The 144,179-nt window shown below is 34.3% G+C and overlaps 1 protein-coding gene and 1 long non-coding RNA gene across 3 annotated transcripts; both read left to right on the forward strand.

The window, feature by feature from the left end:
* Nucleotides 1-7,212: 7,212 nt before the first annotated feature.
* LOC123675366 (homeotic protein Sex combs reduced-like) lies at nt 7,213-70,633 on the forward strand. 2 transcript variants are annotated; one of them, XM_045610720.1, is made up of 3 exons: nt 7,213-8,339; nt 66,813-67,025; nt 68,550-70,633. In XM_045610720.1, the coding sequence occupies exons 1-3, from the start codon at nt 7,628-7,630 to the stop codon at nt 68,663-68,665; spliced, it is 1,041 nt and encodes a 346-aa protein (XP_045466676.1). In that variant the 5' UTR covers nt 7,213-7,627; the 3' UTR covers nt 68,666-70,633. The 2 variants fall into 2 exon arrangements, with proteins under 2 accessions (XP_045466676.1, XP_045466681.1); XM_045610725.1 differs by having other exon boundaries at nt 66,813-67,151; nt 68,550-68,686.
* Nucleotides 70,634-78,965: 8,332 nt separating this feature from the next.
* Nucleotides 78,966-112,944, forward strand: LOC123675377. Its single transcript, XR_006746775.1, has 4 exons — nt 78,966-79,079; nt 91,126-91,342; nt 111,454-111,582; nt 112,731-112,944. It is a non-coding gene; the product is annotated as an uncharacterized LOC123675377 (long non-coding RNA).
* Nucleotides 112,945-144,179: the final 31,235 nt, after the last annotated feature.

Genomic DNA, 144,179 nt, shown 5'->3' on the forward strand with positions numbered 1-144,179 from the left:
ATATAAATGCCATTACTAAACAAATAATATGGGTAACAAAACTGCAAGAATTTTATTTCCAAATTATTTTATGTCCCTAATTATTAATCACAAATAAACTTATATACCTCAAATAATTTGACAACTTTGTGTCTAATCCTTCACAATAATATATCTATATAATATATTGAGTTAATTTTTGTCTTGGAATATATTCCAATTCTAAAAATGACAAATTTAATATTCAACCAAAAGAAAATTCCAAATGACTAAAAATGTATCAATTAAGTAAACGGTTAACTAATTGAACAACTACATCAACATAAAGACAGACGTACGTTTCGGAATTTTTGTATTTAATAATACAATTTTTCCTCATCAGTGCCCTATCGTTCGACGAAAATTATTAAATTTGCAAACTCACCACGTGTATATCACCTCATCAAAACTGCAAGCTAGAAACTACAGACTAACTAAACGTACCGGTTACTCTAATGAGGATTCACAGAGAAAGCCATTACTGAAGGTAGTCATAGATTTCTTTCTTGTTATTTTTTTGAAATACATATACAAATCGACATTTACCATTGAATAAACAATTTCAGAAATTTTAAATTTATCACTTGGTTGATACTGACTCTCTAATCAATAAATGATTACATCAAATTATAAAAGTTTAATGGGTCTTCTTGATCTTCATCAAGAAGACTCATTAAACTTTTATAACTTATATACCTACTCAAAAATTATTTCGAATTTAGAACTTAAATAAAGCATGAAGGCTGTGTCTAGATCTGTTCTCAGTTAAATCATTCTTGTTTTCTTGAACTCATCAAGTACAAGAATGAAACTGAACAACCTGGATGTCTTCGTCTTGTTATTCCGAAATTCTTTCAGTATATAACTATTGTTTTTTCTCCAGTAAACTGAAATAGAATAGATGTGGAAATATCCATTCAGTTCGGGCGAGAATTTGACATTTGACATCTAAGAGAAACAAAGGCACCTGTTGAAGTATAAACACAGTGAGAGGACGAAATTCTGTAAGATAGTTCAAGTTATTTTTAACATCACTGGGATGGAACAGGGTAGTAATCAGGAAAATCAATAAAAATCTCGGTTTTGAAATGTGAATGTTTCCATCATTCAGGAAAAAAAACAAATATGTATAGGTTTCCAAATTAGTAGAAAAATAAAAAAAAACTTGATGAGCAATTTGATTATCTGCATCAGTCCCTCCAGAATATGAATCCGACCAATAAATTCAAAACACTTAAAATGGTGTGCATTTGAATCAATAAAAATAGATATCAAAAACCATGTCCAGTACAATGAAATTGAAAATGATGGTACCTATATCCTCAATTGAAGCAATAAAATGGGGTTGTTTACCTTCTTATTTGGATATACCTAAGAAACGTTAAAAGTTTCATTTGTATGTAGAGTATATCTACCCAGCACGTATTTTAAGAAAAACAAAAATTCAATGATGTCCTCTTAATTTTCAAATGTAATGACTAAATTTTCATTTGATTTCTCACATGATTTTCAGTTAATTAATGTTTTCATAGGAATAAGTCGTGATAATTCATTGAACTTTATCTTCCCTTGTGGAAAGAGATAGGGAAAATGCTTTATTTACAATTTTACAGCAAAATAGTTCAAATGATCTAAAGGAAAAGTATGTATAGCAAATTTTAAATCACTCTGTATCTCTCTAATTAAGCATATCATTTTTTAAAATAATTTTTTTATTGCAATAACTATCTTGCGTTCAGTTGTTGATTAAGTCTTAATTTGCTATTCCTAATATTTTTCCCTTACTCCTTTCAGTTCTTCAATGGATTTGTCTCTTGCATGACATGCTATTTTTCAAAGTAATTAATCTATTTGGATTTCCAAAACTGAATCATGAATAAAGCATAAAGCTCTACCTTCATCGTAAATTTCCGTTCAATCAGGACCTGTTAAGATGGATTGAGTAGTGAAAAGTTCAAGTTCCTAGGCGTTGAAAGACTGTTTACTGAATTCTTAAATATTTTGATCAAGTCGAATTCCACTGCTGTATCAATGAAAATTCGTGATGTTAGTGCCCGAAACAAACTAGCACAATATTTATAACGACTCAATTAACAACGCCATAAATTCGTCATTCTGAATTTCGTTTTATATATACACAGAAGATTGTAACCCAGGAGAAGAGGAGATCTTTCATTGATTAGTGGTGTGAGAGTGTTTAAAACATCATCAAATATGCATTTATTGTCTTGAAGGTTTTTGTATTTTGTTTCAATATTTGTTACATCTTGTGATTTTATAATTTATTATTTCCTTCGGAATAACTAGAGAACAACGTAATGACAATAAAATTTCCTCAGATTATATTTCAGAATTATCAAAATAGACTGGTAAAAAAACGCAAATTCTTCAATTTATTATTTACTCTCATTTACAGAATATTCCAATACGTCACATGAAATTAAGTGAAGAACACTGATGTGACGTTGATTAATATATTTGTTGTATTTCTATACCATTGATCTTTCCTGACAACCGATTTCGAAAAAAAACAATTCCCTCTAAATCCACAGGAAAATCTGAATAATTATGAAAATCCCGTTAGTAAGCTTTGATGAATAAATTAATTATTAGATTTTGAGCATATTTTTCCGATCTGAAGCAATGATTCATGAAGATTCAGATTCAAATGATTCGATGAACGATTATCATATACAATCATAACAAAAAAGTACCACTACAAGAAATACTCTCTTTCTCCAAATCAATGCGTTTGCTGGCCAATGTTTAATGGATTTTTTTCTCAAAATTATCCAAGGATCATTTTCGTTTATACCTAATTCAGAAACACACTCTAAAGTCACCAATGTGAATATGGACCACCCATGATATATTCAAATCTTGAAACGCATAGATTTAACGAACAACACCAAACAAAACCGAGTTCAAATTCACATAACCTTCGAATGAAAAAGGGCAATATTAAGGGTAAACATTCAAGTTATGTCCTTGGTTCAATTGAAAGGGTTGTTTGCATATTTGGAGCAAGGGTATTTGGGTCAATCTATCACTCTAATTTACCGTAACTAGAATGTTAGATAGTTGTTAAGTTCACCTTTGGGCCGATGTACAAGGTTGGTTTGGAAGTTTTGCAAAAAAAGGGATTGTTCATGTGATACATCAATTTTTATATTCTTGACTAGATCACGATTTTTATATTCGGCAATGAGTGTCTTTCCAAAACTTGTATTTTCATTATCTTCTATATACACATTTGAATATAAAGTTGAATAATTTTTATTGTTATCTTAATAAATTTTTGAGAGAATTTCCTTCGAGCGAATTTGTTATGTACTTGGAAGGATAGTTAGCGTTGCTTAAGTAACCCCCCTACTTTATTTGTACGTAGAATCGCCTAAAATAATGAAAAATATAGGTTCTAATTTGAAAAACTTGTGTTTTGATGAATTTGAGATGTCCAAGTTCATGATCTTCTTATAAACATCCTGTACAACTTTGGTCCAAACTGCAAACAGTCTTATAATACTACGTATTTGCAGAAAAATGCTTTTTTCGGCAACCGTCCGGGAAGTGCTCACTTCCCGGAGGCTTTTTCTCTGAGAAAGTAGCATTTCCCGGCCTAGTCCAGAAAGTACGTACTTCCCGGACGGTTGCCGAAAAATTACTATTTCTGCCGAAATATTAAAAAAAGTGAGTCCATACCCAAGGTATGGCATATTTCCGAAATTTTAATCAAAAAAGCATATGTAATGATGCAATAATATACAGGGTGAACCATTTGAAATAAGGAAGTAGTAGTCTGTTTCCGGTATAACCGTTGTAGAGTTCTGAAAATATTTAATGGAGAAAGATCATTGTCTCAAACCCCAATATGTCAATTTTCAGCTCAAAATTATGATTAGTGTTTCATAAACGTCTAATAGACCATCCCAGTGAATCACCTTTATTAGATGGCCAAATGAACCTATGGTCCTGGTAGAAGTACCAATAATTAATCATTAAATCTTCAGATTAGGACCCATCTTTGGATTTATTCTAGGAAACGTTTATATTCGGCAACAAATTCAAAAGGACATTTGCAGCAGCATTTACCGCACATAGGTATATGTGGAATCGCCAAATTTACCAATAGCAAGTATGATAGGTTATAAGCTATCAAGTCATAATTTTCCAATTTTCATTGAAAAGAAAGTGTTCTTTATTAATTTTTTGGGTATCGGAAATTCTGTGGCTTCATGAGATTTTTCAAGGAATTAATGGTGTTTCTGTATTCATTTTACCGTACCCATCCCAAAAAATTAATTAGAAAAAGTGTTGGCGATTCTACGGTAAGTGTCTTACAACTATCAATGTATTTTATTCGAATAGATGAATACTTCTTCAGGTGAACGTTTAATATTATTACGTTGAACACTTAAAATGTAGATTGTCTCTAAAATCAGCAGCGATCTTCATTGCCAACATCCAGAGCTGATATTTCAACACTGCTGATTCTATTTTAACTAAGTATCTTAAAAACTTAGTTTTCACGGTAATTCATCATTGACTCCCCTTTGTGATTCTCTTCCATACCCACGTTATATCGAGTTAATATTTCAATGAAGTCTCCGATCCACCTAACGACATCAAATTACGGCTCTCAAAACAAACAAAACAGCAACTCCTTAGAGAAAGGGAAATTTGGCAGGTGATATTCTATTATTCAGAATACGATTCGATGATAAAGTTGGTCGTTGAGTGTTTGCCCAACTGAATAGGTAATTTTATGGCCAATCAGAATTTGTAAGGAATGACTACTGTGGGGTACGACGATTGTTCGTTTATTGTCAATTATTCATTCTCTTTTGCTGAATTTATTTTAGGAGGGGCTTGGTTCGTCATCGATAGGATGCGTCGTATTTTGTTTAGAGAAATATTTGTTTTCATTTGCATTTGGATAAACTTTTCAAGAAATCTTTGACTGAGTATCTTTGTACACTCGTTCAGTAATAGCTAAATGATTTTCACTCATAAAATTATGTAGGACCTATGTAAACCGTATTTCTTTACTATGGTACGAAACTTCAGAGGGTTGTTTGAAAAAAAATTAGGAAAATGACTAGTAGGTATGTAGCTATTTTAGAGAAAAATTTTGTCTCAATATGTTTCAATATTTTATACTTCTGCATCTATCACTCAATAGCTACTATATTATTATCTTTTTACCTCAAACTGGTGTAATATGAATAAAAACATTTGACCTTTCATTTTCAATATTCTGCATGCACATTTCCATGGAAACCTTTATATTCTTTGTCAAAATATCGCCATTTTAATTCACTTTTCATATACCAACTTATAAATAAAAATCTGAAAATTCTTCCAAGTGAACAGTGGATAGGAACAGTATTTCACTGGAGTTGTCGTAACTGAAGTTTAATCTACAGGATCATTACAAGAAGTCAAGAGTTTTCAAGAAGTACAGTAACTTTTAGTTTTTGAAGATCATAGTTATTTTGGTTTAGTGAGCGCTTGTAAAATTTGTGGTAGGTAGAGTGTGCTTACTGAAAATTTCACATAGGTACTCAATTTTTCAGGAATATTTTGACTAAATCCTCGATGATTTTTTCTTTATTTTCAGCATATTGACCTTACCATATGTATAAAAGGAGCCACTCTTCCAATTTTTCATAGTTTTGGTCAATATAAAATGAAAAATAAGTAAAAACATGTAACTATCCACCACCCAAAGCTTTTTTGAGAATGCACAGTCAAACTGAATTCAATTTCAGTATCTAATTGTTCGAAAGGTCATCCTTCATCTTTTTTCAGCCTTAGTATCCGATTTTGAGGATGAAAATCTTTGTAAATAAAACCATGTCAATAAAAATTATGGCTGATGATTCTCAGAAGCCAATGCCGAAATTATTTCTGTCAAGGATTACTTTTGTGTTCCGTGTTAGATAGATAATAAAGAATGTGAGTAGACATAAACAGTAATTCAGCCTTCTTCCCTATATTTTTTTTTAATGATGCACTTAGCCTCTTAATTGTTGTTAGATATAGGTACCAATATAATTCTAGTGTTAAGTAGTTAATGGAAACACCAAATCATCTTGAAATGACACTGACTGAATTTATTCTACGTATGAGGCAAAATTCAGAGAACTCTTCTTATTATATGATCAAACTGGTTAGAATATGAGAGTTGAATTGTGATAACTATCCCTATCTAATTTTCAATTTGAAAATTACTTTTTTGATTAGTTCTACTTTCTTTGAGATTTTTGATTGTTATATTCTTGTACATAATATAGCTGTGAGTAATTTAAAAGATAATTCATCTTCAGAGTGCCTCTTACTTTTGATTGCGCTGAAGTTACCCACCCGTTCTAAATATAGGTTTTTAATTCAGATTGTCAGTGAAATTAGGTTTAGAATCGAAAAAATCATAAAAAATATCAATAATAAATGCAGAAATTCTCAATTAGTAGATAGCATTAATAAAAATTCATCTTTCTTGGTGCATAAAAGATGTGGGTAATATGAATCAACAAAACGATACAACATATCTAAATTAGAGATTGTGAGAAGATCTTGAGAAGAGATGATCTCTTATAACTTTAAAAAAAGTTGGGTGGAGATCCCATTACTTATCAAAAACACTTTTCAAAATCAAAAGCAAAAAATTATAACTGAATGAAAAAAATTACCTACACTGAAAATATCAACGACACTCAAAATAATTGTCAACACTAAAACCTCATATAATTCCCAAACAAAAAAAAATATCCCAAAACAGCACATCTGATAGACAACACTTCCCAATCAACAAAAAACCAAGAAAACCCAAATCCTCCAGCGCTTTCCCAACGCACCAAAACAAACAGCCAGCACCTCTCCGTTCTGATAAGCGATGCCTCATAATGGTTGTTTAAGTGATTCATTAACCAACCTGCTACCGTAATATGGGACGGCATGGGCAGCAAACAACCGAGTAACTCAGCTGAGCGTCAAATCTTAAACAATTCACAAATTATCAATTTGAATCTCCCTGCGGTCCCGCCTTCACTTCCACACGGGCACGCCCCGCGACTGCGCACCGCAACCACTCTCACGCCGTGCCGTGCGGGAGCGTGCACATTGTCCCCTCTTTATCTACCGCTCTCTCGCTCGCTCGCGCTCTCCCATACGCACCACGCTCTCTCTACGATCCGCGGCAACGTCCTACGCCTCGGCCCGACTCGAAATCGTCCTCGCTACGCCGTCAAACCCAATCAACGTGTGGCATTGGATAGTCGTGCACCGCGAAACACCGGCTCACTATCACACAGCCCGCCGTGCGTATTCTGCAACTTCGCGCGCGCCGCTCGTCACCTCAGTGAGGCCGTCATAAAACTTCGATTTGGACAGTTTTATTGCTTTCGGCCACGTGTCAGAACACAGGTTTCAGTGTTGTGTTTGTAGGGCCGTTATTAGCGGAGATAAACCCTAATTTATGGCCTTCTGAGGAGCCGCATGGACCTGTTTCACGGCCCTTGGTGTTGACCAGTGACTACCGTCAAGTACACGTTGGATTAGAATGTAAATATCGCAGTAGCGGAAAATACGTGTGCACGAACCTTCGAAAATGAGTTCTTATCAGTTCGTGAATTCTTTGGCGCAGTGTTACGGCCAGCAACAGGCTCGGCCTGGGGGTGAACCGTCAGCTCATCAGAGTTCCACTCCAGGAAGCGATTACTACAATCCGAACGCGACAGCGACCTCAAGTTATCCCCCGGCTTGTTACTCTCCTCCTCAAGTAACTCCACAATATCCCCAGCATCCCTACGCCGCTCCAGCTCCTGGACATGGCTTGCAACCCACAATGGGTGATTACACCCAGCTCCAACCCCAGAGACTTGGAGGAAATGCTCCAAGCAGTCACATGCACCACTCAAACGCAGGCACTCCAAGTCCTGCAGTTTTAAACCCTTCTGCTAGCTGCAAATACGCAGATACTACCCCAACATCAAATGTATCTTCTCCCCAAGACTTGAGCACAAATGGCCCTCCTAACGCCAGGAATTCGCCTCCTTTGAGCAACACGCAAGCAACAAGTAACAGCAATTCCACGATAACCTCGAAGAGCTCGGGGTTAACGTCGCCTTTGTCTGTTAGCACCTCTCCATCAGGAAAGGCTGCAGCAAATTCGACAGTGTCGCAGAATTTGTCGTCGCCAGCTTCTAGCACTAGTTCTACTTCGAGCAACGAGAAGCCAAGCAGCAACAATAACAATTCGAAGAGTCCCACGAATCCTCCACAGATCTATCCTTGGATGAAGAGGGTACATCTTGGACAAAGTGAGTAGAACTAGAATTTAAACCTATCTCTCGCTGAATTCACTGATTTATTGCCTATTTGGAAGAGACTCCACATCTTCTCATGCAAGAAGAATAATAATTGAAAAATTTTCAATTGAGATGAATAACAAACGCAGTCCTTCTGATGTAATTACCAGAAGGAGTTTTTTTCTCATTCTCTAATTGTTCTTGATATGAGAACTTTTAGCAAAGTAGACCAATAATTCTTTTTCATAGAGGTTTCCTCAATTGAAAAAATTTATGAGGCAAATTTGATGATTGACTTTATTCGAGTAAAATCCTATTTTGATCAATCTTGTGAAAATATTTCATCGTATTGAAGTGATAAATATTATCAAGTATTGAATTTCTTAGTCCCAGAAATCTTGAAAAAGTACCTACTTCACTGCAATTGCGTTTCTACTCAACCACTTCTAAAATAACTGGTGTTTGATTAATGTTTTCTGTTACGGTAACATTCTTGTTGTAAGATCGAATTTCATGAAACAGTTTTCATTTAGGTATGGAAGAATATTGATACTATTTTGATCTTTTTTCGTAATAATACTTAATGACTTACGATAATATTTGTAGAGTATAAAGCTGAAATATTCAAAAAATTAACAGTACTCAATTAATGAATATATCATGAATTTAATCATAATTTATTATTGAGATTATTAACAATTGTAATGTCAACAACGAATAATGATAACTTTATATCAACTACCAAAAGGTTTTTGTAAATTCAACAAATCAGTTAGGAACATAATATAATTTTCTACTAATTTTTTACAATAATTTTGTGGACATATGTTATCTGAGTGAATTCCCATTCTAAATTTCATTGCAAAAGATTTTAAAGATTTTGTTGAGCTAAAAGAGCTAATTCAACGGGAAGTCTAGAAAAAATTTACGAAAGATTACAAACAAACAATTTCGATAATATAAAAACAACCATATTTATCTTCATGAGTTCCGGTGATAAGATAAAGTTGAAATAAAATAGTCCGGTAACATATTCCACTTAAGGTTGTAGACTACTTTGCGCTTTTTGCACCAATTCAAAACACATAATATCACTGAACATTTGTGGATGAGTTACTTGAAATGAGAAGTCTCTCTGAAGCTGAATAGTCATTTAAAGAAAGTGTTCAATTTCAAAGTTCGATTTGCGGAATACTATCGATTTTTTTTTGGAAATCGAAACGGGATCTTCAAGTTCACTATATCACGTCATTGTTCACTCAAAAAATGAAATGAATCCGACCTGTACTTTGGAATTGGAATGCACTGAAATTAGCACTGAAATAGCAGTGGTATGAACAAGGTATTGAACACCCTTAAGGATAACCTTAATACTCTTCATATGGAACCTATAAAAATATCCGCTCTTTCTCTATATCTGTCCATGAAAATTAAATCGAAAAAGAAATGAAAAAACTGTGTTGACATGTTTCTTTCAAAGCACAACAATTCAGTGAAATAATAACTGAATTATCTACGGACAAGCCAGCATAATTCTCGATAACTTATTTTATATATCAATTCAGATTAAACACACACCACACTTACAAACTTTTCATAAAATAGGCATTCTTTCTAGCTCGAAATTGAGTTATGATAGAAAATAAAGTAGTGTAATTAAATATCTCAACGTAGCTGCGCATAATTATAATGAATTTCAATTTATGTATCTATATTGCTTTTCTTATTTTCTACTTTTTTATTGTTTTATAATTGGCATGTAAGGCAATCTCTTCATAATTGTGAATTAATTAGCACTAACGCGTAGATAAATTAATATTATCATTATCAAGTGCCACATTTTCAGCAGTAAAGGTCCCCATCCAAGCGCGTGCAAATCTCTCACATCAAATCATCAATTCACCAGAAGAGATAAATCACCGCATTCAAAGGCTTTGTTTTGAAAAGCGTGATAATTCCACGATTATTATAATGCAATGCATCTTGTCGACGTAAATCAGACGAAATGTCATTTGGGGCAGAGAGATCTTCTCCGCTCGGTAGTGGATAATAAATCAAGGCCTGACTATGAGCCTCCTCGGCCCACAGGTCCTTGCGCTGGGTCGAAGGATCACTTCCCGCTCGGGTTCGAAATGATACACACGAGATACATAAGTTTTAAATATTAAACATATTGTAAGTGTTCGATGGATTTGAGTGGGCTTCAGGGCGGCCAGATTTATTGCCGTCGGAAGGCTTTTAAAAGGAGAGTTTTGATGCCGCTGTCGGGCTGGGTAGGTTGAAGATTGACCTACCGAAAGACATAGATCAAGTGGGGTCCTGGCTTATATTTGGCGGATGGTGTTGAGAAGAATAGGATGAGTGGAATATGCTAGAAATTTTGTGCTCATCAGGGAATATTTGAACTCATTCAGAAACAATTAAATTTTCACGTTTATAGGGTAAATGCACTGGTTCTCGACCAGTTAACAGAAACATCGATTTCGAGCACGATTTTTTCACACATAAACTTATCAAATTTTAATGGTGTTGGTGTTCATCGATTCTTTGGGGAGTTTAAATTATTTGTCATATAATTTTAAGCGTTCTTTCCACATTTAACCTTTGAAATGTGAAAACATATAGAAAATCTCAATAACCTTCGGTTCTCGACCACGCCGCAGAGTTCTCGACCATTTTTGTGTTAGTTTTCGACCACTAATAATAGTGGCCGCTCCACTTAAAAATTTTATAAAAAACTTTAGAGCGAGATGAGTGATTAGTACTTACTTTCGTACCGTACCATCGACATCACTACCTATCACTCAGATGGGTTTCAGATGAGGTAATCAAGTAAGAAACACTCGGAACGTAAAAAAAATTATTTTCCAAAAGTTTCCACTTTCTATAAATATTTCAAAATAGCAACTCATACAACATTATTTGGTTATTTTGCTCTTAATATCTATTTAGAAACTAATGAGTGAATGAAATATAAAACCCCGACCACCAGTGGTCGAGAATTAAGTACAATCAAATTGGTTCTCGACCGCGAATAAATAAAGGGTAGAAATAAGTGTTTCAACGTTAATTCGGTGGTCGCAAACTAATATTCAGAAAGTAGATATATAAATGAATCAGGGTATCGAAAAAAAACGAAAATGATCCAACAGAAATATATCGGTTGAAATGAACAATTATTGAAGTAACATATTGGTTCTCGACCAATTTGGTCGAGAAATAAAAGATACAAATTTTCAAATACCAGTTCGCGACCGCCGAATATTGAACAAAAAAATATACATTTATTTGCTTCTTGATTGAAATACACTCAAAAATATATCTTATAGTTGACATGGAACAAAATATACACACATAATTCATTCAAAATAAGAAATAATTACTATTTTCTGGTCATATATCACAAAGCACTTTTCTAAGAGAGGACGAGAAAGAACCCTTTTCTAGGATAGACGATTATAAACTAATTTTTAGCGCGAAAACTTTGATCTAAACCACTACTATGCAAACTATTTTGGAAGGGTATAATGGTCGAGAACACGTACCGCGAAAATATTTTGCACTACATGATATATTTTTATTATTATTCAATCTCAAATCACGGAATGGTCGAGAACCAGTGCCGGTCGGCTAACCAGTGCATTTACCCTATTTCGTTATTTCTTAATTAAATTCGTTCTATTTATGCGCTACACAGCTGTCGGTTTATCTAGATGAGAAGTTCACATAATAAGATCCTAATAAGATTTGCCGTGCACATTTAAGTAGTAAGGAAAGTTTTAAGCTTTTCTTTCATAATCTTCTTGAATTATCTGCTGACGAGATCAACATTATATTTTGCATCAGGCCTTTAAAAGTTAATAGATATCGGTTTACTGCAAAATTTTATATCATTCAGAACTGTTATTTTTTTATATTCCGCTCCGCTTGAATCTTTTACGGTACTGAATTCCGATGACAAGATCAATATGAAATTTTGCACTGATCTTGAATTGTTGTTTTATATCTACAAACAAAATCTAAACACGATCGAATCTTTTTTCACTGTTTTTACGATATTTTTGTTAAATTTTCTATGATTCTGGTGACACGTTCAAACTAAAATTCTTTCAAGAGGTTTTAAACTTCATATGTGTACATTTAAATGCAAAATCACCAAAATTTGCGAAATGCAACATCAACCAAATTTGGAAGTGTCATATTTACGGAACCTCTCTATGGATATTGTCAACGAATTTAACTTCGGCATTTGAGAGCCGAACATATCCTAAAAATTTAAAGGATTCTAGCTTCATCCGTTGGAGAATTATCGTGTTTACGGACGGACAGAATTGATGACAGATTTTTCGTAAATGAGTCGAACCTTATAATTTGAGACCTTCCCCAGCTAAAAATTAAAGAATTACATACATATTGCCGAAGTGAACGCTCAAAAACAGAAACACATTTTATCTACTTACATTATTTATTCTACAACAAAAATTAGCACACGGTTAAAGATTAACTAAGTTGCTGTCATCTGATCAATACTATTCTAATAATCTAAATAATTTTCTAAAGACTTACTACATTTCTCATAAACTTTTTTCACGAAAACATTAAAAATTCGTGATAGAGACCAGCGTTATTTTACTTTCTTTTTTTTTTGTGTGCGTAAAATTGAATTCACAATTCCTATTTTTGAACGACCCTTTCCTGAGGAGATCGGTTTATGATTTTGTCACATAATGACTGTAATTTTCGAATTTTGGGCCGAAAATGGTCTCAAACGATAGGACTCGACACACTGATGACGATTGTGTTCTTGAAGTCGATTCTGTCCGTCTGTCTGTGAACAAGATATTAAACTCTTGAACGGAAATCTCTGGAAATTTAAAGGTTCGTGCAAAATTGGCTAGGAGGCTTTAAGCGCTCGTTAATTCCTACGCCAACTAAACCGTTGAATTGAATATAACTATTTACAACGATATGGTCTCCAAGGACACAATTGGCGCATGAATGAAACGCACGTCAATGCCTCTTTTTTTAATCTTTTTGAATAATCACGAAATTTTATACAATTCATTTACAAAACGAAATTAGAGATGTTTCTTGTTAAAAATCACTGATCTTTATGGGGTTTTCACATAATTTTCTTAAACAATAATCTACATGGGAGAAAGTAAATATTTGTAATTTGTCAATTGAAAAATAAAAAATAAATAGTAACTTTTCGTTTTTCGCAAAAAGAACTGATGATATGTACTATATTTTTGAAATATTCGTGAAATAAAACCACCAGAAACCATTACAAAAGAGGAAGAACCAATATATCTCTACTTATTTGCTTCGAAAAAGAAAGAAGATGAATTAAATGTACAACTTCGTGCACCGTACAAACTTTGGTCATCGCAGGAGCGCCAGAAGGGAAATGAATGGGTACCAAAGTTTGACTGATACGCGAAAAACCACGTGGTGGTACTCCCTCTAACTATTAAGTTCCGATCGAATAGGTGTTTTTCGTGATAAAACAGTTTGTTTCATGCCGAAAGCTATCGGAAAGCCCCAAAAGGTACCACAAAATACTAACATTTAGAACTGATACACGCACATGATTCAGCGCGCAAAACGATCAAGCACATCCAAACTACCAAGTAATTTAAAAAAATCATCATTTTTCTGGTCCAAGACACTCCCAACAAAACTCCAAAGATCTCCGATCTCACCGGTCCACCACAGCCTCTCATTCTCACTCCTCTCAGCCATCTGGCCCAGAGATAAAAAAACATAAACACCACGTCCTGATGCAGTTGCCAGCAGCATTTTAAAGATCGTCTCTGAACAGTACGGAGTGTTTAACACTGAACAGTCCAACCTACCACTTGCACCGAACAATGTAATTTGCTTTTGATACGTATCTCTTGATTCAGATGTAAAGGAGCGTACACACAATTACTTGCGAAGTTTGGCGAATGGGATAATAATAGTGTGTTGCCACCCTAGGCATCCATCTTCGGTTAAAAATCCACTACGCCTCTAATATTCTCATCCGCGTGGCGGCGATTGAGCTCGACCGATGCGCTCTTTCGTACGCTGGGCCGCAAATGAAGTCATTTATTACTTTTGACTCTGGCTGTACGCGGCCGGGTATAGAGCTCTCAATGTTTTTTATTTTTTCAATTATCGATTTTTTAAGCTGATCTCAAACTCCTTTGGATGCCGGTGGAGAAGTAATTGACTTAAACGCCGAACAATGGTCGTATATTTCATTGTGGGAAACAATATAAGGAGGTTTGCGCAATATGTCGTTAAAAAAAAATTGCACACTCCTATATCTCTGAATAATTCAACTTCTTTGAAGAATAGTATACGTTTGACCCTGAGGTGTTTATTACTGGAGAATTTTAGATAAGAATAATGTTCCGTTCAATTCTTGTTGACTAAATTAGATAAGTTTAGGTATACTTCAGAACTCATTATTATTTTATTTTGAACTGAAGCCGTTGTGGCTCAGTAAGCCTTCCGGGAACTGCGGCCATATTGATCTTTTGTTCTCTACCGTACTCATTCATGTAAACCCAAAACCCATACATACGCCACTGGTAAAAATAATTAAATTAATCAGAAAATGTATCTTGATGCAGTGGAAACGCGTACCCAATTCCATAGAAATATCTGCAATAGCATCATTGTTTTATTTTACCAACTTGTTTCTCAGAAGTTAGCTAGTTTACGCCATACGTTCATATGAAGTTTTCTTCTCAAAATGGCTCCAAAAATCGACCCCCTAAAAATTACCATATTATTAAGGAACACCCTGTACTTAATGGTTTGCCAACAAGTCGTTGAAAAAAATTTCACACTTCTTTATAACTGAATAATTCAACGCTTATGAACAATAGCGTTAGTTTATCACTGTTGTAATTGTTTCTGGAAAATTTTAAATCAGAATAATGTTGCCTTGAATTTTTTTTGACCGGCTTATTCGGCAGATGTAAAATGATATACAGGATGTTACTGAATAAGTGCAACAAACTTCATTTTCCATGAAGACATAATGACAGTTTGTTATGTTTTTTTTTTTTCAAGATATGGGATGTTAAAGTTCATCTTGAAATCTGACTATTTATATATTGTCCTGGGTTTCAAGCAGTAGTTATTGCGCATTTATTGACATGCAATTAAGTATTTTATATTAAAAATTGGCGTACATATAGCTTATGATCTTTTTTCTTTAAAGGTACTCCCCCCAGATATTTTAATCTGAAAATTATTTTTGAATTCCTCATTCACTTTTTGACAAAAAATTTCCTATACCTTTTTTTTTTGTAAATTTTTTATGCAAATAAATAAAACTTCGAAAAGCGTCTTCTTCACATTTTTGGTCACAACATATCGAACCAATTAAAAATTTAGTGTGTAGATGTATGATTAATATTTCAGGCTTTCTTCATTTCATAATGATCGCATAATCACAACTTTAACAACTTGAAGCAGAGTATCGAACAAAATTCTCAAAACATATTTCCGTAACAACAGATATAATTGAATCTGTAAGATATAATCACTTAAATTTCGGGAGAATCTTTTCACCAGAACTCTTCATCTAGAAATAATAACCGACAATATACACATAAATTATTATAAATCAAATAATTTGACACCTTTGTGTCTAATCCTTCACAATAATATATCTATATTGGTTAACCGTTTACTTAATTGATACACTTTCAGTAATTTTGAATTTTCGTTTGGTTGATTATTACACATAAATTATTGATGTAGATACCGTTGCTCAATAATACAAAATCATGTTGAATATTTATTACAATAATTTGTATCCGATGAATTGAATTGTGATTTATTTCGATGTCTGCTTTAATTATCCGACGTAAATTACTTATTCAATAATCGCAAACAGAACTTATTATTATAAATGAATATGTATATTGGGGAAATGAGAATGTGAAACAAATGTATATTAATTTTTTTTAGATAACTGGAAATATTTTCGATATAATGGACTGTATAAAATAATAAGTCGCCAGTCATATTCTTGAGGGAAATTCAATAGATGGCGCCAACGTCCGTTCTCTTTTATATATTTGATTCATTTTAATTTCTTGTTTATAAGCTTTATTATATTTTCTTCCTCTGTTGAGTTTTTCTAATGTAAATATCATAATTTGTATTTATTGGTATAATTATAGATTAGTTTTCTTCGTTGTATATATTCATGAACACTATGAGTAACATTCTATGGTTAAAGTCTATGTTCTGGACGTATGAGAAATTCTAACTCAAATAGTTTTGACAGGTATAATAAAGGAAACTTACCAAATAGATTCCTTTGGCTGTTTCCAACGGCTTCGTCTCACACACGAAAACAGTCTTCTTCTGGAGACATCCTAGCACTGCCTTGGTTTCACTAGTTTTCTTGTTCAAATAAACGTGACTTCCACTTTAAAATTGGACTTGTGTACTCTGGCACTTTCTTGGTTTCCAATGATGTCTTCTTTAAAACAGAAACAGAAAGGTCACCAGTCTTTCGAAGTAACGAATTCACACTAACCAGAAAGCGGTACAAGTAGGACCATGTAAATATTCGGCTCGAAGGAGAACATATTTAACCATAGAATGTTACTCATAGAGTTCATGAATATATATACAATGAAGAAAACTTATCTAAAATTATACCAATATATACAAATTATGATATTAACATTAGAAAACCTCATCAGAGGAAGAAAATATTATAAAGCTTATAAAATAGAAATTAAAATAAATCAAATAAAAAAAAGAACCTACGCTGGCGCCATCTATAGGATTTCTCTTAAGTATATGATTGTTTAAAACTGTACCTGCAATTTCTCTAATAACAATAATTAAGTTTAAATTAGCAAGTGGGTGTATAGAGTGAGTCTTTTACTCTCTTGGGTATAAAAGCATATGCAACTCGATTAAAGATTATTTTATGATATTTATTTAATATATCCACTGTTAATACTTAACGAAGATGTCACTGAATTAATTGCTTTATTTGATAGATATTTTAATATGCACCCCTTTCAACTCGCTGGAAGTTGAAGGTAGGTCTTCCTTCTCCTAATGTCTCCGCGCAATAGTTTTTTAGCAATTATTTTCTTATTTGTCAATAAATTTTCAACATTACTATTTGCAACATGGCTAGATTTCCAGCCACCAGCGTTTTATACCGCTAATACATATATCGGCATCTGTATCGACCAGAAAGATGTTGATGAGCTGAAAAGCACGTGTAGGAAGATGAATCCAGTTATCTGAGGTATTCTGCTATTTTGTTTCACCTTCCGGCTGCGTGAAGCATTTGTTATTTCTCACAAAAAACGTCTTCGTTCTGTTTTCTCGCAGAACCATGTTCTTTCTCCAAATGGCAACAAAATCATTCTAACAGTTCCTTAGAGACTTCCTAGAGACTCATTTATATAATTATTATTGGTATTATGTACAGATGTCAAAATGGTTGATCCCAATTTCTGGACGTCATCTTCATAGGTAGTCATCCTTATCAGTTCATCCGATCTTAACGACCCAGCAATAACCATAATAGGTATACTATCTGCAATAGTGAAAATCAATGCCTGAATTGAAATGACCCTTTTTGAATTACCTTAGCCATTAGTAACTTTTCATCGAAAGCTTCGATCAAGAATTGATCAATATTCAATTCTAGAAAGAATTTTTGATTATTTGCTCTTATCCAAAATATTGTCTCGCAAGACTGGCTATGTCATTGAATAATGTGACCTTCAGGGCAAAATATACTAGAAACATACTCTTCATGTGAAAGTGATTTCATCAGATAACAATCACAAAATTCCTGGAAGGAAATTTCTAAATTTTCGAGAATTTTTGTGGCAATGGGTCCACCACTGGATTTATTGCTTTCACATGAAGTAATTCAGATGAGAAGTTTAGAGCCATTGAAATCGGGTGACCAATTTGAGAAAGCCAATGTTTCGTCTATATTTAGGCTTTATCAAAGCAAGTTCGTTTGAATGAATTAAGATGATTCGTTTTGGTTCAAAGATTATTGGGATTAAACAGTAACGCTTTGGTAAATGAATAAATTCTAACAAAGAGTGACATACACATACATGATAAAGTCTCTTATAAAATTTAACGCATCTGGAAAAAACAATGCATTTTATTCCTTTCTGTAGGTATAATCTACTGTCACCCGTGAAGAACGTTATACAAACATGACCAAACGACCAAAATCAATATTTTCCTAATATACATATATTTCTTGCTCGTCACATAACACCATCTCCAAAAAATATTCAACTTCTGGCTTAACCCATAAATAACCATCTCCGCCGCTGTCTGCCCATTTCGCGTATAATCTTAACCCCATGAATTAGGAAACCCTTATGTTTTTGTCAAATATCCGATTCATGGGGTTGAATACCTGGATTCTTCTGGCAGCATTCTCAGCCGGGGCGCGTTGTTACAAGGGGTTGATATTAACATGTCCACGATGTTTATTACCTGAAGAAAGGTAAGACGCTGCGGCTTGTAAGTGTCCCATGCACGGTGGGTCCGTAGAATAGTCCCCCATTGTCGTTGGTAATCTAAATGGGGGCAAAATCCTCTTCTAGTTTACGACGTGCGGAGAAGTTTGAACTCTACACCCCGATCCCGTCGTGTGGTGGGGCCCGTACATTATTTATGATATTAATCCAAAAGGATGTGTGTGTTTTGGGTTGCCCCTTTATTTTCGGGATTGTTTCTTTTTCTTGTACGATTGAGTTTTCACGTTTCAGTGATGCTGAATGGGGGCAGCGATTGCTTCCGTTACACTAAAGGTGCGATTAGATCGGTGTGAAATACAGGGTGATCGGAAGTTTTCGATTTCGTTATTTTATTTTTTATATTTTTTGTATGTTCATTTTAGATTTCTAGGGCCAATTTTGGTTGGGGGTGTTGTTTGAATTTTATATTTATTTGATTGTTCGAAGGTGTCAAAATTGTAACATGCCTAAATATAATTAACGATATTAAATATCTCAAACTGGGTACACTACTCATTATTCCAAGTAGTAATTTATTTTATATTCGTAATTGAATAGTAGATAGTTGTATTCATTAGTAGTCAAACTTTTTCAATTCAGCACAAAATTGTGTTCAGTTAGTGAAAAAACCCAAGAAGTGTATTGTATTTATACGGTGAAACCTACTAAAAATCAACATTGATAATTATAGTCAATAACACTTATAACAATACCTATAACAAATTTAATTTTTTTACAAGTGGTATTGCTTAGGTAGAAGAACTGAAAATGCTGAATGTTTCCAACAGAAGCTTTTTTTTATACCTCAATGATTGAAACATAAAATTCGAATTCTACAGACAGGTTGAATTTTTCGCCTGCCTCATAGGGCCAATTATTGAAAATAAAATAGAACGAATATTCAGAATAAATCGCCATTTCAAGTGAAAGATCACAATGCCGACAGAATTCGAGAGTGGTCGAAGTCTCTGCTTCCATTAACCTATAATTATGTAAATTACTTGAGCTTCAGGGTGATCCCTTTACTGAACGTATTCATTAAAAGATGGTATTCACTGAATCTGCATTTAATGTCTCAATCTCAGATGATGCACTATCACTCGCTCCGAAAATTATATTATTTTCAATGTTGCCTTCGTATGTTTTCGTTGATTGCTGGCTTATTCAAGTTCAATTCCAGTGAACCAAACTAAAATTTTTGCACGATTTGGCTTTTTTGAATTACATACTTACAATATTTATATGTTGCTAAGGCTATAGACTCTATTTACTGGTTGCTGAACCAAAGGAGTCGGTAAATGATTTTACCAATGGCCAAATACCTACCGACGCCGACGTCACCATAATAATGCAACAAATAGCACAAAAATTGATAGCTGACAATAAGAATTTTTCGATGCATTTTGAAGAAAAAAATTTCCAGTAATTAGTTAGCAATAAGTTTTTTCAAAGCAACGAAAAAATTAAGGGATATTCTGAAAAACCCTATAAGAATCATAAACACTAGTACGCGCCCTTATCTACCTTGTAGGTAGATCAATATATCCTGTAGATCTACCTAATAGGTAGATCAATGTTGTCCATAGATCTACCTTGTAGGTAGATCAATGTTGCCCATAGATCTACCTTGTAGGTAGATCATCATAGCCCATAGATCTACCTTTTAGGTTGATCAATATAGCCCATAGATCCATATTTTAATTCATTCATAAATACTTCCATATCTCCTGTAAAATCGATATCGCACTGAGATAAAGCGAGATACTAAGGATTCATGAATATACGTGTGAGTAACCCGCATCTTGTATGTAATTTGAGGATGGGAATAATATCGAATAATTCCTATCAAGTGACAATCAACTCGACCCTTTATAAACTGTATATTTACATGAAACATCCTGTATATAAATGGAAAAAAACCTGAAGCTTATAATCCGATGGTTCAATATTTCACATTTCTGCATAAAAATCTAATTGGTACTCGAAAATAATACACCCTGTATATGATCGTCAGTCGCTTACTGTATATCTTCAACAATTATGCAAAAAAAAAAATATCCTGGATCTAAGATCTCAACTATCAGATTTCAACAGGTTTCAGTTCTCCAGAGTCGTCCAATTGGAGGTCGAAAATTATGGACTCTGTATAAAAAATATTCATCGCACGTATATCTTCGCAAATTATGCAAGAGAAAACAAATCTAAAGCTCTTATTCCAATTTTCAGATTTCATAAGGTCTTGATTTTCCAGAAATGTATAATTGGCGCTTGAAAATTGTACACCCTGTATAAGATGGGAAGGAGGGAATCCCTATTATTTTAAAAAGACCACTGATTTCCTCACCCTGTAAAAATTTTAAATATATGGGTACTGCATATCTTCACGAATTATCTAAAAGTCGACTAACACGAAACTGTTAATCTAGTTTTCAGATTTTATTGAGTCTAATTTTTCACAAATATCGAATTGGTATGCCGAATTTTTACTCCCTGTATAATTGTTAATCAATTATTAAATATTTCCTCAATGATTTCCTCCATGAGAAAGAATACCTGAACTTCTAGTTGCCACTCGAAAATAATACACCCTGTATATAATCGTCAATCCCTACCTGTATACCTTCAAGAATTATGCAATGAAATGATAACCTATAGAGCTAACATGTCAACTATAAGAAAAGTTTTCAGTTCTCCAGAGACATCTCGGAAATTGGTACTCGGAAATAGTACACTCTGTATAAACGTTAATCTAGCACGTATAACGGAAAAATACCATCATAAAAGGGCGGTACATACAGTTCCAGTCTATTATTTTCTTGAATATCTCGTTTAAAACTCCTCAAATATCCAAATGACTCCTGTACCTAGCGACTTCTGTCAAACCAAGCTTTCCACTGACACAAAACGATTCCTCTTGAAAATATCATCAAATATTCATGGAAAAAAGGATAGAAATCGTATCTGAATTATCTTTTCTTGAATATTTCCTCTCGATTCGTCCAAATTTCAACATTTCCATTAAAATATCATCTGACGTTTCATTAATGATTTCGACGATTTTATGAATAAGCACAGAATTGGTTGAAACGTCAGAATATTTCGAATAGATTATTAAATAGAAATTATTCACACAGTTGACTAAAAAAACTTTGATCCATTTCATTATTCCAAAGCATTCACCGCCAAATAATAAAAGAATTAATAACTGGAAGAAAAAAAAAAATATATATATCGACCGGCTGAGATTTGAACTTCCAGCGCATAGATACCACTCCACGACGGTCCGTATCCCTAACCACCCGGCTACAACGCCATTGCTCAATTAGGTGTATTTGTGCTTCTTATAGGAATAATGTCAAAATAACTGGTGACAGAGATTCTATAAGTTGATGAATTTTCTTGAATTTCGTTTAAAAAATTGTTAAATATAAAGGAAATCGAATTAAAATATCTCTACCTACGGATTTCCTTGCCTTAAAATGCTGATATTTGTTCAAAATGATATATTTACGTATGTCCTTGACAATTCACATGAAACGGAATGCTTCAAAATTTGACGAATTTCCATGAAAATCTCAACAAAACGTAAAAATACCATCATAAAAGGGCGGTACATACGGTTGTAGTCTATTATTTCCTCAAATTTCTCGTTAAAAACTTCTCAAATAACCAACTGACTCTTGGTAGAGGCTTCTGGCAAACCAAGCTTCCCACGGACTAAAAACGATTTCTTTCGAAAATATCATCAAATATACATGGAAAAAGGGATATAAATCGTATCTGAACATCTTTTCTTGCATATTTCCTCTCGATGCGTCCAAATTTCAACATTTCACGGCATGAATAAATTTTGACATTTGTCGTCTTCTGTCCAAGTATTGACTTATTGCAGCTTCTAAAATTCGAAAAGCATCCATCGGGGCATATTTAGTATCGATATTTTAGTCAAATATGGAATTTCTGTAATTGAATCGATATAATTAACTGAATTGATCATTATTTCCGGTTCGATCGACAATTAGAAATATTCTAGAAACGTCAATTGCCGCGGACGTTGCTAGGCCCGTTGCTACCCAAGGACATCGTAGTATTTTCCTATTGGTCGTTCACGTCGACGTGAATCTGGAAATTCGTCGGGAAATTTCCCAAACTTTATCCGTTCATTCCCAGGTAATCCCGAAAAATCGGGAAACGGGAATATCCGCGTTAGTTAATTCGACATTTTCTCTTTCTTCCCTTACTTTTAGTTTTTCTCGTATCTCTCCCAGAGCCGAGAACACTCGACCGCAAAATCGGTCCAAAATCGTTCGATTTTCGGTGGGAGGAGCGCTTACGAGTTTAATATAGTATAGATTACACAATAATTTTTTCGCTCGGTAAAATATGTTGAGGTAAATTTCCCAAATAAGATCATTGAACCGTATAGTTACATTTTAGCCCTTTTTTCTCAATTTTCATCCCCTAAATAAGTTCTTGACGTTAACAATTGCGGCTTTGGTTCCGAATCATTGAGATATAAAAATCAATTCGCTAGGAACCCCGTGACGATCTTCCAAAAAAAAAATAAACGCATTGCGTGAAAGAAGGAACCGAAATAACGGGCGATGCCATAAATATTCTTTATTTACTTTTATAAGACAGATATGGGGTGCGAATTGCTTGGCACCTCTACAGATCGTAAACTAAAGGAGGAGCCCACCGTTCATCTACCTGTGACAATAGGAGACAATTCTGACTCTTACAATGTAGTGGAGCGTGAGTTTGCCGGGATTTGGTTCATCATTTTGATGATAACTTTTTGGTATCGTTCCAGAAAAAGTGATTGATACGCCCTTGAATTGCTTTGCCTTCTCGGAAACTGTGCTATTTCCACGAAATTTGGTTGATACACTGTGTTCATCCTCATAGCTTTCAATTGCCGACTCAAATAAAAATAAAAAACAAATATTAATTCAGTTATCTATATGATTATACTGTACATTTTTGGTTGCAGAATCAGAGCCCTCAGATTTTGTCTTTCAGTATTTCTGGAGATATTCTACATTCAGCATTTTTAATCATCAACTTGTGTATAGTCCTCAGAGTGATAAACATAGATAGAGGGAGCATATTTCATTTTCACTAAGCAAATTTTGTTCCCAACATGAACTATCAAATTTGACATGAAGCGCGCAAAAATGAAAACATATCAGTGGTACGATAATTCACTCAATTCGCAAGTTTCTCCAAAAAGAATGCAATTCTTATATCCCATAGTGAATCAACGTTTCATATCAACTCGAAATATATTGCAATAAATACCTAAATATATCACAAATTCAGAAAACAAACTTCAAGCGCGCCAAACGACGTGAAACAACCAATGACACTAGGCGAGCAAAAGTTGCCAAACCTTGGATTTCAGCAGTAGATACAGAAAATAATAAATATTCTGCTGATTATAAATTTGACAATTAAGAAAAATATCGGATTCCAAATATTCAAATTTGCATATTTTAACGGGAATCACTCAAATAAAGATATTTCATTCAATATAATATACATTCATAAATTTATAGTAAAATTGTGGATTTGAAAATATATCACAATCCGACAACGTAATCTTACCATGTTGAGGACATGTGAAAATTGTGTATACCTACTCCCTCTATCTATGTTTATTACACTATGGTATAGTTAAACGTTAGTTTTTTCTTCCTAAAGCCCGGAAATTTACCTGTCAAGTACCCCAAAATCATGTCAATATCTAGTTGAAGCTTTACAAATTGTTTCATTCATCATACATTTCCTGACGAGCTGAAGGTTGCTCTGGTTAAACCACTCTTCAAGAAGGGAAATAGCTGTGAGCTCAGTAGCTATCGACCTATCAGTATTTTATCTAGTTTTTCTAAGGTATTTGAGAAGGTTTTTGCCGTCAGACTCATCAGTTTTTTTCGGAAATTTAATGTTCTTGCTGATAGTCAGCATGGTTTCACGAAAGATAGAAGTACCGAGACTGCTATATTTGAGTTGCTAAATTCTGTTCTTTTGGCGCTTGAGAGTAATGAAATTCCATTGGCTTTGATGTTCGATTTGACCAAGGCTTTTGATTCCATCGAGCATGGAACCTTATTGGCTAGACTGGAGTTATGTGGGATTAGGGATATCTCTTTGAAATTTGTTGAGAGCTACCTAAGCAATCGACGTCAGAGGGTTGCCCTCGCTCTAGATGGTGCAGTCCACTTCTCTGGGGAACGATCTCTTACTAGGGGCGTTCCTCAGGGAAGTGTACTGGGCCCTTTGCTTTTTATTGTTTTTGTGAATTCCCTTTGTAATATTAAGACCTCTGCTAATTGTAAATCGATTCTTTATGCTGATGACAGCAATTTTTTGATTATATCAGGTGATGTCGAGTCCTGTAGCAGGGCTGGAATGGATACGGTTTTGTCTATTGATAGATGGTGTAATGAAAGTGGTCTTATTCCACTTATTCCACTTATTCCATAAATCATGGCAAGACTCAAGGTATTTTCTTTTATGACAGCCAGTCGGTGAAGAACTATCCTCCTTTTTTGTGTCATGGTAACGGTCAAATTAAATTAGAGGATTCTGTTAATTTTCTGGGAGTTGCTCTAGATAAACACCTGCGGTGGGATCATCAGGTGTCTAAGTTGGGAAAGTCTCTTAACTCTTCGGCGTACTTGATTTTCATGATCAGGGACAAGTTGGAGAGTGCTGTGGTGAGAGCTCTCTACTTTGCTAGTTTCCAGTCTGTCCTAGCATATGGAATTATTTTTTTGGGGCAGTTCGTCTGGTGCCGATGAAATTTTTCTCATCCAGAAAAGAGTGATGAGAATAATGAATAGGTTGGGCTTTCGTGAGTCCTGTCGCGGAGTTTTCAGATCCAATGGAATCCAAACCGCCTTTGGTCTTTACATTTATCGCCTATTTATCTTCCTTAAGTTACGGAAAAACTATTTTTTGCCATATGTCAATAAAAATAATACTCGACAAGTTTATCCTTTCCTTCTTCCTATTCACAGTACTACTAGGTTTGAAAGAGGACCACTTTATATGGCCATGCGTTTATTTAATTTGCTTCCTAAGCAATTACAGGTTGTTGAAGATATAACCTTGTTTAGACGGCGCATTTACAATTTTATTTTGGATTGTGAACCTTATTCAGTTGATGAGTTTATTTCATTTTGTAGAAAATAAGCTCTTTTATGACTTGTCTCTATTTTATTCGTTTGCATTGATTTTGATGTTGTGAATAATTTTTGAGATTAATAAATATTATTGTTATTGTTATTGTTACAATTTAGTATTTTTTTTCGTTTTTAACATCTCTTAACGGTCAATCATCAACTTACATCGATTAATCTATATCTCAAAATCTGAAAAAGGCAAGGTGATAGAAAAAATGTGATGGCATTTTGAAAATCATCAGCACTTTGGAAACATTCAATTTCGGTTTTTCAATTTGTTAACCTGAATTATTATCAAAGCGCAGTTTACATGATGGCAGAAATACTCTTTGTATGGCCACTATTGAAATTAACCACCACTTGAAATTATCGTCCTAATTACCGCTATGGTGGAATGTTAATAACCAAACCGCCCATCTGTTGGTCGACAACTGGTCATCGGCCAATCCAAGCCGAAGAATATTACGATGTGGATTACACGATTACGCTCAATATCTTGTGACCGTACCAACCTTTGTACGTCATGCTGGGAAGTGGAGAACTCTCATCTATTTTATTGCAATACCGGATACTAATGAGAATGAATAACCAGGAAGAACTTCAACACTAACGGGGAATATTCTAATGCTGTTCCCAGTCCAGCAAGATTCCATATAACATTTTCAAGAAAACGTGTTTCGAAAATTATCCTTTTGATTCGAAAAATTTCCATAAATCAAAAACTGAATAGAATTCGTCTCATATAACGAGTGTTTTTTTTCGAAGTATATAACTTTAAGTTGGCATTACTGTTCAATATGGCGACCGATTTAACAGCAGTCAAGTGATTTATTCTCATTTTGGTTTGGCAATTCATCATGAATAGACTCACACCTGAACAACGCTTGCAAATAGTGCAATTTTATTTCGAAAATAATGGTTCTGTGCGGAATCCGTATCGCGCACTACGTCCATTTTATTTTATTTAGCGATGCAGCGCATTTCTGGTTGAATGGCTACGTCAACAAACAAAACTGCCGCATATGGAGTGAAGCTAATCCCCAAGTGTATGTCGAAACACCGTTACATCCAGAAAAACTGACTGTTTGGTGCGCTTTATGGGCTGGTGGAATCATTGGTCCGTACTTCTTCAAAAACGATGATGGCCAGAACGTTACAGTCAGTGGTGATCCTTATAGAGCCATGATTACTAACTTTTTCATTCCTGAATTGAACAACCATGATGTCCAGGAGCTGTGGTTCCTACAAGACGGCGCAACATGTCACACAGATCGTGCCACAATCCATTTATTGAAAGACACATTTGGTGACCGCCTAATTTCACGTTTTGGACCTGTGAATTGGCCTCCAAGATCTTGTGATTTAACACCGCTAGACTACTTTCTGTGGGGCTATGTAAAGTCATTGGTCTATGCAGATAAGCCACAAACCCTTGACCATTTGGAAGACAACATTCGCCGTGTTATTGACGATATACGGCCACAAATGTTGGAAAAAGTCATCGAAAATTGGACGTCCAGATTGGACTACATCCGAGCCAGCCGTGGCGGTGATATGCCAGAAATCATATTTAAAATGTAATGCCACAAGATTATCTTTCGGATAAATAAAATTCATGTCAATCGAATAATCCATCGTTGTTTTATTGCAATTTATAGTTCTATAGCTCTAAAAAAAAACACCCTTTATAATATCTAATATTTTAATTTCATTCTTCCAAAACCAAAAAACTACTATCCGAATCAATGAAATTAAACAAATTCCCTGATATCGTAATCAACACATTTAGTGAACGATAAAGTTAAACCAATTTAAATTCTATTCATCTTGACACGTCAGTCGCTGGCTTAAAACATCTGTTATTAATACTCTAGACCCTCAATACCCTGTGGGAATAATATCTCTACACCACCCCACATTGAACTGTGATCAAAACCTATTCCAGAAGCTAAACGCGCAATACAATTACCTCCTGGAATATCACTCTGTATTTTAAAACGATTCGCTGAAAAATCCATTGGGATATTAGATTATATAAATTGCGCCAAGAATAAGTGCTTTATAATGAACATAGTTTTTCTACTACTTCAATTAATACTTATCATAAAGCAATTTCCATTTTACATACTCAGTCACAACAACAATAATTATTCGGAAATAAGATATAATTTAGCTTTATGTATATTCATATCGAGAATTATACAAAGCAGACTTGTGCAAAATGCACAGGGCGATGAATAGCTTCTCCTATCTTGTGTAAATCACTCTGCAATTACTCTCTTTAATGCATATATTTGGATGAATATTTACAATGTTAAGGCTACTACTTATAACCGTGTAAAATAATTATCTTGGCCTGATATATTCACATAGTGATCACGCTCGTTGGTAGAATGTTGAGTCGACCTGTCTAAATCGTTTAATTTATTTCTCTATTTAGTATAAAATTAGCGGGTTTCATAGAATATTTAAATATTTTCACTGCACTTTAAAATATTCCATAAATCGAATTAACGTATTGCAGCTAGTAGGCTATGATGAAAGGCGTGAAAAAGGAAGTTCCAATTATATTTTGAGCACACTGTAATTATACGTATTTCATCTTAATTTTTAGTGAATTAATTGTTGATTGTAAACGAAGACAATCGTTCAACTTATATATTGGAATACTTAATTAATATAGTTTCTCTTTTTGTGTTGTTAATGCATAACCAAGTAAGATATCGAATTAATCGTATCTACTTTTGCAAAAGTTACCTAGTTGGTACCTATTGTCAAAAGAGGATCCAGCAATAAATGGTTTACAGAAAGATATTCACAAGCAGTAAGCTTGTTAACGACAAAGTTAACAAACCTTGTCGTTTAGTCATATTCCAATTTTATTGTGTTTATTCCAAAGCTTTAACGGAAGGTTAGGGCATCACTTTCATTTTTGGTGTGTAGAATTTATAAATTTTGGGTGTAAGTTTATCCTAATTATAATAAATAGTTGGAATATATTGAGGTATTCTGGCTGTTAAAGAAATCTATTTTTCGAGTAGTGGTAGTTAACAGCTATTTGTTTTATTTGGTATAATTGTCTTGATTCAAGGGAATGTTAAGTATTAAGAAAAAAAGGAAACTCTTGTTAATTTATATTATCAAAATTCATTCATTTCTAGTTGAATTCTTCACAATAAGTGAAGAAAGAGTCAATCCAATATTAACATAGTTTATCTTAGAGACCTTGTATAAAAGATTATCAGACGAACATTTGGCAGATTCGATGAAAAATGTTGTAACGCCAATGAAAAATGAGAAATATCAATTTTTGAACGCTCCAGACTAGCGACTGCTGAAAGATCCGATCAAAACACTGTAGCTAATAATAAACACACATTTTTACACTCTCCTCTACAAACAAAAGGAAATGATCCAATTCTTGCCGATCTATGGGACGGAAACGATTGCCTGTCTAGTAGAAAAGAACAAAACCAGACCTCAAAGTAATTTACTGCTAGACAGAATTGGATACAATAAATTTGACATTTTCTTTGGTGTAATTGACAAGACTTTAAGGTCCTCCGGTATTCAGTTGGAGCAGTTTCCAGGCATCTGGCGTGGTTGCATGAATGTGAATCTAAGGAGACATATAAATCTTCCGAGATTTTTTCATGCTCATACTTCGAAATTTTTCTGGGGCTCATGAACGGAACATATGCGAGATGAACGTGGGTGTTCTGGTGCTTTAGGAAGTTCTTGCATAACTTCACAGTGTTTAACAGTGATATAATATTCGTTCTTGTGATTCCGATGTTGGAATATAGTACAGTAAAAAATTACTGTTTGTGAAATAATATATTTTTCTCCGATTGACAGCAAATATAGACATATATCAATCAGCAAAGTATTTCTCTCCCTGCCTAGGCAGTAGTGTGATTATTCTCAATGCGAATAAAACATTCGACATTTTCTGACAATCAATATTTTTTGCCACTTATTTCTGGAGGAGTAAGTGCTTCTAAGTCGCTATCACTGTCCATAATATAAATATATCCGATATTTTCCCAAAGAACTGTCAGATATTTCATAAGTTGTCAAACTATTATTATCATGGACATATACATTTTCATAGTAATCAACCATTCCAACAATTGCGATTTCTATCAAATTTCATTTTAATTTATCACAACAGTAAAAATAAAAAGATTGTGGAAAATGTAATAATTTGCGAATACAATATCCTATATGTATCATTATAAACAATCGAAACAAAAATTATATGTTTAACTCGACAGCAAAGTAGATCGACTACCTTGGCTGAATTCCTACGAACTATCAGCCGCGGCAAGCAATCTACTTCTTTGCTGCCTAGTAAAACAAATAACTATTCTTAGATCATTTGTGTTTATATACATATATTCTTTAAAAATTTTCAACTGAATATTTCTTTCATCAACAACCACTTCTTTCAATTCAAACATACTTTTTGACCCTATAGGAGACTCGAAGATTCACACCAATGATACCTCACAACTGATGTACATTTTTAATGGTTTAATAAAAGTTAAACAAGTCTTTGAATCTCTGTTTCAAATTAAGTCAGCACCATTGCTAACTCCGTTATTATTGATGCTACGATGTCGGTAAAATGGGCAAACTAGTAGCATTTTTAGTGGTCTTCTCGATGCCGAAAACAAACAAAAAATTGACAGTCGCGTTGTCATAATATTTCATGAAATAATATTTTTTTCAATGGGACACCCTATATTTTTTCATGCATTTCGATTCGTAATAACATTCTCAACAACAAAGCTTATTTGACTTTTTTTCGTAAAGGTGAAAATAAGACAGTTGTATTAATAGGAAACATTTATAACAAACTGATTTGATAAAGCGCTATTAAATATCGAGTAAATGGTCAAAAACTCCGCCTTCTTGTTGAACACATATTTGGGACCTTCTATTGACACTATTGATTCACAAAATGAATGCGGCTAGCGGAATGGCTTTAAGATGGAAATTATCATTTTGTCTATTAATATCAAATAATTTAGTGGTGTCGATTGAGTGGTGCTACATGATGATCACGGGTTTCACGAGTTCACATCCCAGCGCATTTTTTTTTACTGTCTCATTTTGCTATCAGTAACAAAATATTGTTAATCGTATAAGTACAAAAAATGGTTGTTTGGACAATATTGTGGTTTATTCGCCAAACAAATAAATTTTTTGTACTAGTGAAAGAAATAAATATTTCAAAATAAGTCGCTCATTTTCCACTTTAGGAAGAGAGGTGATATGAGCTTTGTTGTTGAGAATGTTATTACGAATCGAAATACATGAAAAAATATAGGATGTTCTATTGAAAGAAATATCATTTTATGAAATATTATGACAACGCAACTGTCAATTTTTGTTTAGTTTTCGGCATCGAGAAGACCACCAAAAATGCTACTAGTTTGCCCATTTAACCGACATCGTAACATCAATAAAAACAGAGTAAGCAATGGTACCGACTTAATTTGAAACACCCTGTATAGTAGAGTAGAGTAATTTCTTCATCGTATAGATGAAGAAATTATGATTGCTATTATTACCGAATCCCGAACTAAGCTATGTGAGTGACGTAGAGTAACATCGTGAGACAATAATATCCAGAAGCTGAAATTCTTGATAACTTATTGAAATTAATTCAAAATTTTCAAATTAATTCAGAAATTTTGATCTCAAATTCTTCACTAATGAGTTGAACCCCGTTCATACCATTCTCTCCGACAATTGCATACATCGTGAATTCAGCACTTTGTCTGGGGATCGAGTGCCATATAAGACGAAACAATAAGCATAGTTGCAGAGGTTTCCCCAAAGAAAACCGCCAATTATTGATGGCCTTCAAGTCGATCTCAATGTGGATGCCAAGCAACACGTAGAATCCAACAGGTGTATATATTTTGCGATGTGAACTCCGGGCACAATCGAATAAAACCCAAGGGCTGGGTAATAATACGGCCAAAAGCAATGGCTTGTGACCCCAAGAGTAATAAATATCCTTGGAGTCGTCTGAACAGCGCCCTGCTCAGCAGTTGAGGCAGTCAAGAGTTTGGTCGTGTTGGCTGTATATCTTTTTCGAGTTGTTGCCGGATAGGTTTGTGATTATGCTCGTATACGAGGCTTTCCCCTCGTATGAACACGTTATTATCACCCATTTATACTGCTCCCCTAATAGGATAGTTGATTTCCAGAAATATATAGGCAGATAACACTTTTTTTTCGCTAGTTGAACGACTGAAAATTTACAAACCAATTGATTAGTCATAACATAACATGATTTTTCGATATTTTCAGGATATTGTATCATTGTCTTTGGTCACGTGACATTGAACGCGGATCATAGAACGTGACGTCATCGGTGACGTCATAGTTTATAAGACAAATACAAGCACCTTTAATACAACTAAGTTCAATTTCCTTTTTGAGCTGTTGGTGTTCCGGTGATGTTGCTGTTAAATATATATAGAGTTATACTTTATATCGTTTGGTATTTGTAATAACAAATGATGAATCATTATTCTTATATTTTATTATTCAAATGAATCAGATATAACTAAGTATATAATAACTCAAATAGAAGTTTCGTGCAAAATTTCATGTTGAAAGCTTAAAATATTTTTTTTGTCGTTTTTCTTGTTTTTTTGTTAAATCATTTCTCTTTTCGTGGGTTTATAACCTCCATTATGTTTTTTCAAATATTAATTACCTTTTTGAACTTTTCATTTTCAGCTCAATTGCCAATTCACAAAAATTAGTTAGTAGTACATTTTAGGTTTTTCCATAGCACCAAGAACGCATTAGTGTTGGCCTTATGCAACGAGTATTATACATTATTTTCTCTATTTCAGTCAAGTTTTGTGAAATATAGTCGAAATTCGAAGAAAAATTCAGATTATACATCCTAGTGACTTCTGTATTGTATCTTGGCAGTTGGTGTGGCTGTTACGAAAATTGACAGATTACGGAATTTGAATTTGAGTCGTACGTTTCAAATTTTGAAATGATTTATAATTAGGCATAAAATTCATGAATTATGTCGGACGAAATCAATTTAACACCATCAGACTCAGGAGAAATTGCGAATAAAGTAGCAAATCATTTTACTTTAGCCAAATTATATTATATTGACAATTGAAGTGTATTGAAATTTGATAGGATTGGATTGTAAGTCTGTGCAGACAACCACAAAACTAAAAATATAACTGAAAACAATGGCTGTAATGAGTTCATTACGACACTGTTTTTAGTAATGTAATGAACTCATTAGGTTACTGAAATAGAGAAAAATATTCATTTACACTTTCGCTTTCAATAAAACCATGCTAAAAATAAAATGCTTTATAAATGTTTTCTCCGAAAAGTGGTAGGTATTGAAAATAATAAACCAAAAGCACCCAGACAAGGTTCCTTCACATTTCTTTCCCAAATTCAATCCATACAATTATTATTGAACCGTAATCATTGCATAGAGACAACTGAATCGATAAGTCCTAAATTATCACCACTAACGATATTTTAATAGACTGTTCCTGCTATCAGTCCCCTCCATCATTGCAGGACTTCCAGGTCAATTTTTTGTGCACATTACAACATCTAATTATGATTGTCTTTCGATGCACCATAGCCAACTGCATAATGTGCAGCAATAAATTGGATAATTTCCATTTGGAAAGAGAATTCGTGGATTTGGTCATATTAAAGTCTATTAGGAGTCAATTACGTGAGTGGTGCTTTATGAATGTAGGATATTGTTTATGGAGGTTTGGTTTTTTTGATATTTTCATCAAATTTGAGTGAACTGATGTAGAATATTGAAAATAAAAAACAGTGGAATATGCAGATTTCAAAAATATAAAATACACTTCATCCGCACTTCAGAGCTTTTCTGGGAAGCCATAATAACTATTCTCATTTCATTGGGTCTCAAGCTCAATGAATAAAATATAATCGTTAAAAATCAAATTGGGAAAAAATCTCGATCTTCTCAAACTTGGTGATATACATTTATAAAAATCTTGTGGGTTTTTTCAATTATGAATATTTATACATATCATATTCTTTCCTGATGAACTTTGTACAAAATTTAATTAAAACTTAGTCAACATAGAAAAAATTGACGAAAAATGAAAAAAAAACTAAGGTGATAATTTTTTTTTGAAAAACAAGCACGCAAATATCTCGGAAACTATTGATTTTCGGTTATCAATAAATGGCTCAATCTACAGCAAATTAGTGGCACTATAACCTCCTTCAAGGTTCGCGTCTAATTTGGAAACACACTGTATATCTAAATTCGCGAAATACAATCACAATATCGCATAGAAAGTGCTCAACAATTGTTGGGTCGCTATTCTCATACCACCTCATGAATTGCAAAATGAGAATTATGTTGCAATTAAGTCTAACGCCGCGTCCTCAACAAAAAAAAATAACAACGTGAATAGCTGAACCTATACATTACTACTTATGAAATTCAAGAGACTCCCGACTTTCATATCTAGAAATATGTTAATGAATAGAATATGAGACGTCATTTATTATGTATTAACATAACATTAATTATATCTCGAGTCCATATATCATTGATGGGTGACAACGCTAACTTGTTGTTCTGGGTTTTTGTTCCTCTGAAGGCGCATAGCGTTATTTATTAGGTAACTAGTGAGAAAAGGTCCAGGTGATTTGTTAAACAACATACATAATGGATTTCAATGTGTGGAATCTATATATTTCTTATGTTATTTCGGCGAATGTTTGTGGTATTCGCATAATATTCGACTTTACTTGGATTTATATTCGATATTTGGATTCTATACATTCTTGAATGTTAATTTTAAAATGTTTTTTCGCGGATCTTTCCAAAACCTTTTTTTTTAATGAAATATCAAAATATTTCATATCAAAAGCTATAAAGCAAAGATTTTGACCTCACCTAATTGCAATATATCACATAAAAGAGACGAAACCTACGAAGTGTAAATTTTATAACGTATTGAAGTATATATTTTAAGCGAGTTGTAGTTTCAGCTTCATCGCATCATCAAGGGTGACAATAATAAAACATATCAACAATTTTAGAATTATGCAACTAATATTTTAGAGGCAGCAAAGAATGTACATTTAGATTTGCTTCCTGATATGTTCAAGTTTTGATACAGATAGAATATCCACTGTTTTGCGATTTGAAAAAGAAGTGGAGGTGCTGAAGAAGCTATTTTACTAGCGTATTTTGCTAAATTCACAAAATAGTATTCACCATTATCTTATATATTATTTCTTAGTATCAAATTTAATTTGAAATAAAGAATATTCCAAAATATCTCATGTTATAAGCTTGCTTACAATTGGAGAAGAGTGGCACTTGACAAACGTATTACGTTTATATTGTTTATCAAGAAGAAAAATTTTGTATACACCGCAAAATAATCCTAAGATGAAGTCAATCAATTCATTTATACAGATAACGAGATTATGGAAAACAAGATAATTGTGACTATTCCAGACAGAAGATCTCATAGCAAAAGATATTTTGCAGTTGTATCTGATAGTGACATTGACCCTGTGACATTATTTAAAAATATTTAACCTTGCGACCATCTCATATTACATATTTCTTTAGATCCCACACAAAAGGTAAATGCACAGTGCAGCCTTGTGGTATTCACTTATAAGATACCTAAGAAAATTGCTGTATATCTATAAAATCAAAAATACAAGCTCTACGAGACAGATCGTTAGCAACATTTGTTGTCAACGATGGTGGAGATATCTAAGATCTGCAAGAGCTGTCTGAATGGAAATCAAGTAAGGCTGCCAGAGGATATTTAGAAGAAAATCTGACGAACAAGATGGTAACAGATGAGAGACGTTTCGATAAGGAATTTGCCAAACACTAGTTTGTTGAAAACAGTTCAGTTTCAGTCATCACATAATATGGATAATCACAGAGTACAAGTAGCTGCTTTGAAGTCAGCAATCGGAAGCAATAAAGCGAAAGAATACCTGGCAATGAATATTGTTGAAGATTGAATATTTTGCAATATGAATTCTCAGACTTATAGTTCCGTGATACCACCAAGTTCTCCAAAAATTGCCAAAATCAATACACCAACGAACAACGAAACAAAACCAATGTCATATAAAAATGATTCATAGGTGTATCAAAGTCGTCGTCGGAAGAAATTTATATGTGCTTACCAAATCTTGTAAAAGAATGATTTATCGTTCCGAAAATAAGTCATTAACCCGCCACTAGGGCATGTTATCCATTCCCTAGTCACGCAAACCTATTTTATAATAGCCAACCTAATATTGTTAAATTGCGTTCAATTAAAAACATGACCACTTACATAAATTCGGCAATTTGTGTTTGACGTTTAAGGAAGCTTGGAAGTTTGACACTTTGCTTGATTGACTTGTTTCTCCTACGGAAAATTGAAAGACGTGAGATGAGTGAAAGGTGTGTCATCAAATATATACAGGGGTGTAGAATGACCAATATCGACAAGGCTATTTTATAGATTTATGAAACAAGTGAAATTCAATATCTCGATCCAGCCTCAACTCTTCGTTCCAAAATTTTGACACGCAACTTTTGAACCTTGCTAGGGGAATCCAGAAAAAAGTGATTTGGCACTAGTGGTGCCCTCTATTAGGCAGGCTCGGGAATTATTTAGCGACATGAAACACACGTGTTTTCTTCAAATTGACGTCATCGTAAGTTCGTCTAATAAATTTAGAGAGAATGTTGAAAATATTGAATATCTTTTATGAATTTCACAAAACCTTATTCTGGCGATTGTCGTTTCAATTTCAATCAAAGTTTTGAACGATCAGCTTGTGTGAGACTTTTGTTGAGATATGAGAGAATATTAAACCGTTCTGCAAAATTTTGCAACCTTTGTCATTATCGCTCTTGCCCTCGTTCGATGCAAAGAAAAATGTCCATCAATCAATTCATCATCTATTTAGGAAATCTCCTCGCGCAAGTTTTTATAACGAAAAAAAAAACAACGAAATAAATGCATCTTTCGCCAAGTTATCCGTTGCCTGGTTAGATTCTTATAGCCCATATTTCCCGCAGCTTTTATATAGCTTTGTTTCAACTGTTTCGAAGCAGAGAGTGATTGATGATTTATTTTGTGTTGTCTGCCTGGTAGGTCTAGGCAGTTCGACGACTCTGATTTTCCAGTTCCCCTTCTGTATACGGGGGGCGCATTGAAAGTAAACCATCAATTAATACTGATATAGTGCTTTTTATTTTGTAAGGAACACTCTTTGTTACTACACGAAAAATATTGATCCTTGAAATGAGGCCAACTCTCTCAAACGGAGGTCACAAATCTGAGAGATGTTTTGAAAAAATACATATAATTTCGAATTGAGTGAGGTGAGTTTGTTTCGATGATGAAATAATAAGTATTTAGGTCAAGATAATTGTGATAATATCAATATTCTTGTTCAGACAAGTTCAGCAGTATGATATTTGTTGACGTAATTTTTTAGCCTTTACTGACATTGATTTTGAAAATAGCAGCCGATATGACAAACTGCAATTATTCATTGTCAAAGTCCAATAAACTTCAAAAAATTATCTACCTATGCTGACGTGTTGTCTTGGATGATATTAGTGGATCCGACTTGACCATAATGGTATTAATTTGGTACTTGTCAGAATTTCTGGGAACGTCATTCCACCTCTCGAGTTTTATTATTTTATTAGTTTTGTAATTTTCTTACTGTGTTTCATATTAAGACATATCTTCTTAAATGAAGACAAAAATGATATTTCAATTAATTAAAAACCTCATGTCCATGGAATTTTTTTTGATCGTTGATATGATTATTTAACATTCATGTTTCATTACTCACAATGTGAAATTTTAAATCTCGAACAAATAAACAAAAGATCTTTATTTGAAGTAATTGCTTTTTCCAACTTTTGCGCCAAATTTCGTGGAATTAACTCAATTAACAGTTTAATTTCCGACAAAATTTATACGTTGGACGGATGAACTTTGTAATTACATTTACATATGTAATTATCTAATAAATCTTTGAAATTGTTTTAAATGCCCTGAAATTGAGCTCAGTAATGAGTTGAATAAAATTTGTAGACCTGAAATCGATAGATCAAACTCGAAAATATCTTCATTCTGTTAAACTATGCGATGTAAGATTATAAATATAATTCTTTATAAGGCTTCCGTAGATTCTCTGGCGAATCAAAAAAATAAAATGCATGAAATTTTGTATAAATATTGATTGCATCGATTCACTTTTCAAGACATCGATTTGAAGAGAAGTAATTTGAACTAAATCATCGAAATAAGGTTTGCCTTCAGATGAATCTAGGTAGGTCATAATCAGACACCAATATACCATTCAATACATCAAAATATCAGTTATAAAAAATTTTTTTGGAATTTTTTTTCATTTAGTGTAATTAACTTTTTCAACTATAGTACCCTTTCTTTCTGTCCAACCCCCGTAGCAAAGCGATTAAACACCGTAGAAGCCTATCGTGTCGGTGAATCCATTATGTTTGATTTGACTACGTGGTAGTTTTATTTCAATGAATGGACATTAGAATCATAAATTAAACTTTGGGATATCACGTGGCACATTTGGGTGTTCGACGGTCCGAACAGGAATTTCATAGAGTTTTCTGTGTTCACATTTATGTCCCTGTATAGTTCTGATCTCGGTTCTGATCGCCTTTTATGATACGAGTCTTGAGATAAGTGATAAATGATTGTTTATTGTTTTCGGATTTTACAATTTTTTATAAGGAGTACTGAAAATTTGAAATTGAATTTTGCTGTCTTCTTATCTATGGTATTTATTTTGGAAATTTTGTAACTTTGAAATAAATGTTTATTGTTTTTCCAAGTTTGATTGCGCCAAAATTCCTGAATCGTATTCCATAGGGTTTCGAATAAGAGGTTTCAATTTGTATGTAACGATATGAAGGCAGCTGTCACTTAAAAGCTGTCATATTTTGACATTTGACAAGTTGAAACCACGTCATTACCAAAAATGGAATTGGTACCGAGCAATAGTTAATGTTTTTTTTATGACTGAAATCGGAAAATATTGATATGGATGGCATTTATTTCCAACATGACAGCGCTACGTGCCACACAAGCAACGAAACGATCACAATTTTGCAAGAAAAGTTTCCTGACCCTATTATTTCTCTGAAAAGTAATTAAAATTGGCCACCTAGTTCTTGTAATTTTAGACCTTTTGACTTTTTTTAGGGTCAAGTAAAATATAAGGTCTGTACCAATGCTGTACAATTGATTCAAGACTTTAAAGATCGAATTCGAGAAGTAATCAAGGAAATACAGTAGCAAATGTGCGAATGTAAAAATTCATATCCTTTTCTATCGTTAAAAGCATACCTTTGAATTGAAACAAATATCTTTTGATTTCTCTTTAAATATAATCATTTTTTTAATAGCAAAGTGAAACCCCCTATTCGAAAACCCTTCACAAGGGGTGATAATGAAAAAAACCTTTCATATGATCCGAAATATTTTTCATTGAAAATAACAAACCAAAACCAGGGTGATCGATTAATTTTTCATTTGCCTAGATGCATATCCACCCCCCTATGATCCAACAACCCCACATACCCCTCTGATGGTAATGGCTAGAATCCCGCACGAACTGTTTGTATAGAATTTGATTCGAATAAGAAATGCTCCGATAATTTTTCGAATCATTTATATCTGTCTGTCTGTTCCTTTCCGATCTGAAGCGCGCCACGCTAACACCCCCCCTCCCCTCTTGCCCCTTCACTCTTCAACCCCCATTGACGCGTCGATCGCGCTCTTCGCCCTCAGGGGTGGAATTGTTAAAAGCTTGCCGATCATTTAAAATATTTCGCGATCGTAAATCAAAATCGCGGTGGGCTGCGTTTTCAATCTGAGACACGGAAAATGACGTTTGTTAGCCACTGAAATGATTAAGTAATTTATTGGGTTGGGGATCCCCCCCTTTTTTGGTAAAGTACATTTTGGACTTTAATTGGATTATTTGGAGTTGTTCTGATATTACTCGAATTCGATAGGAATTTTTGATGAATTTAATTTTTTTTATCTAAGTGTTCTAAACCAATGAACTTAGAAATCGAGAAAATCACACAAAATATATATTTTTTTTAATTTAGGGGAAACTACAGGATAATATGTGACGTTTTTTTTGGGTGGTAGTGTCGAGAAAATCGCATGATATCATTCTTGGAATTTTAAAGATACCACGATCAATTAGTGAGTGCCACAACTTTTTCTTGGGGGGTAGTGTTGTGAATATAAGCACCATTTTTAGAGAATAATATTGAAAATATAATAACTACGAAACTAATTAAGGTTGGAACATCCAGTAAAACATATTTTTTAAAGGATTTTTCATACTAAATTTTGTTTCTATACATAACAAAGCGCAAACTATGAAAATTGATTTTTTTTCTCGAACGATTCCAAACGTTTCAAGAGTTCAACAAGATGAACTAAACAGGAAAAATAAATTGAAGAGTCAAGGAGAATTTTCTTGCCAAACTATTTCAATCGTGGACAAAATTCAATTCAATTGGTGAATAAATTAGGAAATTTATTGAATTTGTGTGATATAATCTGAAAAAGTTATAATTTTCACATTGTTGAATTATCATTAATGAAATAAGCAATTATTTACTTATGTTAAATTCCTGTTACGTTTTTTTGGCTGTGAACGTACAAAAAAGTACATTGGCTAGTTTTGAAGTGTACTCCAATTTTCAACAAAAATAGATATCGCATTAGTTTCGTTTTCCAGCGCTGTATTCAAATAAACAAATAAACATCAATATCCAATATATTTCAAGATTAATTATTGAACAGAACGTTCTACAAGATCTATGACAAGCTTAGCCAGATAGGACCTATGTTCATAGAAAAATCTAAATTTCAGAATGAGAGCAGCTATCTCCTGTCATAAAGGATGTAGAACACCCTGTTTGTAATAAAATTAGGGTCAGTTCCAAAATGTTCAATCTCCAATAAAAAATACATATTCAGTTCAATTCAGACGTTTTTGGAGATGAAAGTTAATAAAAACAGGATATTTGCAAGCTAAAAACATCTTAAAGAAATTATAGGCTTATGGCAACAAGCGAGCAAAAAACTCTCCACTCATTCAGCAGAAACCTTCACCAACTCATCTACAAACGATTAAAACCGCACAAATTGAAATATAATGCCACCTAATCGATGAACTAAGAAAAAAAAGACAATTATGATGTCACCAGAAACGCAACTACTCAATTCTTCCATGTCCGTTCGCCTCTTATATTCCAAGATGGCTCACGTCTGAATTACATACAATCCATCATGACTGCCTTAATTGATAATCGATTGCAAACGACTGAACCTATTATCGTTAAAATTATAAAAACGTTTTGTTTCTTTACCGCTGTTGGCGGGATGGAAACTCGAAACGGACATGTATGCTGATGTTTTGAATTGTTAAACATGCGAATCCTTCTGATTAAAAGCTCATCAAGCATCTCCGATATTGAACATATCATTATATTCTAATTATAAAGTATCGATTGGTGTACCATGTAATGAAGAGTCATTTGGTCTGTTGTTATTCCTGTTCTTTGGACGTAATTGTGGTCGAAAGTATTTTAAACTGGTTCTTTACTATGAAATATGTATGTTTGTAATGTGTACTATGTAATGTAACATGCCCAGGCTTATTGACAGTAATATTCAGCCAGGAGGGTGTTATTAACAGCAAATTTTTCTCGTAATTTTAAATTACCTTGAGTGGTTTTTAACTCTTCATCTCTATGAAAAACACCTGATTATATATTTATATTTTATAAGATGTATAGTATAGGTATAGTTTTTTGTTTTGAGTTTTCATTGTTGAATAATCATTTAGAATAGTTATTTATTATACAAGTGCAGAAGGCATTGATATTCTTCCACGAGTTCAAAATTCAAAAACGAGCCACGAAGTGGCGAGTTTTGGAATGAACGAGTGGTAGAATGAGCGTTCTTTACGAGTATTATACATTATTTTCTCTAATACATTGCATTTTCATTGAAATTAATGAAATATTTCCATAAATATAATTTAGTGATTTTTGCATTGAAAAATGTTGGTTGGCAAAACTGATTTCTTTAAGGCAAATTGATGAATTGACAGATAAAGCCATGGCGGAAAGTTCGGAGTACCAACATAGAATAATAAAATATAACCATGAAAACTGTGCGTTTCTGATATATTCTCGCACGATTTTGTTCTACAAGATGTGGAAGAATGAACGGAATAACCACAGAATTAGAGAAATTGAATGCCGAAATTGTTATAACTGAATTATAACAAATATAAGATTATTCAAATTGTTTTTTAAAATGATTATAATCAATGGTGATGTCAGGTTTCAAGAATAGAGAAGGGGGCAAGGAGAGCAAGGATTTTTTAAGGGGGTCCAAGATTTCCAGGTTCATCTAGTCAAATTTATGTCGTGGTTTTGCTTACGCAATATTTCAGGGGGGATATCTAAAATTCAGGAGGGGGCCCCAAGCTACAGCAATGATTGTTTTCGAAAACCAATTTGGGGAATTTTGGTTGCTTAAGGATGGTGCTACATATTTTACTGCTTACATCAATATCAATCTTTTTGAAATTCTAATAGAACGGTCTTCAGAATCTTTGTAAAGTTGTAGCGTGATAATCAAATTCCCGAAGAATCTCATTCATATCAAATTTCCAAGTATTTTTCATTCTTGTTGATGTAAATTAGACATCCGGATTAATGATTAGGTACTTTACGTCAATGAAATCTTTCGTAAGTATAGGTCAATACTCTTCCCAACAGATATCTAATCAAACATTGCTTATTAATAAATATGATCGAATAGCCATCCAAAACAAACATTTCCTCGAAAAATGTTGAGAACATCAGTAGGTGCAAAACTAGCGGTGAACTTGGCTAATAACAATAAAAATGTCATTAATAACTGTCAGTCAGCAAAGTTATTCTTACGCATAAGAAAGTGTAGATAATGATCCTTCGATAAGCATGCTAGAAATTAAAAAATAATAAATAAATGTTTAACAAGCAATGTGCACCTATTATATGATAATTATACCCACCTTGGGACTAGGTTCCCTTTACAAAATATGATTAATTGAGTGGTAGCTACCCGATATACAGTTTTTTATCGCTTCGAATTCGAAATAAGGAACTATTATAATTCGTAATTGATGATATCAAAAATTCAGGAACTATGCATTCGTGTTATGAAGATAGTATGTTCTATATTCGGATATTCATGTTGTTATCTTCGAATGGATACATTTAAACATTTTCATTCGTTCCTTTTTTTAAATTGATGTTATTTCAATAAAATTCTCTTCATTTCAATTTATTCATTATTTATATTTTTTTTTATTTTTATTAACTTTTTTTTTTCTGTTTCAGGTGAGTAAAACGATGAACCCATGCATGATTTGTAAGTTAATCTTATACTCTTTCAATATGAAGTAATTCAAAAATGGTCGAAACTGAATTGCATTAAGTTTCTTGACATTCTTATGTCTCTTCATTTATTTTTTTATTGAAGTAGTGTAACACACCTTCCAACAAAAATAAGACTACTTCTTTTGCATATTGATGTTCATTCATTCAGTGAATTTTTATTTATTTTTCAACATGACCTTGACTCTTCACTTGACGTTTCAAAATATAATTAGATACTCATAAAGTCCATGTTGTATCAAATTCAATACATTTTTTGAGTATCTTTTAAATTATCAATTACAGATATGTGTTATCTTCATTATGAATTGAATATAGTTTTATTTAAATGAGTAGGTATTTGAGTATTATACACCAGTTACTGTTCTCTATGAATTAATAATGGTTGTGCACATACAAATGAATATTTAAGTTCGTCGAACTTGTCGTGAAGTGTGTGTAGCCTTTAATGCTCCTCCAACAAATTACCACATAGTAAACGGTGAATAATTGAATATCAATTGAAAGCCATCATAATCATGAAATATTCAAGGAGTACCATCGAGTTATATCGACTGAAGAAAAAAAAAATTCAGATATTCCTAAAGAAGCGGATCGGGGACGGGTTTATAATAAATTCAAATACCTGTTAGGTATTTTGATATTTAAAACTATAGGTCTGTTTTAATCCAAAACGCATAAGAATCCAGAGCTATAAATCTTCTACTGACCTCGTAAATTACAAACAGTTGTAGTTGAATATTCCAGATTATAAATAACTTGATAGGATAGGCAGCAACCTATGTGCTCCATGGACGTTCTGGTAAGGCCAGAGTCGGTCTGGACAGAAAGATCTCATTTTTGCTTCAGCATTTTTGAACGCTTGTTCCTTGAACGAGAGTATGCAGGATAATGATAGATTTTAAGAAAAAGAAGTCTTATCGAATCTTCATTAATCTTCGATACATATTGAGTGAAGAGATGCCAAAACTAATAATTAATTTATTCATCACACAATAAACATAGAAAGATGGAGCATATGTCATTTTCAGTGAGCAAATTTTGTCCCCAACATGATCTATCAAATTTGACATGAAGCGTGCGGAAATGAAAACATATCAGTGATGAGATATTTCACTCAATTAGCGAGTTTCTCCACAAAGAACGAACTTCTTATATCCCATAGTGTATCAAAGTTTCATATTAACTCAAAATATATGGAAATAAATACCTAAATATATCAGCAATTCAGCAAACAAACTTCAAGCGCGCCAAACGACGTGAAACAACCGATGACACTAGGAGAGCAATAGTTGCCAAACCTTGGATTTCAGCAGGTAGATACAGTAAATAATAAATATTCTGCTTATTTCACTTATATTTCACTCAATATAACATACATTCATAACGATAGGGAAAAATTGGGAATTTGAAAGTATTTCACAATCCGACAACGTAATCTAACCATCTTGGGGACAAGTAAAAATTGTGTATATTTCTTCTATGTTAATAACTCCATGATCACAGCTTCCTAACTGGATCTTTATAATAAGTTAGATTTTACTAGGGATTACTAGAGTATTGTCCGCAATTTTTTTTTTGGATAAGGCAAAACCACAAGAAAATAAAAAGTTTTGTTCTGGATCATAATTTCGTTTTACATTTTTTAACTATCAGTGATCCACCAGAAAAAAGACACTGTTCCAAAAGAAATATCACCTGTAGATTTGCATTTAAAATTTGCATATCACATGATGAAATCTTTAAATTGGAATATCAATGCAAAATTTAAATTAAATATCTTGTGAAGGGAAAGTGCTATTAGAACCATGTATCTCGAAAACAAAGCTTTTGCAGGCTCATTTTTATAGGACTTTTTTTCATGCAAGATATGGCTTCTTCACCAGTAGAATAATAATAATAATAATATGTATATAATAACGTGTAAATTTTGTTTCGTTTTACGTTTTTGCAAATAACTCTGAGAAACATTCAAAATTATCTTATACGTAAGTTCAAGGTGAAAAGAATCAGAATATCAAATTTCCAAGGTGTCAGAATTCGCGGTAATGGCAATATTGCTTTCGAGAAGCCGCCTCTGCACTTTGAAATCGCCGACATTGCGGGAAGTTACAAAAGAAAAGACATTTTCTAATACCTGTTCAGCTTATTCCGGGATCTTGTTTCGAGGAGTCAAAAAGGCTGCTATGTCCTGCGTTTTACCTTTGTATGCCGTTTCGCTAAACATAAAAATTAATCAATTTCTAATTATGCGACACCAGTCCATAAATTTACCTGTTCAACACAGGAAGACTGCGCTCGAGAAGCACAGGAACGGCTTCGCCCAATATTCGATCGAATGAAAATTCTCGTTTGATAATTGATATTATTTCAGTGAAGATAACCGTAGAGAATGATATGAGGACTTGTTCAAATTGATTTTCATGTGATTTTTCGACAAAATTTTGTTTATTTCGAAAATCTTCATTCAGTCTTCTGAAGGCAAACTAATATGTCACTTATCAAATTTTTGGGAAGTTTTCTTAAGAAAACGATGGAGCTTATAAAATGTAAATAGTCGTAGTAGAAGTAAATGCTTCCTTGGAAGGTTTGATTTTTTCCTTTTTGATAAATGCCATCACAACGTGAAACAACCGATGACACTAGGAGAGCAAAAGTTACCAAACCTTGGATTTCAGCATATAGATACAGAAAATAATAAATATTCTGCCTATTATAAATTCGACAATTAGGAAAATTGTCGGATTCCAAATATTCAAATTCGCATATTTAATCGGGAATCACTCAAATAAATATATCTCATTCAATATAATATACATTCATAACGATATATTAAAATTGTGGATTTGAAAATGTAGCACAATTCGACAACGTTATCTAACCATGTTGAAGACATGTAAAAATTGCGTATATTCCCTTTATCTATGTTTTTTACTCTAAGGATATAACCTACCGAACACAAATTATCGAAAATAATACAAAGTATTGCCATTATAACCATTTAAAATTGTATCATTTCTATTAAAAAATCCGGTAAAATAAACAATCGAGTACTCATAAATTATTTTTGTTTGCAATCAGTGAAAATTTATCTGAAATTTAAAGTATTCCGCTATTTCTTGTCTTTCAAAGTGATATTTAGCACTTCATAATGGTGAATATAAGATTAAAACTAAATAAAATCGAATATGTCGAAATGTTAAATCAATCTGAAGAAGGGTTGGCGAAACATTTCTTGCAAACATTAAAATATTTGTGGAAATTATTTGTCCTTATTTAATTTAAAAATGAATATCCATCAAGTAAACATCGAATGCCTTGAAAATTCAAAAAATTATACAAACCGGTATGATAACTAGGTACGTCCATACCTCTTGGACTCCGTTCCTGCCCAAAACTTATCATCGAAGTAGACAACTATGCCCCAAGTATCCCCGGTATGCCTAATGGCTTGTTCAAATCCGAAAATAAACGTATAAAATCGCATCTTAAATATTTATTGCCTCCTAGATAAGGGGGCCGGGGCAGATCGGAAAATACCGGTCGAATATTTGTCGAGATAATGCGCTCGAAAATTCCGAAAACGCCCGTTGACAAATTGGCGACGTTTCGCCGACCAACGGAATTCTCAGAGATAGGCACCAATCGGCGGCTCCGATGGAATTTTTATGGTCATTACCATATTGTTGGAAACTAGACGCCATGACAGTTCCCACTCATTAGCATTTAGCGCGGATCCGGTAGCCATTTTTTAATTGACATTGTGGTTCGAGACAAATTGGCATTTTATACCGAACGACATTTCTATGGTCGTCGGTATATGACTAAGTGCCATTTTTTTGGGTGGTTCCTTTCGCATAAATCGTCGAGGAATTTGGAATTGGGCTAGTTATACCTGAAAAATACATTCGAAAAGCCTTGATACTTCCCCGAAATTCTAACACATAGGTACCATTAGCATACGCTGTGAATTGTGAACTTAATGTGAAATCTAGTGAGGCTTTTACGAGAAGGCCTAACCTTGCTCATGTATCTCTTCACATTGTGAAATTTTCAGTTATTTGATAAATTATTCCCATTTATACCGAACGATTTCTTATTCTTAAGGAATCGTTCGGTATAGTTAAATGGGAATGAACTCTTCTGCGTGGATATTTTGATAAAAAAGCAGTATTTCTCATGGAAAACTATTTATCTCTTACCAAATTCATGATATATTACCCTTCAAAGATCCTAGAAGATATTAGCTATATCTTCTCACTCCCACTTCCTCTTGAAAGAATTTAAGATAAAACTGGTGAATTTTGAAGAGACCAGCCTTCTTGGATTTCAAAGAACTTGCTAACATCAAAGTCCCATGACCATTTCATAATTCAGCGCCTTCTACGGAAAGAAATGGAAGTTTTTCGCAGTTGTTTCCATGGAAATATTGCTATTATAAAATGACGCTACCAATTTTCAGAACCTAACCTAACCCAAGATTAGGTTAGGTTTCCTTAAACGATTCTTAAGACTTATTTTTGAAAATTGACGTGTGGGCTATCTAATATAGGTAGTGCTAGAATACAAAATGTAGAATTAACTCCGAAATGGCAACAAAAACGAAGTGATCATTCGAGTCAACCCAATACTGTCAAAACGACCTCGAAGTGTCATGTAACACTAAAGAGTTATAAATTTGCATGTCCAAACTGGATCACCCCAAGATAAAATTCGCAAAGGAACAAGGTTAGACCCTTGCAAATTTACCAGAAAGACATGGACCGCACTGCCTTTATTTATTACCCATTACGCTCAACAATGAATAATTGTGCCCCTGATGTTGAAGAATTGTATCACGTTCTTTCACGTTTTGTCAGAAATTATTTCTACCTGTTTAACAGGGATAAATGCGACTAACAATAATAATTACTCGGTGTTCAGATGTTACAAAAACCAACTGAGAAAGAGTTATAGCGGAACTCTTGCAGCCATTATGATGAATGGACGCTTACTCTAGTTGCTAAATAGGAGATTAACATCTACGTTGTGCTCACTTTCGAATGGACTTTACCTGCAAAGCAACCGCCCTTGCGATTTTGTTTTTTTTGTTAGAACGTTGTAAATCCATTATTTGCATAAGCCTTGAAGACATCACAAAGTTTCGAACAATTACGTAATTGTCTAATATAATTTACTTACGTTTTGAACATTTTGTTTTCTTTGTAACAACGTTGTAAATCCATTATTTATATACCTAATACCTAAGCCTTGAAAGCAACACACATTTTCTAACAATTGCTTGAAGGAAGATTAACACTTCACTCAATAAATACTGGGCTTTGGCAGTAAATAGTTATTTGTTGTACTAGGCTGCAAAGTAGTAGATTGACGGCCGCGGCTGATAGTTCGCTACGCTTGGCTAGGAATTCAGCCAAGGCAGTCAATCTTCTTTGCTGCCGGGTTAATCATATAATTTTTTCTTCGATTGTTTTTAATTATATATGTAGACATTGTATTTGCAAATTATTACAATTTCCAAATTCTTTTTACTTTTCTGTAGCGATGAATTAAAACGAATTGATAGAAATCGCAATTGTTGGAATGGTAATCGACTAAGAAGTACTTACTAATAATAATAATATAATAATATCATTTATTCAATTAAAGTATACATTTAGAATTAATTACATTTTTGGAATGGTGAATAAATGAGCATACTTACGAAGCAGAGCACGTCTGCTTGTGTGTAAGAATATATAGTACTCCTCCAGAAATAAGGAAGGTGGCAAAAAATATTGATTGTGGGAAAAGTCTAATGTTTTATTCGCATTGAGAATAATCACAGTAATACTTAGCTGATTGATATATGTCTGCAAAATCAATATTGGCTGGCAATCGGAAAAATAAAGTAACAACAATTTCAGCGTTACTTAAACTTCAATATATCGACCCAAATTCAACTCTAAATTCCGAAATTTTGGCACTGACCTCTTGGAGCTTTATACTGAAAAAAAAAAAGTGGTATGGCACTGGTGGTGCCATCTGTGAGCGAGACCTGGGACTTATTAAGTAGGTAATGTGTTATGGGGTGTTGAATTAAGTGTAGTGTTTTTTGGAATTTTACATAAGTATATTCTAAAATATTGTTATTCAGAATAATCGTTAAGCATCCGAAAAAAAACTTCAAATTTCACATAATGATATATTATTTCCACCTATCTCAAAGAATATCCCAACAATTGAAAGACATAGTTTTGGGAAATATCATAAATTTTCTGAATTTTGCAGAAAATCGGTTGTTATATGACATTTTCTCTGGAGAATTCATAGCTCGATCTTTCAGGATGAAAATTGAGAAAAGCACAGATGTGAAGTCAAAGTATTCTGTTCTCTTATTCATTTGCCAATTGCACCCTAAAATCTCAAGCTATAAGGGAAAAACCTACTAGACTACGGTTGAGAATACAGAATTTTCCAATTCTGTCGAACAATCCTGTAGTGAAAGCCTTCAGCATTATACTTCCGAACTATTTTTTACAAAATTGGAATCACTGAGCGGCCCACTATCCAAATACCAACCTCGTCCGCCACTGCTTATCTCATAAACTTTTTTTTTTCCTTCCACCTGATAATTCCATGCTATCTCCGTTGCGATATGGAAGATTATCTCAGTTTCAATCCGTTGAAATAATATCTGCTTTCTTTCCATCCGAGATGAATCTGTTCGTAAACAAATCCAATTCCACAATAAGCGTATTTGATTACTATGTGTCTTCGAAATGAATTTTAATGACCATTTTTATCTACATCGTATATAAAAATATGTAATGACCTAATATGAAAGACTTCCGCTTCTGACCCCACTTTGATTGACGTTATCAAATAGCGCTGTACGATAACGAGGACTGACGAGAAGCTATTTTTGGGTTAACAGGAGTTTAACGTTTTTTTTCTTCTATTTCGAAGAAATAACTTAAAGACAGAATCGGTTCAATGTATCCTATAAGTTGACAGAACTTTCAATAAGTTAATATTGAATAATTCAGTTAATTTAATTCTGATTCGATTATGTTTCATTCACTTATTATTATTTTTGTATGTCTTCTACATTCATATGTTATCTTCATCAGTAATTTTTTTTAAACCGAAGAATATTTTATATTCAGTATGAAGGGTTTTCTATTTTGAAATGGTTATAACTTTTTGACATTTCTTGTCATTCTTATTAGAAACGTCTATATTAACTTGCATACCGAATAAATTATAATTTAGTAAAAATTTTTTTTAGTCAGACAACAGATGAAATCCATAATTGCTACAAAAATTAATAAGAATTAAATAAAAATGAATAGAAAACATAATAGATTTCCAATATTCCAATTGTATATATGTATCTGAAAACAAGGTTTTTTTATTACCTTTTGAAGATCATTTCGAAATATTTTTTGTGTTGTAATAATCCTCAAAATTGGGCAATGCTGAATTTGCGGTGTTTTTCCACAGAGAATAATATAAATTCGAATAATAATCGTGCAACTTCTATGCCACGACTTGGCCTATTCTCCTTACTAGAATATTCAAAATAGACGTTGGGTTGATCTCGAGAATGTCACTTGTTGCATTATTCACGATTTCATTGCCAATTTCAGAATGTGATCTAGGCACATTTGGAAGTAAGATGAGTTAGTACAGATGCAGAATTCAAATACGAATGGATTTCCTTGTTTCAAGGTCGATGCTAAAACAGTTTTGAGAACAAGAAATAATTTAGAATTAATCGCGGACATTATAAGAACATTTTTTTCTCAGAACCACCCAAGGAATCTCTCATTTTCCTTTGTACCTACCTCCTCTTTAGGAACAGTCTGTACAGTTGAAACTTTCTAACAAATAATTAATCTAAATATTCAGCAGCTTTCAGCTAAAAGGCATAAAATATCGTATGAATTGTCCAGTCTATCTTGTCACTTTTCCTATTCGGCTCAATCTGCATCTCAAGCAAATTCGCGATCCTGCAAATCCTTATTGATGACACTTCAACACCTCAAATGCCAACCCGTACGTCAAGTATGACATTTACGTCAAAAAAATTCTCCACATCCAGCACCAAACTCCATCTCTGTCCCAACAGGCACAAAAAACGTAGATCGTCTTTCAATAATTCATGAATCTAATGAACAGCCAATCTGCATATTCATAACGTCAATTAATAAGCCATCGTTGCAGTTCCCCCTCTTCTTCTACCGCCGCCTGCTGTCTCCTTCTCGGAAATGTCAAAGTGGAAATTAACCGCAAAAGACCGGTGGAGGGCTCACAGCCACCTAGACCAGACGTTTAAGAGATTATTTCTCGACATTTTACAGAGGGATAGAAAAAGTGAGGGCTGCCAATCAGCGTCAACCTCCTCCAGAACGAGTCACGACAACGTCTGATCCGGGATCACTTTCTGGAACTTACATGGGAGCCACGTCGGGAATCGTTCAGTATGATGCGTAGCAGAAGTGACATTTGACAGTTCGGAGAGCTCGAGGGGTGGGGGGAATGACAGCGGAAACGGGGGACCATTATGAGAAATCATAGTTGGCTTTGGGATATTCGGGAACGTCTTTGTTTAGGTCCGGCCGTCTCGATTTTAATGTTGGATTCTTATTTCCTAGAGGATTCGAAGTGTGCTTTATTTTGTTTTGTAAAACACATTTTTAAATATGTAGGTACTTGATTTCAGACCATAAAATGGCTTTTTATACGGAATTCAGTACCGTTCTGAGATATTTTACCAGACTAATCTGGTAAAAATAACTGAACTCTATAAATCTTTTTCTATTTCAGTATCGTAATGAGTTCATTACAGTACTAAAAACAGTGCTGTAATGAGCTCATTACAGCATTGTTTTCACTTATATTTCTCGTTTTGCGGTTGTCTACACTGCCTTCCGATCCTATCAAATTTCAACACACGTCAATTGTCGATATGATATAATTTGGATATAGTGGAATGATTTGCAACATTATTCGCAATTTCTCTTAATTCTGGTGGTGTTAAATCAATTTCGTCAGACTTAATTCACGCATACAATGCGTAATTGTAAATTAATTCAAAATTCGACACGTACTATTCAAATTCCGTAATCTGTCAATTTTCTTAAAAGTCACACAAATTGCCAAGAGACAATACAAAAGTCACCAGAATGTATAATCTGAATTTTTCATTGAATTTCGACAATATTTCACAAAACTCGACTGAAATAGAGAAAATATTGTCTAATACTCGTTGCAGAAGGCAATTCCAACACTCATTCGTGTTGGAATAAGAGCACCTTCTGCAACTTGTTTTAGAATATACCTACTATTCTCGTACTGTGAAAATGTATTTTCTCTAATTCTGTGGTTATTCCGTTCATTCTTCCACATCTTGTAGAACAAAATCGTGCGAGAATATATCAGGAATTCACAGTTTTCATGGTTATATTTTATTGTTATATGTTGATACAACTTTCCGCCACTGCTTTATCTGTCAATTCATCAATTTGCCTTAAAGAAATCAGTTCTGCCAACCAACATTTTTCAATGCAAAAATCACTAAATGATATTTATGGAAATATTTCATTGATTTCAATAAAAATGCAATGAATTGGAGAAAACAATGTATAATACTCGTACAGAAGGCTCATTCTACCACTCGTTCATTCAAAAACTCGCCACTTCGTGGCTAGTTTTTGAATTTTGAACTCGTGGAAGAATATCAATGCTTTCTGCACTTGTAATATAAATAACTATACTGGACTTATAACTAAAATAAATTTCTGTTTGAATATAATTTCCAACAGAAAATTAATAGCAATAATAACTCAGCGTGAGGATAGAAAATAAATGTTCAGTAACAATTTATAACATCCAATGTTACAGAAAGTGACCTCCTATGGCTCCATTTTGATGATTGTAAATTAAAGTTTGCATATTTCACAAAGTTCAAAAAGAGAAAACTCCTTTCATCGACCTATTCGGTAACATCAAAGCAAACGAAGGTAGCAGAAGCTACAAATATATTCCATATGTTGCAGATAAACTCATTTGTAAATGCACAATAGTCACATTAAAACCATCAATTAAATATAATTAGCTGTAATTGCATACAATTAATAAACAATGGAAGGTGTCGACATTCGCATTAAAACACACTATTTTAATTTGTTTCACTAATCATTAGGCTCATTTGCATCTTAATGAATTGCTGTTATTTTTCCGGGTGTTTTTATGAGGAGGGAAAGAAGTAACTTTCACACCTTTTCAGGGAATTTTTTTAACCAACGTTGTCTTTCAGCAAACTTCAATGATTTTTAATAGTTTTGATATTCTGAAAGAATTCTGAAACATTATGGAACTCAAATTATTGAGATTTTGATACTTTATAGTTATTTAAAGCATTAGTTTTTATCAATCGCACTTAAGATATTCAGGAAAATAAGGAAAGGATACATAAATTATAAATTTTTCTATGAAATTTAATCTTTATTTACATTATTTACTTGAAAAGAATAACTGATATTGAATCCAAATGTTCGAATAAATCGTAGATTTTCATGTTATGTACCAATTTTTTTTATCTCTTGTCTCATTTTTACCTCTTTCTTCCACGATTGTTTTTGGGGTTTGAGTTTCCAACTGGTCTCTGCAGTTATTTTTCGTTTTGCAGTCTTGGTGACCGGCTTTCGATGTAGTGCTTGTTTACTAATTGTATATTCTTCTATCAATTTCAATAAACTTCCCGTCTGTTATTCACATACCATGAAGCTCCTAAGGTACCTATCAATTATTTTATTTAGGTCTTTTTCTCGATATTATGTCATGTATTTCCTGTATATTTGATGCATAGAAATAGGTAGGTATTTCAATTTTGTTTTTGCAGAAATAATTTCCCTGCCAAGTTCAATCACTAGTCGCTTTTTTTTTGTATTTTATTCTAATCTAATTGTTCATCAAAATTCTAGTTTTGGTCTGAATCAGAACCAGATATCTGACTTTCTTATTTCGCACGATTTTTCACCTTGCATATTTCATTGTTTCTCCTTCCTCCTTCGTTTGCATCAAAATAGATCCCTTCGATGATATTATAGTTATCTCGTTGCCCTTTTGCAGTTAGAAAAGTAAATCACAGTTTCATCTGCGAACTGTTCTACCTTGCTCTTCATCTCTGGGACAACTGAAACAAAAATATTGAACAAGAATGGGCCTGCTACAGAACCTTGTGGTACACCTTGTTCTCGACCTGGCTCCTTTTATGATGACTCTGAACTTTTATTTGGCTAGATATGAGAGTGCACTAATTTCCTCAACTTCGTTTGGAATTTTGAGAAATTTTTCCTTAATATGAAATGATGTTTTAGTATTACTTAATTAATAATATTAATTACAACTTATTCAAGGAGAAGAGTGAGCTAATTGACCTATAGGAGGAAGAAAGTTTGGATGTTTCACATTTTCCTTTTTTTTCCAAATCACAATCTGAAAAGTTTTCAGTACTCGGTATAAGTAGAGTTTTTTCCATTGTTGCTTTTGTTGCTTCTTTCACAAGGTTGTTTAATGCCTGATTTGTGCGAAAGTATATGGAATATGACACTTTTTCTACGTTGTCAACCTAAACAAAGCTCTGACATTTTATTCATCTAGTTAACGCCCAAACTAATCGGATTTTCTCAGTCCAAACGGCCTAGAATTCCAAAACTGTTCGAACCTCATCAGTTAACTCTATAAGATGCATCCCAGAATGACGAATATACTTGTTAATGTGCGTACCCAATTTTTCCGTGGCCTTAATCCAATAACTTCTCCGATTCACCTGTTAGGCGATGACTTATACAAGTATATGAAACGAATGTATAAATATAAAGCGTTGCCCATATATCACCTGCGAAATGGAGGTTGACGTTGTTATGAATGCTGTTCATCTTTTTGGTTTCGGAAATTGGGTGTAAGAAGTTCTGCACGATGTCTATATTTTTTTGCGGGCTTAATGTAGGGGGGTTTAATTTTAGATCGCCGAAAATTCGTATGTAATTCTAGGTGGAATTCCAGGTTATGAGTTTTGCCGTTAAATTATGCGATCAAAGAGGAAAATGTGAAGGATAATGTTAACTTTGATATGTTTTTGAGAGGTCGTTTTACGAGCAGGTTGCTGTATCGTCACAATGTCTTTAATTTTAGAATTTTAACGCGGTAATGGTTTCAAACGTTTCTTTATATTCGATTTTGTTCTTCGAGCGGTATCTATACACTAATAACGGGTGTTTTTTTTTCGAGGTATATAACTTTAAGTTGGCATTACTGTTCAAGATGGCGACTGATTTAACAGCTGTCAAGTGATTTATTCTCAGTTTGGTTTGGCAATTCATCATGAATAGACTCACCCCTGAATAACGCTTGCAAATAGTGCAATTTTTTTTCGAAAATAATGGTTCTGTGCGGAACACGTATCGCGCACTACGTCCGTTTTATTCTGTTTAGCGATGAAGCGCACTTCTGGTTGAATGGCTACGTCACCAAACAAAACTGCCGCATTTGGAGTGAAGCTAATCCTCAAGTGTATGTCGAAACACCGTTACATCCAGAAAAACTGACTGTTTGGTGCGCTTTATGGGCTGGTGGAATCATTGCTCCGTACTTCTTCAAAAACGATGATGGCCAGAACGTTACAGTCAATGGTGATCGGTATAGAGCCATGATTACTAACTTTTTCATTGCTGAATTGAACAACCATGATGTCCAGGAGCTGTGGTTCCAACAAGACGGCGCAACATGTCACACAGCTCGTGTCACAATCGATTTATTGAAAGAAACGTTTGGTGACCGCCTAATTTCACGTTTTGGACCTGTGAATTGGCCTCCAAGATCTTGTGATTTAACACCGCTAGACTACTCTCTGTGGGGCTATCTAAAGTCATTGGTCTATGCGGATAAGCCACAAACCCTTGACCATTTGGAAGACAACATTCGCCGTGTTATTGCCGATATACGGCCACAAATGTTGGAAAAAGTCATCGAAAATTGGACGTCCAGATTGGACTACATCCGAGCCAGCCGTGGCGGTTATATGCCAGAAATCATATTTAAAATGTAATGCCACAAAATTATCTTGCGGATAAATAAAATTCATGTCAATCGAATAATCCATCGTTGTTTTATTGCAATTTAAAGTTCTATAGCTTTTACACCCTTTACATTTGCATAATTGATTTCGAAAATATGAAGAGTACCTATGCAATTATTTCAAATTTGATTCCAACGAACTTTCATAATCAAATTATTGATTATGAAGAGGATTTTGAAAATCAAAATCAGAGCATTTCAAATCAAATTCAAATTTCCAACTCTACTTCAAAACAGAGCAATTTTATTGTACCAATTGTACTGTGACCCCATTTTAAGGTCAGCAGCCAATGTAATGACTGTTAAACTGACATATATCATTCAAGTCAATTATCGAAGTCTTGGAAAAACTGCTATCCTGACATTTACTGTCAAATAGCATTGTTGGTGATAAATTCTATGGTTTCTAGAATTGTCAGATTTTTCACCCTCTATAACCTCCTTATCTTCTATTTTTTTTTCAACTTTCTATGGTTTGACAGTTATTTTGCTACTTGAAGCGGAAACAATCCAAGATCATCAAAATTGGTTTTTTTGACTTTGAGAAATAAGAAAAATTTTCAAACTGTAAGAACCTTAAATCCTTGTAGGCTTCAAGTCTAACAAATCATGAGATTCTTCATATAAATGTTTGCGTATTCGAATGATTTTCAAATTATTTGATGTATCTGAAGTCTTTTCATCATACAGGATACAAGTTTAAAGACTATATCTCTAGAATGAAATCGATCCTGAATACTTCCTTTGTGCTTAACCCTCTCTTTTCGTGGTTAGTTTTTTATCTGCAAATGAATAAAATACATATTTACGAGTTCCGTTCTAAGTCATAACATTCAATTAAATAATTCGAATACAGGAAGCTTTTTTCTGCCAATTCTGCTACAAACAATAATTATTCGCATCTACAAAAAAAGCCGAATATCCCGGAGAACCATAAAATGATATCGAGTTAGACAGTTACCCTAAAATAACCCTTTACCGTTATCACGTAATAAAGGCAACTTAATACTAGGGTCCTCTAAGGTATAATTTTAGCAATTCTACGTAAATGCGTTGCATAAGAAGACAGACTAATTCGCTAATGATAATTCGAATTTTTAGCAATCGGAATAACGGAAGGACCAACGTCAGTTGTGATATGCTATAAGATAACTGTTGAGCCATATGTGGCCGCCAGATGCATTTGACAACTTTGGGCGGTGAACAAGAGGTTTGTCGTCTTGTTGGTGTGTCACATTAAAGATGCGTAGGCTTTTTGGGGGACTAACAATTTTCGAAATGACAGATCATGAAGGATTCCGTTATTTTGCATTCGTGGAGGCAATTTGATATAAGTTCTATCTTCCGGATGTTCTCATAACTAGATGGTAGTACCTACATTGGTCCTTTCCGGTTTACAATTCTGTATGAGCTTAGGAATTGTCTTGAAAATGAAAATATTACAGTGGAATATGGAGGTATATGTTATATCGAAAAATAACATCTTCACGCATTGACCTGCTGTTTTTTCCTGAAAAATAACATATGACATGGATGACATATGACATGTATAAAAACTCAATTTGATAGCTTCCTCCAAGAAGTATATAAAAGTGTGACTTTTAATTTGAGTCGAGACAAGAAAGTTCTTTTTTCTCCGATTGACAGCAGATATTGATTTTGCAGACACAAATCAATAGCAAAGTATTACTTTTCCTACCTAGGCAGCAAAGTGATTATTCTCAAGGCAAATAAAACATTCGACATTTTCTGATAATCAATATTTCATGCCACCTTCTCTATTTCTGGAGGATTAAGTACTTCTAAGTCATTATAACTGTCCATAATATAAATATATCCGATATTTTCACAAAAAACTGTCAGATATTTCATAAGTTGTCAAACTGTTATTATCATGGAATATACATTTCCAAAACCAACCAACCATTCCAACAATTGCGCTTTCTATCAAATTTCGTTTTAATTTATCACTACTGGAAAAATAAAAAAATTGTGAGAATTTTAATAATTTGCAAATACAATATCCCACATATATCATTACAAAAAATAGAAGAAAAAATTTGTAACTCGGCAGCAACTGTCTTGGCTACGCTCGGCAATGTACTATATCAGCCGCTGCAATCAATCTATTACTTTGCGGCCTAGTAAAACAAATACATAACTATTTTCTTGAAATCGTTCAAGAATGCCTACTTACTCAGAGCTAATTCAAACTACAAAATACGCTATCCAGTGTTCTTAGCAGTCGCTCTGTTACTTTTTTATAGTTACGTTGCGGTTTGTACAGTTATCAAACATAGATTAAACCCTACCTGAAATGTTATTACCTTTCTTACTAGCAACTTTTAATTTATCTATTATATCACCTGAATAGTCATCAGCATTGATGATTTCTTCTTTGGCAATTATAGTAGGTACTAACAGATTTCCCTTCGATACTTCTTGCTGCAAATAATTTAACAGCTATGTCGACTTTATTTCTGAAAGTTTCAGGCTTATATTCTCCTGTAATCGTTGAGGATTTTCATCTTCCATGACTCTTTAAAACAACAAAATCTGCCCCAGCTTTGACCAAAATTGTTGCAGATGGCCGATGGAAGCAATGTCCCTTGTATTTATGACAACTTTGAAAAAATTGCAAGAAAGTGCGGAGTGTTGCCAAAATGATGTATTCGCTGCACTAATAGCCTATAACCTTCTCAATTTGTATATTCAAATGAAAAACGGTATTTTTCAAAATGTTCAGGACGCATTCAGACAAATTTTCGGAAAAGTGGCATATAAGTTTCATTTAGGTGCAAAATTTTCAAAATCATTTGAATTCAATGTATATAATTCATCACAGCCACACCAAATATTAACGCCACTTAAAAAGTGAACCCTACTTTAATATTCAATTCTTTAATATTCAATTCTTAAATGCCTTATTCTTCAAATTATGTGATCGGGTGTTTTGTAATGAATGCCTTGATTCATTCATCAGACAAAAAACACGTTATTCAGAATATTCTGAAAAATCAACGTGTTTTGTACTGATTGTAGATCATAGCCCATGTTTTCTCCGCAAATGTCAAAAAATGTCTAGTATATTAGATTATGGTGAAGTTGATTTCAGACCTTACATTTTTTCTCACCCATAAGTCTATAAAACTACAATGTGTATCAACTTTAAACACTAATATGGTGGACATTATAAACATTTGTGAAATAGTTCTTGGCAAGCTTGTGGAATGAAATTTACACTGCACAGCATTCAGCGCTACTAAAGAGAAGCGCCATCTAACTTTGCAACGCTATTTTAAATCTATTATTCATCAAATTAAACATCCAAAACCTCACCTTGATCGCAAAATAGTGTTCATTTAACCCACATATAATTTTAGAGAAGGTCACCTGTCGCTTCCTCGTGGAGCCACCCAAAAACCAAAAGAAAAAAATTAATAGGGCTTATTGAGCGACGAACATGCGATGACGCATATATTCGTAATCAAAACGCGTATTTCGAAAAGATACCTCTGGAAATAAATCTCCCAAAATAATTTTCCGATGACTGCGTTATAACGGACTATCCTCGGGTTGTAAATAACACATTTCGTTCTTTCTTTTTTTTTTTCTAATTCCGAGATTTACAACGTACACAAATGTTAGATTATTTCAAATGTGACAGCGTGCCAGGAAGATATAATGTAGGATTCGAACGCGAATAAATAAAACATGTGACAAAATTTTACACATTTTTTTAATTGTGGACGCCAAGCCCGCTTTATGTAAGTTATTCATAAAACTACAAGGAGGAAGAAGGATTGGATTTGAAATCGTGCTATTTGTTTTGCCAGGTGCTGGCTGTGATCTTGGATAGGAGGAATATTAGTCTTCCTCGTTTTCGAGGTAAAGGATTGCTGAGTTGGAATGAATAATATTTCGTTTTTTGTAGAAGCAACTGAGTTGTAAACATAATATTGGATCTCAAGTATTACAAACTAACTTTTGGGTACATAGATGGTTCTAATACCACGAAGAGGACTGGCGCTGGAGTATTTGGAGCTGGCACCAAATGCTCATCACTATATCGTTAGGCCACTGTCCAAATGTCTTTCAGGCTAGAGATCTTTGGACATTCTTTGAGAGATGTCCATTATTTTTTTCTTTGTTTTTTTGGATAATCACCTCGTTATCCTTTGCACATGTTTATTGTTCCTGGACTAGGATGTCTCGAAGGAGTTGAAGTTGGTTGTTGCCCGACAACCCATTTGGTCTGCCTACGAAAAACACAAATGGGCGGCTGGATCCTGTTGTTGACTCCGTTTGTTTATTGTATTCCTCTAAGTATTGTTCATCCTAACACTTTTTCACCGTTCTGATGAAGGCCGAAAGCTCGAATAAGGAGTCTACGGTTAACACTTTTCCTTGTTGTAACAGTCGGGCTATTTGCAGCCTGACTGTTATATTGTCATTGAGCATTGAGCATCGATTCTATTGGAGTGCCGAAAAAAACTCAACCAAATAGGCCAAAATAGCAAGATCTGTTTAATCTGGGTTTCCAGAAACTCGGGAATTAAAGGAAATGAAGAGGTCAACAAATTGCCAGAAAAGGAGTACAAACTTCTTTCATCGAACCAAAAAATTTCTATAGTAAAGGGTGTTTTTTTTAGAGCTAAAGAACTTTAAATTGCACTAAAGCAACGATGGATTATTCGATTGACATAAATTTTATTTATCCGCAGGATAATCTTGTGGCATTACATTTTAAATATGATTTCTGGAATATGACCGCCACGGCTGGCTCAGATGTAGTCCAATCTGGACGTCCAATTTTCGATGACTTTTTATAACATTTGTGGCCGTATATCGGCAATAACACGGCGACTGTTGTCTTCCAAATGGTCAAGAGTTTGTGGCTTATCCGCATAGACCAATGACTTTACATCGCCCCACAGAAAGTAGTCTAGCGGTGTTAAATCACAAAATCTTGGAGGCCAATTCACAGGTCCAAAACGTGAAATTAGGCGGTCACCAAACGTGTCTTTCAATAAATCGATTTTGGCACGAGCTGTGTCCCATTTGCGCCGTCTTGTTGGAACCACAGCTCCTGGACATCATGGTTGTTCAATTCAGGAATGAAAAAGTTAGTAATCATGGCTCTATCTATACCGATCACTATTGACTCTAACGTTCTGGCCATCATCGTTTTTGAAGAAGTACGGACCAATGATTCCACCAGCCCATAAAGCGCACCAAACAGTCAGTTTTTCTGGATATAACGGTGTTTCGACATACACTTGAGGATTAGATTCACTCCAAATGCGGCAGTTTTGTTTGTGGACGTAGCCATTCAACCAGAAGTGCGCTTCATCGCTAAACAAAATAAAATGGACGAAGTGCGCGATACGTATTCCGCACAGAACCATTAATTTCGAAATAAAATTGCACCATTTGCAAGCGTTATTCGGGCGTGAGTCTATTCATGATGAATTGCCAAACCAAACTGAGAATAAATCACTTGACAACTGTTTAATCGGTCGCCTTCTTGAACAGTAATACCAACCTAAAGATATATACCTCGAAAAAAAACACCCGTTATAAGCCAATGTACCATCAAGTAAGAGTTTTAGGAGAAGGAGAAAACTAAAAGAGAAACACTCTGGCGGAATCTTCCTGGGCTGGATCATTCCAAAAAGTTTCTTCGAAATTTTGATACTGTGAAATCTAAGAAGTATCTAGATCTTAGTAAGAATATGATATACCTCCTCACTGGATTCCTTACATGGCATTGCCACCTCAGGAAGTACATCATGAGAATGAGTAGCAGAAAACGACGAGTGCAGATTTTATTGGGTGGAGGAAGAAACCACGGATGCCTCGACATCGCTAGAAGACTTTTAAAAGTGGGGAAATAAACACCTTAAAGCCATCCCAGATACTGGAGACCATTAGAACTCTGGAACTGGAGGACGAGTTGTAAACTAAGACGACTAATGGCGTCAACTCAGTTATGGATATTTCAATTGAGTGAGGCTAATTATGAATTATCTCGAAAAAAGATTCAGAAGAGACTAAAGGTTTTCTCGATTGTTCCCCAAATAAGTGAACTTATTCATTGAATGTCGTATATTATTTGACATCAGATAGATGCTTGTTGCTACAGACATGTATTTTCAAACTCACATTAAAATTGCTATTGATTCTATGCATGATAACCTAGATCCGAAATTTTATATCTTATTCCGATTTCGCTGCTGTGGTCGAGTTCCGTCCTAGCTGTGCTTCCCAAAAAGCTCAATTCCATACGTCAAGAAGAACGCTTTTGATCAGTATCATTGCCTACCGTGTCGCTTTCAAAGCTGCGCTATTGCAAGTATAAATCTCACTCTGGACAACAGCCAACTACGAAAATTTGTTACTGACATCATTATGTTTGTGATACAACGTCCCTACTTCATCTGTATATTCTCTGTACAATAACGAATCAATTATGAGCTGGATCTCCGAGAATTAATGCAATGGAAAACTAGGTGTAGTGGGAAATTGAGTGTAAGATGGATATCTCAACTAGTAACGCTACTTTTGCTTGAAGTGGTCCAATTTTTCGTTAATTGGATTTAGTTTTGATAAATTATTAAGAGAAGAAACTATATAGCTAGATAAAAATCTGTTATTTGTATATGGCAATCTTCATCTTGATTACAATATAGTTCATCGATATCACGATTCTAAAATTCTTGAGTGTAGATACGTTGTTTCGATGAAATATTCATTGGATAGAAGAAGTCGTACATTAACAGCTTTAGACACTTTCATTGAACAGTAATACATTGTAAGTTGTTCCTTGATAAGATGAAAACAAATCATCAATATCATGAACGACTTTTTATTGAATTAATGTTTATGTTCATCGGTTGAAAAATCATATCTGAATTCATCAAAGCAATGAACTTTTTCATTGAATATATGTTCACTTTTCGTCATGACTGGTCTTCTTTTTGTTTAAGGTTTGGAATTTATTTTCCTACGTCTCTACTATAATTTCTCCATTTTTTTACTGTTGCTTATTTGGGAGAGTTTCTTCTCTTCTGCATGTCACTTTGTTCTTCTATTTGTTTCTTTGTAAAAGGTATTTCCTCTTGTCTGTCTTCCTTATTTGGATTTGTATTTTCTTTGTCGTGCTCTTTTAGCGTCTCTATTGTCTTCTCCATTTGATTGTTAACTAGTTACTCCATTGTCTTCAATTCTTCTCTAATTTGTTGGTTTCTTATATACCATGGGGCGCCAACCTCTGTTCTGATAACTCTATTTAGTGTACTTTGCAACTGATCTTTCATATTGTCTTTTATTATAACAGGTTACTTCTTCATGCTTTATATAAGCACTGTATTTATTATCTTCAGCTTGTTTTGTAAGGAAAGTTTACTTTTTGGTTGAGCATCGGGTACAGTTTCTCGAGTAATTGCCTTTCCTTCTTCCTGTTTTCCTCTAACTGTTTGCTAAGATTCATTGTTTCATCTAGAGTAATTCCCAGACGTTTTGCTTCCTTTTTCCATTTTATCGTCTGATTTTCTATTTTGACGTTTCCTGCTTTCTCTTTCTCTACTGTTGTTCCTCTAAAGTATATTGCAACTGTTTTCACCGTATTCACTGTGAATCTCCATTTTTTGAAGTATTCCATCAGATGCAAACTGGGCCTTCTCGCATCTATTTATTTTTGGTATGTCTGCCATTTCTGCCATTTATAGGTTGAACAGCAGCGGTCCTATCACCGATCCTTGGGGAACTCCGGCATCAATTTCTCTAATCGTCGAGTTGGTACTATCTAGATTCACTTTGAAATTTTTGTATTCCAGGTTCGATTTTATTACACTTTTGCTTCAGTGGGATTTGTTGTCATTGAAATATAAGTTTTTGTTTTCTATAATTTTATATGGTTCCGATGACGCTATAGATACTAAATTATTTTTTTAAAGACTTAATTTTCGTTAATTGCAGACACTTGCTTGGAATATCTTCATCATATTTCCTAGAACGAACGACCAAAACTAAAAATATTTCAACGCTCCTCATTGCGTACTTATCAGATGAAAGAATTAATTCAGACCACGATCCAACTTCATGCCAATTTGATGCGATCACAGCGACATCTGGCAGATGTACTTAAAAACGCCAATTAACAGGAAATACCTCATCAGGCAAAATCTTGTTAGGAAAGGGAAGACACAGAAAAATGTCTAGAGAAAGTCCAAGTCGGTGCCAAAACACGAACATAAATAAGATCTTTGGTTCGAAAGTTATCAAAGTGCTCATTGTGACGACAAGTTGTCTTATTTTACTCCAACCCTATGCTTTCAACTTTCAACGCACAGTTATATTTGTAACCATGGGTAAGATGGTTGGAATAATACTCACGTGTGGGTGGACGATCGTCTGTTTCAACTACACGGAGCGCAAAACGCTGTAACATATTTTGCATACTGTTCTCGATGTAAAATGTCTCAAAGAAATATACTGTTTCATCTTCACCGTTCTTAATTTATACATTCACTCAATCGTACATTTCTCATTGAAGAGTGGACTCCTTTAATAGCTATTCATCATGTTAAATGGAGTATGGTACACATATTTTGATTTAAGTGACCACCCTAGAGACTGATTTATCGCCAGCAGAATGGAAAAGAGATGAATTGCCTAGATGCTGGAGAACAAGAGTCTAGTTCAAGACTTATTTTAGGAAAAATACTGAGTAAGGTCTTACAGAGTTGAAGCTGGATAAAAGCCATATTTATACTACAAACCTTTGATTCTTTTGTGAAATTTTATCAAAATCCTTGATTTTGATTGCTACACCTGAATATTTTCCTGAAGATAGTATCAGACGAATGGAATTTTGTGAGATTATGAGAGAAAATCTGGAAAATTACGAATGCACAAAAAATAATTTATTCACCTATGAATCCTCATCAATTCTTTCAAGCTTATGCTCAAGTATATGTCGAAACACCGTTACATCCAGAAAAACTGACTGTTTGGTGCGCTTTATGGGCTGGTGGAATCATTGGTCCGTACTTCTTCAAAAACGATTATGGCCAGAACGTTACAGTCAATGGTGATCGGTATAGAGCCATGATTACTTACTTTTTCATTCCTGAATTGAACAACTATGATATCCAGGAGCTGTGGTTCCAACAAGACGGCCCAACATGTCACACAGCTCGTGCCACAATCAATTTATTGAAAGACTCGTTTGGTGACCGCCTAATTTCACGTTTTGGACCTGTGAATTGGCCTCCAAGATCTTGTGATTTAACACCGCTAGACTACTTTGTGTGGGGCTATGTAAAGTCATTGTTCTATGCCGATAAGCCACAAACCCTTGACCATTTGGAAGACAACATTCGCCGAGTTATTGCCGATATACGGCCACAAATGTTGGAAAAAGTCATCGAAAATTGGACTACATCCGAGCCAGCTGTGGCGGTCATATGCCAGATATCATATTTAAAATGTAATGCCACAAGATTATCTTGCGGATAAATAAAATTCATGTCAATCGAATAATCCATCGTTGTTTTATTGCAATTTAAAGTTCTATAGCTCTAAAAAATACACCCTTTATAAGGTATAAGGTCCATTACTTATACTATGGTTGTACTACTCTTTGTGGCAATTTTGATGACTTCTTAAATGTGAAAATATATTTGCAGATGCTACTAAATATCATCATACTAGCAGTATGGCCAGTATGTTACTTTAATGAACATTCCAAAGAAATTTGGTTTCAGCAGGATGGATACCTTGTATTTTTATTAAAAAAATTCATTCAAATAATCTTTACAAAAGAGGCAAAACTCTATTACAGTGGAAATCTTTAAAAAGTCTCAATAAGTACAACGAAAGTTGGAACTATTGTAATATTCCTAACTAATTCTACTGATCATTCAATACTTCTGGCAATTTAGACCACCTAGAATGTCACATGGTGGTATTTTGATATTTTGCGATCATAGAGAAAATAAACCGTTGTAAAAAATTTGCAATCATTTTCAATGAATAGGGTCCTACTATTTTTTTTTAATTTCAGGTACTGTAAACGCCAACGGTGAAACGAAGAGACAACGGACTTCTTACACCCGCTATCAGACGTTAGAACTGGAGAAGGAATTCCATTTCAATCGTTATCTGACGAGAAGGCGTAGGATCGAGATAGCACACGCTCTGTGTCTGACAGAACGACAGATAAAAATATGGTTTCAGAACAGAAGAATGAAATGGAAGAAGGAACACAAGATGGCCAGTATGAATATCGTTCCATATCACATGTCCCCATACGGTCATCCTTATCAGTTTGATTTGCATCATAGTCAGTTTGCTCATCTCGCTACTTAGGATGTTCTGTTGTGATAGCGTTTTTCGTTATTAGGTATTTTGTTTTATTTTATTTTTTTACTATCATTGTTTTTTCTTTTCATTTAAGTGGACTCTCGTGTTGTGAATGGGAACTTCGCCCTTTATTTGTAACTTTCAGTAGTTTCTTTCTATCCAATATTACTATTTTAAAGAATGGTTCCTGTTTTTATTGTTTCTATTTTTCTTAGTTTTGTCATTATTGTTTCTATGTTTTTATTGAATAGTAGAGAAACTTCAATTCATTTTAGTCAGCATTTTCATTATAGCTTTCCATTCCTTTATACATATTTGTGCTTTCATCCATCTACAGGGTGTATCCAAATCCAAAGTAATTGTGAATATTTCAACTATATAATCTTGAGCCCAAAATATGAAAATTTAACCCAAATCCACTCAATTTTACGCATCTGGTGCTAAAAAGAAATGTCTATTTAGCATAGTTTAGTTGGTTTTCTAAAAAACAAAATAATACTTTTAGTGTAGTATACATATCTAGTTTATAAATTTTGAAATTGAACAGCCTGTGTCTTCGCCTTAAATCTTCATATGTTGAGCTTAAGACTAATGAAATATTTCCAATTACCTAGAAGAAATTCTGTCACCTGTACACATATCTAAAGTTTTCTCTCCTTCAATTATAACTCTCCAATTTTTCCGATTCTTCGCTGATTTTCACTTTTGAGCAAACTAGTCTATCTATTTTCTTACATTCAATTGTTTCAAATTTGTAATTGCAAATTCATAATTAGGAATCTTAGAGAATATCGTGAATATTTATGTATAATTAAGATAATGTATAAAGCTGATCCATATTTGAAGCTTTCGAAATAGCGAATAAATCCCATTTACAATATTAAGCATTCCATCATAAAGAGCTTTTTCCCACTTTTTAGTACGCATGCGCTTACTGTTCATAGGTTTAGATCTGAAAAAACAAATTCGGAACTTTACAGGGATATTAATGAAGTAAAGATGGTGAAAAAGCCCACTGAAAATATAATTATGTACATAAATGTAGTAAAATTAGTAGAGCACATTTGGTCAAAATAAATTGCATAAAGTAGACATGATGTTATTTTTTGTTAATTGAAAAAATTAAGGAGGAACTGATAAATTAGTCATAGGGATGTGTTTAAATTTTGTTTATATGTGAATTGTTTACGGCACTCCATACGAAAAAAAAGGCATGAGAGATTTTGATCACTAATTTAACGATAAATTCAAAAATGGGTAGCACTTATTCACTAACACCCTCTAAATTTACGTCACTATCCTCAAATGAATCACTCAAAACAACATCAAATGTTTGGTAGTCACTCAATAACCACCCCGTATATAAAATATTGATATAAAAACCACCCCATCCCCATAGTTTGAGCTGGAGTTTACTCAGTCACTATTGCTGTTACAGATTTCCACCTGGCTTCTCTCCAGGATGAAGGATATGCATTCCATCAAGCAATGGGGATGGGTGGCATGGGACCCATGCAGCGTGGCTTGTACGCGTGCGGCAGTCCCTACAGCTAGCCATGGGCCGCCTATAACGGAGACTGCGGCCCTTCGTAGGCCCCCACACGGATCCCTGGGTAGTCTCCGGTCTGTAGACGTCAACACGAAAACAGGGTTCTGATCGACACGACAAAATGGGAATATCACGAGTTGTCCGACAAAAAGAGAAATGTGGCAACGATGCTTCGATAGTATTGGTCATAGGTCATATGGTAAAAAGGGATATATAAAATATGGAAGTAATTTAATAATAATAGGTGTATTTATAACCAAAATAGAAAGGGCAGGTAGAAATTTAATTTGAAATTTAAGTACAGGAAACGTGATGTTATGATGGTGAGTAGCGATAGACAGGTTTTACAGTTTTTGAAGCTTATCGTTATCGCTAAATTCAACCTTAGATTGAAGGCCAGCATTGATGCTGTGATATCTGGCGTCCAAAAACCTAAGCTTGGTTACTTTCCTCGGATGACAGAACGTTCTTTTTTTGTTAACTCGGAGTCTAGATTTCTGGCAATTTGATATTCTTATTTATTTTCAACTCTTGGCTGAAAGAAATACAGTACCTAAAAACTAGATCCACATGTATTTTCTACACAAATATACAGGATGGGCATTAAACCCTTCAGTTGTTCTAGGTAATTTCAACAACTTTCCTCAAATCTCAAATAATACAGTGTAGACTGTAGGATGTACAATGCGCAAAACTTCATATAATTAAAGTTAACAGATTTTAGACAAGCTTTATATTCCAATACTCGCTTTGCTCACCAAAGGGGTTGATTTACTTAGGAAACAGTTTATACATTCTGTTTATGAGCAGAATTTATTCGAATTATTGAACTCTATTTTGTTTTTCATTTTGTTGTTTATCAATTAGTTTCTTCATGGCTGAAACCTGTTTGATATATTTGTAATATATCAAATATTCGAGTCAATTGAATTCAAGAAACAATTAATAAGTCTTGAATGATTTTAAATCCAATGAAAAGCAAAATATTGGAACAAAAATATGAATCCCTAATCCATGTATAACATTGAATACCCATATTTCTCTGATGCCATATGACCTATTATTGAAGAGACTCTTATGTATTTGAGTAATGAGAAAAAAATTATTTGAATGAGTTCCCCCTCCATCAAGTGTCTCAGATCCTTCGTTTTGACAGATGCAGATGCTCATCTCAAACAAGTGCCAATAGACATTTCGGTGATATTGGTTAAAACTAAAAACAATCAATGTGAAGGTTATTTTATAAGTGAAGAAGGACTTAGTTTTGATAAAGTGATCATCAAGTAATTTCCAATTATCCGCAATATTAACAATTTTCTAACCGTTTTTTTGTTTTGCTCACATGTTATCTTTTTTTCACCAAACCTTTTCCTGTCCGATCCTGTGCAATATTGTTAAAAATTGATTGTTCCTCGTTCATTAATGCAGACTTTTTGATATGGTCGAATTGATACTGTGAAAATTCTTAACTTCGCTCACTAAGAATTTAGTTGAAAAGTGTGATTAAATTAGAGTTTTAGGTATTGTTAGTGTATATATTAGATGAGAGACCCACACTCGACTACTGTAAATAAATTGCCACTTATAATTTAAGTTATTATAGGGATTATTGAGCAATGGCTGACTCACTGTTGTAAATATTATCAAATTTAACTATATAATGAAAAAAAAAAGATCAACAACTCGAATTTCATTGTAATCGGAATTTGTACTATTTGATGCGAGTTGTTTGTATCAAAATACACTTATTTTGTTCATTCTGAATTAGACTATGATGAGAAACACCGTACTGATAAGTGGAAATGTATATTATGTTATGTATATTTGAGCTCAATATTGTTTTCTTATTAATTTTATTTGTTGCTTTATTTATGTATTTGTTATTGTGTGTGTGGCAAGCGTACAAACTAGATTGTATAAAATCCTACTATTTACTGTTGTAATTGTCCAATATGAATAAACTATTAATTCTATATGGCTCACATTTTTTATTAAACCTTATAACTAACATAGAGCATATGTAGCTGAAAAACCAATATTCACACAAGATATATATTATGGTTAGGTTTCCATATCAGTTTATACCCTTTGTTTTTAGTATTCCTAAATATCTAAAATTTCCCAATTTTGAACCGAGGGTGGTCCCAAACGATTATGTTCGATTCACCGATGAAAATTGGATGGATCCCGAGTTGTACTCATTTAAAATTTTGTTTTCTCAATATTCGAAAAAGTAACCACTGGATCGAAATAAAATTTCACAATTATTTGTGAAAGACTAGAACGAATCCTGAGGCAAAAGTTGTTAAAAATCGTATCATTGGGAGAATGAATAAAAAATTCATGTCAAATTTGTATATCCCGCATATTTAAATTCAAGATGAATAACAACAGCTAAACCGAATAAAAAAAAGAAAATAATAAAAAAATAGCTGAAACCACTCGAGGAGTTCCTTGGAATGAGAAAGAACATTTTCCAAACCCTTTCCATTCGAATCAGAACGTGAAGAAGGGAGAACTCATTTTCGATAGAATCCATTCATTAAAATTTCGATTACTTTAGTCGAGTGCCACTGTCAGGAAATCTTTTGGACGTTATTAGAATGATTAATGGTCTGACTGAACGACATTTGCTTTAGAATCGAATCCAAAGTACTAGGGCAATACTAATTATTGTTAGTTTTCAAATCAATCATAATAAGGGTAGAAGACAACCGCTTACTGTGATTTCTGCTTTTGTTGTGGTTTTTGAAAAGAATTATATAATAAATGAACTGAATTTTTGCTTCTAATCTTCGATATCTGTGCTATTCAAGTTTTTTGACTGGGGTGGTTGCTTTCCTATTACTTCATTTCATCTTCCATTCAACATTATTCAAACATAGTATCGATCGATTGGTTGAAAATATAATATTTCCTATTTTCATCCCATAAATGACACAAAAGCATGTATAATTAATATATTTTTGTTTCTTCAGAAGAATTTAAAACTTATGAGTTCATGATTTTATTTATTTCTATTAACACAATCATAGTTCGAATATTTCCAGAATTGAATTATTGAATATTGAAGTATAAGTAAAAGAATAAGTAGGTATAATAATAATAATAATAATAATAATAATAAAATGGTTTATTCTGTAAGCTACAGGGTATAAACATTTAGTCACAGAGGCGTGAGCCTGTACGTGACCATATTTCTATAATTATAATACATTTCTATCAGGCTGTATGAAATTTTTATTTCCAGGTTTAAACTTCAATGATAAGCCAATAATAAATATTCAGATAATTGCACCTATTCAGATATCATTTTACGATATTTTATAATCGTTTTTCACAATGAAAAAATATTCCTTTAATTTTTTCATTTCACCTAACCGTCAAAATAATTTCTAGGTATCTGTTCACTTCTTCTTGAAATAGGTTTCTACCATATTATTGAATAAAACGAAAAAAAGATGTCATTACATTCGAAAAGATGGAAATAGGTATCTGTAACACACTGACTACCGTCGCCATCTAGTAATTATTAACTGTAACTTTTGTACCCTAAATAAACCTTTCTACTTGCAGTGTAATTTTGCTCGAAATGTCAGTTTTTCGTTGTTCCACATTATCTGATCTATTCTTATAATGAATCATCATAAAAAATATGAAACCAATATAAATAATTCCTATTTTTTAACATAGAATTTGATTCATCAAAATACCTATCCTAAGAAGGAAACTATTCACAAATGGAAGACTGAAAGAGAAAGAGTTCTTCGCTTGTTTCTTCATCTAGCGTATAGATGGCGAAACGTTTCATCCCAATAGGTTGGTAAAGTAGACATTTTGGATTGATTGTAATTTCGTTCAATTCATCACATCCTACTTCCTTCAATTAAGGATTCTAAAGTCTTAGCTCTTTATGCCTTGAATCAGTTCGTAAGGAAGGAAATAGAATCATATGAACAGAAAAAGCAATTCTGTCATGAAAATTTAGTATGTAAAAGTAGAACATGGTTCTCAATAGGTATTTCGCTTAGAGATTTGTTTTATTTTTTCCTGTGCTCCGTCTTCTACTTCCAATAAATACTTATATTATATTTTTTGCGGATGTTTTCTCCCGGTATCATGTTCTTCAAATATTTTCGAAGGAAATCCTTGCTGCACGGTTGGTTGGGAGCATGACCGATACCCCCTAAAAAAACTGTCTCAAAATCAAAACGAATTTTTGACTACCTCTTAGTTGTTGAAATTCCTTCCGGAGAAAATTTTCTGGATTCAACACTGATGAAACATTTCAAAACTGCGGATTTGACTTGACTTTAGATATAGAAGAACAATTTCAGAGATACAGGGTGTCTCTTGTAGTCCTACGTTTTTATGATGCTCAACCAGTTTATTCAATCTTTTTTAATCTTCCCTACAGAGTTGGTAAATAAGTACTAAAACTTAGAATTAATTTATTTATCACAGCTACCTTACTGGATCTTTATAATAATTTGGATTTTTCTGAGAATTACTATAGAGAGCTGTTTGAACTTTTTCTCTAACTCGATTAAAGATACCTACGACAAAACTACAACGAATCAAAAAGTGTAGTAGGTACTGAACCAAAGTTTCTTTTTAAATTTTTCTAAATTACTAGTAGTTCACGAAAAAAATAATTCTGGAGGACAGAAGCAGGCACCCTTCCAGAAAAAATTCACCCTGTAGATTGGCATTCAAAATTTGGATATCACATGATGAAAACTTTAAATTGGAATATCTATCTATGGCAATTCAAGTTGAATATATTGAGAAGGGAATGTGTTATTAGTGAACTTTAACACCTGCATCTCGAAAACAAAGCGTTTGCGGACTCATGTTATAGGCCTTTTTTTTCTTGAAATGATCCGAGAAATCTGTCATTTTCATTTGTACCTGCAATTTAGGAACACACTGTAGATATAGTCAATTCAAAACTGATGTCTTCACAAATAAATTGCAATTTGAATGAAACACAATAAATTTTACAACACAGCCCAGACAATTTTTCTACGCGAATTACTCAGTTCAATTCTTCGATAACTACATATTGAAATTTTCTGACGAGAATGATACAAAAAACCGGAAACAACGGGTAAGTGTATACCGATGACGAATGCAAAAATCACAGATGGCAAATAAGGGGCGATGCCCAGAAAGTGGATCGGTAAAAGAAAATAATAAAATAATAGTGCTCATTATGAAATCGATAATAAACTCATAAACCGTAAAAGGGTCCCAATGGACTAGTTTTCATTCTTTTGTTAAGGATTAATTCTAAAAATTCAAGTAAAATGAAACAAAAATGTGGAAGAATCATTGAAATATCTCTAGAAATGAAAAAGTTATGGGACTTTGAAGTTGCGCTTGGAAGAATAATTTCATAGTCTAGTGTGTGACGTCACGCCACTTACACGAGGCGACTGGTATTCGCAGAGTGCTTACGAATTCATTGGTGTACAATCACTTGTGCCGTTCGTGTCGTGTTTTGTTCGTTACACGATGGCTGAAATAAAAAAAAATCCTACAAATATTGTATTGTGCCAATGTGTGCAAGCAAGACAATTAAAAACCCCAATAAATTGTTTTTTCATGTACCAAATGACATGAATCAAAGGAAGAAGTGGTTCAAATTAATGAAGCGTGACTTAATTGGACCTAAAACTACTTCATATGTGTGTGAAGATCATTTTGATGTAAGTACCTATCAGTACTAGCTGTCTTTTTCTGATAATAAAAATACTAAGGTGTGTGTTGGTTTGAAATAAGTTATTGAGTAAAAATAACTTTGTCCTTTCACGAAGCCTTCTTCCATTATTATTATTATTATTATTATAAAAAGATATTGAGATGGTGACATAAAAACAAAACTCGATTTAAAACTACACTGTACAACTACAAACGGCGCGAGAGCTTTGGCGCGGCTAAGTATTTAAACGTAATTTATGGTGTAGCGATCACAGGCAAGTGTCGTGACGTCTCAGACGAATCAGAGACTAAAGACGTTCCGCGCTAAAATACGTAAATTTAAATAATCTATTTCTCAATCATTTATTGATGGATTTTCAAAAATTTTTCACTGATTTATCAGTTTTGCTCTATATTTTAATTCTATCGTGTCAAATATAGTATTATCAACATCACTAAACTAGTCCATTCTTACTGACGTGTCGATTTCAAAGGAAGTAAAATGATTATAATTGGTTCATTTTATGGTGAAATTTTCCGTCTTCGTCTTTGCGAGATTTCTGCAATTTTATAATTTGAAAATCTTGGAGAGGGGGGGGGCTGTTAATTACCCCCAGTACCCCCCTCCCCATTTCTACGCACTTGAATTGGCACATGAATGAACGAACGCTGTAAAGTTCGCGACTTTTAATTTTTTTTATTCACCCCCTTATTAAGAAAATTTCCAAACAATTACGAACATCCGCTTCCACTTTTATCCCCAGAATAAAAACGCGCAATCCACACATTCTACGATCTGCCCCAAGCCACGCGTTTCCCCGAATCGAAAATCCCCGAAAAAAAGTACCATCGGAGTCACAAAACCGTCGTCACACACCACCAGATCTACCTGAGCACGGCCTCGACCCATACCGCCCGACACACAAAAGCCCCACCGTACGGCCATTGTGAAAAAGGCGGCCATATTTCAGCCCGGCTGACAGCTAGCCGAGATCCGAATTGACAGCTGCATCGGGGACACGATGACGTAACCGACTTACCTCCGTTCTAGCGGAACCGGTCGACTCTCTCTGCCGCAATTGTTGTCAATAAGGGACATCACGGAAGAGGGATCGACTCAACGAAAGTGTTTGGGATTATATGGTGATAACCGGTCATTATCTTGTTAAGGTCAGAATGACGATTCTGACGGTGGCTATTCTGCTATTCAAAAGATGTCTAGGCTGGATTTATTTTTTTTTTCTGCTTGGGTTAGGTTACTTGAAGTAAAGGGTGTTTTTTTAGAGCTATAGAACTTTAAATTGCAATAAAACAACGATGGATTATTCGATTGACATGAATTTTATTTATCCGCAAGATAATCTTGTGGCATTACATTTTAAATATGATTTCTGGCGTAGGTATGACCGCCACGACTGGCTCGGATGTAGTCCAATCTGGACTTTTTCCAACATTTGTGGCCGTATATCGGCAATAACACGGCGAATGTTGTCTTCCAAATGGTCAAGGGTTTGTGGCTTATCCGCATAGGCCTATGACTTTACATAGCCCAACAGAAAGATCACAGGATATTGGAGGCCAATTCACAGATCCAAAACGTGAAATTAGGAGGTCACCAAACGTGTGTTTCAATAAATCGATTGTAGCACGAGCTGTGTGACATGTTGGAACCACAGCTCCTGGACATCATGGTTGTTCAATTCAGGAATGAAAAAGTTAGTAATCATGGCTCTATACCGATCACCATTGACTGTAACGTTCTGGCCATCATCGTTTTTGAAGAAGTACGGACCAATGATTCTACCAGCCCATAAAGCGCACCAAACAGTCAGTTTTTCTGGATGTAACGGTGTTTCGACATACACTTGAGGATTAGCTTCACTCCAAATGCGGCAGTTTTGTTTGTTGACGTAGCCATTCAACCAGAAGTGCACTTCATCGCTAAACAAAATAAAATGGACGTAGTGCGCGGTACGTATTCCGCACAGAAACATCATTTTCGAAATAAAATTGCACTATTTGCAAGCGTTGTTCAGGCGTAAGTCTATTCATGATGAATTGCCAAACCAAACTGAGAATAAATCACTTGACAGCTGTTAAATCGGTCGTCATCTTGAACAGTAATGCCAACTTAAAGTTATATACCTCGAAAAAAAAACACCCTTTATATAGCTACAACAAATATAATAAAAGGAAATTTCTTAACTTTAATGACTGTTGGCCGAGAAGGTATCGACTAACGAAAGTGTTAAGGATTATGGTGATAACCGGTCATCATCTCGTTAAGGTTATAGAATGACGATTGTGACGGTAGCTATTTAGAAGACGTCTATGCTGGTTTTATTTTTAATGCTATGGTTAGATAACTTGAAGCTACAACAAATATAATAAAATAACATTTTTGAACGTTAACGTCTCTTGGCCAAGAAAGTGACTCAACGAAAAGGTTAGGGATTATGGTGATAACGGTCATCATCTCGTTCTGACGGTATATTCTGACGGTAGCTATTTAGAAGACGTCTAGGATAGTTTTATATTTATTGCTTCGGTTAGGTTACTTGAAGTATATACCAACAACAAATATAATAGAAGAACATTTTTGAACTTTAACGTCTGTTGGTCAAGAAAGTATGGAATCAAAGAAAGTGTTTAGAATTATCGTGATTACCGGTCATCATCTCGTTAATGTCAGAATGACAATTCTGACGGTAGCTATTTAGAGGACGTCTAGGCTAGTTTTATTTTTATTGCTTTGGTTGGAATACTTGAAATATAATGCAACAACAAATATAATAAAAGCACGTCTATAATGTCGGATAGCCGTGAAAGTATCGACTAACGAAAGTGTTTGGGATTAAGGTAATAACCGGTCATCATCTCGTTAAGGTCAGAATGACGATTCTGATGGTAGCTATTTGGAACAAGTCTAGGTTGGTTTATTTTAATTGCTTTGCCTTTGTTGGGTTACTTGAAATATATATAGCAACAAAAAACACAATAAAAGCACATTTATCAACTCTAACGTCAGCATTACCAAATATTGAGGCTACCTGAAAAGTATACCCTGAATATTTATTCGACTCAACGAAAGTGTTTGGGATTACGGTGATAACCGGTGATCATCTCGTTAAGGTTAGAATGACGATTGTGACGTTCTACGGTAGCTACTCAGAAGACGTCTTGGTTGGTTTATTTTTATTGCTTTGGTTGATTTGAAATGACGATTCTGACGTTTCACGGTAGCTTTTTGGCATTTGGGAGATGTCTAGGTTCGTTTATTTTTATTGCCTTGGTTGGGCTACTCTTGGTTGAAATACACTCTCTTCTACACGTAGTCTTCACCAAGGATTAACGCCGTTTCGACAGTTTTTCCATCTTAGAAAAATAACGCGAAATCATGAGCTACTGATCTCTCGTTCATTCATGCGTCAGGTAGACCTTTGGAGGCCACTCATACCTAAATATAGTTCGATGGTCTTCAAGGGTGCAAATTCCTATATCCTAACTACACGTCTGTGTATTGGATATTTTATGATTCTGTTGAGGCTATCAGTACGAAATTCTGCAAAGGGGTTGAATATATAGATACATACATACATGCAAAAATAAAGTTTCTTTCGTAATATCTATGTAAGTGTGCAATTAAGGATCAACAAATAGCTCGTTACAATTATCGAGTAACAAATTACTATAACACTTATACTTTTTTTTGTGGTTGCTTCCCATTCTCAGAACTGAATACCTATAAGTTACACACAAATTCATATAAATTACTATAAAGAGATTTTTAAATCGGAGACAAGCGGAAATCGGGAGATTTTGTTTTTGCATCTTAAATTTTTCTCATTGGTACATATGTATAATATCAATATCATATTGTCTAATTCTTTTACTAAGTTTATAACTAAGATATAGAATATAATTGTAGACAAATGTTTTCATTCTCAGGAGATTAGCCATTGTTCTTGGCTAATACTCTTAGAATTCGAATTAATCTTATAAACGAATTCATAGGCAATGAGAAGTCAATCGAAAATCGTTATTTATTTAAAAAATCCGTCATTTATGATAATGTTGATTGCGACTTCAGAAAAAATTGTATGTTTAATTATTTACCTCTTAGTAAAAGTATCTCGTTTACTAGTAGATACACAGTGTACTATCTTCACGAAATTTATCATTGAATAAATCTATAAATTGTCAGAAAATATTATTGTTATATCGAAAAACCATTAATTATAAACATTTATTTGATTCGTTCGAAAATAATAAGCATATCTTTCTATGACCCCCAGCCCATGAACTATAGAAGGTACCTCACATACGAAAATCTAAAAACAAATTTCCCCTCCACATCAAAGACCACAATCCCAAATATCAACAATCAAGCATACAAAGCCACCTCCAACAAAAATCCCCGTAGTCAATCTCATTCAGAAAATACCCAAAATCCGAAATAGACATCCCAGTTGTGAAGCGGCAAGGTTTATAACCCAATATTAACTGTCTCCAATCATAATTTATGTTAATGGCCTCTAGGACCAGCCAACTGCTCCAGCCCAGCTTAGGGAAGCCTGCCAGGCCAGCGACAGTTGGTATTGAATCGTGCTGAAAACTGGAAGTGCTTGTGCTGCTCCTACACCGGCCGCCCCATCACGTTGGCAATACTGATCAAGTTTCACAAAACATTTGACACCCGTCGTCATACTTCCTCTGGTGAGTAATTGTTGATAATTGATTCTATGGTCATTTCCGCTAAGCTCCGCTTAAAAAAGTCCCCTTATTCGTGTGAGATATAAATATCCCATCGAGCAAAACACTAAACAAACCTATCGGCTTCAACATAATATGTTGATTTTAAGCCGTTAATACTGATTTGCATTCATATCTATGTACCTTATTTCTACGAAGCTTCGTTAGCAATGCTTATCTTTATTTCTGTGGTCGTATTCCTCCTACAGAAAGTCATTTTATCACCTCAGAAATTCAGAAATCGATTGGCGCCATTCTATAATAGACGCTGTGTTATGCCGGTTGTGAGCATGCTCAGGTCCATATTTTTCGATGATCAATACTGGCCGGCTTCAATCTTGATGTTTCTTTATGTTTTGAATTTCCAACATCGCATATTGGCAGCTATAAGTTTGTAATTTATAATAGAAATACAGTTAGTGCTGAACAAATATGTTTTTTATTTGGTGGTCATTTTTTTGCTGCTTTGTGGTATGGTGATGTGTTTTATAATTTTATCGTTGTTTTGATGTTTGTTCGTTTTCAATTTATAGTTGATAGTTTTATATATTTTTTTGCAGAATATATATTTCGTTTATTTCTACTACAATAGTTTCAATTTGAAGCCCTATGAAAACATGTTTTCAATGGTAGCAATATAGGTACTACGAATATTATTCCTAGTTGTCGAAACCTTATTCATTTTTGAGGATCGCAAAAAAATAAAAATCTGTGAAATGCAATGCAGATTAATTACTATCACAGTAATAGATCTATCGATTTTCGAAAACTGTTCTATTAGAAGCGTTCGGAAAGCTATTTTTAGTATCATCATACTGTTATCAGACGTTTTCAATCCCATGATTCTATTTTGTTGAGATTTTTTCTTGTGGAACCTTCATGAAAGAAAGGATGTGACTCTCAACTCATATAATTGTTCTTTTTATTGCTCGAAATATTTTGTTTTGTGGACCAATGCACCTTTTTCTCAATTCAAGGTTAAACTGCAAACATAAAGAAAGGCACTGCTTTGCACCAGCAGTTTTTGAGCGGTATTTCTTTCGTGTATTTGTTGCGCTGTTGGAGACGAAATTCTGCATTGTGTCATTATTTCACATTTATGAAGTGAATTTCAGCCTCCTACGAACTTGCTATTACGGAAATATTGGACAGTTTTTTCTTTATATTCCGCTCGAAGTTTATATGTTTTTGGTAATGCGATTCACATAAAATTTCGCGTGAAATTGCAAATTGTTATTGTACATCTGAAATTTCATGTACCTACATAGCTTCTAACTTGGTAATATATGTCGTCACGGAAATATTAGTTTTTTTTAGTTGAATTTTCTAGAGCTTGAAATTGCATACACACAAAATATCAACTAGGTCGGATATATTGTCGCTGAAACAATGAAAATTTTTATATCGATATCCTTCTTGAATTATCTTTGATTCTGATCGAAAGAACAATATAAAATTTCACGTGATGTTTGAAATTATTATTCTACACCTAAGTGCATAATTTCACTCGTTTGATTTCGTAGTTTTGAAATTTTCAGGAAATCAGAATTCCGAACGGCAATCGTGTTCGGGAACGACCGCTCGAAAAGAATTTTATTGAAAGTTCAGAAAAAATTTGATCCTAACTGTCGTTGAACTATTCGTTATTTTTAGGTAACTGACCACTAGACTATTATGTTAATATGCGAATGATAATTACATTCAAAAAAACACAAGATTAAATACATAAAGATGACTTCAAAAATTAATTTATAACTCATTCATTTAATTTTGAAATTTTTACATTTGTCAGTTTGAAATTTATGAGATTTATTATCGCGCTTATTATCATCACCTGAATAAACTTTGTGGAATACGATATACCATTTTTAATGCCTGTTCACAGTACCATATTTTATCAATTCATATCGTTTGCTTTGCGATTTTTACAATGAATAAAAGTATAGAATCACGAAGTCTTAAATGTTGTATTGCAAATGAAATTTGGTGTACGGTTACTGTATTGGTCGTATTTGTTGAAGGAAAAGTGGATTTTGTTTCATCATTACATTTGTGGTCGAAAACTAAGCAAAATATGTCAAACTTCCACCTCATTTCTTTATAAGGATCCAACAGATCTTTTTCTCCTTTCAGGTTTAAAACCCAAATTGCCATTGTTTCATTATTATATTTGTTTTCGAGAACTAAGTAAAACATGTCAATCGTCCACCCTATTTTCCTGATATGGATCCAACAGATCTTTTACTTCTTTCATATTGAGAAATGAGAATCCAAATGACCACATCGAGGTAACAGTTTTCAGTTGATACTAAACATGGAACACAATCCCTGACAAATACTGTTGTTGTTCCTTGAAACTGCGCTCAAAAATGGTTTTTTGATTTCATTATTTGTTGGAGTAAATGAAAATATTTCTGAATGGAAAAACTTCGAAAATGATACATTGAATTCAAATAAAGAATTCATGTTGCTAGCCACTTCCCACTTTTCTATTCAGCAGTTTGTCGCAGTTAGTTTCAAGGACCTAGTACGTACGATCTGTTGGTCTAAAACTCTCGATTTGAGCAGCGTGGGAAAACCTTTAGTTTCTTAGAAATTAAATCCCGAAAATATCGCATTAGTATGAAACATTTTCATCTGAAAGGATATTAAGAATAACTAACACAACAATAGAATGAAAAATAGAAAATAGTACTGAGTCTTTATGATCCATATTTGTTTTTTGTTGAGATCGAAACCAAAAAGAAAGTTTAGCGGTTTTCAATAATATCAATAATTTATGTGAACGAACACATATTAGCTCAACTACTTTCCCCTACTATATATTGAAGATGCAAACAAGTTTTCTCTCTACAATTAAAATCTCCGCCAACTTTGTCCACATTATAAGAACTACAAATTCCTCAATCTCCTCTCTGTAAGAAAAACCGCACAAACTCTCCTCGTTACCTGTTACCCATTTACGTTAATTAGACAACTCATTAAGCCCTAAATACGAGGGTCAATCGGGAAAAGATCGACCGTCTAGCTTTCGGCGTCGTGAATCTTTCAGCATTGGACGTAAACGCAGTAAACAACGTGTGCCGTCAAATTAATGGAGAACATTTTTCAATGCCAATTAGAATTCACAGACTGGTGGAAGATCGTGCCTTGATAACTTCGTTCCCATCCGATTTCGGTAGAATACGAAAGTATGCTTCGCCTTGAAAACGAGCTAGGGGACTCGTCAAAAGGGAAAAGGAATTAAACGCTTAAAACCTCTATAAAAGTTTCTTTCGTTATGAATTCGAAGTATTTTTGGTGTTTTCAATGTGATAATTGGGAATTGTAGAATACCGATTATACTTTACCATTTCAACGGGTACGATGCGCAGACCATATGGATGAGAATTTTTCGTTCTAAATTTATGGGATTTTGGACAAAACGATGGAAATAGGGATTCACGCGCTTGGCTGGATTTTCAAGCTACTTGTCTTGAGCTTGACTTGACTTCAAGACAAGCTTGATTTTTAGCAGTTTTATTGTGTAATGCCACATCAATATAAAAATGATGAAATGAGAAGGAACCTTGCAAAAAACACTTTTATTTATTGAACTTAGTGTAATAAAGAACCGAAAGTATCAACTTTTTTGAAATAAATAAAGAACAAAAATAAAGATCAATTAAAAAAATGAAGTTTCTCAATATTGAGAAACCTCCAGGCTTTGTTTGATTTCATTATTTTACATCCAGGATCTTAGACTCATGAGGCATCTTATAGATTTGTCGCCGAACCTAATGCGGGTTTTCGTAACTGTGAGAGCAGCTTTGGAAAATTGTCTTTCAACAGGAGTTGAAGATGCTGGCGTTGATAAAAAATCCTTGGCCATTTTGGCCAAGTTTGAAAAGATGATTCTGAAACTACCAAAATCTACCAATAGATTTCATAGAAATGTGAGAAAACTACTAATAAAGTCACACTGGCGAATGCTTCAGTCTCTCGGCGCTCGAGGAATCTCCTTATTCAGTCTAAGCGAGCACGAGATTGCAGAAATATATGCCGTGCGACGCGTGCATATTGAGCTCAAGAAATATCAAGTAGCTTGATATCAAGTCAAGCAATAAATATCTAAAATCAAGTTAATCTCAAGTATGTACTTTTTCACGAGCTTCATTTTCAAGTCAAGTACCTACATAGTTGGATAAATGTCAAGCTACTTGGCTTGATGAATCCTTATTTTTGAGCGACGCACAAGGTTTCTATTCTTCACATCACTTACTTGTTTCAACAGCTCAAATTTTGCTCAACGATGCTTAACGACGATCTAAAAGTGTTTTAGTTTTGAGAACTGTGACTGCAAAACTTTCAACATTTTTGTAGTGAATTGTGATTTCAAGGCCTTGTTGAAGCGTGAATCGTCTCATTCTTATTGATTTAATTGTCAAATGTCGAATTTGACAGTTTTCCAGATAGTAGGCTATTAAAAATGAAGACTCTTAATGGAAAACCCAATATTTGAAAATTATCAATTTTATGCTTTTGTTGGCATCAGGATTGCCAATTTGGACTCCCATTTAGCATGACTTATAACGGGTGTTTTTTTTCGAGGTATATAACTTCAAGTTGGCATTACTGTTCAAGATGGCGACCGATTTAACAGCTGTCAAGTGATTTATTCTCAGTTTGGTTTGGCAATTTATCATGAATAGACTCACGCTTGCAAATAGTGCAATTTTATTTCGAAAATAATGGTTTTGTGCGGAATACGTATCGCGCACTACGTCCATTTTATTTTGTTTAGCGATGAAGCGCACTTCTGGTTGAATGGCTACGTCAACAAACACAACTGCCGCATTTGGAGTGAAGCTAATCCTCAAGTGTATGTCGAAACATCGTTACATCCAGAAAAACTGACTGTTGCGCTTTATGGGCTGGAATCATTGGTCCGTACTTCTTCAATAACGATGATGGCCAGAACGTTACAGTCAATGGTGATCGGTATAGAGCCATGATTACTAACTTTTTCATTCCTGAATTGAACAACCATGATGTCCAGGAGCTGTGGTTCCAACAAGACGGCGCAACATGTCACGCAGCTCGTGCCACAATCGATTTATTGAAAGACACGTTTGGTGACCGCCTAATTTCACGTTTTGGATCAGTGAATTGGCCTCCAAGATCTTGTGATTTAACACCACTAGACTACTTTCTGTGGGTCTATGTGGATAAGCCACAAACCCTTGACCATTTGGAAGACAACATTCGCCGTGTTATTGCCGATATACGGCCACAAATGTTGGAAAAAGTCATCGAAAATTGGACGTCCAGATTGGACTACATCCTAGCCAGCCGTGCCGGTCATATACCAGAAATCATATTTAAAATGTAATGCCACAAGATTATCTTGCGGATAAATAAAATTCATGTCAATCGAATAATCCATCGTTGTTTTATTGCAATTTAAAGTTTTATAGCTCTAAAAAAACACCCTTTAGTAATAGTAGTAGGAATTATTTGTGTTAGGTAAATCAAAGCAAATTTGTTTTTTGGCTCAACTATGAATAAAATTTTTACTCTATTTTTTTTAAACACCCTGTATTTTGTGTGCGTATATTATATACATAGTTCTCCCAAATTATTAGGAAATAAATGATGTATCATCGAAATATTTCGCTAGCTCGGGCCAATCCAAACCATTTTGCCCCTCAGCATCACCCGGATCTGATCAGATTCATCTCCCAACAATTATTCTTGGAATTCATCCCTGGTGGAATCCGGCAAAGTTGCACAAGGAAAGATAAGCTGTGAACGCTGTGGGTGTCGCTAACAGATAAATCGAAACGTCGGTCGCCTGTACATCGAAATGCCCCGACTATGAGATCAGTTTTATTCTTGTTTTGTGGGAGTAGCAGATAGAAAATACGGTGTCTAGATCCTTGATGCAAATTGTAGCAGTATTAAATGCTGCTTTGGGGACGACAGAGACGGATTGAGCTGAATGATGACAGAGGTTACAACGTTTTTTTTGTCTTGTTTTCGGGCGTATTTCGAGAGTAGAATCGAGACGAGACTGCGTCGTATTTCGAGGCGAGGTGAGGGTTCTCGATTCTGGTACGAGCATTGGTCAGCAAATTTTGTAATCCACATGTACCTACATTTATACAGCAAGAAATAAAAATACGTAACAAATAACAGGTAACAACTATTAATTTAGATGATGGGCAAAATCCGTTCCAAATTTTGTTTTCCAGATAATTTCAAAAATACCTATTTTATCGAAATTAAATGTTTAATTTCTTTGTACAACGACAACTTCCAGCTTTCATATTGAACGCTTTACAAGAACCATAGAAAAAAAGAAGAAAAATTGCCTAACATTTCCGTGTTTAAAATCGATGGGGCGAGATTTTGAGTGTGTACATATACAAGCTGTCTCAAAAGAAAGTTTATATTTGTTTAGCTCACTGCGTGAACGCAGTAATTTGGAGGAGCGAGAGGGATGTCCATTGGTAGACTGACTCTTCAGATTTCGTCACTATGAAGCATTTCTCGGGAGCGGATCGATCGTTGTGCGTACGCGAATTTTACAAAAATGGTAATTCTGCAACTATAGCATGATGAATATTTTTTTGGGACACCTTGTAAAACGGGTATTTCGATAAGCCACCGTGTATCAGTTTTCGTCATCATTTAGGCCATTTATGTTGAGTAGGTCATTCAATCATGGAAATATACACGCCTCAACAATGTTTAGAAATTGTTAAATTGTTTTATCAAAATTAGTGCCCAATTGTGAAAACTGATCGATATTTAAAAAGAATTCATGGAGGACATTATTCTGTTATTTAAAAAACAGAATTGCAAAATTTGGACTGATGAAAATTCAAGCTACTGTTGAGACGCCATTAGAACCAGATAAAGTCACTGTGTGATATGCGGTCGCAATGATTGGTCTATATTTCTTTGAAGAAAATGGTCAATGGCGAACGATACAGATTAATGTAAAATTTTTTCCGTTGTTGAGACTAATCTGGAAGGCATTTGGTTTCAGCAAGACGATGTCACCTACCTTACAGCCACTTCAACAAACAATTTATTGAAAATAGAATTTTATGGTAAAATGGTCTCAAAAAATGGTCCAGTTATTTCTTCTCCCAAGTGAAAAAAAAATTAAGAAAGCGGACATAAAATTGCGAGCTTTTAAGCTCTCGTCGTTAATGCGTCCTTGAACATAACATCATTGGCGCATAAATCAACGCTTAAAAACTTTTTTTTAAGCCAGTGCTTTCTTAATTTTTTTTTTCGATAGTTTGCTTCAAATTTATATGAATTTGCTGGAGGAATCAACACAATATCTTGCATGAAATTTGAAATACTTATTTTATATCTACGTATTAACTCATTTTATATCTATATATAACTGAAATACCTCAATTTGGTGTTCGCGGAAATATTGATAAAATATTTTCCGATATTTTTCTTGAATTGTACTTGATTTTCACAGGATTTTAGGAAATTGGGTTATACAAAACTAAATCCAACTAATGCCAACGTTTCGCGGATATATTTATACTTCTTCAGGGCAAAGTTGAAACTTTGGAAATATATCCGCGAAACGTTGGCATTAGTTGGATTTAGTTTTTGTATAACCCACTTTCCTAAAATCCTGTGAAAATCAAGTACAATATGACCTCACAAGGAAATGAATCTTCAGACCATTTTTCTTGAATATTCTTCGGTTATGGTGATACAATCACCATGAAATTCTGTATGTATCTTGAAATTGTATTCAACATAAACCTAATCGTTTGAGTGCATTTTCATCTGAAACTCCGACAATTCCAGATATCGTGAAGAAATGAGTGCTTAAAAATTACTCTCATATTGAATACGTCACAAAAAGAAAATTTCAAAATCATCCTAAAAAACTATGAGTTTTACTAAATATTTATAGCCGTTAGAAATCCATAGGGACTTCACTGATTGGATTCACAAGAGAATTAATTCCCGTCTACTCCGTTGAAACAAAACCTACCTTATCGTCTCCGAAAAACGCCGACATTTACGACGTTGCCACCTCGTTCGTTCCCGACGTAGAAATCCGTATTCCCAACTTTCTCAGTCCATTCTTCTTACAACCTGCCAGTTTCGATTCCACGTCTAAACCCAGGAGAATCCGACAGAACATCCCGGCATCAAGAAAGATTTATTCTTCCAGGTGGGACACGGAATAACAGACACGGCATCTTCTTTGTCAAACGGTACGTAGCTGACCTTACCCAAGGAATACGGCAAGATTAATGACATGGCATTACTCTATACGGTGTTTATCCGTGGCCTGTTGTAGTAAACATTGGAATCGATAGAAAACCTTATTCATGTCCTAGGATATTCTGTTCTGGGTCGTACGTCCTTTTGGGTTGTCATTGTGACGTAACGTGTGATACAATGGATTAGTGCGTGAAAATTTGGATTTTTGCTGAGTAACGTTACGGTTGTTAGAGCCTCCTCTGATATTGAGGATGATTGGGATTTGTTGCGAATTTGAGATCAAGGTTTCTTGATTCAGATTATGTCGTTTCCTATGTCTATGGAGAGCTGTTAATTTAACTAAAAACACTTATAGTTTTACACAAGTAATTAAAATGAAGTTGGTAAATTACATGGTAAGCTACATAGCGTTTTCAAAATAGACTTTTCGAGGTGTATTTAGGTCTTTCTTAAATTTCATTCATTTAACAAAGTGTTAGTGTTACTTTCCAATATTCTCTGTAGCCAAACAAATCAATTTCATTCGAATTTTGACGACTGATATAGTCTTAAATATACACGGTGTTTCCAAATTAGACGTGAATTTTGGAGGACGAGTTAGTATGACGCAATTGCTGTCGTTTGAGCCATATTTAGTGACAATCAAAAGTCAACAGTTTAAGAGATATTTCAGTTCTTGTGATCTTCAAATGATTTCTCACCTAACTTCATTTCTCGTCAAAAACATTCGATAATAATTTTGGGTTATTTTCGTGGCCAGCGAGAAGTCCGGATCTAACACCGTTAGAATAAACGAAACTACGAGAAGATTGAAAGTGAATTTCAGGCGGAAAGTAACAACTAAAGAAATAAGAAAGAGGGCACGTGTTTGTAGAGGGTGTTTTTTTTAGAGCTATAGAACAACGATGGATTATTCGATTGACATAAATTTTTTTCGATGACTTTTTTCAACATTTGTGGCCGTATATCGGCAATTACACGGCGAATGTTGTCTTTCAAATGGTCAAGGGTTTGTGGCTTATCCGCATAGACCAATGACTTTACATAGCCTCAGAGAAAGTAGTCTAGCGGTGTTAAATCACAAGATCTTGGAGACCAATTCACAGGCCCAAAACTTGAAATTAGGCGGTCACCAAACGTGTCTTTCAATAAATCGATTGTGGCAAGAGCTGTGTGACATGTTGCTCCGTCTTGTTGGAACCACAGCTCCTGGACATCATGGTTGTTCAATTCAGGAATGAAAAAGTTAGTAATCATTGATCACCATTGACTGTAACGTTCTGGCCATAATCGTTTTTGAAGAAGTATGGACCAATGATTCCACCAGCCCATAAAGCGCACCAAACAGTCAGTTTTTCTGAATGTAACGGTGTTTCGACATACACTTGAGGATTAGCTTCACTCCAAATGCGGCAGTTTTGTTTGTTGACGTAGCCATTCAACCAAAAGTGCGCTTCATCGCTAATGGACGTAGTGCGCGATACGTATTCCGCGCAGAACCATTATTTTCGAAATGAAATTGCACTTTTTGCGAGCGTTGTTCAGGCGTGAGTCTATTCATGATGAATTGCCAAACCAAACTGAGAATAAATTACTTGACAGCTGTTGAATCGGTCGCCATCTTGAACAGTAATGCCAACTTAAAGTTATATACCTCGAAAAAAACACCCATTATAAGGAATGGTGGAGGTCATTTCCAACATTATTTATGAATGCATTCTCTATTGGAATTTTGAGTTTAATTGCAATAAAAAAATATTTGATTCATTACTTCCCTTTCTCTGCTTCTTTCCCATTTGAAATCTAAATCTGCCGAAACAAGACTAGTGCCTGCATTCAAACGAAAACTTCTTTAATAAAATAAAAAAGGAATTTGGCAAGTTTTTGAAACAACTATTTATACATAAATTGTGGAATTTGAAAGTTGCAGGCAGATTTATATTAGTATTTTACTATTCTTTGTTCATATACCAACTTATAAATTATGTTAATTCTTATTATACATCTAATATAGCATAGTTTTGCTTTTTTCATACATATCATATCCTTTATTGATAAAAGTATTACAAAATTTAGATCAAACTTGTTCAACTTTAGAAAAAATACACGAAGAATGTAGTAAGGTGAGAAATTTTTTTGAAAAAACACAAGAACTCAAATATATATCTCGGAAACTTTTGATTTTCGGTTATCAATAAATATGACTCAATCGACAGCAAATGAGTGATACTTACTCAATATACTACGCAAACTCATATAACTTTTAATACAAAAAAAAAAAAATTGTGGAACAAAAATACAAGACTAATAAATATTCGTAAATAATAGCAATAATAATATTTCTGTTCCCAATAAATTTCAAAAATTTGTCGAATAGCCTATTTCAACTTTTCATGCACGTCTGATTCAATTATTATTATTCCTACTAGAATATCCTTAAAACCATATGCGATAGAACTTGTAAGAAATGCTTCCATGAAATTTCGTTCTCGTTCAGGGTATTGTCCTTTAAATTCTTCTCGGGCAGCTGAATTTAACACCCAGTCATAAATTTCTTTATGGGATATCATCATAAATAGTTGACTTGAACCGTAAAATTGGACGACAGCCTATATATCTTTGGGAGTAAAGTATCTAAAGCCCCCGTATGGTTCATTCATAGGAACAATACATAGATACCTTGAAATAGAAGAAATAAAATGGATCGATGCGATAGCCAAGTATAACTTTATTGAAATTATTATTTTCTGCTATCTTTCTTTACTGATTCATTTTTCCGAATCCTAGATTCTTCTGGTCGTTGTTTCTGTGTCTAATTGTTCATTTTTTTCCGTTTTTTATTTCACTGTTGAATCCTCTGTTGATTTCTTTTTTCTTTTTGTTCATTTTTGTTACTCTATATTCTTTCGTTCATTATTTTGATTTGTGACTATTATTAGTTGTACTCATTTATTCCTCGGAAATAATTGAGGTAATAATTAAACATTTGTATTTGTCATTAACTATGAAAGTGAATAATTAATTCACAATATTCAATTCACTAAGACTTTGTGAAATTGTGATGTTATATCTCTTTTCAAAAAAAATATTCAATGTAAAATAATTATAATGGCAATATTGTGTATTATTTTCTGTTGTTTCTCATATTATTTGTGTTCAGTGTTAATTAAATTATGTAAAATACAGGCCTCATCAAGTTTGAAAACTGTTAAATTGTTTTACCAAACCAATTGCCCATTTGTGAATACTGAAAAAAATTTAAGAAGAATTCATGGGCGATATTATACAGTTAATCAACTCACTATGCATCATATTTTATACAAATTTGAAAGTGAATTTTCTTCACATGGTACAAGGGTTCTGAGCATTACTCGGTAATACTTTCAAATTTGTCTACATTACAACGAATAGTGAGTCCTTCAACTGAATAATGCCGTCCATGAATTCTTCCTAAATTTCTTCATGATTTTGATAAGAAAATTTAATTATTTCTGAAAGTTGTTGTAATCTTTCCATGATTGAATGGCCTAATCTAATGAACACAAATGACATAACAAATGTCAAAAAACAGTGTTGCCATTATAACAATTTCAAATTGTATAATCCATATTGGAAAACTCTTTATTTTTCTCTGGAACTAATAATCATTTTTCACGTGAAACGAAAATCCTTTTATACCGTGAATCAAGAACATTATAGACCGAACTCTTCGTCCGCAAAGATCCACACAGCTAGCTCACTTTCGTTTTTGTTTCAGGTCATTGGCAACATTGTAAATTCATTAGCGAAACAAGATGACCCGACTCAGCAAGGAAACTCCTTTTGGTATCTCTTCGAATGGTCAGACGGGCCAAACCAGTTTTTGAGTGATTTGTCTTGACCGTCCAAGAATGTAGGACCGCTGTTATACCGTGAACGGAGCATCGAAAATTGAGCAGCCTGGAGTTAAAAACGATACCTTTCTGTGAATTACCGTGAGTTATTATTATCATGCGTTAAAAAGAGATGTTTTTGGCTTATTATGTTCAATTATAAACCCTTGGGATCAATCGAAGGGAAATGCTTTATATCCCCATTAAAATTACTGCAGTTTATATTTTAATAACGTGCCGAATTCGTTATTGGTAAGTTAAAATGGTTTCTTCATCGGCCCATAATTAATTTGAAATGTATTTTGACATATTTGAATGGTTTCTGATGGTTTTCCAGTGTTCGTTCCCCGAACAGAGATCTCTATAATTTCTTCAAAATGTCTGTAATTGTCTGATAGAAATAAGCTCAAACTATAAGGTTCAAAACAGTGATGACAATTGCATCCTCAAATCTGTTCGTCCGCTTCAAGCTTCTTGTGAATATTCTTATTGATAGCGTCATCGAAAATTCAAAAAAGATGTCGAAAAAAATAGGAACCATTAGTCTGGAGATTTTGAGCGTTCATGCGCCAATTACAGGGAGGTTTAAATTCGATGTCCATTGATAAGATCCCCAGCAGTTGAAGAAAAATGAATGGTATATTTTCTAGCTTTTTTCGAGAAACTGAAACTTCATGTCGACATTTCCTTTTATTTTGAGATACCAAACCATCAAAGCCCCTCTAACTTTTCTGTGAGAAGATTCCGCTATGCTTTCGAAATAGGCTTTGTCCTCGGCAATCACTTCAAGCCAAATTTCTTTCTCTAACTTAACCTAACCAAAAAAAATGTTTTCTTGAAAATTCGACTTCATTCGTCAATATGGTCACCCTCAATAGTGATAATTGTACTCCAAAGCCCGTCTAAATTTTCTGTGAAAATAGGCTTTGGCCTCGGAAAATACTACTTCATTTGAGCCAAATTTCTTTCTCTAACCTTACCCAACCTATCAAGTAAAAACAGATTTTTTCTTAAAAATTCGACATCATTCGTCAACATGGTCACCCTCAATAGTGATACATGTACTCCAAAGCCCGTCTAAATTTTTTGTGGAAATAGGCTTTGGCTTGGCAAATACTACTTCTTTTAAGCCAAATTTCTTTCTCTAACCTTACCTAACCTAACCAGTAAAAACAGATTTTTTATTAAACATTAAACTTCATTCGTCAACATGGCCACCCTCAATAGTGATACATGTACTCCAAAGCCCGTCTAAATTTTCTGTGGAAATAGGCTTTGGCTTGGCAAATACTACTTCTTTTAAGCCAAATTTCCTTCTCTAACCTTACCTAACCTAACCAGTAAAAACAGATTTTTTATTAAACATTAGACTTCATTCGTTAACATGGTCACCCTCAATAGCAATACATGTACCTACTGCAAAGCCCCTCTAATTTTTCCGTGGAAAGATTCTTCCCTGCTTTCAAAATAGGCTTCGACCTAGGCAAATATACTTCTTCATTTATGCCAAATTTCTTTCGCTGGAACATTGTTTTGATGTTATCACTGAACCATCATTATCTTAATCTTGACTTAACTCCATCTTGTAAATTTGGAAATGCATCTTTTGAATCTCGTTACTAAAAAGGAAAATAAGTGGTTAGGTCCAGAACTTATTAACTGACATGTTAAATGTTAGACTTTTCTATGAAACCTACTCCATTCAACAAGGAGTTTTATTAGACCTAAACTTGAGCTCTTAATTTGGGCATACCGAGGCCTGGAACCATCCGCATTCTCAAGTATCAGTCGAAATATAACGAGCATGATTATGTGCATTAATTTTCATTGCAATTTCGCCAAAATGCAAATCGCTTCATATTGCACCATTCATTCGAACTTTAAAATTAAACCTCCCCAACTTGGAGATCTAAATGGGCATAGTTATCGCCGTGAAATTTGAAAGTTAGCGAATGAAGTTCTCAATAAATTCCTCGGCACGAGTGTCAAGCAATTTTTCAAGATAATGGCTTTCTGTGTTGCGCATTACCGGAAGAAATGTGGTTGAATTTATAAGAGAACATTACCGAATCTCCTGATGAAGGAAGTTTGAAAATATATCTCGAACTTAAGTTGCATTGAAATGCTCAGTGTTTCTCTTTTTAGTGATGTATGGTACGTTTTACAAAACTTTCAATGTGGTGATTTAATTTCTGTGTTTATTTCAGTTCATTTTTGTGGTGATTTAATTTCTGTGTTTATTTCAGTTCATTTTTGACACTTCTATAGGTTCAATTTTAGGCACTCCGGAAATTCAATTTAATTCCTGTAGTGTATAAAAAATTGTTACGGGTCAATATTAGGCGTATATATTGTTACTAAAAAGTTGCTGAAATCTTCTTGGTCTAAGGGCATATGCATATTTTGCAGAGCCTATATATGCTCATTATTATTGTTGTCATGAAGTGTGTAGTGCAAAAGTTAATAAAAATAGATAGAGGGAGTATACACAATTTTTACATGTCCCCAACATGGTTAGATTACGTTGTCGGATTGTGATATATTTTCAAATCCACAGTTTTACTATATCGTTATGAATGTATATTATATTGAATGAAATATATTTATTTGAGTGATTTTCGATTAAATATGCAAATTTGAATATTTGATCCGATATTTTTCCTAATTGTCGAATATATAATCAGCAGAATATTTATTATTTTCTGTATCTACCTGCTGAAATCCAAGGTTTGGCAACTTTTGCTCTCCTAGTGTCATCGGTTGTTTCACGTCGTTTGGCGCGCTTGAAGTTTATTTTCTAAATTCATCTCAATATATTTTGATTTAATATGAAATTGATTCACAATGGGACATGAGAAGTGTGTTCTTTGTGGAGAAACTCGCGAGTTGAGTGAAATATCGTATCACTGAAATGTTTTCATTTCCGCGCGCTTCTTGTCAAATTGATAGTTCATGTTGGGGACAAAATTTGCTTACTGAAAATGACATATGTTCCCTCAATCTATGTTTATTTCTCTGAGGTGTAGTGAAACAAGCCTCGTCAGATCATATGACAAGCGAAATGAATCTATATTATTTTGTGCATATTGTTATAGTTATCATCGACAAAATTCTAGTTGCCCTATCAACTAGTATTTTCGTTGGTCGGCCTACTTTTAATTCAAACACAAAAATTAATTATTTCAAATTCTTGTAACTTCTACACAAAAACGAATCGGATCTATGTTCATAGAAAAAAAAATTCAGAATGAGCGCAACTATCATCCGTCAAATAATGTTGTCATAGAGCTTGTGGAACTCCCAGTATAAACATAATATCCTCATGATTCAATTCCTTGCCCTACCACGTTCCCTTCAAATGATGAATTTCCACAATTACCATTAAATTCATCAGCAGGATGTGAACCTCTGCTTTTCAACAGTTTTTTCACGTATATTAAATGCAATGAATATGTGCATACGAAGCATGGAAAATATAATAATGAATAATAATCAACTGAATTTAAATGACTCGCGTTTGTGAGTTACCTGCAAAGTCGGTAACCACGTTTATGAACGAAGGGATGGGATTTGATGCTACACATACTGTGTATCATGAAACAATGAAAGAAAAGTCCGTCTGTCCTAAGTTGAGAGATTTTCTAGTAAACCCTAAGAGTTATGCATGCGGAATTGGCTTTGAAAATCAGTTTTTATACCGCATTAATCATCCTAATTCGAGAATACGATCCAAATATTTCAAAGGCAAAAATGCCGATACTAGGCTATTATCAACTGTTGGCCTTTGTTCTTTGAATACGTGGAAAATTTTACGTAACGATTTCGGTAGGGATTCGCCAAGTCGCTTGACATTTTATCCAACTACTTGACTTGAAAATCAAGCTCGCAAAAATTACATGCTTGACTTGACTTGATTTTAGATATTTAATGCTTGACTTGATATCAAGCTACTTGATATTACTTGAGCTTGATATGCACGCGTCGCACGGCATATATTTCTGCAATCTCGTGCAGGCTTGGACTAAATAAGGGGATTCCTTGCACGCCGAGAGACTGAAGCATGCGCCAATGCGACCTCATAAGTAGTTTTCTCACATTTCTATGAAATATATTGGTAGATTTTGGTAGTTTCAGAAATATCTTTCCTCACTAAGCCAAAATGGACAAGGATTTTTTATTAGCGCCAGCATCTTCAGCTTCTGTTGAAAGACAATTTTCCAGAACTGCTCTTACATTTACAAAAACCCGCAATAGGTTAGGCGACCAATCTATAAGATGCCTCATGTGTCTTAGATCCTGTATGGAAAATTATGAAATCAAACAAAGCCTGGAGGTTTCCCAATATTAAGAAACTTCATTGTTTTATTATTTTTTATTTTGTTATGATTTATAGTGATTTAATTAATGTTTCTATTTAAAAAAAGTCGATATTTTTATACAATGAGTTTAATAAAAAAAGTATTTTTTGCAAGCCAATATTCGAGCCCCCATTGACGCAATATGACCAGATTTATTCGAAAAAATAATGAAAAATTGGACTGATAAAATGAACTAAGTAAATCGTAGCCGCGGCGGATATATGTATACCGGAAATCATCTATTGAAGAAATAAATTTCATGTAATGATCAACCAGATCATAATAATAATTCAACATTCATTCATTTCAACAATAATATTCCTGTCTTGAATTATTATCCAAGTTCTCAAGATCTTAAAAAAACACTCATTTATGAACTTTCTTTTGAGACACCTTGTATTTGAACTATTCCGTGGGATAGAGTGATGTAATAAACCATTTTGAAAAATTCGAATGACTAAACGCTGTAACTCAAATCGGAAAATTCATAAGTTGTTTGGAATTTCCAAGCAAAACAATTTTAAAAAATCAATATGAAAATGATAAATAATTAAAAGAACATTCTTGCATCACGTCTAGACAGTCTAGACTCCTGACGACAGGGTGTGTTCTCGTATTTCGTTGCAATATTTCCTCTATAAATTCATCCTTATGCAGAAGTGTGTAACAGTAAATACGTTGCCGTTTTCATAGTTTGACGTGACCTAGTTTCTACAACGAAAAAATAATTTGCCAGTCTGGAATAATAATTGGTTTCGTGAAAGGTTTACGCTCAGTAATTCCATACATTCAAGAATTCATATCGCATTTTTCTTAATGATTACTGTTTTAAAAGCTGTGCAGTGTGATGGACGGTGACACTGTTGACCCAGAAAATTATGCGTTCACACCAAAAGTGGATTTAGGTACTCTCGCTCGAATTTGTTTTTTCCTTGGTGCATGCTTAATCCTTATGATACAAAATAACAGAAATAGAATAATGAAGCTTCGATATGATTCGAATTTAGCTTATGGAGTAAGTTGTTTTTCATGATTTTAGAAGACATAAGGATCTAACTATTAGAATTATAGATTACTTACAAAACAAAAAAATTTGCAGTTTTATTGTGTAGGGCCACATCAATTAAAAATTAATAATATGAAAAGGAACCTTGCAAAAAATAATTTCATTTATTAAACTTATTGTATAAAAGAAACGAAAATATGAACTTTTCTGAAATAGAAACATAAATTAAATCATTATGAATCACGAATGGCACGAAATCGTGGAGGAAAAATACTCTTATCAATTAATCTTCACATTAATTTAAAAGATATATGATAACTTCGAATATGATTACTTCAAACATAACAAAAATAAAAAATAATAAAAAAAATAAAGTTTCTTAATATTGAGAAACCTCCAGGCTTTGTTTGATTTCATAATTTTCCATCCAGGATCCAAGACACATGAGGCATCTTATAGATTTGTCGCCTAACCTATTCCGGGATTTTGTAACTGTAAGAGCAGCTCTGGAAAATTGTCTTTCAACAGGAGCTGAAGATGCTGGCGTTGATAAAAATCCTTGGTCATTTTGGCAAGTTTGGAAAGATATTTCTCTAATTCTGTGGTTATTCCGTTCATTCTTCCACATCTTGTAGAACAAAATCGTGCGAGAATATATCAGAAACGCACAGTTTTCATGGTTACATTTTATTATTATATGTTGGTACTCCGAACTTTCCGCCACGGCTTTATCTGTCAATTCATCAATTTGCCTTAAAGAAATCAGTTCTGCCAACCAACATTTTTCAATGCAAAAATCACTAAATGATAATTATGGAAATATTTCAATAATTTCAATAAAAATACAATGAAATAGAGAAAATAATGTATAATACTCGTACAGAAGGCTCATTCTACCACTCGTTCATTCAAAAACTCGCCACTTCGTGGCTCGTTTTGAATTTTGAACTCGTGGCAGAATATCAATGCCTTCTGCACTTGTATTATAAATAACTATTCTGAAACTACCAGAAGATTTCATGGAAATTCGAGAAAACTATTAATTAACACTGGCTAATGCTTCAGTCTCTCGGCGCTCGAGGAATCCCCTTATTTAGTCGAAGCGCGCACGAGATTGCAGAAATATATGCCATGTGACGCGTGCATTTCAAGCTCAAGTAATATCAACTAGCTTGATATCAAGTCCAGCAATAAATATCTAAAATCAAGTCAAGTCAAGCTCAAGTATGTAATTTTTCACGAATTTGATTTTCAAGTCATGTAGTTAGTTAAGCTACTTGACTTGATGAACCCCTAATATGAAAAACAACTTTGCCACCTCCCCCTAACGTTCCCAACTCCTCCCTAACATTCCCTTCAAAACGTCAATACTTGACGTCCCCACGAAAAACCATCCTGGCGAAATCATCCCGCGTTTTTCCTCTCAGAAATATCGCTCCACATATTTCCCAGCGCGAAACGTTACCAACCCCCCAAAACAAAAACCCCCTAGCGTACCGAAGAAGTAGCAAGATAAGAAGAAGGCAAAACTGCTTGGCGCAGAAACGGGTTGAGTATAACTGTTCCCATGCGTCCTTTCAGATTACGCCCGGAAGCTTGGCAGGACAAGGATGAGAGATCCTGGGAATGAAAGGACGTCGGCGTTGTTGGCGTGCCGAAATCTGGACGACAGAGAGGGCTGGGGCTGTAGAGTGAGAAAGGCAACCTCGCAGCTCGGCGATCTTGGGGTATAGAGAGATAACGGAGATGGCAGAAATATGGTGGTCAGGGGGGATGAGGACAGGGACGGATTCAGGTGAATAGTTTTTTTTTTCAAATTTGGTTTTTATTATCGAGATTTTACTTCGAGCATGAAATGAAGTCTGGACGTTTTGGATAGGCGAGGAGTTCCCAAAACGCTATTTCTATACAGTATACGCTCTATTAAAGATGACGTCACACACCGCCATTTTAGTTCTTCTGTCAGTGTTCGGAATCCAAACAAACAAATTGTCATTCAAATTAGTACGTTGTGGTTGAAGAAATTGGCTTATTTGGATAAATAAGATTATTTAAGGAACGATTTCACTATTAATTGATAGACAGAAAGCACAAGATTAATGCCAGTAAGTTCGAACTTGAAGTTCAACTCATAAACACGGCTTTTTACAAAATCTGGGGAATGATACAGGATTCAAACTTACTGGTATTAACCTCGTTCCTTCTGTCTATCAATTAATACTGAAATCGTTGCTCAAATACTCTTATTTATGAAAATAAGCCAATTCCTTCAACGACACCGTACTAATTTCAATGACAATTTATTTGTTTGGATTCCGAATACTGATAGGAGAATCAAAAATTGCGGTGTGTGACGTCACACTAATAGAGCGGATTGGCAAGGCTATACCACCCGATAGTGTAGATATCTGATGCGAGAAACATAAATATAATTCTATTAGTTGAATAAAGATAATATGACGATTTGAGAGAAGGATGGTACAAGTGGGCGTGTTTCAAATGATGCGGTCTAGATTATCTGAACTCTGAGTTGGTATTTTGTAAGAAACAAGAAAATTGAATTCTAATACATAGGCGTACAACTTTGTTTCCGCCGTTTTTTCCGAGATTCTAGGCTTTATTGTAGAAATCTAGTTATACATTCATGATTCAAAGTATTGTCCATCGCTGCGTTGAAAAAACTGGTCATCTTTTGAAGCGATCCCATTTTTTACTTCTTCATGAGATCGCACGTGCTGGTCAGTCAGGCCGTGTGCCATTGATCGCAACAATTGATAGTCCGAGGAAGAAATGTCTGGAGAATACGGCGGGTGGGGTAGGACTTCCCATTTCAACATTTCCAAGTATGTTTTGACCACTCTACGAGCTGTAAAATCACTTTATCCTGTCTTTCATTGTATTGCGGCCGTTTGTCTTTCAATGCTCTGCTCAAACGCATCAATTGCGTTCGATAACGATTGCCTGTGAATGTTTCAGTCTTTTTGAGAACTCATAATACACTACGCCGGGCTGATCCACCAAATACTGAGCATGACCTTGAAACCGTGAATTTTCGGTTTGGCCGTCGCGTCGACGTGAAAGCATGGCCGGAATATCCCTATGATTAACTGCTCTTGAGATTATCTTAAGGAACCCATTTTTCATCTCCAGTCACAATGCGATACAGAAATCCCTTGCGTCTTTACCTTGCAAGCAGCTGTTCACAAGCAAACAAACGCCGTTCAACATCTCTCGGCTTCAACTCGTACGGCACCCAATATCCTTGTTTCTGTATCATTCCCATGACTTTCAGGCGTTTTGTTTTTTATGATTTTATTTCCACAATATGATGTTTAATTTTTTTCTCCTAGTTGTAGTTTCCCTCTTATGAAATATTTTCATTTGATTGACTTTTCCACTTGAGATTGCAATGGTTTCGAAAATTCTAATCCAGCAAACTGATTAATTTTCATGCGAAAAAAATTCTGGCTGCAGTTTATCCTCTAGTGGTCAGGATCTAGATTTGCTAACCTACCTCGAATTATTGGCATGAAATCATAAAGGAGAGATAAAATAAGATTAATTAATCGAAGAGTCAGTTGAAGAATATAAATTTATGTTTTCAACATAATGCTGATCACTTCAAAGGTAAATGATTTGGCCCAGTTGCAATTTCATTGAGAAGGTGCGAATTTATTACCAATAAGAGTGGGATAAAGATTCATCGTCATCTTAGCTTCTGGAAGGTCTGCACTTTAGAGTGCCATATTTTCGATATTCTATCATTATTACACCCAGAAAAGACATGATTTGAGCATACGAAATACTTACCGTATAAAAACGAGCTAAAATGCCTATGGAACCTTCAATGTTCCAACTGAAACACTCATAGCAAATTTCATCCAAATCGGACAAATAAAACGCGGAATATTTAGATCCCCTCGAATTCTGATTTGCGTTTATGTAAATTCTGATATTTTTATATATGAAACCACTAAATACTCGAATGAATACCCATATATCAATTATGTTTGGGACAATCTGTGGCTTAAACTGAATACCCACTGCAAAATTAAATCGAAATCGGTTTAGAATTTTTTAATATACAGCTGTTTCGAAGATTTACGGACACACAGACCGATACATAAAAACGAAGTTGTTCAGAATGACTTGAAATGCATTTGGAAGTGGTACACACAAGGCTCCTTCTACCTTCGTTACTCTCGAAAGTAAAAAATTCAATCTTCTCTTCCACCAATACGCCATATTTATATCTGAGACGCACACATGCCGCACATCTGTCATTTTGTCGTCATACCCAAAATATGATTCACAAACATCTGACCTCTATTGGAAATATAAAGAGGGTGAACCGCAACAAAAAACCATCCAGGAAGAAGCAAATCCTAATTCCTCCATAACGTACACGTTCTCGATCATCCCCCCAACCCCTCTGCATAATCCCTTTCGCGATCCTAGTACTATAGAATACTCACTAGCCGTGTTGCCAGATCTGGGAATTTTTCCGCAGAACTAGGGAAATTCCTTGTCGTTTGGGAGGTGGAGAAAAACTTCCTTAATTTGAATAAGAATTCGTAACACACTATTTGTGAGTTTCAATTTTGAATTTTGATCATATAGACTAATCAGTTGCCCGTGTATTATTGAAAAGCTGTAGTTCGATATACGGAAATTTGGATTGGTCCTGATATGATTAAACAAGTAACTTGCAACGCTACGGTGACCGAGACGTTAAAAGGCATCATTAGGATTTTGTAAAGTCTAATTCATGTGTTCGCTTTATTTTTAAAATTCTAACATCTTGAAAAAAATGTTTCAGTAGAAACGTAAAATGTTATGTGCACAAACTATTTTAAGACTTGTCAGGGAACTGGAGTAGATGCGGTTTGAAGTAGTTACGGCATTTCAGAGATTTGATCAATTTTATCTGTTATTTATTAATTTTTTCTTCAACTTTTTTTATTAACTTCTGCTTGTAAATACCAAATAGGAAAATTTGAAAAAATTTTTGAGAGCAAAATTTTGTCACAATGTTCAAAAAATGATAATAAATCGATCCTAATATTATAATCTGTCTGTCCAGCCGTCTACACGATAACTTTCGAACGGAATAACCTAAAAATTTGAAAGGACCTCGCACGCGATCAAAGGGAAAATGGCTTCCGGTGATATTCTCGAATTTTTTATATGTTATAGATCTCGTGATGCTGATCCAAGGTATTCATTGCATCAGCGCTCTAAATTCAATCTTTTAGATTATATAGGTTGCTAAAAATAACTTCTCTGAAATTTCAAACGGCCATTGTTGTGAAGAAACTTTTTCGAATATATAAACTAGGGATTCACGGCTTGAATTGATATTCGAGCTACTTGACTTGAGCTCAAGTTGTTGAGCTTGTTAAGTCAAGTGCTTAGCAAATTGACATTGAAAAACTATCACTTGACTTTATTTGATTTCAAGTCAAGCTCAAGTCAAGTAGCTTGAATATCTAGTCAAGCCGAGAATCCCTAATATAAACCAAATCGAATATGCATCGATTGTCCATACGCCTGATTAATGTTCATTTTAGAGAAAAATGATTTCCGACGCACAGGAGATATACAGAGTGAGTCCAAAGTTCTTCAGTGATTTCCAAAAAATTAAGCGGTGGAATTTTATTCATTTTCAGATATTTTTTGGGATATCAATATCAATTGCGATTGATGATGTTAATATCTCCTGAATTAAACTGCCATATCTGTCATGTATGTATTTTTTTTATCAAACTGTATGCCTATATCTAGATGCTTGAAATTCTGAAAGAATCGATTACAATCTCGATCTGAGGAAGCAACTGACAAATTAATGAACAAGCGCTCAAGCACCTGACTTAACTTCAGTACTTTTCAAATTTTTGTATCAGGTCAAATTGTACCATTGAAAAAGTATCCTTATCATCTTGAAGCTGGATTCCATTGGCTTGAGGCAATCTTTTACACTTTTCGAAGACACAAAAAGAAATCAAATATAGCACTATTTAACTTCCCTCCATTTCTACGAAAATATAAAATACAAATCTGCGGATTTCTATTCAAAATCTGGCAACATCCGATACAAATCCCCGAGAAAATAACTTTTCGAGCCTCGGCAACGCCGCTCACCATCCCAGTAGCACAGATTACCCAGTCGGTCGAGGGTGGCGTGGACCGTAGTGCGCCCCTGGTCCTTCGAGCCGGATCGCGGCTGCAGGAGCGTAAGAATGCGCAAGGGCCCGAAGTGCGCGGGAAAACAGGGCGTGAAGCGATCGATCGAGCATCAGGAGGGCTTTGAAATCGAGCCAGCGTTCCCCTCACCGCCGGGGCGACCGTAGCAACCGTCATGTCACCGGCTGATATCACGGCCGCCTCTGCGAGAGTCGACATCGTTTCTGTCAACGGGGATGCGCGACGTTCTGACGAGTGTGCCTTGGAAGATGGAGGAGCCTTCAGGTATGATTACCCTTTGACAAATAAGGTTTTAATTGGTTCTGAACGTTGCCGGGAATTAATCCAGTTCTGATTGGGGTGGTTGTTTTTGACTCGAGGTTTACGCGAGTTGCATCGATTTTTTTGACGTGACGCCGTTCTGTTGAAGTTTAATGGCGGGGTGTTTGTTTAATTCCTGTGGATTTGGGGATGCTGGGTGGTTGAGATGTTTGTCGGCGGGTGTTGGATCATTTGTCTTGTTTTACTTGATTTGTGTTGGTTTATTCTCGATGCGTTTAGTTTCATCTTAGCTTTTTTATATTTTCTTCTTTTGTCCTTTTTTTTTTGGGGATTTCTGAAATATTCACAGCTCTCCTTCTCGCTTATATGCTTGCATGAAATTACGAACAAGTTCAGGCCGCTTTATGATTTTTTTATTTGATCTGCGTTTAGTTTTATTTTTGTTCTTCTTTTTGTATCTAATTGCGAATTCTGGTACATTTCTAGCTGTGAAATTGTTGACCTCGTAATAGCATTCTTTTGCCTTCAGGTACGTAGTTTATTCGTATCGAATTTGGTACAAGTTTAGGTAGTTCTGTGTTGTTTCTGTTTTTCTGCGTTTAGTTGCGCTTTTGCCATTATGACATTTGGTTCGTTATCTCAGAAGATCTACTTTTTGGCCGTCTGAAATTTTAATGCTTTGCTTCGAATCTAATTTGTCACAAGCTTAGGTCGCTTTGTGTTCATTGGGTTTAGTTTCATTTTCGTTTTCCTCTTATACTTTGTTTTTTCGTCGTTTCAGTTGAGTATTTTGTATGACCAATCCATTTTTAGCTTCTCCTGAAATTGTTACATTTTACTTTAACGTTCATGTACTTGCATGGAGTTTGCTACAAACTTAGGCTTCGTTGTAATATGTTTTCATTTGCTCTGATCAGTTAAGTTTTCTTTTCATTTTTTATATTTCCTTATTTTTCTCATGTGTTCGGGTAATGATATTATCGTTTGATTTCAAGTTTAATTGCAAAAGTTCTTTCGAAGATATTATGTCGTTGATACCATATTCAGTTTATGTTTAATTTGGTGTTTGTTCACATCAGATATTCAACTTCTTTTTCATTCATATCTCTGTCTGATTCGTTATTTTGTATGACAAACTAGTTAACGTCGCTTGGAATTCTTAAACTTTTACATTTAGCTATTAATTTTTGTTCAACTTTGTTCTATTTGTACCTCTTATTGTATTATAATTTGATTTGACCGCAATGTAGTCATTAATCTTATTTTCCATTTTATAGACAAAAACGTTGAAATGAGTCAAATATTGAGGTAGCTTAGTTTTTTAACCAACTCTTCTCTCCCAAATATGTCTGGACTATACTTTCATATCAATGGGATCAATATACAGTGTGTTTGATAAAGTCATGTCATAAATTCAGGAAGTCATTCATTGATTAGAACTAAGATTTCTTATTCCCATTTTATACCCTCTTTTTTCAAACGGACTAATTCCTACATTTCAATTTTTTTCTTAGGTTCAATTAAATGATTATCAAAAATCGTCACCACTTTCACCACCAATGTTTCATCATTCACAACATCCCAATTTATAAGAACTACCAACCTAACAAATATAGGGTTTCCAATAGGAATGGTATACAGTTTGATTGTTTAAATTGGCAATACTGTGTATTCTGACATTTCTTATGTCATTTGTGTTCAGTAGGTTATAGTTAGGAAAGATAGAGGCTCCAACAACGTTTGGAAATTGTTGAATTGTTCTATCAAAACTAGAGCTTATTTCTGAATAGAGAGAGAAATTTAAGAAGAATTATTGGATGACATTATTCAGTTAATTGACTCCCTACACAAATTTGTTTCGATGACGAATAGTGGTGTGTCAATTAACTAAATAATGTTTTATATGAATTCTTAAATTCTTGTCAATATTTACAAATGAGTTCTGATTCAGATAAAAAATGTTACAATTTCTAAAAGATGTTGAAGTTTCATATGGCATAACCTACTAACAAAAATGGCATAAGAATCGCCAAAGGATAATGAGATAATCGTTACCTATATTTTCAATTTTTCTCCCAAAGTTTTATAAATTTCATTCTCTATGGAACTTTTATGTAGGCACTATCTTTCACTTATTTTATTATTCCACAAATTCGAATTCATCATCCGAAACAAACTTTGTCGTAGGTAACCGTAAACGCCCACACCGATCCACGCCATTCATCCGGCAAACTTCCTAAAGCTCCCCACCCACGACAAAGCTTATAAAGACCCCATACAAAACCTGGGGACAATCCCCAAACCTGGAGCTTAGTCACAAAGCGCCTATCTTTTCTTCCCACGAACGATGCTGCAGCAGCTTCTTCGAACGTGTCCGGAATAGGCGGGATCTAATACAATTAAAACAGTTGTGAGGATTAATTACACAGCTTCCTTAAATCACTATCTGTCTCGGCCGAGCAACCATTCAATTATGGCATTGCTTTCGGTGGTATGGACCGCCGAGATCGCTCCTAACGCTGGTCATTTGGGAAAAAAGTTCGTCTGGAGTTGGTCAATCAACAGGCCGGTCACGAATCTGCTCTTTTTCAGAGCTGAGAGTGGCATGTTTCTTTTGTCGAGTTGCGTGAGCTATAGCGTTTCCTAAATGTTTTGAGTTATGTGGATCGATGTGGGTCTTTCCGTGACCCGCAGTTTGCGATACTTTAACCAATTTGTGAATAAAGCGGTGTAAGAGGTCAATTAGGTTTTATTATTCAGCTAGTGATATGTAGGTATTTAAGTTTTTGACAGGAAGTAGGTAGTCGCCTTAAGGGCGCCAAAGTTGAGGGGCGGCATTTTAAACTTGACCAGCTAAAGTCTCTTGTGTAGAAATTTGTATTACCGAACCATCGAATGACGTCTAATTCTCTTCATAGTGCTTTTTAACGTTTTATAGACGCTTAAACACATTCACTCATCAGGCTTGCCTTTTTTTATTTCCTTTTTGGGGCGGCTGCTTGAGGTTTCAGAAATAATTTTTTATTCTTCAGTCAGAATTTTGATATTCTGGAGAAACGATTCGATCTTACCATTTCCATTTTATCATTCTAAAGAAATTTAAGAATCGATTATAATATTTTCATATCGTTTTATGTATGTGCAAAGTATAGGTTATCATATTCCGATTTATTCAAGTTGGCTTTGAGGATTTCAAATTAATTTTACTTGAAATTGTTTTAGATCTGTATGTAAATGTGTAGCGCGTAGTTCTTCTAAGCTGAATTCAATTGAACGTTATAGAATGGACGTCTTGGCAGGTTAGCTACTTTTTCTACTGAATCTGAACTGGGAGAAGTATTGGATATTGAAGAATTTGTGAGCAAATTTGCCAAAATTGAAGCTCCAAAAAAAGCGTTTTTGTGAAAATTTGTAGATTATTTTCTTGTCATCAATCCTAAAATGAATTCAATTCTGCAGGCTTAACTTCTGTTAGGCCGGCAAATTGTGTCTCTACCTAGGGCGGCTGTTTGGCTGACGACGGCTGAGAGTTTCGATTTCAATTCAAACAAGTTTTGTGCTTTCTAAATTTTTATTACAAAAAATTGGATACTGAAGGTTATACAAATACTCTGTTCCAATTGCAGTGTCTGAAGATGGACTCAAAATAAGTCCTAAACTGCGCGGTTACACAATGTGATCCTCAAGTTGTAAATAGCCAGTTTTAGGTATTGACCTCTCCATATGCCAAGGCAGCAAACCTTTTGAACAATGCTGTATATTGTTGTTATTCATTAGGTACCTTTCAGAATTTTCATCGATGTTCATCTAAGTGAAACTCTCTCTTGAAGATCTCAAAAATGTTATTCTAATTTTCAATTTTGTGAAATGGACACACTGAAATTTTAGAATTTTGAAGTGATATTTAGCAATCTGTGTCAGAAAATTCTTGCTCATGATCCTCACTAAATATAAGACAAACATAACCTTTACTCAATAAGTCCCGAGCCTAACTAGTAAAAACAAATTTTTTTCTCAAAAATTCGACTTCATTCGCTAATATAGTCACCGTCTAGAGTATACAATTTACTTCAACGCTCTTCTGACTTTTGGATACCCTTTCTGTAGAAAAATTCATGTCTACTTCCGAAATAGGCCTCTAGATCTGCAATTTTTTGTTTCATTATAGTTGAATTTATTTCCCTTGAGCAATTTTCAACCGTAGTTGTCGATGGAGCAGATTCTGAATAATACTTTAACAAGTCATTGATTCGCTTGCACAATATTTTCTTCCATCAAAAAATCATTTTATTAATGCACGATACTCGTTATTATCTATTTTTCAAACAACAAAAAATGTAGAGTCATTTCAACGTCAATATTTCAATCCAGACTCTACTCTATATTCCGAAATTTTGATGCTAATATTTTGAAGCTTTGTACTAACGAGAAAACGAGAAAAAAAAGTGGTATGGTAATGACGGTGTCATCTGTGCTTCAGGTCCTGTACTTAATGACTTATCTTCATTATTTCATTATATCATCAAGTAGCAATGGCTTTACAATAAGTCAGTAGTAAAAACATCAATTCCGCTACGAAACCCCAATTGCGCAGACCCTACAGCGCCACCACCTTCATCCAAATCCCAAACCCTCCCTCATCAGAACCATCTCAAATCCACCGCCAAATACGTGAGACACGATCGCGGTGTCAAAACTCGAAAAAAATCAATACAATTCAGCACCGGCCCTCCCTCGTTTTCCGTGTGATTTAACAGAGTAGGCCCTGGCACGGAACAACTGACAAAATATGCGGGGCATCAATGAACGTGATGAAATCGAGTAGGCAGAGAGAACAGGATGTCACCGTTTTCCCCATTCTGAAACGATTGCAATAAGCGGGAACGCGTTTCCCCCCTCCCCCTCCGCCCCTGGCTCACGTTGACGGGATACGTCGATAGGAAGAGAGTCGAGAGGGTCCCCATCATCTCGTAGCGGCGTTGCCACATCTGCGGGGATTGCTGATGAGGTATTATTTTCTTTCGGTTGGGGATTTTTGTGCTGTGAAGGGGCTTAGTTTGTGTTTACAGGTCGGTGGCTTTTCCAGGTTTTGTTAGTGTTCCCTGGGATTTATCTTGTTATAGATTGGTGTTAGTTCGTGTTGCACCGTTGTCTACTGTGTGTGCAGGGTGAGTCTTGAAGGTGTACATTAAATTCAACCATATATTTCTCTCATAATACAGGGTATTATCCAATATTTGAATGTCTCATTAGTTTCATCCACTTCGTTACAACTAGAAAATCATTTCAGCAAGAAGAATGACACGACACGGAAGCAACTGTTAGTTAGTGTGGAAGAAATCAATTATTCACTTAAAACCCAAGATCTGTACGGTTGGATAAATTGGTCGAGTCACTTCGTTTAAACGTGCCACTATTAATTTAGAAAACACAGTTTCAATGCATATTCTCGTTGTAGAGCAATATATATCAGCTTCCACCAGCAAAATTTTGATAGCTAGAACGAATCGAATCCATCCAACATATGTCTGAAGGTATCTCTGTTCATGTAGCTCAGATCTTCTTTTTGTTTAAGGTCCGGAATTTACATTCCCTTCGCCTCTAATTTCATTTCTCCTATTTTCTGCTGTTGTCTGATCGGGAGGCTTTCCTCCCTACTTCATGTCACTTTTTTCTTCTATCTAGTTCTTTGAAAGAGGTATTTCCTCTTATCGGTCTTTCTTACTTCAATTTGTATTATCTGTCTTAATTTTCGTGCTCTTTCAGCGTCTCTATTGTTTTCTTTCTTTGCTTATTGACTATTTCTTCAATAGTTTCAATTTTTAGTTCTTCTCTTATTTGCTGGTTAGTTATATACCATGGGGCGCCAACCCCTGTGCTTATTTCTGAATTTAGTGTACCTTGCAACTGATCATTATTATTGACCTTCGTATTGTACCATATAACTCCTGCATACGTAATGCTTGGTATTAGCACTATTTTTATTATCTTCAGCTTGTTTTCTAAAGAAAGTTTACTAGGGTTGAGCAATTGGTAAAATCTGCCGTGCAATTTCCTTGTCTTTTTTCTGTTTTCTTCTATCTCTTTGTTGAAATTCATTCTTTCATCCAGTATTACTGCCAGATATTTTGCTTCCTTTTTCCATTCTATCGTCTGGTTTTTTATTTTGACGTTTCCTGCTCTTTCTTTCTTTACTGTTGTTCCTCCGAAGTAGATTGCAACTGTTTTCGATGTTTTCACTTTGAATCTCCATTTCTTGAAGTATTCCATCAGTGTTCATGTAGCAACGTATGCAGAATATTCAATATCTCTCAGGATCTTCCAGAATCAAAAGTTGCTGCCGCATTTTGATCACTTTCCAAATGTAAAGAAAATAGTCTCCAATTTCAATATCGTTTAATGCGTTTCAGAATATTCCGAAGAACTTTTTTTCGGGTCTGTTGGTCAAGGGTTTCCATTTAAGCGAAAAAAAAGGGTTTTTGCTTCGATATGTGACAGTGGATTAAACATGAATTGATCATGAGGAACTTCCTAAAATGGAAAAGGATTTTTTTATCACCCAGACAATAGTACTTATCACAAATCGATGGAAAACTTGGTCATAATAGAACGAATTTCGCTTTTAACTGCTTGCCCGCCCAACTTATTTGGCCCCCAGCGATTACCTTTTGCAGACATCTAAACTCTAAAGAATACAGAAATAAGTCACATTTTTAAGAAAAAATGAGTTTTGGCAAGAAATTAACAGTCACCGCGTTTCGACTACGACCGTTTTTGCTTGACGTAGTACGTAATCCACTGTTCAACACCAGTCTCAAAGCGCTTCAAAAATTGATCGATTTTATTGCGATTCAGCAGGGATTCGCAGATTGAAATTCGGTTCATGAGGTTTTTTTGCGTACATTCGATGGGTACCCATATATCGAGCTTCTTCTTGGGACCAGCCTTATGCAAATGGTTCCAAACGGTTTTTGTTGCAATCTTTAGCACTTGGGCAACCGAAACAATGCTCACCTGAAAGTTGTACTCGATTATATCCATGATTCATCGACATTTTCGACAATTGGTCTTCCAGCGTGCATTTTTGACATCGATATCAGCGGAACGGAATCGACGAAACCAAAATTACGCGTGATTGGCTGTAACACCATCACGACCATAAGCACTATCTCCATTTTTAGCCGCCTTGTTTGCATTTTCACCTTTATCCAAGAAAAACTGTGAAATATAGTGTATTTCGTCTTTGCTAGTGTCCATTTTTGACGCGCGCTCAAACTGAACTTAATCAACTAGTCGCAAAACTGTTAGAGTTTTAATAGTACGAAATCTCATCTTTCTAACGCCATCTAATGAAACCCAATCGGACTTATACAACTCGAGATACAGATAACTAAAGCCTTCTATTGGAAAATTATAAAAATAATTTCTTTTTACTACACCTAATATTAAAGATGTTAGAACTTCTTGCGACCGAAACATAACAGGTTTAATTCCTTCGATTATGGTGAAATTTCTAGGGTTTCTGGTGAACCATTCAACAGGAATCTTACAGTTCATGCACAAAATGTATAGCGCCATTTTCAACACTGAATTTGCTCGGATTTAGCGAAACAACCCCCAGTTTCCTCTCATAATTACGTGGACCAACTTTCGAGCCTGTTCTCCACTTTTCAACCCTTCTAATCCCTGCGGCCATTAAATTACTAGGTGGATCTAACAGAGATCACTTCCAAGCACAACCCTTCAGTGATTAACTCATGAAGTTCATTCGGAGCTAATGGGCTGGCTTCGTGAGCTTAAATAAGCTTGAGCAGAAATAATGATTGTATTTGGGGGGTGGGGGATGCGAGTATATTCCGTTTTCTTGTATTAGGGGATGAAATAACGAAGAAAAGTTTTGGAGAGTGTTCGTTTTGTTGTATTTTGGATATTCTGTTTGAGAATTGAAAGGACAAAAACATCTTTACAAAACAAATCGTAGATACAAATAATGAAATAAGAGAACAAAAATTACGTATACAATGAACTCAAAGTGTACATAAATTCAATGCAAAGGTTCATTATACTGATGAATTTAGTCATAATTTTTCAACCGATGAACAGAAACATTAATAGGTACATTAAAAAGGCGTTCGTTATATTGATAACTTCCATCAAAAGAATGGAATGTTAAGGGCTAGTTGCACCATTTGCCTAAACATTGATTAAAAATTTATACATTGGTTACTGTCTGATTTCTTAAGAGAAATCAGAACGAATGTGAAAAACTGATTAGAACGAATGTGAAAAACTGATTAGATTAGAGAATTTGAATAGTTTCTATTTATTTATTTGTTGAACTTGTGAAATATTACATTTTTTATATAATATTTTCTCATTTTCAGATTCCTCATCGCGGAAATAAAGTGAAGACAACTGCTACCTCTGAGATTGCAACTTGAATATTGTCGAATGTCATGATAAAAAGTCCTCATAGGATGGTTACTGATGAGTTGAAAGGAATCTTCAAACAGGTAAAGCACTCATTGTTTTTGAAAGATTTCGATTTGATTGAACTACCACCTTATTGGAAATATGAATAATATAAAATATTGAGAACAACAATTGAATTCCAATATAGACGCAACATTCCCATTTGTAAAAATTTGAAATTTATTTCATGTTGAAATCTCAAAGTTATAATGAATTGTGATGTCGAAATTACAAAATTTCATAGAATTATAATTTTAACCTTCTTTACAATGCAGAATAACTTGTGAACCAATTGTAATCTTTGATCGACAGCCTACATAATGTCTGTCAAATTGACATCACCCTATATTCTTAAAATCACAACTTCACTTCAGGTTTTTTTAATTCTCAAAATTTTCTAGAGGATAATTCTGATAATTATCCTACTATTCGGGATGGAAGCAAAACCAATGAATCAAAGAGCTATAAATGATAGAAATTAAAATGATTTCGATATATACTAAGATTAAGCTCTAAATTCTGTAAAAGAGGGGCCAAGAAATATCTGAGGAATCTCTGTCTTTCATGAATAGTGATTCCTTAAAAAGCAATATTGAAATTTCACAAGAAACATTTTTGGTTTTAAAAAGGATTTGGAAGATTCTACTAAAGTACCATGCAGACTCTTTTTTCTTCCTTTAGCTACCTTGGTACAATATTTTGAGCATTGAAGATGATTAGACAAATACCGTTTGGTGAATTTGAAAGCAAGCCAGATGAAATATCGGTATCTACTGCACTAACTGCAAAAGTAAGTTTCCATCCTTGGACTATAATATATTAAATTCATATTCAAGATATCAAACAAAAGCAAAAACCCAATGTTTACTTTAGTGACAGTCAATCATGAACAAAAATTTCCTTTCTTTTAATGGCAACAAAATAATAATCCTTCGGTTTTTACTATAATCTAACCACAAATTCCATCAAAATGGACAAAGAGTTAATACAGTTCCATCCCACCAAAATCGAATACAAAACTTTGCGTGCCATCTGTCAATTACAGAATGCTCCTCGACGTCATAACTCAGGAAATATCTGAGGGAAAGCTCTCAAATCCGAATATTTGGTAGGTTATAATCATGCCAATATTTATTTCCGCATTTCATGCTCGTCATGATTCAACAATAACCGTTTAATTCTATTGCAGCTCTTCATATCATTCATCGGAATTTCGTGCAAGAGAATTAGCAGTCAAATGAAATTGGATTGTTGGAATAACGTCTCATGATATCCCGGCAACGTCCAAACAGCGAAATAGGTAGTCAATTTCTCTTACAAGGCAATCTCGATCAATACCGTTTGGCCACCTAAAGATAGTTAGGATGATGTGGAATTCTAGACCAAAATTGCATAAAAATTCACTTCAGGTTAGTGCCAATACTGAATTAAATGTTTTTTTTTTGCCTTTGGTACTCTTATTTGGATTTTCAAATTAGAAATTGGGGCAATACAGCAATTTTATGGTTACTTATCAAATTTGTGTCATTTTCTATTCCTCTATTCCCTTCATCTATGTTTATTACTCTGAGGATCTTTCTAGCTCACAGATCAGTAATTAGTATCAAGAGGATTATTTTTTTTCCGTATTAGAATAATCAATTTTCTCAAAGATTTTTTGAATACTCCCATTTCCTTTTGCGTGCTATGCTTTTCTCATTTTTTTTTATCTTTCAACGTGCGCTGCGTAGCCTCTCCTTTGCAGACATTTGTTGGAAATCTCTCTCGAACAAATCTCAATCTCTGAATTCTCCTTCCAAACAAAACTTCCACATTTTCCCGGAAAAACTGACATTTGTTTTGTGACATGAACTGCCAACTATTCGAGGTTATCAGATAACACTGTACGACCTCGGAACTAATTTCTAACCTACAAAACAAATGTCAAAAAAATTATGTCAGCTGTCCAACTCAAGGATTGAATAACTTCTCCTTATTGATAAATCTGTTCTTTCACAAATTATAATCTTATTACATTTCTCTCTAGAAGTCTAGACCAATATTAATAGAATTCCCCTTCTATCGTAACATTTGTGACCTCTAAAGAAAATAAAACTTATTTTTGTTTCGTGACTTGCTTCTGCCAGCAGTTCAAGGTTATCAGGTAACAATATACCCTTCGTGTCAAATTTCTAACCTAAAATGTCAAATGTCATAAAATGTCGGCTGCAGAACAGACATACCATACAAAGGAATAAATAACTAATTCTTCATCATAGTATCGAATATCTTGTGAAATGTGTTCGAATGAGAAAACCCTAAATTTTCAATTCAAACTTGACAATCGCAATCTCCCGGAAATAAATAGGTACTTCCGTTTCATGACGTGGACTCTAACGGTTCAATGTCATCAGATAACGCTCCACCCTTCGTGTAAAATTCCTAACCTAAAAACACAGACGTCATGAATTTTATTCCAACTGTCAGAATGAATATCCTAAACAATTCTACTTCATAGCATCTATATTTTCAAATATTGAAATCTTATTATTTTCTGTTCAATGTCTACCATATTTCTGTGAAATCTTTTCGAAGGACAAATCCTAAAATCCTCCCTTAAAACGTAACATCCGCTATATCCTTAAATTAAAATCAACATTCATTCAGTGACGTGATCTGGTAGCAGTGGACTAGTTTAGTGATGTTGATAATACTATATTTGACACGATAGAATTAAAATATAGAGCAAAACTGATAAATCAGTGAAAACATTTTGGAAATCCATCAATAAATGACTGAGAAATAGATTATTTAAATTTACGTATTTTAGCGCGGAAGGTCTTTGGTCTCCGACTCGTCTGTGACGTCACGCCACTTGCCTGTGATCGCTACACCATAAGTTACGTTTAAATACTTAGCCGCGCCAAAGCTCTCGCGCCGTTTGTAGTTGTACAGTGTAGTTTTAACTCGAGTTTTGTTTTAATTTCACCATAATGGAAGAAGGCTTCGTGAAAGGACAAAGTTATTTTTACTCAATAACTTATTTTAAACCAACTTACACCTTAGTATTTTTATTATCAGAAATAGGCAGCTAGTACTGATAGGTACTTACATCAAAATGATCTTCACACACATATGAAGTAGTTTTAGGTCCAATTAAGTCATGCCTCATAAATTTGCACCACTTCTTCCTTTGATTCATGTCATTTTGTACCTGAAAAAACAATTTATTGGGGTTTTTAATTGTCGTGCTTGCACACATAGGCACAATACAATATTTGTAGGATTTTTTTAAATTTCATCCATCGTGTAACGAACAAAACACGACACGAACGGCACAAGTGATTGTACACCAATGAATTCGTAAGCACTCTGCGAGTACCAGTCACCTCGTGTAAGTGGCGTGACGTCACACACTAGACTATGAAATTATTCTTCCAAGCGCAACTTCAAAGTCCCATAACTTTTTCATTTCTAGAGATATTTCAATGATTCTTCCACATTTTTGTTTCATTTTACTTAAATTTTTAGAATTAATCCTTAACAAAAAAGTGAAAACTAGTCCATTCAAGGTTGCCTAACCTTCCCTTCAATTGTCTAACCTACAAAGTAAAATGTCAATAAATGGATGTCAGCTGTGAGAACAGACATACCAAATATATGAATCTTCAGAGCATCTACAACCCTCACAATCTCATTACCTACTTTCTCTCCTAATCAATATTGCTGCAAAATCAATTGGGAGCAGAATTTCTCCCTTGAAACGCAACTGACGTTCTTTTCGTGACGTGGACTGCCAACGGTTCAAGGTTATCAGATAACACTCCACCCTTCGGGTCAATTTTGTACATATCATGCTGAGTTTTGGTTTACGACGTCGCATATACTGTGTTTGCAGCCAATTTATTCTACGAAAATTAACGGCATTCCACGCCTGGCCAACCTAGCGTGACGATCTGGGAATAGGCTAGATACTATCTCTTAATTAAGTCAAATTGGGGCTTGAGTGTAAACACTGCCTGCTAATATAGTTAATTAAGGCGCAGAAGGCGTTGTACATTCGCAGATTTCTCTTGAGGGGCTCGTTACAGACCTGCAATCGTGGAGTTGACTAATGGCTTTTGAAAGTTTGAACGGGGTTTTGGCTTTGAAATTAAGCTGGATCACTGAAAAACTTGAGGTTCTGGATATAATAACCTTAGAAATATTTTTTTGTGATATTCTGTATTGAGAATAATATTTAAAATTTGTTGAGTTTTTAGACCAATTTCCGGCTACCGAAAAGTAGATCAAAATTAACACCGTTGTGGAATCAGTTCGTGTTTTTTACTGTTGGTTGAAAAATTTATTGATTTATGACAATTCAATTCTACATTCCAAACTGCTAGGCATGTTGAAAATTGTTTCGTTGTTTTGGTCTAACCGAAGTCACTTGAACAACGTATGAATTTTGCAAAAACCGTGTTATTTCAAAATTACTAAAACGAGATAAATTTACCATCAAATAAGATTTACATGGAACCTGAACAAATGATAGATTTCCGGGATGATCAAGTGACATTGGAAAGGTTATACCGTTGAGCTCGAATTTGAAATTGTTTTCTTTATGGATCGGGTTTGGTAAACAAGTTCACCTTTAAAAATGAATCTATTATCAACAATATCAGTATTGTTCAAATGTTCTTTGGGAAAGTTCACATATTTTAGGCTCTATCATGTTTATTACAAACATATCCAGCTCCAATTATTGAACTCCTGATATCCGAAAGGATTCATTCTCAATTAAAAAGTTCTTTTCTATTGATCTCCAACTGCATCAATTTCATTGAGGTCTAGACAGTCGAATAGAATGGAAGGTTGAAGAAACAATTATGTCATCTTCAGAAACTGAAATTGTCGGGATACAAAACATAAGACAATTCAATATCCAAGAAAAGTAAACTTTCTCACCAAAAGTGACACTTTTATTCCTCAGAAAACTGGTAATACTTTCTCAAATCAATTCTCCAAGAACTACCGTTATAGCTGTAACTATAGCTACCGTTAGAGCGTAACTGGAAAACTCAAAATAGTGTTTGGAAAATTATGATTTTGTAGGCCGTTGAAATTCTCAGATCTGTTAACTAGCACCATAGTAAAAACAATGTGTTTAATTTAGAAAATACTACATATAACAATGAACAGAAATTAGCAAACTTTGAACAACTCAAATGAGCTGAACAGTAAGAGTAAAAGATAGATTTCACGTTGTAGATTCAAGGGGGTTCATTGCACTGCAACCTCGTCGTAATCTACTGCTCGCCCTCCAGTTCCCGAATTCTAATCCAGAATCCTGGCATGGCATTAAAGAGGTTACTGCCTTACTTCTACATGTCTCTTGTCAAAAGCATTTTTTGCGTTGGTGAGCGATGACGAGGTATTCCATCACCAGGTGATTCGGAGTTTCTTTTTCCTTCCACACAAAATCTGCACTCTTCGTTTTCAGCTAGACTCATTCCCATGAGGTGCTTCCTGGGGCGGCAATGCCCTGTAAGGAATCTAGTGAGGAGTATAGTATATTCTAGATACAGATCTAGCAGTATCAAACGAATATTCTGCCAGAGTGTTTTTCTTTTGATTTTCTCCTTCTCCTGGAACTCTTTCTTGTGAAGAGGTTCTGAGCCAAATGAAACGAGTTTGTTGCACTTTTCTGGCAAGTATGTTGGCCTGTTCATTTCCGTTAATACCCATTTTTTTTTAGGCTCCGAATATTCCAGTTTCAATCATCATCGTAGTTTTAGAACCATCTGCGTACCATTTAATATTTTTTTTGAGAGCTGCGATTGTATATTTAGCTTACTCAATTTTAGAAATCTCATCAATCAACTTGGCTCATTTTTATTTTATTTTGTATTGTATTTTGTGTTGTACTTTTGGTGTTTAGTTCAGAACAATATCAAAACTATGCCATATAGAAGTTGGCCTCTATCTATCAATCTTAATACAAAAAACCATGCGCTATCACATGACACTTAATGATATCAATTCTAATTGTTATTTTCTTTACAGATAAGGAACTGTATACTCGGCGTAAAATCTGGACATACCACTAAGAACAAATGGAAAGGAAACAACGCATCGCTTCACGTTAATGCTCTACATCTACCCTGTAGATCCGAATTTGTTTGAAATTATGCGACAAATTCGGTTCTAGAGAGGTTTGTGTGGTGCATACAAAGCAACGTGACTTGATTATAAAACTACTCAGACGAAGCGAATGGAAAAAGGAGATAGAATTATTGTTATTTAGATTGTTGATACATACAAATTTTATAATGTGAATAATATAGAATTTGTCTTTATTGGTATTTTATGTTGAATTAATTCAACCCTGGGTATGAAAGCCCAAAATTAATAGATTTCATATACATTATGGTGCCTGCAATTTTTCAACTGATTAATTGTTGGATGTAGATTCCAGAAGAACCTTCATAATTTGTCTATCAGATAAATTTGATCTATCCTACATTTAAAAATATTTATTTTCAATTTGTGTATATTTCACATTATCAATTATAACTTATGCCAATTGAAAAACACCTCAGATCTTTTTTTTTTGGAATATGTAATATGTAGCATTTTTTTTAAATTGCCACAATAGTTAATTTCAGAATATTTAAGCATAGTTCTAACGAACTCTACATAATTCTGTGCTCTATGATTCCCAAGAAAATGTTGTACTTCTTTAAAAAATAAACTTTGTTCATTGTTGTGGTGAATTGTGGATCTTTAGCGAGTTGTCTTATATTCACCTGTACCTAAAACAATTTCCATCTAGATTTAGAGCTATCATAAATGGCTTCATCAGCCCCAACTCAATATGCAAAGGTGGAATTTATAATATTTTTCCCGTAATCGAAGTTTCGTAGATTTTTTTTCCTTGAATAATGAACTCTCCTGAAATCCAATTTTCGTTTTTCACTACGCTGTCCATTGTCAAAGAAGTCAATGTGGATATTCCACCTTGTTGTACGAGAAGGAAGTTTACTATTTTTAAATTAACACAAATTGCGTATTGATGTTTTTTATATTCGTTTTTTTTCAAACTATAGTGCAATTGACCATTAGAAAATTGAACCATATTTGTTACTGTTATGTGGAAGAACACATTTTAAACTACATTTTGAACAGCCAATAAAAAGGCACCATTAAGAAGAGTGTATTCTGTTACAACAATTTTTGCTCAAAGTCATTAACATTATTACAGAATACCTGGTTAATTTTGTCGATTCAGAACAATTAGATTCTAATTTTGAAAAGAAAATCTGTATATTGGCCTTCAAAGATATATTCAGTTCTTTATTTTTGGTTAGTATCACAACGAACATCAAGCAATATGTATCTGAAAAACTAGAGCTTATAGCAGAAAAAATCTGATTGCGTTTTTAGAATCGGCATATCACAAACATTCAAAATCAGTAGTTGGATTTCCGGCACCAGAAGTGAGGTTTAAATGAAATGAGAGATCTTTGAATTCAGATATGTTGATATTCTTCAATATCCTGATAATTTTCATTAGAATCTGTTTACGTTGAGATGAGTCGATGGTCAAGGGCGAAAATATCATAAAGAAAAATAAAGTTAGGTACTGTTTTAAGAATTATACTTGTATGAAATATTTTTATATCTCAATGAATCAAGAAACATTATAATATTTCAAAATACAGAAACTGCATAGGCAAACAATCAATTGATAAGTTTTACTGTTTTACTGTGTTCAGTAAAAAGAAAAATTTATGGTTATTATTGCAAATAAACTCAATTGTTGGACAATATTAATTTTCTGGAATAATTGATTTTATTACAGTAGAACCTTGTCCTTGTGTGAATAATTTTAAATTTTCCTTTATTAGTCATTTTGTACAGTCAGGATTCTAATTCGAGTTTTGAATATTTTCCTGAATGTTGGAAAACCTTCAAAACTGAAAATTTAACTATAGAAATTCAAGATATCAACAGATCTTCAGAGGATACGAAAGTATCTATACCCTTGATTTGAATAAAAAAAGTAACATATATATGATATAATTTATCAGGGACTGCAGAGTTATGTTTTTATTGAAAAAAGTTATAATATGTTCTGTATAGATGATTTCTCTTGCAAAAGTATATCTGGACCAGTAGAAATTGGATATATTACAGATATGCAAAATCTAATGAGATTTTTCGATTACAGAGAAAAATGATGACACAGCTTTTGGTTTTAAAATATTCATGTTCTCAAAATATTTTTCCGCCAATTGATGGTGTGATATTAGCAGTTATTTCCAATTTATTGATCTATTAATCTAACTGATGTAGTTGTTATGGTTTAAGAACATTGAGAATAAATGAAGCATGTTGCTGGGTAGCAATTAATTTTAAAATTTTTTTTTAGTTTTGGTGACATCCACTGCTTCTCTGATGTTTTAAACCAGTTGTCAATTCCTATACGTTCAAAAGAACAAAGTATTAAAGGTGGATGCGCTATAATAACTAATTTAGCCAGTTTGTCAAATCCCTTGGTATCTTTACCTTGTTTTAAATAACTCCCACCTTATTGTCCTTATTTCTGAAGTAGTAGATGAAAACTGACGATCTTAGATATTTGATAAACAATACCAAATAGTCCATAAACAAAATAGATTCACCTAATAACAAAATGATCTATATAAATTAAAGGAGAAGAGAAAATGAATGTTTGTTTTGCCCAAAATATAACAAAAAAATCAGGTCTTCACGGAAATATTTTCCTAAATTTTCAATAATTCATTTCGTAATTAACGAAATTACAAATAATTACCAGAATGGATCTATATTACGTGTAATTATTCAACTCAATGATTAATAATCATTCATCCTTGAGGTAGGTTTCTTCATCGAGTTATTTATTATGGATTGACAGCTATACGAGATGTTGATGCACATGCAAAAAGTAACATGTTTAGAATATAAATAACATATTAACTTTTGATGTGTCATTAATTATAAAGGCTTGGTACAGACTCTCCGTTTTGTTGGTCGAATTTTCACGATCAGTAAAACAACTGTTACTGAATATATGTGGGGAAAATAATTACAAAAATGACAGTATAGTGATGCGGAACAAAATATGAGTTATTTGAAGTTGGCCTTTTCTGAAATATTATACTTACACCAAGGAAAAGTCCAATCAATCTAGACATTTTCAGGAATAGAGTTTTTTATATATACCTAATCTTCTATCGACTGACAATTCCATTGACTCTGAGAAAATTAGAAGAAAGCACAAATTATATTCACTTGGAAAAAACTAACATAATGAAAAAAAGTACTGCAAAGCTATGAATGTTGTGAGAAAACTGATGTAATACAATCGGGCACAACCTTTTTCATTGAAAACGTTTTGAGGTAAAAAAAATGTTATAAAATCAAATAAAAATTTTTTTTTTTAATTTTAAATTTAGATAATTAATTTCCAAGTAAAGACCGAATCCATTGAATAAAAATGTTATTGATATCTAGGTATGGCAAGAATTTTTGCTCATTTCATCTATATGTATTGAATTGTAGAGCCTCTGATAAAAGACATGATATGATGCAGAAACAGAATGCAAAATTCAAATGATTGATAGACGATAACGATAGAGAAAGCGATATGAATACATCTTAAAAAAATAATTTCTTCAGAGGACGTTTCTAGTTGCGTTGCTCTCCAACAGATGGCTCTTAGTACTATATTGAAGCCAAAACGGATATCATACTCATAGACTCAATACACTGATATGTATATATTTTTTTAAAGTGTGAATAATTTTCTTACAATTTATCATAACTCCAAAGACCTAATATTTGGTAGACTCTAATTTCTCATTAAAAAATTACAGGTAAATTATATGTTTCTAGACTTGAAAAAACTAATAGAATTCTCCATATAAAAATTCGAGAAAAAATTATCACCTGTAGACCTACCTTTATATCCAACACATATTTCCGAAATGGAAGGTTTATATCTAAGGTAATGATAAAAACATGTGTAACTTGAAGTGTAATATGAGGAATCATTAATCATGGATCTCTGGTGTTAATTTGTGTCTACCTTAATTACTCTGCTTCCATGAGTGGGACACGCGATAATAAAGAATGGTGAAAAATAATTATGAAATTCATAAGCCAGGTTCCAATACAGTTTTTTTTTTCTTTTATTATATAAGTGGTATTTTGTTTCGTTCTATAGGATGGTTATTCAGTGGCATATCTTGTTTATTTTCATTAAATTATACATCGTTTTCAATGTCTCACATTATCCATTGATTTTTTTTTTCAATTCATATAAAAATATGAAAAAAATTTAAATATTTTTCTTGAAAAAAATGGAATAAATTGAATTAAAAAAATCATTGTAGACTAACCACTTAAAATTTTATTTTTTCTGTTTCTTTTCTTCCTTTTTGAATCATACCAATGAAATTTGAATGTTATACGAAATGGCGAATGCGATAATTATTACGATTAAAAAATCAATTGTTATTACAATGATATAAAGGTGTCTGGTGACAAGAGATAAAGCTGTTGAAAATTTCTTCAAATGTCAGTCTGGATATTGAAATTGAGGTGACTTAAGACATAAGAATACAATGCATTTTAAAAGTATCGCAATTATTATTATTATTATTATCCATAGTAAGATATAAGTTATGCAATTCTTATAATCTGTAGTAAGAATAAGAAACTTGATAATGGGGAATATCGATTTTATCAAATTAGGACAATTAGGTCAGAACTGGACAAATTTTCAACGTAAAAGTGAACTTTTTGAGAACTTGGATACCTGAAAGTGGTTTGAAGTGACTTTTAACAATGAATTATCGAAAATATTGAACCCATAATTATTTCAACGTTACTTTGTAAATCATTTTTACATTTACATTTTTTTAAAATTTTTTATAGCTGTATACCATTTCAGTTTTCATTTTTGAGTTACTCTCTCGTCGTTTCTCATTACTGCACAAATTTTCAACGTGAACGTGAAGTTTTTAAGAATTTGGTTTGCTGGAAGGTGTTCAAAGTAACTTTTAGTGATAAATCTATAAGTCAGTTATTGAGAGCATAGTCCTCTTTTGTGTGTAAAGTCTATTTTTTCTTTTAGCAAAGCTGTTTTTACTACTACGAGTATTCATAAAATTTCGTGTTGAATCAAGTAGGTTGACAACTTTGACAGAAGGCCATTGTTGTTTAGGATAATTCAGATCATATTCATTGTTTCCTCTTTGTTACCAGTGATTTAGTGTTTTGTTGAATTAAAAAAATGCCTCATACATTTTCAAATGAGGAATTTGCCGATATCAACCTAATGCAACTCAATTCTCAATAAATTGAAACTGAAATGGAAAACAGCTATAAAAAGGAAAACCAATGTGGAAATGAATTACAAAGTGATGTTGAAATAATTATGGATCCAATATTTTTGATAATTCATTGTTGAAAGTCACTTCATACCACTTTCAGGTATCCAAGTTCTTAAAAACTTCACATTTAGGTTGGAAATTTGTGCAGTAAAACTGTCTGCGGGAAAATTCGAAGTACACTTCTCAGTTTAGTTTTTAGTGGTGTTTCCGAATATCAGAACAGATTTTCAAAATTGCGATATGTGTTTCGAGGATTCAAACGATTCATAATTTTTTGTTAACCCGGACCTGGATTTTCAAGGCGGTTATTGCATGATACGTTTGGGCTTTCAATTAGGAACATATTTGCCAAATATAAAGAAAATAAACCGGGTGGTTCGTTTGATATGGCCTCAGAAAGAAACGGGCAAAATTCATAAAACACCCTGTTTCTCGGCTACGAAGACAGTAAAACCCAATAAATGGGGTATCTCCAGAATCGCCTTGGTGCCACCTATGCACCTGTGAAGTATTTCCGTTTCCCAATTAAACACCCTGTATATAGATGATTAATGGGAAGAAGAGTGCAATACGAATTCCTGTAATTCAGAACGAAGACACATTGTCGGTCTTCGTTCTGAATTAGTCAATGATATCACGAATTGAAACAATGAAATGATGATTAGAATATCAATTTTAGTTATGTGGGTAATGAAGGCTTAGAATACTAGAATTTTTTTTGAATTAATTATATCCGCTCTTAAATTTCATAATTAAGTGTGAACAGTACTATTGCAGATTTTACAGGATTTCTTTTCAATTGAAACGAAATCCTGCTGATTTTTTCACATTCAACGGCACAAAACTAGGAACCCAGAACCAAAAAAATTCATACCTTATGCACCCAACTTCCAATTGTCATCATGCAAACACACATAGGAGCACCTTACATGGATATAATCCGAACTAATGATCTCCTCGGCATCACAACACGGCTAGAGATCTGACTTCCGTACCTCCAACGATTTTGCATACAACCTTCGTTCCCTAACAAAAAAAAAAGCCTTCTCATACCTATCCTCATCGGCCTAGTCGAAACACAAAGCAGGCCTCGAACAAAACGATCAAAAGAGAAGCAGTTGGAGCCATAAGCATAAGAGGTTGAGATTTTCATGTCACTTTTGAATGTTATGCCGTAGATATCATTAATCTTCCTTCTTAAGGGACCGATGGAGCACATTCAGGGTCTCTTATCTCCCTCTGAACCCCCAACGCCACGGTAGATCTCAACATCCAAAGTCTTTAATGTGCTTAATTAATAAAAAGATGTGTGTAGCCATTTCTTTGTGTCCGATCGGGTCGGACGGTGCTTTATTCCTGTCATAAATCAAATTGGTTTCTGATTGCCGTTTGTCGACGTCGGTTGTTGCGAGTAAATCTTTTTTTTTTTTTATTTGAATGAATCTGAGTTGATGATGAATGACTTAAATGGGTTCGATTCGTATTGGTTTCGATGGTACAAGCATAGTACAATTCTGGTGTATTCCTGTAAATTTTTTTGTACGAACAAGTGCAGTATGAAGCACAGCACAAGATTCCTTCATTTTGAAGTTTTGAGAGCTCGTTCTTTAATACGCCCTCGTAGACTACAGAACTGTATATTAGTATATGTAGTCCCCGATGGCGCAATTGTAACACTGATAAACGCTCAAAATCTTCTGACCTCACCTCAGAGCTTTTCTTGTGGTTTTTTCGATACTCTATACTTGAATTTTCTTCGTTCCCATGAAGCTATTCATACAAAATTTCGTAAGATGCTTGAAATGTTTATTTTATATAAACATGCAAAATAATCGGAACTGTATTGACGTAAATATTGGATATTTCTTTTTCAATTGTCCTCTTTTAAGCATTTGATGATATGATCACCTTGAAATTTGGTACGAAACATGAAATTATTAATTCATATCAAGCCAACCAACTGACTACTTGACTTGAAAATCAAGCTCATGATAAATTATATACTTGAACTTGACTTGATATAAGATATTTATTGCTGGACTTGATATCAAGCCACTTGATGATACTTAAGCTCGTGCATGCATAGACAAAATAATCATCTTCAAATAATAAGTACAGTGAGTTTGACATCGAACTAGGTACTAAGTTTATTCAAGAAATCTCCTAATTCTAGTAAATGAAATGGCTTGGCGTTATGGAATAGACTAATTCCTGGTTGAACCACGTTCTGGAAGTTCTAAAAATATTTTAGAATGATGGAAAAAACACGAAAACGTTTTTTCAAACTTGACTAAAATGGTCAAAGATTTTTATCAACGCAAGTATCTTCAGCTCCTGTTGAAACACAATTTTCTGCTCTGATTTTTACAAAAACCCTGAATACATTAGGCGAAATATCCATAAGATGCCTTAGGTCTCAGGTCTAGATCCTGAAAGATGTAATCAAATAGTGCTTGGCGGTTTCTCAATATTATGAAACTTTTTTTATATTAAATATATCTTATAGTGTTGTTATTTGTAATTCTATTTTAGACGAGTTGATAATTTTGGTTCTGGAAACAATAAGGTTCATAAATCAAAGTGTTTTTTGCAAGGTTCCTTCTGATTTTACCATTTTTTGTATTGATTGATGTGCACACTACACAAAAAAACTGCTAAAAATCAAGTAGGTTGATAGAATGTATAGGGTGTTTTTTTCGAGGTATATAACTTTAAGTAGGCATTACTGTTCAAGGTGGCGACCGATTTAACAGCTGTCAAGTGATTTATTCTCAGTTTGGTTTGGCAATTCATCATGAATAGACTCACGCCTGAACAACTCTTGCAAATAGTGCAATTTTATTTCGAAAATAATGGTTCTGTGCGGAATACGTATCGCGCACTACGTTCATTTTATCTTTTATCACTTCTGGTTGAATGGCTACGTCAACAAACAAAACTGTCGCATTTGGAGTGAAGCTAATCCTCAAGTGTATGTCGAAACACCGTTACATCCAGAAAAACTGACTGTTTGGTGCACTTTATGGGCTGGTGGAATCATTGGTCCGTACTTCTTCAAAAACGATGATGGCCAGAACGTTACAGTCAATGGTGATCGGTATACAGCCACGATTACTAACTTTTTCATTCCTGAATTGAACAACCATGATGTCCAGGAGCTGTGGTTCCAACAAGAAGGCGCAACATGTCACAAAGCTCGTGCCACAATCAATTTATTTAAAGACACGTTTGGTGACCGCCTAATTTCACGTTTTGGACCTGTGAATTGGCCTCGAAGATCTTGTGATTTAACACCGCTAGACTACTTTCTGTGAGGCTATGTAAAGTCATTGGTCCATGCGTATAAGCCACAAACCCTTGACCATTTGGAAGACAACATTCGCCGGGTTATTGCCGATATACGGCCACAAATGTTGGAAAAAGTCATCGAAAATTGGACGTCCAGATTGGACTACATCCGAGCCAGCCGTGGCGGTCATATGCCAGAAATCATATTTAAACTGTAATGCCACAAGATCATCTTGCGGATAAATAAAATTCATGTCAATCTAATAATCCATCGTTGTTTTATTGCAATTTAAAGTTCTATAGCTCTAAAAATAACATCCTTCAGTTTTTATTTGTAATTCCATTTTAGACTAGTTGATATTTTTGGTTCTGGAAACAATGAGGTTCATAAATCAAAGTGTTTTTTGGAAGGTTCCTTCTCATTTTACCATTTTTTGTATTCATTGATGTGCACACTACACAATAAAACTGCTAAAAATCAAGTAGCTTGATAGAATATACTTGGTTTTTCAAGTACTTAATAAATAAATAATTGCCTTGACTTGACCTTGAAACTGTGTACTACTTAACATGATTTCAAGTCAAGCCAAGTCAAGTAGTTTGAGTATCAAGTCAAGTTCTGAATCTCTATAGTTAGTAGAGTTAGGAAGCGTATGTATCTTTATGAAGACCTAAATTTTTTCGGAATTATTCTAAAGTCTGATAATTTGAGAGTGCATGGAAATCTTTATAGGACGATAAAGGTTGCCATACACTACCAGATTCATCAAATAGCACAATATCATTTTAAATTCCTCGAATACCCCGAAACGTTGAAAAATTGGCATAAAAACCGGATTAATAATCTCCAAACTTTCCTTCTGTCGCAATCGAGTCAACCTGTGCCCAACCGACTGGAGCTTTAACCTTAAAAAGTCATTATTCAGCCATCCCCTTCTGTTGTCCAAGTTCACTTCAACGCCCAAGTCATTTTCGGGCTCGAATATTATGTCATTTCTCTCCATCCGGGTGGGCCATGCAAAGTCCATTAAGAACGGTGCCAATTTATTGTAGGACTAATATTTCATGCAGAACGATTAGATTGTCATTTCTGAGAGTACTCCAGCATCCGGCGAATCATCTGGTTACTATTAGATACGTGATGGTGTCGCCATTTTCGTAATTCGATACTTTTCTTGGATGGGAAGTGGGTCAGAGATCATTCGTTGGGATGTTCGGATAGGAGCCATTCTAGTGGAGTAAATTCATGCGAAAGTGGTGTTGGGTTTGTGTTTGTGCCTATAGGGTGGCCCAATTTTGAATTTTGAATGAATTGGACATTCTTCTGGTTCTGGTGCAGAATCCGAAATAGTCCTCAGATCTTCCTTATCTCTTTCTTGAGAAATCCTACATTCGTCATATCTTATTTTCAACTTGTGTACGTTTGACGTTATAAATATTACTATTGCCAGTTGAAAAAACACATGGATTTATGTATTTATCATCAGAAACACATGGACTTATGTATTTATCACAAAATTGTATGACCTTCCTTCTTAAATCACTTAACATAGATTAAAGCAGGATTGTTTTGTTGAAGGCTGGAAGATTTATCGGCTAACATGCCTTGATATCGATCTTCCATTATTTGAATGTTCTGATATCCTGATGGTGGAATCTTTCCCTTACTCATGTTACAACCGAGAATTTAAAAATTTGAAAGCAAAATTTTGGCTGATTGTACTTAATTCTCTGTTTTATGATTCCCAACGAAATTCTGTACTACTTGAACAAATAATCACCATCAAGCTTTAGATTCAGTCTCGTTTATTGGTGTGGTAAATTGTACATCTTTAACAAGTTGTCTTATTTGAAGACCATCAAATATAAGGTCTTTTAGTTTTTCCGTGTTGATACCAGGAAATTTTTCTATAGCCAAAATAATTTCCATCTCTATTTAAAGCTTTCATGAATTCATTTATCAGCCTCAACTTAATATGCGAAGGCGGAAGTAATATGTTTTCTCTTGTAACCAAAGCTTCCTTGATTCGGTTTTGTTTACCTTAAATCATGACATCTCAGTCAATCCAGTATGCATTTTTAGCTCTGCAGCCCCAAAGTAATAAAAAACAAGAATATTTTGTATATCCACTTCGCTGTGCAATGAGAAAGTTTTCTATTTTTGAACCAACACAAATTATGCATTGATGTTCTTCGTATTTGATTTTGTTCAGAACGCAAGATATTGTTTCCAATTCCTGTTTCATGATAGTGAAATCACTTATGGGTATTGAATGTAATTTGTAACCGTTAGGTAGAAGTACACTTTTCAAACTACGTCTTGAACTGTTATACGAAAAAAGCGCTAATCGTCATGTATACTGTCACCCATTTTCGCAAAGAGTCAATTAATATTGTTACAGAATGCCAGTTACCAGTACCAGTATATATTTTTTTTTTGATTTAGGTATAATTTCAGGTATTTATTTGGCTAATTGAATTCGAATTGCCATTAAAAAATTTAAAATTTGGCCATAAATTATATAGGTAGTTATTTCTTTATTATTTTTGATTAGTATAAAAAAAGATCAATCCTTTATCTGAAAACTGAAGCCGATAAAAAAATCTAATGGTGTTTTTGAAATTTTGGTCTTGATTATATTCAATTCTATGAAATTCTACAGATTATCACTACTGCTACCTGTCTCACCTTCTTTATGGTTTATAATATAATTATTAATTATATGGGGTGCAAATTGACAACTTTTCACATTTTCATCAGAATTTTGTTTTGTTATGAGATGAGAGACGAGAAGTTTTCTGAATTATCACTACAGTATGACGAGAAAATATTTCATAATTATATTTCCCCCTGAACTGATAGTTCTCCAGTGAAAAAACCTTGATACCCATATCTTCAGTTATAAAAATAATACTTCAGCAAATACGTGGGTCGAGGAGAAGAATTTCAGAAATTGTTCCATAAATTCCTTTTAAATTCACCACTCTTTTTTGAGTTACATTCCTAAAAATGTGGATAATTCTTATTTTTGGTATATCCATTGAGGAGATGAATTCGTAAAAATTTTTTGGAAAGCCTTATTTTAATCAAGAAGCTGGCATATTATATCGAAACGGGAAAAATTTGATCTTCCAATCATTCATTCACTATTCTCATATCTTCTGTGCTCCTTAAGAAAATTGTTTTCATTTTATACCATTTTGCAAATTAATTGAGTGATTGTTATCTAGTGAAAAATCAAGCTTCTATCTTCACGTCAATGCTCTTCTCATTCTAAAGCCTTCAAACTCACAGATCAAATTAGATAAGAGCATCAAATTTCAAGCAAATATTATTTACCTCAAGTGAAACTATGAATTGTTGAAAAGTTTTTGAAATATTTTTCTTGAACAAGTCGAAATGTTTATCATTGAAACAAAACTATACACAAATGTACTAACTCAACTACAAAAATTCTACCAAACCACACCGACAAACCTCCACCTCCAAACAACCCCCATCCACCCCAATTCCTCAGTTAATCCAAAAAGAAAATTTCAATTAAATTCCCAGCGTCGTGGAACTGGCACGGCAGGCACGCGAAAAGAATTGATATTAAAATAGATTAAGGCCAGGCCTTTAAAATAAAGAGAAGAGAGATCTGTCGAGATGCCGGGTCCTGGCGCGCTCACAGAGGGGGAAAGGACGGCCAAGGGGTAGGGGGGGCTGGCAGAGCGTAATCTTGAAGGGTAGATACAGAAAAGACTCTTTCCGAACGTTCTCGTTTCTTATATACAATATTTTTTCCCTGGGAAAACTTTGTTGTTTGAAGCTGCGCTCCGCTAAGCGATCATTAATCACTGGTAAGTTTCGGAGAGAGTGAGTGACGTGTCGGAACGGGGCCCCCCTCCGTACCCCGCCTACCCCCTCGGGGGCCCCCCCGAGGCCCAGCCGGCGGCGCTGAACAACTCCGGGGAGCTTTCAGAAAATTGCAACATCTCGCCAAGTAGGATACGCGTAAAGAGAGTGGCTGATCTTGTCGTCTCTTCGGGTTGTAGGGTAGAAGGGGGGGGGGTGGTTTGATAAGGGGTGGATTGGAGGGTTGTTGATGGTTGTGAGTGCGTATTTTTATTTTTGGAAAAATTCGGGGAGGTTGGTTGTCGGAGAATTTGGGTGGAATTGGTGTACAAATCTCATATTGGTCATAATATTACTAATAGGTGCATAAGATTATAAAGAGATAATAATCTAGGTACCTATTTTCAAAGGACTAACGAAACTCTATATTCAAAGGGTTAGATCCTTACTTAATCAATTCATCCTCAAATATTTGTGGAAGTTCTTCTGAATTTTTTTGAATTCAAGCCTTAAATTTAATCCTGAGAACAAGAAATAGAATTAGAAATGACTGTTCCTGAATTACAGAACTCGCCAATCTGTCATAGTGCAAAAATTTAACAACGTACTAAAGACATTGGTAGAAAAGTTCAGATAATTTCAAGAATAATTTATTGTTTTGTACAACTGATTTAAGATCTGAAATAATTATTCAAAAAATGACGCTGTAATAGGATAATAATAATAGTAGGTATTTATTTAGCATTTAGTTAGTATAAAAATGGAAAATGTATATGTACATTTTCCATTTTTATACTAGAGGAATGTTATTGTTAATTGAATTAACAATAACATGATTATTTACTTTTTTCTTGCAGTGAATATTAATAATACTTTATTTGCCAAAAAGTTGAGAATACAATATTATAATACACTTACTACTAGTAGGGGAAATGCGGACAAAATGACATACTGTTTAGTTTTTCAATCATATATTTTTAGTTTTTGCAATAATACTCCCATTTGGGTACTAAATACTAACTTTGGTTGATTGTTTTCAAGTATTATAAGCTGAAAATTGAATTGAACAACAAAAATAAAAGATATAAGAAGTTATTTTGACTTCTAATAAAACCCGTTTTGTCCGTATACTAAGGACAAAATGACACACTAGTAATGGACATAATGATATACATAATATTTAAATGCAAAGTTCGCAAATAAACGTTTTGGTTCTTTTCTAGACAGTAACAAACGACGTATGAGTCCAGTGAAAAAACTGAATGCAACGTAGCCACTGTTAACCAGGTTTGAAACGAAAAAAACGCCACTGCAGTTGATGCAGGGGCAGGTCATCGACTTCCTCATTTTTTTTTATTTTAAACGGTTTAGTGTCGGATTATTCGAGGTCGTCGATTTTTTTGTTTTGCAACGGTCTTTGTTTTCTTTACCACCGAGTTTCTTATTTCATATTTTTATCTATAATATCTGAAATAATGCACTAATCGCCAAACTGCAAGCATTTTCGTGATCTACATAGTCGAATCAATCAATAAAATCGTACAATAGTCCCAGGAAGGAACTTTTAATTTTTTCCAATTTTCTAAGGGTCAGGTATGGAAAATTTTACGAAAATTTTTCGACAAAAATTTTTCAGGTAAGATCGAAATTCGGCTAATCAGAGATCGTCAATTCTAGCACCCCTCACCGATTTTGCGTAGACCTCACAGATTTGAGGAAATTCGAACTCGAAATTTGGAAAATATTGAATTTCCATCCAAAAATTAATATTTTTAAATAATTCCAAGCAAAACTTGTCTTGTACAGAGCTTTATACATATAGAGCTCCACAATTTTGACATTCTAATCTCATATTATGTTGACAAAATATTTCCAATTATTTTCAAATATTTTTACAATGAATTATCACTTTCTTATTATAATTGTTTTTTTTTTTGGCCTACTTGAAAAATATGGTTCAAGATGCAAACAATAGGTATTACGGAGGTTCCTCTCATCGAAATTTTTATTTTTCATACATGTACTTATACTTCCCATTGAGTTGATAGAAGCATTGTAATCTCCCCTTAATAAACTGCAAAAACAGTATTTCGATTAAATGCAGACGGAAAATATTCGAAAATAGGACGAATTTAATTAGAATTCAACCTATCTACCTACTGCTCCACTATCTGGTATAGTAATTTATCCTTCTGTCATACAAAGAGGGAGAAATCCTGTTGATTGACACAGACAATTACTTCGCCCCAAACTTGGATGAAGTTCAAAATACAGAAATATATTTTCCAACCCCCAATAAGCCTAAAACTTTTTGCATCCGGTACCGGTTCATTCGAACGAAATATGAAAAATCCCTCAGTCAGCCCTAAGAAGTATACAAGGGTTGTTCGAAAAATTAAATCTTAATAATGATTATTCGATTTTTGTTTTATTGAAGGTCTCCTTTGATTTATGTGAAAATTATGTCATTATTTGTAATACTTACTATTCGAAGTTGGGAATGACTTTCTTATACATGCTTAAAATTATGACTGCTTCGGATCACATTTTTTTCCTCTGTTCAAAACAGCAACAATCTACCTCTAGAAAACGGATCTATAAAAAAGAATTCAAAGACACTGGAGTCATCTTATATAAAGAAGGGATTGGTAAAACACAGATTGCAGAAGGAATACAAAGGTAGAATACATCCTTTGAGGATTTGAGTTAAACTAAAAGAAAAAATGCTGGCAACAAAGATGGACTTTTTAAAAAGGAGAATTGGAAAATCAATATTGGAGAGAGTGAAGAATGCAGAAATCAGGATGCAGATGAACATCGAAAAATATATAGATAGGAAACAATTTACATGGTGCAGACATACAGAACTAATGGATGAAAAAAGTTGGCCAAGAAAATTGAGAAGAAGAAGAGAGGAAGTCCGAGATGAAGTTGTAGAGATGATTATTCGACAGAATAAATTGGAAACTGGAAACGAAGAGGCAGCAAGAGATATGGAAAGTATGAATGGTTTGAAGGAAGACCACAGAATTCTCAACTGAAAGGTTGATGTTTTAATGGATTACCCTTTTGAGAATTTGAAGTACCTATAGTTTGTGCTCACCAATAATCATTCATAAGGTCAATTGTATCGTTACAAAAACTCATTGGGGTTTGTTTGTTTCAGATGTTTGTCTTCATTAAGGATTCATCAAGCCAAGTAGCTTGACATTTTTACCAACTACTTGACTTGAAAATTGAGCTCGTGAAAAATTACATACTTGAGCTTGACTTGACTTGATATTGAATATTTATTGCTTGACTTGATGTCAAGCTTCTCGATATTACTTGAGCTTGATATGCACGCGTCGCTCGGCATATATTTCTGCAATCTCGTGAGCGCTCAGTCTAAATGAGGGAATTCCTCGAGCGCCGAGGGACTGAAGCATTCGCCAGTACGACTTTATTAGTAGTTTTCTCACATTTCTATGAAATCTATTGGTAGATTTTGGTAGTTTCAGAAATATCTTTCCGAACTTTTTTTTATCTTTTATCAATTTTATATCAACGCCAGCATGTTCAGCTTCTTTTGAAAGACCATTTTCCAGAGCTGCTCTTACAGTTACAAAAAGCAGCAATAGGTACGGCGACAAATTTTTATGATGCCTTAGGTGTTTTAGATCCTGGATGGAAAATTATTAAATTAAACAGAGCCTGGAGGTTTCTCAATATTAAGAAATTTTATTTTTTTAAAATTTTTTATTTCGTCATGATTTTTACTGATTCAATTTATGTTTCTATTGCAAAAAAATTGATATTTTCGATTCTTTTATACAAGTTTAATAAATATTTAATGGATTCGGTCCTAACTAAGCTAATTAACAAGTTTAATAAATTAGTGCTTTTTGGGGGGTTTATTCTCATTTCATCAGCTAGTCTAAATTAGGGAATTCCTCGAGCGCCGAGAGACTGAAGCATTCGCCAGTGTGAATTTATTAGTAGTTTTCTCACAATTATATGAAATCTGTTGGTAGATTTTGGTAGTTTCAGAAACATCTTTCCTAACTAAGCCGAAATGGCCAAGGTTTTTTATCAACGCCAGGATCTGCAGCTCCTGTTGAAAGACAATTTTTCAGAGCTGCTCTTACAGTTACAAAAACCCGCAATAGGTTAGGCGACAGATCTTTAAGATGCCTCATGTGCCTTAGCTCCTAGATGGAAAATTATGAAATCAAGCAAAGCCTGGAGGTTTCTCAATATTAAGAAACTTAATTTTTTCATTATTTTTTATTTTCTTATGATTTATAGTTATTTAATTTATGTTTCTATTTCCATAAAGTTAATATTTTCGTTCATTTATACAATAACTTCAATAAATAAAAGTGTTTTTGGCAGGGTTCCTTCTTACATCATTTATTTTTATTTACATGACACTACACAATAAAACTGCTAAAAATCAAGTAGCTTGATTCTATTCAAGTACTGAATAAATAAATACTTGCCTTGACTTGAAATCAAGTCTAGCTCCAAGCTTAGTAGCTTGAAAATAATTCAAGCCGTGAATCCCTAGTTATCATCCCCGGTATTCCTCGAAAACACCCTGTATACCTCCCAACCCCCAATTCCAACCAACTTCTCGCATCCGGAACTGGTTCGTTCAGTCGGAGGAAAGAGGAAGCCCAAGTCCGGAAGTGAAGATTCGAGAAGTATATCTTCGCCCTGGTCCTCCTTAATTTCCGTATCAATCATAATCAAGTCGGCGGGGCGATTCGTCGGTTAAATTGGCGGATGCGAACTTCTCTTCCCCGGGAATTTTATCTCCGGGAAGCCTCCGTTTCCTTTTCGATAAGCAAACATCTCATTTAAGTTCGCGAACAGATCAACTACCAAGTTCGGCGGCGCGTCTGGTTTGATTGATCGATCCGCCAGAGGGCGGTTTTCCAATTTCTACGCCGTCGGATTGGGATGTTTTTCATCTGCTGGTCCTTCGATTTACTGATGGATCTGTTTATCGGATGGCGGGACTGAGGGGTTTTTCGGGATTTTGTGTGGTTGGTGAGAGATTTACGTGTGGGATTGTGGTTTAAGGTTTTGGAGTGGATTAAAACATTTATATGCAGCTGAAAGTTTTTTACATTACTCAGAAAATTAATTGATCACAATTAACTACTTCATGAATTCGCATCCTACTTGATGGAAAATAATTTTAAATTAATAATTTTATCATAAATAAAAATAATCAATTCAATATCCACAAAATGATATAACAATAGCCTAATTGTTTCTCCACACTGTGTATTCTTCAGGTATTTATGTTTTATTATGCAGTAATTGCAATTTGTTATTTCCGAACGATTTGATGGTATCCTACGGTGAGGTAATTAACATTTATTTAATTTGAAAGAATATTTTGGTATTCAAACCTCTTTATATTGAAGAATTCTAAGAGTTCTAATACCTATTGCACTTTTATTGAGCGCTGTCACTCAATACAAGGGATTCATCGAGCCAAGTAGCTTGACATTTTAACCAACTACTTTACTTGAAAATCAAGCTCCTGAAAATTACATACTCGAGCTTGAATTGATTTTAGATATTTAATGCTTGACTTGATATCAAGCTACTTGATATTACTTGAGCTCGATATGCACGCGTTGCATGGCATATAAAGGGTGTTTTTTTTTGAGCTATAGAACTTTAAATTGCAATAAAACAACGATTGATTATTCGATTGCCATTAATTTTATTTATTCGCAAGATAATCTTGTGGCATTACATCTTAAATATGATTTCTGGCATATGACCGCCACGGCGGTCTCGGATGTAGTCCAATCTGGACGTCCAATTTTCGATTACTTTTTCCAACATTTGTGGCCGTATATCGGCAATAACACGGCGAATGTTGTCTTCCAAATGGTCAAGGGTTTGTGGCTTATCCGCATAGACCAATGACTTTACATAGCCCCACAGAAAGTAGTCTAGCGGTGTTAAATCACAAGATCTTGGAGGCCAATTCACAGGTCCAAAACGTGAAATTAGGCGGTCACAAAATGTGTCTTTCAATAAATCTATTGTGGCTCGAGCTGTGTGACATGTTGCGTCGTCTTGTTGGAACCACAGCTCCTGGACATCATGATTGTTCAATTCAGGAATGAAAAAGTTATGGCTCTATACCGATCACCATTGAGTGTAACGTTCTGGCCATCATCGTTTTTGAAGAAGTACGGACCAATGATTTCACCAGCTCATAAAGCGCACCAAACAGTCAGTTTTTCTGGATGTAACGGTGTTTCGACATACACTTGAGGATTAGCTTCACTCCGAATGCGGCTGTTTTGTTTGTTGACGTAGCCATTCAACCAGAAGTGCGCTACATAGCTAAACAAAATAAAATGGACGTAGTACGCGATACGTATTCCGCACAGAACCATTATTTTCGAAATAAAATTGCACTATTTGCAAGCGTTGTTCGGGCGTGAGTATATTCATGATGAATTGCAAAACCAAACTGAGAATAAATCACTTGACAGCTGTTGAATCGGTCGCCATCTTGAACAGTATTGAACAGTAATGCCAACTTAAAGTTATATACCACGAAAAAAAAACACCCTATATTTCTGCAATCTCGTGCGCGCTTAGACTAAATAAGGGGATTCATCGAGCGCGGAGAGACTGAAGCATTCGCCAGTGTGACTTTATAAGTAGTTTTCTCACATTTCTATGAAATCTATTGCTGGGATTTGTTAGTTTCAGAAATATCTCTCCAAACTTGGCAAAAATGGCCAAGGATTCGTTATCAACACCAGCATCTTCAGCTCCTGTTGAAAGACAATTTTTCAAAGCTGCTCTTACAGTTACGAAAACCCGCAATAGATTTGGCGACATTTCTCTAAGATACCTCATGTGTCTCAGATCCAGTATGGAGAATTATGAAATCAAACAAAGCCTTGAGGTTTCTCAAAATTAAGGAAATTATTTTTCCTTCTGATTTCATCATTATTTATTGATGTGACACTACACAATAAAATTGCTGAAAATCAAGTAGCTTGATATGATTCAAGTACTTGATAAATATTTACTTGGCTTTACTTAAGATTGAAAAACTACTATTTGACTTGAGCTCGACATGAAATCAAGTCGAGCTCAAGCCAAGTAGCTTGAAAATCAAGCCAAGCCGTGAATCCCTAGATGCAACTGAAAAATTAAAGTTCACTAGATAAACTTTGTCCGTAAAATTGATATATATGTAAATTACAATAGTAATATTTTCTTTCTGATATGCCTCACCAACTAGCCGCCACTGGATCTTTCAACCTTCGGTAGAGTCGGAAGCAAAATCTCCATGTCCCAAACTTTTCGGTAACCTACCTAATAAGTATTGAGTACAGAGCATTTATGAGAACTCCTCAAAGGTTCACTGAAATTAATTAAAAAATAAAGTCAGAACTGCCCATCTGAGAAAATAATCACTCTACAATAAAACATCACGAGACACTGTCCGAACCTCCTCTCCCAACATATTCGAAAATCAAAATCCATCCCAGCCTTATCTCACAATCTCGAACACAGGCAATAGATGAGGACTATCATTAATTTCACACGCAAGGCCCATCGCCTGAGCGCCAAATTAATTCAGAGCCTGTTCTAACAGGTGTAAAACTCACGTGTTAAGGCCTCGGTACTCAATGCCCTCTACCGTCTCCTTCTCGAAACCGTTCCTTTATGGAAGTGTTGTTCATCATTGGACGCAATAAATCATAAGAAGTGTCAAGTGGGCCATCAGTCTCAATACGATCTGCTCTTAATGGTTATAAATGCAACGCTAATTTGGTGGAGATGCTCTGCCGAAGGTAAATCAAGGCGTTTGTAAGTGGCTCACTTGATGAAACTTTATGGAATGGCAGCAGGTGGTATAATTTTAAAATCGCACTATTAACTATCGCTTTACATGTCTTTTTATGTAGGACTTCGGCCTGTATAGGAAATACCCCTCATACTTTGTCATTTGAGCGAGATATTAAAATATCAGAAGAATCGAGCACAGTCGTCTTTAGATTAAATAGGGTTGAATATAGAATGCTTAAAAATTTCCATGGAGGTCGTATGTGCCTTGATTATTACTTCATTAGGATTTGAAAGTTTGGCTTCTAAGGATGGACAGTTTAGCTGTTCTTTATCATTTGCCAAGAGGCCCATAACATATAGAAGAAGGGGTGCAAAAATGATACATTGATATTTCAGAAACATCCATGTTTCAATTGTAAAACATTTATGTTTACTGTCGATGCTGCATCATTGCAAACTATAGATGTTTCACTACTAAAGGAAGTATTTTGCATTGATGTTTCTAGGTTTAGTCTGATAAACAAGTATGAACTAAAAAACTAAGAAAAACAAAAAACCACTTTCGATATATCGTAAATAGGGATTCACGGCTTGGCTTCATTTTCAAGCTAAACTTGGCTTGAGCTTGACTTGATTTCAAGTCAAGCTAAATTCAAATAGTAGTTTTCCAATCCCAAGTAAAGTATTTATATATATCATAACAAAATAAAAATAAATAAAAAATAAAGTTTCTCAATACTGAAAAACATCCAGGCTTTGTTTGATTTCCTAATTTTCTATGCAGGATCTAAGACACGTGAGGCATCTTATAGATTTATCGCCTAACCTATTGCGGGGTTTTGTAACTGTGAGAATAGCTCTAAAAAATTGTCTTTCAATAGGAGCTGAAGATGCTGGCGTTGATAAAAAATCCCAAAATGCCATTTCGGCCAAGTTTTGAAAGATATTTACGAAACTACCAAAATCTACTTAAAGATTCAATGGAAATGTGAGAAAACTAGATATTAATAAAGTCACGCTGGCGAATGCTTCAGTCTCTCGGCGCTCGAGGAATCCTCTTATTTAGCCCGCACGAGATTACAGAAATATATGCCTTGTGACGCGTGCATATCAAGCTAACGTAATATCAAGTAGCTTGATATCAAGTCAAGCAATAAATATCTAGAAATCGAGTCAAGCCAAGCCAAACTCAAGTATGCAATTTATCACGAGATTTTCAAGTCAAGTAGTTGGTTAAAATGACAAACTACTTGGCTTGATGAATCCCTAATCATAAACATGAAATTTTGGCAGTCGACATTTATCTCCTGCTAGCAGTATCCACTCGGAAGTTGAAACATCTGGAATCAGCTGTAGCTCCGAACATACAAAATCCTACTAACATGTAGGAAGATATGTTGACTATGTGTCCTTTATTTTAGAAGTAGTATGCAATAAAATATCCACCGCTAGTTGAGTAAAAACATTAACTCCTAACAAACGACTCAGTTTCTGAAACCAGAGCAACAATAAACCAACAAAGAAAAAATTCTTCAGGAACTTCAAAATAATTTCCCACTACTACAGTTTATGTAAGTTTATGTTTGGAGCTTAGGCAATTTAAAAGTTGGTTTGATATTATGGATTTTCAAGAGTACTTCTCAATACCAGATAATTAAATGACTATTCCACGATATTCACAAATCATTGACCCATTCAAACAGCTCACTTAATGAGGGAGAAAATTCGGATTTCCACAAGGGTCTAATTTTGTCCATTATTTTTCATCATATAAACTCTTTCAAAGGCTCTCAACTACAATTACTTGAGATCACTATTTTCCCATTAACACCAGGTAGTAATTTTACGATGTATTATATTATGCTCAACAATTTTCGATTTTTATTCCAACGTCATAGATCTCCAAGAAAGCTTCCAACGTTGGTGGTCTCAACTCTTCCTGATTAATCCATTGTGCGCATGACACCTTACGCGCGACAAAGGCTATTCAGCACACCATTCGCATGACCATTGACGCAAAAAACCGGCATTGAACGTACTGCGCCAGGCTGCGTATAAAGAAACCTAAGTCGAAGTTGGCGGCAATAAGATATATAGATATCTAAAATTTATTTCAGATTGTATACGCTCAATTTTGCGTTGCAATTCGTAATTCATGTGCCAAAATGATGGAAAAGTTGAATGATTCATACAAAACGAAGCAAAATCAAAGAAAATCCAATAAGGAATGATTAGCAATATTTCAGAGACCCAAATCGTCGAGTTGAAACTCTGGATGAATTGAACAACCATGATGTCCAGGAGCTGTGGTTCCAACAAGACAGCGCAACATGTCACACAGCTCGTGCCACAATCGATTTATTGAAAGACACGTTTGGCGACCGCCTAATTTCACGTTTTGGACCTGTGAATTGGCCTCCAAGATCTTGAGATTTAACACCGCTAGTTTACTTTCTGTGGGGCTATGTGAAGTCATTGTTCTATGCGGATAAGCCACAAACCCTTGACCATTTGGAAGACAACATTTGCCGTATTATTGCCGATATACGGCCACAAATGTTGGAAAAAGTCATCGAAAATTGGACGTCCAGATTGGACTACATCCGAGCCAGCCGTGGCGGTCATATATGCCAGAAATCATATTTAAAATGTAATGCCACAAGATTATCTTGCGTATAAATAAAATTCATGTCAATCAAATAATCCATCGTTGTTTCATTGCAATTTAAAGTTCTATAGCTCTAAAAAAAACACCTTTTAGATCAGGGATTTATTGAGCGAAGCGTTACCTCCAAAAATATCATCCCACCTTTCTACATAACTGGAACGTACTATCGCAACCGTCCACGAAATCGAATTTGCATATATATGAGCAATTCTCAACCGCGCTAGGCCCGCCGATCTGTTGGCATCTTCTGCTTGGCCGAGCTCGATCCAAATGAGAAACCAACAAGACCCATGCGTATCCATACGATTAGCGATTGATCAATGTCCTTTTACCGTTCGACATGTAATATAGTGTTTTTGTATCTGTAAGTGTGCAAAGAGCGTTATGCTAATCGGGAATGTGATGATGTATGATGGAAGAGACCTTCGTTGACGCTCGTCGGATGAAAGGACGAGGAAGTGGGTTGACGATCGGCTGGGTTTAGTTGCCGGTGATATATAGGGTGTATCATGAGACGATTGGGTACTTTAGGAACGTAAGTGTTGGATGATTTTGAAGGGAGAAAATTTCAAACGGCTGTTGAATCGCTGAATTTCGCAGTTTGTTGTACAACCCCCGACGCTATTACTATAGTCTGTGACATGAAAAATGCAACACAACATCAAGAAGGCATTAGAATTTTCCACCAAACTTGACAGTTGTTTTTGTTTGAAATTACATTGAAAATAATCATTCAGCAATTGAAAATTTGGTATTTTACTTGTTGCTGGAACCAATTCCTGGTATATTCCTTAAAAGATCCAATAATTGATTTGGATGTATTTGGTTGCTATTCTTTTTGGGTTTTGAGGATGCGATAAGGTGTAGATTGCAACAACGCGAAAATTATCAACAACTGATTGATTTCCATTTTCCACAGAGGTTGCACCATTGGATTACGTGATGGTGATTTGTCATTCAGAAAAACTGCTAATCTTCTTCTTCTTCCAATGCATATCCATTAATGGATGTTTGCGATAACATTTTCCATTTGTTCTTTATTTCTGGCGGTGTGTATCAATGACTGTTCATCGTGTAGTCCTGTTTATTGCCTGATGTTTCGCAGCCAAGACATTTTTTTTCGTCCGATTCATCTCCGACCTTCGATCTTGCCTTCAATTCACAAATGCAAGAACTGATATTTCGTGTTTCGAATTATATGTCCTAGATATGCTGTTTTCCTCTTTTTGAACACCTCGAACAGTTCACGTTGTTTGTTAACACGTCTAAGAACTTCCTCATTTGTTATCCTAGCCGTCCACGGCACCTTAAGTATTCTGCGGTATAGCCACATTTCGAAAGCCTCCAATTTGTTCACTGTGCTCGCCTTCAATGTCCAATCCAGGTAAGCACTCTTCGAAGCCTCAGGAATGCCTGCCGGGCTTGTTCTATGCGATATTTCACTTCCTTATCTGATGTTCAGTCTTCACAAAGCCAGATGCCCAAATATTTAAATTTTTCTACTCTCCCTATGGGCCTTGTGTCAAATATCAATGTGGAGTTTTCAAACATATGAGGGTTTCTGGAGATTATCATATATTTTGTTTTCTTCTTGTTGCTAATCGTCTTAACTATAACTCTGTAGTACGATGTTATCAATCATAATCTAGAGAAGGTCAAAAACGTCGTAGATGAGAAAATGGACGGCCAAGATAGACAAATGAGTTCCAGGACCAGGACTTCGATTAATGGCTTTAAAACACCGATTCTTGAGTTTAAGCTCTAAGATTAATAGCGGATCAATTTTTTCAAATTTTTTTCAAGGTTACTGTAAAATATTAGCTTTTAGCTTGCAGACCTATTGACCACATCTTGTGGTCATCAACAGCAACGTTGGAAGTGACAATTCTTGAGACTGGATTGAGACGTGGATTAGCTTAAGGTAGTCTTCAGTAGTGAATTCCGATTTTGCTTAGTAATGCACCATGGTCACTTGATGTTCAGGTTCAGATGGGGTGAACGTGTGCAGTTATTAGTGTGTGGCATATGCACCACACTGTAAGGCTCATGGTATGGGGGGCTATTGTTTATGAAAGCAGGTCATAACTGGTAAAGATCCGAGTCAATATGAATGCCCACCGATATGTTAAAGAAGTGGTAGACCCCCTCCCATTATCGTCCATTCCTTCAGGAGTTGGAAGACCCGATTTTTCTACAGAATAATGTCTGTTCCCACAATGCATGGCATTCTATAGAGTGGCCACACATATCTCCCGACCTTTCGCCTATCGAAAATATGTAAGCATGATGGGTAGAAAACTGGACCAATGAGTCAATTCTCCACAAACACTAGAAGAAGTTTTACATCCATTACAATTAATTGCCTTGGATGCAATACCTCTGGAATATATAGCTCTCCATGTGGACTCCTTGCCTAGAAAGGTGCCGAGGAGCAAACTAATATTGGTGGTGTAACACACAGACTACCTCTGAGTAGTTTAACATTTTTGTCAAGTTTGGTCGAAAACCTTCAAAGCCTTCTTGGTGTTGCATTTTTTATGTAGTGAATAATTTAATACTCTAGATTACAAGATCATTTTCCTTAATCTGAATATTTTCAGCTATAGTTCTCTAATGAATGTGGAAAGCACTGACTCACGCTTGTTGGAATTTCTATGTCCATGTGAGTTCTGCATTCGTATTCATTTTGAAACACTCACAATTGGATTTTTTCCAAAGCATATCTATAATGCTTGAGATATTTGGATATCTTCACAAAATATGTATATTCATATAGATTCAATATCATATGTCAATATGTCAAATTGTGCTATCTTCACATTTGTATTATAAGTTATTGCCTCAGTACTATTCTTTTCTGAGGATCAAAATTTGTAACTCTCATTCACACCTAGGTTTAATTTTTAATAATTCATACCATTTTAATGTCCTATAGGTGAATAGGTCACTCTTGATCAGCTACCTGGATAAACGTGCAACAACGATTTTAATGAATTAAGGAAATTGTTTCCTTCTAGCATAGAATGTTAACGTCCAATAATCAATTTACCAGATTTAGGAATCCACTGAATATTAGACCGCAGATAACTTAATGTGGTAGCTGGGATTTTGTAGGATTTCACGACTAGAGTGAAGCCATGCTGTTTCAATATCAATGTTACTTTTTCCTTCTCAATGTTTTGATTGCCAATACACCATACTTATAGGGTTACTGATTCGCTGCTCATAAATAATTTCTGTATACAAACCAAATGAAATCATAATCTAACCATTCGATAAGACATAAATATATCTCCTACATCAATCAAGTCAAATTATCATCAAATACCGAATGTCAACCTCAAATACACCGCCCAAAATAAGGAGTCCAGTTAAATAAACATTATAATATGACGGGTCCGTATAGAACCATCATAATTTATTGCATTTCAATGATGAAGAGCATGGAATGTATTTCCAAAAAGTCAGATCAAAAAGCTATTTATTTTAAATATTAATTCGTGCAATAAACGGTTATGTCCATCGTTACCATCTGAGTACAGATGATGACAGGAAAATAGAGATATTAGATTGGTGGGTCGATCAAATATTGATACAAAGGAATGAAGAATTTAGGTCCTTATTATGTTATGGATC

This window comes from Harmonia axyridis, chromosome 1, assembly GCF_914767665.1.
Source record: "Harmonia axyridis chromosome 1, icHarAxyr1.1, whole genome shotgun sequence".
NCBI lineage: Eukaryota > Metazoa > Arthropoda > Insecta > Coleoptera > Coccinellidae > Harmonia > Harmonia axyridis.

Excerpts from the sequence above, each read along its gene's own strand:
- LOC123675366 (XM_045610720.1), top strand. The coding sequence starts at position 7,628 with ATGAGTTCTTATCAGTTCGTGAATTCTTTGGCGCAGTGTTACGGCCAG. Across the intron at positions 8,340-66,812 it reads GAGGGTACATCTTGGACAAA|GTACTGTAAACGCCAACGGT; the intron begins GTGAGTAGAACT and ends TTTTAATTTCAG. Across the intron at positions 67,026-68,549 it reads GAAGGAACACAAGATGGCCA|ATTTCCACCTGGCTTCTCTC; the intron begins GTATGAATATCG and ends TTGCTGTTACAG.